General features: G+C 42.8%; 3 protein-coding genes and 1 pseudogene across 3 annotated transcripts; 2 read left to right on the top strand and 2 right to left on the bottom strand.

Annotated features, from left to right (window-relative positions):
- Positions 1-26,762: 26,762 nt before the first annotated feature.
- On the bottom strand, positions 26,763-33,054 carry LOC110499906 (actin, alpha cardiac muscle 1). Its single transcript, XM_021576970.2, has 8 exons — positions 32,899-33,054; positions 30,969-31,120; positions 30,087-30,326; positions 29,824-29,908; positions 29,497-29,658; positions 28,906-29,097; positions 27,484-27,665; positions 26,763-27,255 (listed from the first exon to the last, which is right to left on the bottom strand). Exons 2-8 carry the CDS (start codon positions 31,095-31,097, stop codon positions 27,112-27,114), a joined length of 1,134 nt encoding a protein of 377 aa, XP_021432645.1. The 5' UTR covers positions 31,098-31,120; positions 32,899-33,054; the 3' UTR covers positions 26,763-27,111.
- A 14,692-nt stretch (positions 33,055-47,746) lies between these two features.
- On the top strand, positions 47,747-89,325 carry LOC110499897 (transmembrane protein 263). The gene is made up of 3 exons (XM_021576959.2): positions 47,747-47,953; positions 48,716-48,827; positions 85,429-89,325. The coding sequence occupies exons 1-3, from the start codon at positions 47,948-47,950 to the stop codon at positions 85,707-85,709; spliced, it is 399 nt and encodes a 132-aa protein (XP_021432634.1). The 5' UTR covers positions 47,747-47,947; the 3' UTR covers positions 85,710-89,325.
- LOC110499887 lies at positions 58,645-59,736 on the top strand (annotated as a pseudogene).
- Positions 89,326-94,993: 5,668 nt separating the features above from the next.
- On the bottom strand, positions 94,994-99,270 carry LOC110499877 (carbohydrate sulfotransferase 1-like). The gene is made up of 2 exons (XM_021576940.2): positions 98,800-99,270; positions 94,994-97,576 (listed from the first exon to the last, which is right to left on the bottom strand). The coding sequence occupies exon 2, from the start codon at positions 97,541-97,543 to the stop codon at positions 96,251-96,253; it is 1,293 nt and encodes a 430-aa protein (XP_021432615.1). The 5' UTR covers positions 97,544-97,576; positions 98,800-99,270; the 3' UTR covers positions 94,994-96,250.
- Between the last annotated feature and the right edge of the window lie 44,909 nt (positions 99,271-144,179).

The raw sequence follows: 144,179 nt of genomic DNA, 5'->3' as shown, positions 1-144,179 counted from the left end.
AACGTGGGCGCTATAACCAAACCCTGTACTGTACTGTAAGTCATCTGGGCGCTATAACCAAACTCTGTACTGTACTGTACTGTAAGTCATGTGGACTCTGTAACCAAACTCTGTACTGTACTGTACTGTAAGTCATGTGGGCACTATAACCAAACCCTGTACTGTACTGTACTGTAAGTCATGTGGGCTCTAAAACCAAACCCTGTACTGTACTGTACTGTAAGTCATATGGGCACTATAACCAAACCCTGTACTGTACTGTAAGTCATGTGGGCTCTAAAACCAAACCCTGTACTGTACTGTACTGTACTGTAAGTCATGTGGGCACTATAACCAAACCCTGTACTGTACTGTAAGTCATGTGGGATCTATAACCAAACCCTGTACTGTACTGTACTGTACTGTAAGTCATGTGGGCACTATAACCAAATCCTGTACCGCACTGTACTGTAAGTCATGTGGGCGCTATAACCAAATCCTGTACTGTACTGTACTGTAAGTCATGTGGACACTATAACCAAACCCTGTACTGTACTGTACTGTAAGTCATGTGGGCTCTAAAACCAAACCCTGTACTGTACTGTACTGTAAGTCATGTGGACACTATAACCAAACCCTGTACTGTACTGTACTGTAAGTCATGTGGACACTATAACCAAACCCTGTACTGTACTGTACTGTACTGTAAGTCATGTGGACACTATAACCAAACCCTGTACTGTACCGTAAGTAATGTGGACACTATAACCAAACCCTGTACTGTACTGTAAGTCATGTGGGCACTATAACGAAACCCTGTACTGTACTGTAAGTCATGTGGGCTCTATAACCAAACTCTGTACTTTACTGTACTGTAAGTCATGTGGGCACTATAACCAAACCCTGTACTGTACTGTACTGTAAGTCATGTGGGCTCTATAACCAAATCCTGTACTGTACTGTATTGTAATGTAAGTCATGTGGGCACTATAACCAAACCCTGTACTGTACTGTACTATACTGTAAGTCATGTGGGCTCTAAAACCAACACCCTGTACTGTAAGTCATGTGGGCTCTAAAACCAAACTCTGTACTGTACTGTAAGTCATGTGGGCACTATAACCAAACCCTGTACTGTACTGTAAGTCATGTGGACACTATAACCAAACCCTGTACTGTAAGTCATGTGGGCGCTATAACCAAACCCTGTACTGTACTGTACTGTAAGTCATGTGGACACTATAACCAAACCCTGTACTGTACTGTACTGTAAGTCATGTGGACACTATAACCAAACCCTGTGCTGTACTGTACTGTAAGTCATGTGGGCTTTATAACCAAACTCTGTACTGTACTGTAAGTCATGTGGGCTCTAAAACCAAACCCTGTACTGTACTGTAAGAAACGTGGGCGCTATAACCAAACCCTGTACTGTACTGTAAGAAACGTGGGCGCTATAACCAAACCCTGTACTCTACTGTACTGTACTGTACTGTAAGTCATGTGGGCTCTAAAACCAAACCCTGTACTGCACTGTACTGTAAGTCATGTGGGCACTATAACCAAATCCTGTACTGCACTGTACTGTAAGTCATGTGGGCACTATAACCAAATCCTGTACTGTACTGTACTGTAAGTCATGTGGACACTATAACCAAACCCTGTACTGTACTGTACTGTAAGTCATGTGGGCTCTAAAACCAAACCCTGTACTGTACTGTACTGTCAGTCATGTGGACACTATAACCAAACCCTGTACTGTACTGTACTGTAAGTCATGTGGACACTATAACCAAACCCTGTACTGTACTGTAAGTCATGTGGACACTATAACCAAACCCTGTACTGTACTGTAAGTCATGTGGGCACTATAACCAAACCCTGTACTGTACTGTAAGTAATGTGGGCTCTATAACCAAACCCTGTACTGTACTGTAAGTAATGTGGGCACTATAACCAAACCCTGTACTGTACTGTAAGTCATGTGGGCTCTATAACCAAACTCTGTACTTTACTGTACTGTAAGTCATGTGGGAACTATAACCAAACCCTGTACTGTACTGTACTGTAAGTCATGTGGGCTCTATAACCAAATCCTGTCATGTACTGTAAGTCATGTGGGCACTATAACCAAACTCTGTACTGTACTGTAAGTCATGTGGGCTCTAAAACCAAACCCTGTACTGTACTGTAAGAAACGTGGGCGCTATAACCAAACCCTGTACTGTACTGTAAGAAACGTGGGCGCTATAACCAAACCCTGTACTCTACTGTACTGTACTGTACTGTAAGTCATGTGGGCACTATAACCAAATCCTGTACTGCACTGTACTGTAAGTCATGTGGGCACTATAACCAAATCCTGTACTGTACTGTACTGTAAGTCATGTGGACACTATAACCAAACCCTGTACTGTACTGTACTGTAAGTCATGTGGGCTCTAAAACCAAACCCTGTACTGTACTGTACTGTCAGTCATGTGGACACTATAACCAAACCCTGTACTGTACTGTACTGTAAGTCATGTGGACACTATAACCAAACCCTGTACTGTACTGTAAGTCATGTGGGCACTATAACCAAACCCTGTACTGTACTGTAAGTAATGTGGGCTCTATAACCAAACCCTGTACTGTACTGTAAGTCATGTGGGCACTATAACCAAACCCTGTACTGTACTGTAAGTCATGTGGGCTCTATAACCAAACTCTGTACTTTACTGTACTGTAAGTCATGTGGGAACTATAACCAAACCCTGTACTGTACTATACTGTAAGTCATGTGGGCTCTATAACCAAATCCTGTACTGTACTGTACTGTACTGTAAGTCATATGGGCACTATAACCAAACCCTGTACTGTACTGTACTGTACTGTAAGTCATGTGGGCTCTAAAACCAAACCCTGTACTGTAAGTCATGTGGGCTCTAAAACCAAACCCTGTACTGTACTGTACTGTAAGTCATGTGGGCTCTAAAACCAAACCCTGTACTGTACTGTACTGTAAGTCATGTGGGCACTATAACCAAACCCTGTTCTGTACTGTACTGTAAGTCATGTGGGCTCTAAAACCAAACCCTGTACTGTACTGTAAGTCATGTGGACACTATAACCAAACCCTGTACTGTACTGTACTGTAAGTCATGTGGGCTCTAAAACCAAACCCTGTACTGTAAGTCATGTGGGCACTATAACCAAACCCTGTACTGTACTGTACTGTAAGTCATGTGGGCTCTAAAACCAAACCCTGTACTGTACTGTAAGTCATGTGGACACTATAACCAAACCCTGTACTGTACTGTAAGTCATGTGGGCTCTAAAACCAAACCCTGTACTGTACTGTAAGTCATGTGGACAATATAACCAAACCCTGTACTGTACTGTAAGTCATGTGGACACTATAACCAAACCCTGTACTGTACTGTAAGTCATGTGGGCTCTAAAACCAAACACTGTACTGTACTGTACTGTAAGTCATTTGGGCACTATAACCAAACTCTGTACTGTACTGTACTGTAAGTCATGTGGGCTCTATAACCAAACTCTGTACTGTACTGTACTGTAAGTCATGTGGGCTCTATAACCAAACTCTGTACTGTACTGTACTGTAAGTCATGTGGGCTCTAAAACCAAACCCTGTACTGTACTGTACTGTAAGTCATGTGGGCACTATAACCAAACCCTGTACTGTACTGTAAGTCATGTGGACACTATAACCAAACCCTGTACTGTACTGTACTGTAAGTCATGTGGACACTATAACCAAACCCTGTACTGTACTGTAAGTCATGTGGGCACTATAACCAAATCCTGTACTGTACTGTACTGTACTGTAAGTCATGTGGGCACTATAACCAAACCCTGTACTGTACTGTACTGTACTGTAAGTCATGTGGGCTCTAAAACCAAACCCTGTACTGTAAGTCATGTGGGCTCTAAAACCAAACCCTGTACTGTACTGTACTGTAAGAAACGTGGGCGCTATAACCAAACCCTGTACTGTACTGTAAGAAACGTGGGAACTATAACCAAACCCTGTACTCTACTGTACTGTACTGTACTGTAAGTCATGTGGACACTATAACCAAACCCTGTACTGTACTGTAAGTCATGTGGACACTATAACCAAACCCTGTACTGTACTGTAAGTCATGTGGGCACTATAACCAAACCCTGTACTGTACTGTAAGTAATGTGGGCTCTATAACCAAACCCTGTACTGTACTGTAAGTCATGTGGGCACTATAACCAAACCCTGTACTGTACTGTAAGTCATGTGGGCTCTATAACCAAACTCTGTACTGTACTGTACTGTAAGTCATGTGGGCTCTAAAACCAAACCCTGTACTGTACTGTACTGTCAGTCATGTGGACACTATAACCAAACCCTGTACTGTACTGTACTGTAAGTCATGTGGACACTATAACCAAACCCTGTACTGTACTGTAAGTCATGTGGGCACTATAACCAAACCCTGTACTGTACTGTAAGTAATGTGGGCTCTATAACCAAACCCTGTACTGTACTGTAAGTCATGTGGGCACTATAACCAAACCCTGTACTGTACTGTAAGTCATGTGGGCTCTATAACCAAACTCTGTACTTTACTGTACTGTAAGTCATGTGGGAACTATAACCAAACCCTGTACTGTACTATACTGTAAGTCATGTGGGCTCTATAACCAAATCCTGTACTGTACTGTACTGTACTGTAAGTCATATGGGCACTATAACCAAACCCTGTACTGTACTGTACTGTACTGTAAGTCATGTGGGCTCTAAAACCAAACCCTGTACTGTAAGTCATGTGGGCTCTAAAACCAAACCCTGTACTGTACTGTACTGTAAGTCATGTGGGCTCTAAAACCAAACCCTGTACTGTACTGTACTGTAAGTCATGTGGGCACTATAACCAAACCCTGTTCTGTACTGTACTGTAAGTCATGTGGGCTCTAAAACCAAACCCTGTACTGTACTGTAAGTCATGTGGACACTATAACCAAACCCTGTACTGTACTGTACTGTAAGTCATGTGGGCTCTAAAACCAAACCCTGTACTGTAAGTCATGTGGGCACTATAACCAAACCCTGTACTGTACTGTACTGTAAGTCATGTGGGCTCTAAAACCAAACCCTGTACTGTACTGTAAGTCATGTGGACACTATAACCAAACCCTGTACTGTACTGTAAGTCATGTGGGCTCTAAAACCAAACCCTGTACTGTACTGTAAGTCATGTGGACAATATAACCAAACCCTGTACTGTACTGTAAGTCATGTGGACACTATAACCAAACCCTGTACTGTACTGTAAGTCATGTGGGCTCTAAAACCAAACACTGTACTGTACTGTACTGTAAGTCATTTGGGCACTATAACCAAACTCTGTACTGTACTGTACTGTAAGTCATGTGGGCTCTATAACCAAACTCTGTACTGTACTGTACTGTAAGTCATGTGGGCTCTATAACCAAACTCTGTACTGTACTGTACTGTAAGTCATGTGGGCTCTAAAACCAAACCCTGTACTGTACTGTACTGTAAGTCATGTGGGCACTATAACCAAACCCTGTACTGTACTGTAAGTCATGTGGACACTATAACCAAACCCTGTACTGTACTGTACTGTAAGTCATGTGGACACTATAACCAAACCCTGTACTGTACTGTAAGTCATGTGGGCACTATAACCAAATCCTGTACTGTACTGTACTGTACTGTAAGTCATGTGGGCACTATAACCAAACCCTGTACTGTACTGTACTGTACTGTAAGTCATGTGGGCTCTAAAACCAAACCCTGTACTGTAAGTCATGTGGGCTCTAAAACCAAACCCTGTACTGTACTGTACTGTAAGAAACGTGGGCGCTATAACCAAACCCTGTACTGTACTGTAAGAAACGTGGGAACTATAACCAAACCCTGTACTCTACTGTACTGTACTGTACTGTAAGTCATGTGGACACTATAACCAAACCCTGTACTGTACTGTAAGTCATGTGGACACTATAACCAAACCCTGTACTGTACTGTAAGTCATGTGGGCACTATAACCAAACCCTGTACTGTACTGTAAGTAATGTGGGCTCTATAACCAAACCCTGTACTGTACTGTAAGTCATGTGGGCACTATAACCAAACCCTGTACTGTACTGTAAGTCATGTGGGCTCTATAACCAAACTCTGTACTTTACTGTACTGTAAGTCATGTGGGAACTATAACCAAACCCTGTACTGTACTATACTGTAAGTCATGTGGGCTCTATAACCAAATCCTGTACTGTACTGTACTGTACTGTAAGTCATATGGGCACTATAACCAAACCCTGTACTGTACTGTACTGTAAGTCATGTGGGCTCTAAAACCAAACCCTGTACTGTAAGTCATGTGGGCTCTAAAACCAAACCCTGTACTGTACTGTACTGTAAGTCATGTGGGCTCTAAAACAAAACCCTGTACTGTACTGTACTGTAAGTCATGTGGGCACTATAACCAAACCCTGTACTGTACTGTACTGTAAGTCATGTGGGCTCTAAAACCAAACCCTGTACTGTACTGTAAGTCATGTGGACACTATAACCAAACCCTGTACTGTACTGTACTGTAAGTCATGTGGGCTCTAAAACCAAACCCTGTACTGTAAGTCATGTGGGCACTATAACCAAACCCTGTACTGTACTGTACTGTAAGTCATGTGGGCTCTAAAACCAAACCCTGTACTGTACTGTAAGTCATGTGGACACTATAACCAAACCATGTACTGTACTGTAAGTCATGTGGGCTCTAAAACCAAACCCTGTACTGTACTGTAAGTCATGTGGACAATATAACCAAACCCTGTACTGTACTGTAAGTCATGTGGACACTATAACCAAACCCTGTACTGTACTGTAAGTCATGTGGGCTCTAAAACCAAACCCTGTACTGTACTGTACTGTAAGTCATTTGGGCACTATAACCAAACTCTGTACTGTACTGTACTGTAAGTCATGTGGGCTCTATAACCAAACTCTGTACTGTACTGTACTGTAAGTCATGTGGGCTCTATAACCAAACTCTGTACTGTACTGTACTGTAAGTCATGTGGGCTTTAAAACCAAACCCTGTACTGTACTGTACTGTAAGTCATGTGGGGACTATAACCAAACCCTGTACTGTACTGTAAGTCATGTGGACACTATAACCAAACCCTGTACTGTACTGTACTGTAAGTCATGTGGACACTATAACCAAACCCTGTACTGTACTGTAAGTCATGTGGGCACTATAACCAAATCCTGTACTGTACTGTACTGTACTGTAAGTCATGTGGGCACTATAACCAAACCCTGTACTGTACTGTACTGTACTGTAAGTCATGTGGGCTCTAAAACCAAACCCTGTACTGTAAGTCATGTGGGCTCTAAAACCAAACCCTGTACTGTACTGTAAGAAACGTGGGCGCTATAACCAAACCCTGTACTGTACTGTAAGAAACGTGGGCGCTATAACCAAACCCTGTACTCTACTGTACTGTACTGTACTGTAAGTCATGTGGGCACTATAACCAAATCCTGTACTGCACTGTACTGTAAGTCATGTGGGCTCTATAACTAAACCCTGTACTGTACTGTACTGTACTGTAAGTCATGTGGGCACTATAACCAAATCCTGTACTGCACTGTACTGTAAGTCATGTGGGCACTATAACCAAATCCTGTACTGTACTGTACTGTAAGTCATGTGGACACTATAACCAAACCCTGTACTGTACTGTACTGTAAGTCATGTGGGCTCTAAAACCAAACCCTGTACTGTACTGTACTGTCAGTCATGCTGACACTATAACCAAACCCTGTACTGTACTGTACTGTAAGTCATGTGGACACTATAACCAAACCCTGTACTGTACTGTACTGTACTGTAAGTCATGTGGACACTATAACCAAACCCTGTACTGTACTGTAAGTCATGTGGACACTATAACCAAACCCTGTACTGTACTGTAAGTCATGTGGGCACTATAACCAAACCCTGTACTGTACTGTAAGTAATGTGGGCTCTATAACCAAACCCTGTACTGTACTGTAAGTCATGTGGGCACTATAACCAAACCCTGTACTGTACTGTAAGTCATGTGGGCTCTATAACCAAACTCTGTACTTTACTGTACTGTAAGTCATGTGGGAACTATAACCAAACCCTGTACTGTACTGTACTGTAAGTCATGTGGGCTCTATAACCAAATCCTGTACTGTACTGTACTGTACTGTAAGTCATATGGGCACTATAACCAAACCCTGTACTGTACTGTACTGTAAGTCATGTGGGCTCTAAAACCAAACCCTGTACTGTAAGTCATGTGGGCTCTAAAACCAAACCCTGTACTGTACTGTACTGTAAGTCATGTGGGCACTATAACCAAACCCTGTACTGTACTGTACTGTAAGTCATGTGGGCTCTAAAACCAAACCCTGTACTGTACTGTACTGTAAGTCATGTGGGCACTATAACCAAACCCTGTACTGTACTGTACTGTAAGTCATGTGGGCTCTAAAACCAAACCCTGTACTGTACTGTAAGTCATGTGGACACTATAACCAAACCCTGTACTGTACTGTACTGTAAGTCATGTGGGCTCTAAAACCAAACCCTGTACTGTAAGTCATGTGGGCACTATAACCAAACCCTGTACTGTACTGTACTGTAAGTCATGTGGGCTCTAAAACCAAACCCTGTACTGTACTGTAAGTCATGTGGACACTATAACCAAACCCTGTACTGTACTGTAAGTCATGTGGGCTCTAAAACCAAACCTGTACTGTACTGTAAGTCATGTGGACAATATAACCAAACCCTGTACTGTACTGTAAGTCATGTGGACACTATAACCAAACCCTGTACTGTACTGTAAGTCATGTGGGCTCTAAAACCAAACCCTGTACTGTACTGTACTGTAAGTCATTTGGGCACTATAACCAAACTCTGTACTGTACTGTACTGTAAGTCATGTGGGCTCTATAACCAAACTCTGTACTGTACTGTACTGTAAGTCATGTGGGCTCTATAACCAAACTCTGTACTGTACTGTACTGTAAGTCATGTGGGCTCTAAAACCAAACCCTGTACTGTACTGTACTGTAAGTCATGTGGGCACTATAACCAAACCCTGTACTGTACTGTAAGTCATGTGGACACTATAACCAAACCCTGTACTGTACTGTACTGTAAGTCATGTGGACACTATAACCAAACCCTGTACTGTACTGTAAGTCATGTGGGCACTATAACCAAATCCTGTACTGTACTGTACTGTACTGTAAGTCATGTGGGCACTATAACCAAACCCTGTACTGTACTGTACTGTAAGTCATGTGGGCTCTAAAACCAAACCCTGTACTGTAAGTCATGTGGGCTCTAAAACCAAACCCTGTACTGTACTGTACTGTAAGTCATGTGGGCACTATAACCAAACCCTGTACTGTACTGTACTGTAAGTCATGTGGGCTCTAAAACCAAACCCTGTACTGTACTGTAAGTCATGTGGACACTATAACCAAACCCTGTACTGTACTGTACTGTAAGGGATGTGGGCTCTAAAACCAAACCCTGTACTGTACTGTAAGTCATGTGGGCTCTAAAACCAAACCTGTACTGTACTGTAAGTCATGTGGACAATATAACCAAACCCTGTACTGTACTGTAAGTCATGTGGACACTATAACCAAACCCTGTACTGTACTGTAAGTCATGTGGGCTCTAAAACCAAACCCTGTACTGTACTGTACTGTAAGTCATTTGGGCACTATAACCAAACTCTGTACTGTACTGTACTGTAAGTCATGTGGGCTCTATAACCAAACTCTGTACTGTACTGTACTGTAAGTCATGTGGGCACTATAACCAAACTCTGTACTGTACTGTACTGTAAGTCATGTGGGCTCTAAAACCAAACCCTGTACTGTACTGTACTGTAAGTCATGTGGGCACTATAACCAAACCCTGTACTGTACTGTAAGTCATGTGGACACTATAACCAAACCCTGTACTGTACTGTACTGTAAGTCATGTGGACACTATAACCAAACCCTGTACTGTACTGTAAGTCATGTGGGCACTATAACCAAATCCTGTACTGTACTGTACTGTACTGTAAGTCATGTGGGCACTATAACCAAACCCTGTACTGTACTGTACTGTAAGTCATGTGGGCTCTAAAACCAAACCCTGTACTGTAAGTCATGTGGGCTCTAAAACCAAACCCTGTACTGTACTGTACTGTAAGTCATGTGGGCACTATAACCAAACCCTGTACTGTACTGTACTGTAAGTCATGTGGGCTCTAAAACCAAACCCTGTACTGTACTGTAAGTCATGTGGACACTATAACCAAACCCTGTACTGTACTGTACTGTAAGGGATGTGGGCTCTAAAACCAAACCCTGTACTGTACTGTAAGTCATGTGGACACTATAACCAAACCCTGTACTGTAAGTCATGTGGGCTCTAAAACCAAACCCTGTACTGTACTGTAAGTCATGTGGACACTATAACCAAACCCTGTACTGTACTGTACTGTAAGTCATGTGGGCTCTAAAACCAAACCCTGTACTGTACTGTACTGTAAGTCATGTGGGCTCTAAAACCAAACCCTGTACTGTACTGTAAGTCATGTGGGCTTTAAAACCAAACCCTGTACTGTAAGTCATGTGGGCACTATAACCAAACCCTGTACTGTACTGTACTGTAAGTCATGTGGGCTCTAAAACCAAACCCTGTACTGTACTGTAAGTCATGTGGGCTTTAAAACCAAACCCTGTACTGTAAGTCATGTGGGCACTATAACCAAACCCTGTACTGTACTGTACTGTAAGTCATGTGGGCTCTAAAACCAAACCCTGTACTGTACTGTAAGTCATGTGGACACTATAACCAAACCCTGTACTGTACTGTAAGTCATGTGGACACTATAACCAAACCCTGTACTGTACTGTAAGTCATGTGGACACTATAACCAAACCCTGTACTGTACTGTAAGTCATGTGGGCTCTAAAACCAAACCCTGTACTGTACTGTACTGTAAGTCATGTGGGCTCTATAACCAAACTCTGTACTGTACTGTACTGTAAGTCATGTGGGCTCTAAAACCAAACCCTGTACTGTACTGTACTGTAAGTCATGTGGGCACTATAACCAAACCCTGTACTGTACTGTACTGTAAGTCATGTGGGCTCTAAAACCAAACCCTGTACTGTACTGTAAGTCATGTGGACACTATAACCAAACCCTGTACTGTACTGTAAGTCATGTGGACACTATAACCAAACCCTGTACTGTACTGTAAGTCATGTGGACACTATAACCAAACCCTGTACTGTACTGTAAGTCATGTGGGCTCTAAAACCAAACCCTGTACTGTACTGTACTGTAAGTCATGTGGGCTCTATAACCAAACTCTGTACTGTACTGTACTGTAAGTCATGTGGGCTCTAAAACCAAACCCTGTACTGTACTGTACTGTAAGTCATGTGGGCACTATAACCAAACCCTGTACTGTACTGTAAGTCATGTGGGCACTATAACCAAACCCTGTACTGTACTGTAAGTCATGTGGGCACTATAACCAAACCCTGTACTGTACTGTAAGTCATGTGGACACTATAACCAAACCCTGTACTGTAAGTCATGTGGGCACTATAACCAAACCCTGTTGTCGTGTCTTTGGCATCATTAAAATTGAAGACACTTATTTTATCAAATCAATTCTCTGTAATTATTACGTGATTAAACTAATCATGTAAATGTAATTAACTAGGAAGTCGGGGCACCAAGGAAAATCTTCAGATTACAAAGAATAAAATAATTTTCCTAATATAATAATATAACTCTTCAGATATTTTAATATCTGATCAATTAGTCTTCTTATTAATGAATTATTATTTACCTGACGTCAGTCTCATTCCAAACATCTATCTATCTAAACAATCACAGAAATGCATAAACAAACAGTAGATATATTTTACTAACAAGGATAGGGAAGATTCCCTAGTGGGCTAAGCCGATATGATGGCTTGGAGGACAAAGGGAAGTGGGTGTGGACTGGGAAGGGGGTGTGGACTGGGAAGGGTGTGTGGACTGAGAGAGCGGGAAAGACAAAAGGGAGCACGACACAGTTAATAATTATATTAATTGAAATGCTAATCCTTTGCACATGAACGCTCACTCATTCGGGAATAATTGCAATCAATATATATTTACGCCCAGTGTGTCATCATCATCTCTGTTGGAATCGTCAGTCCGTCTGTTGGAGAGTTCATCCGAGTCCCTTTCTCTCTCTCTCTGCTTCCCTGAAGATCAAAGTATTTCGTGGTTAGAATGGATACTTCAGAGTACCATTCAGAAATGTTCTCATAGTATAGATGTTTCGGCAGTTGTCGGTCTTCGCATCCCAGGTTGACATAATTTCTAGCTGCAGACTAGTAATTAGTATCTAAGATTTGCTCTTATTCTGTCGGGATCGAGTTGAACCATTTCCAGCCGTGTAGCCAATGTTCCACGTAGTATGGTTAGGAATTCACCAACCATTGCAAACTTACCTTATACTGATGTTTTTGTGGTCTGAAGAGGATTTCCTCAGGAGGGGATTTTATTTGTAACAATATTAAAGGCTGTTCTATGACGCCAGATCCTTTCTGTCCTCACGGTGGAAGGCCAATGACTTAGTTAAACTTTAAAGGGAATACAATTCTCTCACATTAAAGGTATGACATCACATCATTTTACAAATAGTTTTATCTTTACTCATTCATTTTATTCAATAATCAGATGCAAACCCCATAACTGAGAAATGTACACATTCAGAGATATAGTTATGTATGTTTCCTGTCCTCTCTGAGGTCACCAAATTAAACACACTCGTCATACCCATCCCTTAAGTGTCCACAGACCATTCCCACCTTCTCACAAGTGGACATTTTGTGTCAAATTCCCATTTTGGGGATTTAGGAGTTCGCCATGTGAATTCCTTTGTTCTCTCTGTCTCTCTCTTTCTGCATGGTCAGAAGGAGTCTCTGCCAGGAATTTACGACATGAGGTAACAGAACCTGGGTGTAGGAGAGAGTGAGAGAGAGGGGGAAGCCACTATCTACACCCAGAAATGGCCACGTCATGACACTGTACTCTACTGTAAGTCATGTGGACACTATAATCAAACCCTGTACTGTACTGTAAGACAAGTGGGCACTATAACCAAGCTCTGTACTGTTCTGTAAGACACGTGGGCACTATAACCAAACCCTGTTCTGTACTGTACGTCTATCCCATTTACTATGTTCTGAGCTCTAATGAGGACCCTAGTGGACGGGACAGGGATCAGCTGGCACTCAGTAATTCACTTTGTCATGGTAGAGAGGACTTAACACTACAGAAGAGCAATCTGACATGGTCAGGGACCATAGCTGCCAATCCCTGGGTCAGGATGCAGGGACAAGTTTAACCTCTCAGTGATTGTACACTCTTAGAAAAAAGGGGTTCCAAAAGTTTGTTTGGGCTGTCCACAGAGGAGAACCCTTTTTGGTTCCAGGTAGAATGCTTTTAGGTTCCATGAAGAACCCTCTGTGGAAAGGGTTCTACCTGGAACCAAAAAGGGTTCTTCAAAGGGTTCTGCTATTGCCGAAGAACCCCTTTATGTTTAAGACAGCACATTTTTTTCTAAGAGTGTACCACACACCATGCCTGTTAAATAGCACTGTAACTGTTCTACAACAGTGGACTGTTGTTTCTGCTGTGTCCCTGTTGGTGTCATTAACCTGGGCTTTTGTCGACATTGAGGGAACCTCACTGACACACGGGGGACACATTGTGGCCATGAATGCTCTCTAGGGGCAGGGCCAGGGGCAGGGCCAGAGGGAGAAAATAAATCAAATTAGGGTGAACCAACCTCCAGCAGAAGAACACAATCCAGGGTGGAATTGGGAAGAAACCCATGGGAGTTCCCAATGTGAAATTATTTTGGCATGTCAAAATGTGTAGTTGCTTTTTTTTAAGGAGAATTCTACCATTTTGCATTCCCAGATTGACCTGTTGTTCAATCAACACCTGAACACAACACCTTGACTCCAGATGATGTGCCATATTGCCTTAGCGTCCAGCGTCCGTCTGCCTGCCTGAATCAGGGCAGAGATGACAAGGACCTCTAACATGCTGTAAACGATTCAGTAATTCACATAGGTGGGCGGTATAAAATACATTTTATATCACGGTATATTCCAGATGTATTCAGTATTTCACTGAAGAAAGAAATTAAGAAAATTGCATACATGTGTGGTGCTATCGAGGTAAATCACCCACCCCCATGGCCATATAGTAGCACCACGACTAGGACAGCAATGGGTCCAGCCACTGAAACAGTCAAATCAGAGAGGAGAATGCTTTCTCACCATGGACCGTTAGCAATAGCGACTGCTGTGATACCAGCACCACTGATTGGACAGCGACATTTGGAGATCCGTCTCTCTGAAACAGCAATACTGCGCCACAGTGTTAGGTCAGGGTTTTGGGTAATTTTATTAGAGAAATCTGATCCCAAGTATTCCAACACATAAATAGAGAGGCATATGTGATCGTATCCCAAAGAAAATTTAGGTTAGAAATTATTCAGTTTTTCAGAAATATGTCTGGGATTCTTCGTTCAATTTGAAGTGTACAAATTATTTATAACTATGTTCCGGCCTCCCGACCATCCGCTCAAGGAAAATGTCATTGGGGACCTCCGGCTGAATGTAATTGGGGACCCCTGGTGAAGACCTATAGCCTGGGCTAATTTTCCAACACGCATCCCTAAAAACTACTGTACAAATATATGTTTTCTTAAACTCAATATTAGCATGGAACAGACATAAATAACAAAGAGGAAATGGGCCTTCAAGGAGTACAACCCCAAATACTGCACCACTTCTCAAGGTACAGGTACAGTAGCCTAGTTGTTAGAGCATTGGGCCAGATGTTGAAAGGTTGCTGGATTGAATCCCCGAGCTGACAAGGTACAAATCTGTTGTTCTGCCCCTGAGCAAGGCAGTTAACCCACTCTTCCCCAGGCGCTGTGGATGTTGATTATGGCAGCCCCCCGCACCTCTCTGATACAGAGGGACACATTTCAGTTGAACGCTTTCCATAACAATTTGAGTCGATTTGATCTAGGCCAATTCTGGATGAAGCATACAGACATTGTCAGTCCACACACTGTAACACTGTAATATGAGGTAATATCTGTAATATGAGGTAATATCAATATGAGGTATTATCAAGAGTAAAAACAACTCTGAAATGTGTAAATTACTGTAAATTATGGTGTACTGTGGGAGAATTGCTGTATTTCGAATGGTACTCACCCCACAGAATACCGTACCGTATCTTTGGTGCACCAAAAACCTTTTGACCACTAGTGGGTGCACGGTATTGGCTCGTTAACATATTTTGAGACGTGCCTTGTAAAAGGCCGTATTTGTTGAACCCGTGAGTGAGAATTCTGTACCAGTTGAACTCATATGTGGTTATAGTGCCCCATGAAATGATTCACTTTAGCTAACCAGTCACCACCAGCCTTCTAGTTAGCTATCATCTGCCTGGTTAAGAAACACGAGCTGCTTTACGAAATTAAAAACAATAGCAGAATTGAGTTTATTAGTAAAACAACAGTCTAGCTATATTTTTCTCTCACTTAAGCAGGCTCCAGAAAAATAGGCTGTCTGTGAATTTCTAGTCTTGCTCATCTCTACCACTTTTCCCACTGCATTTCATATGAAGGTGCTGTAACCAACGCAGTCAAGTTTCCCTGTTTTCCTCTGAGAAAACAGCTTTTTTCTTTCTATCGTACGATTTACGTTCATTAAGCATATCGATGCCCGTTCTACAACTAGGCTAGTTGAGCACTTGGACCAGGACTCGAGCACTGCGACTCTGACTTCAGCAATAGGGACTGGTGACTCGATCATTGGTGACTGGGACTTGGACTCGAACTCGAGCACAGGGGACTTGGGACTCGATTCGGACTCGAGGTTTAGTGACTCGACTACATCACTGGGTGAAACAGTCATTAGCTCCCATTCAACCTGTCGAACTTTGATAACAATAGCAATGACGTGACCGAGTGACAGAGGTGCAACCCATACTACTTTGCCAGTACTTTGAAGCACCATCTGGTGATTCTCTCTCTCTCTCTGTGTATCTTTCTCTCTCTCTCTCTCTCTCTCTCTCTCTCTCTCTGTCTTTCTCTCTGCTTGTGCCTTTTCATTCTGTATGTAATGTGCAGTATCTATGTAGGCTGAATTAGGAATTTACATGGCCAGATAATTCTTATACAATATCATATTTTTCTCATATGTTTGTCATATTTCTGCTGTTGGGAAGAGAATAGGATGTTATGCAAAAAAACATGTTGAAAGGACAAGGCTATGTACGTTTGCAATACATTAATGAGGCAATACAAATGTGATTTGAGTAAAATGAAAGTGCATTTAGTTGACTAAAATGGTCCACTGTTTTTGTCATTTTGACAACAACTAGACTAAATCATTATTCAAATTACAAAAATATGAGATATTTTTGTCAAAATGACTAAGCCTAGACTAAATAAAAAAATTTGAGCCAAAATGAAAATGTATTTGGGTTCTCAGTGGATGGATGCCCACTGATCTAGCTTAGTCCAGTTTGTCTCCTCTGGGTGAGTTGAAAGCATCGTTAGCTACAACACAGTAAATAGGGCAAGAGACATATGTCTGGCAGTTAAGCAGGCCAAAAGGTCTTGGTCTCAGATGTGTGTGTAAAATGGAAATACTGTAGGTTTAACAGTTTAACGCATCACTGGCGGAACAAATCAATTATCTCGTGGGCTAGAAAAGGATGTCCATCCATCAAGTGGAACACCTAGGGCTTATACTGCACAGTGGGCTGCGACACTCAGTAGAGCTGAAACAACACCTTCCACAACATAGGGCGATGTCCATTCTACACAGAACAACATCTACATCTGAACACTCTGAGACCTTCTAGCCTGGTCCCAAATCTGCTTGTGCTGTCTTGCCATGGCAATGACCACTGGAGTTGGAAAGACAGCACAAACATGTAATGGTACCAGGCTAGAGATGTTCCACTCTCCTGAGTAAATCCCTGGTGTCCAGAGAAACACATTTGATCTCATCTCCATTCCTGTCAATCTCAGGTATCAGATCCAACAGCCTCTTATCTTACTAAAGTTAACTGAAGTGCGACCCATGTCCATGAGTCAATATTTAGACACAAGTGTCAGAAACAGTCAATATTTAGACAGACGGGTCAAAGACAGTCAATATTTAGACAGACGGGTCAAAGACAGTCAATATTTAGACAGACGGGTCAAAGACAGTCAATATTTAGACAGACGGGTCAAAGACAGTCAATATTTAGACAGACGGGTCAGAGACAGTCAATATTTAGACAGACGGGTCAAAGACAGTCAATATTTAGACAGACGGGTCAAAGACAGTCAATATTTAGACAGACAGGTCAAAGACAGTCAATATTTAGACAGACGGGTCAGAGACAGTCAATATTTAGACAGACGGGTCAAAGACAGTCAATATTTAGACAGACGGGTCAAAGACAGTCAATATTTAGACAGACGGGTCAAAGACAGTCAATATTTAGACAGACGGGTCAAAGACAGTCAATATTTAGACAGACGGGTCAGAGACAGTCAATATTTAGACAGACGGGTCAAAGACAGTCAATATTTAGACAGACGGGTCAAAGACAGTCAATATTTAGACAGACAGGTCAAAGACAGTCAATATTTAGACAGACGGGTCAGAGACAGTCAATATTTAGACAGACGGGTCAAAGACAGTCAATATTTAGACACACGGGTCAAAGACAGTCAATATTTAGACACACGGGTCAAAGACAGTCAATATTTAGACAGACAGGTCAAAGACAGTCAATATTTACACAGACGGGTCAGAGACAGTCAATATTTAGACAGACGGGTCAAAGACAGTCAATATTTAGACACACGGGTCAAAGACAGTCAATATTTAGACACACGGGTCAGAGGCAGTCAATATTTAGACAGACGGGTCAGAGACAGTCAATGTTTAGACACATGGTTCAGAGACAGTCAATATTTAGACACACGGGTCAGAGACAGTCAATATTTAGACACACGGGTCAGAGACAGTCAATATTTAGACACACGGGTCAGAGACAGTCAATATTTAGACACACGGGTCAGAGACAGTCAATATTTAGACACACGGGTCAGAGACAGTCAATATTTAGACACACGGGTTAGAGACACCGAGACACTAAAATTACAAATAAACTTTCTTATGGATACAAAAGGGTAATGAATTCTTTATAAACCTCTCTCAGTGTAAGGGAATTGCCAGGGCCAGGAAGCTAGTGTCTCTCAAGGAGATGAGAGAAATTTCAAACACAGAGTTTCTTGTGCTTCACTGGTTATGCTTCATATCATATACCCTCTATTTATCTGCCTTTAGATTACACTCTCTTCACTATCTTTCAAACTCTGTTATGTGCTCTTATCTGAAGCCCAGAACAGACGACAGACATGGCTTTTATATTTACCACTTTGGAGAAAGCCTGGGTCCAAACACTGTTTGAAACCTTTCAGCGTTTGCATTAGCCTGCCTAGAGTGCCGGATGGGTTGACAGTTACTGCGACTTTCTTCTATTTGCCCAGATTCCGTTTTTGAAATGATTTCCAATCATATTTGAACTCAGGTCTGCTATTGCGCATGACGAGCAACCGACACTGCCAGGCCTAGAATCCAGCTGAAAGAGCCAAACCAAGCCTCTACCACTATGGCCTGGTTCCACATTCTCTGTAGTTGCTGGAACTGTGCTAGAAAGGGCAATATGAAAATAAAACTTCACAGTCAGCCCTGCCCATGGGAGGCACCGTTCTATCCAGATGATATATGTATCTGTGAATCTGCCCTGCTATCTTGCATTATTGATAAGGAGTGTGGTGAATGTGATCATTAATAGATTTAAATATTGATTTAGCTCTTTCCTTCATTAGTAACATTACAGTACCCTTCTGTGGCAAAGGAAGCCTTGTAGGATGGAAATGATAGTTTAACTGACAGCTACATTGCATGACTATATTGTTTATATTGAAAGCCTGTCGTGTGTGTGGTGGGTCTGGGTAGGGTACTGAACTGTGACAGCAAAAATAACAACATTTCCATTGTCTCTGTATAACGAAGCAACAAAGATGTATTGTATTTGTATGACAGAAAGGAGATATCCAGTTGAGTGCAGGTCAAAACGTATGCTCTCTGAGAACGTCTAGGTGAGCTGTGGAGGACCAAGGTCTGTGCGGAAGATCAACTAGAGTGTGAGACTGTAGTAGAAATCATCCAGTGAGTGAAAAACTGTTAGATGCTCCGTTGTTGTGTAATACATTTAAAACATTTTTACATATCTTTATTTACGAAGTTCGAAACGTTTTTAAAAAAGACGTTGTCGAACACCATGTGAACCTCGACGTCATGCTCTGTTTTTAGAGGACAAAGGAAAGAGCGCCATAAAAACAAACAAAATAAACATGAAATGAAGTCATTTCTTTAAAAAGAAAACATCCCTAAAAGGACCAAAAATAAGAAATAATACTAAGAATTACAGGATTCATTAAATGAAGGGATTTATTCCACACACCCCCAGGTACGTCCCTCTTTTTGTCTATACAATTATTGGGCAAGGTACAATCTGATGGGAGTTGGACAAAAAAGTAGCCATCTTTAGTTGCAACCTAGTTGTCATATTTTCCATTGCATACACATTTTTCAGTCGTTGAGTCCATTGACTTACGGCAAGTGGTGTGAGCCAATTGACCGTAATCATTTTCTGTGCGATCATTAACAGTACCCGTAACATGTACATTTGGTTATTATCTTCCAGGTTGCAAGTTATGTGTAATACATTCTAAGTGAGCTGTGAGGAGTATAGGAGTGGACTAACTGGCCAACTGACCTGCAGAGGTCACTGGGTGGTGTGACATCCAGCCGTTTGTCACAGCGATGCAGAGCCACCAGGATCTCTTCCAGATTAAAGGTGCCCCCGCAAAAACCCTCTCATCTCTGTCTCCGTTGCTATGGAGGCCCTGCTTGGAAACCCCATGGGACCCTCAGCCACCGGTATAACAATGAAGAGGGGAGAGAACAAACTGCTTGCCTGCATAATATTGCATGCTTGAACAATGCTGCTGTCCTAAAAGCTCACTGAAGAAACAAATCAATTAGAGCCGTACTGTAAACTCCTGGTAGGCTGTATAGTCTGCTGGGGATTTTGGAGTTAGTAAAAAAAGAAAGAAAGAAAATTAAACCAGATCTCAAAGGAGAAACACACCTTCTTGAGGGAAAGTGTCTAACAGAGGAGGAATGTTCATAGAACCCCAGGTACTGCTCTGCTGCCTGCCAGCACTTTTACTGCACTGCTCCCTACTTAGATACTTAGATAATGAAATGTGGTATTGCATTTCTCAATAATGGTCCTCAGATGCCTTCAGTAGATCCATGCCTGACTGGTGCCTGAAAATTCAAACAGATGTCACCATCTACTACTGTAGGTCTACAAAGGCACTATTACCATTGGGAAATGAACCATTGGGAAATGATCTTCACATCTGCTAATCATTGTAGTCTTGTGAAAATGGGCATAAAATAAATGAAAGTGAATACACAGGGGATTGGGTGATCAGCTTGGAGCCACTGCCTTGGCTATAGCGATACAGTGTTCTATGTAACTCTATGGTTCTGGCGTACAAACAGCTTACAGCCTTGAAGCTGGCCCGGTGACTTTGAAAGGACACAGATAAATGTGTCAGAAAGCTTTAAGTCGTGAGTTCCTCATCACCCTGCCTGCTTGCCAGCCAGATAGCCACCCCTCTCTCTCTCTCTCGCTCTCTCTCTCCACACACTTTCCCCCACCCCAACTCCCCGCTCTCTTGTAGCCAAGATTGATTATTCATCATCCAGACGGAGTAACAAAACACCTCTCTGTCCTCCTCACCTTCATGTAAGAGTAGCAACGAGTGAGTGAATGAATCGCCAAAATAAAATTGTTAAATGGAGGAAAAATGGCCAGCTGTTTTGACCAAAGGTCAAAAAAACAATGTACACAGCGAGTCCCAAATGGCACCCCATCCCCTATATAGTGCACATCTTCTGACAATGGCCCATAGTGTCCAGGTCAAATATGGGGTGCCAGGTAGCCTAGCGGTTAAGAGTGTTGGTCCAATAACTGAAAGATCGCTGTTTCAAATCCTTGAGCTGACAAGGTCAAAAATCTCTTGATGTGGCCTTCAGTGAGGCACTTACTGTAACTCTAGTTTATCTGGATAAGAGCATCTGCTAAATGACAAAAATGTAAATGGTGTCATTTGGAATGCAAAACGGTATCTCAAGGTGAGCAAGTTTTCTGTCAAGAGAGATTATGTTCAAGATGTTTCAGCAGCATTGACTGGATGCTGGATAATCATTTTTTAAGTAGGCTAATATTTGATTTATTTATATCTGAGGACAAAAGTATTGCACTTGTCAGACTGCACTAATTTCATTGTACTATTGTGAAGTATAGTCTTGTTAGGAACAGCACAGTTTGGCGTTGCCATACCTCCAAAAGGAAAGCCTAGTTTGCCAAGAGGCTAGGAACAGCATAATAACAATTGGGTGATAAGTGAACTTGAAAGTGTAATTGGTTATAATTACAGCTGTGGATTCAGTAATTCACCATTTAGGCTAATGGCCACACACACTTTTCAATCAACAGTGAAAATGACACAATTTATATTTATTTACATTTACTCAAATGAAAAAGCTTGCAATGTCATAAACGTTTTTCCGGTTACATTGATATATTGATTACTCTAAAATGTTAACCATTAAGACTGATCTCCTTTTTGAATGCAGAACTTTGAAATTGTACCAAGCAACGGCATTGAAAACAGAGAACATGGAATCGCCTTAGAGCAGCTCCCCAACTGGTAATCCGCAGCCGAATTTGGTCTGTGGGTGATTAGGTCCCCCAAGTTTTCTGAAATATCTATTTACATATATATATATATATATATATATATATATATATATATATATATATACACAGTACCAGTCAAAAGTTTGGACACACCTACTCATTCAAGAATTTTCTTTATTTTACTTTTTTCTTCATTGTGAAAGAATAGTGAAGACATCAAAACTAAGAAACAACACATATGGAATAATTTAGTAACCAAAAAAGTGTTAAACAAATCAAAATAGATTTTAGATTTTAGATTCTTCAAAGTAGCCACCCTTTGCCTTGATAACAGCTTTGCACACTCTTATTATTCTCTCAACCAGCTTCACCTGGAAGTGTTCCAGCAGTCTTGAAGGAGTTCCCACATATGCTGAGCACTTGTTGGCTGCTTTTCCTTCACTCTGCAGTCCAACTTCTCCCAAACAATATGAGGTCAGGTGACTGTGGAGGCAAGGTAATCTGACGCAGCACTCCATCACTCTCCTTCTTGATCAGATAGCCCTTACACAGACTGGAGGTGTGTTGGGTCATTATCCTGTCGAAAAACAAATGATAGTCCCACTAAGCGCAAACCAGATGGGATGGAGTATCGCTGCAGAATGCTGTGGTAGCCATGCTGGTTAAGTGTGCTTTGAATACTAAATAAATTACAGACAGTGTCACCAGCAAAGCAGCCCCACACCATCACATGTCCTCCTCCATGCTTCACGGTGGGAACCACACATGCAGAAATCATCCGTTCACCTACTCTGCGTGTCACAAAAACACGGCGGTTGGAACCAAAATCTCAAATTTGGACTCATCAGACAAAAGGACAGATTTACACGGGTCTAATGTCCATTGCTCGTGTTTCTTGGCCCAAGCAAGTATCCACGAAGGCCTGATTCATGCAGTCTCCGCTGAACAGTTAATGTTGAGATGTGTCTGTTACTTGAACTCTATGAAGCATTTATTTGGGCTGCAATCTGAGGTGCAGGTAACTCTAATTATCTTATTCTCTGCTGCAGAGGTAACTCTGGGTCTTCCTTTCCTGAGAGACAGTTTTCTCATAGTACTTGATGGGTTTTTGCAACTGCACAGTTCTTGAAATGTTCTGTATTGTCTGACATTCATGTCTTAAAGTAATGATGGACTGTCGTTTCTTATTTCTTATTTGCTTATTTGAGCTGTTCTTGCCATAATATGGACAAGGTCTTTTACCAAATAGGGCTGTCTTCTGTATACCACCCCTACCTTGTCACAACACAACTGATTGGCTCAAACGCATTAAGAAGGAAAGAAATTCCACAAATTAACTTTTAACTTTTAATTGAAATGCATTCCAGGTGGCTACCTCATGAAGCTGGTTAAGATAAGGATAAGAGTGTGCAAAGCTGTCTTCAAGGCAAAGGGTGGCTACTTTGAAGAATCTCAAAAAAAATATATATTTTGATTTGTTTAACACTTTTTTGGTTACTACATGATTCCATATGTGTTATTTCATAGAGTTGATGTCTTCACTATTATTCTACAATGTAGAAAATAGTAAAAATAATGAAAAAGCCTGGAATGAGTAGGTTTTATATATATATATATACTGTAGGGAAATCTGTTTCAAAGTATTTTCACACATAATAGGGATATACTGTATATGTGGTCGTATACAAATGTAAACAAGATTTGAAATTATTATGTTTTAGTCAATGCTATACCCATCTGTTTGGGTTCTTGCAGTCAATTTGCATTCTTCAAATGATTTGAAATTATGTTCTGGCCCCCTGACCATCCACTTAAGAAAAAATCGTCCCGAGGCTGAATCTAGTTGATGATCCCTGTCTTATTGCCTACCCAAATGAAACCACACATTTTATAAATATCACTGTAGTTTTTCAAGTCACCATGATTTTGAAGTGAGACAGGGAAAACTGTATGCTATTCAAATCAGTAATAGGCTAGTCTATAGGCTACACAACATGTAAATATAAATGTACTTGTTCTGTACTTGAACTTCGATTCCATATACCAGACCCGTATTCTTTTTTGTTGTTGTTGTTTTTACATATAGCGATGAGAGAATAAAACAATAGCCTACCACTTACCTAGAGAGATTGGAGCCGGGGGAACGCGACTTCTCCTTTTCTCCTCCTCTAGCCTACCTCTTCACCTTCGTTTGGAGTGAAACCAAAAACTGCCAAAACTTTGAAGGCTTCGTGGACTGGGTAAACCGATTATAATGTTATTTTTCTCTCTGTTTTAAGTATCGTTTTCTGAAATGGAACGTGGTGTGTGCGCTACATCTGCTGAGCTCGCGCGCCCGGGGTATCGCAGGGAATGATGGGGTTTGGAAACAGGCGGCTGATAAACCGAGCAGAATAGAGTGGAGGAGAGGGGGAGCAGAGAGAGAGAGAGAGAGAGAGAGAGGGCTTCGCGATGGAGGAGGGGTCGTTATTGCACCTGTCTTAACACCACAGCTAAACTACAGTATGGACCCCAGGGGAAAATATTTCCCCCCTAATAATTCTGTTTTGTAATAGTTATATTCCCACATATTTTGTTTTACACACAGACGAATAAAACAACATCATTAGATATTTACCAGGAACCTGCTGGGAATAGTATGAATTAAGTGTAATAAATGGTAATGAATGTTACCTGTAACTTTATCTTTTCAACTCAAATCAATACAAATACAGCCTTATTACTTAGTCTAAGCCTATAACATAGTTGTAAACAATGGTCAATATTTAAGAGTGATGTTTGAGAATTATAGAACCAAACACATGAAGAGAATTCTCTGTAACCATATATTTTTTAAATCTACAGTATAACATTCTAAATATTGAAAACAACATTTTAATTATATACAGCATAGAACTACATACAGTATAATTTTTATTTTAAAGGGGATCGACCATTGATATGTACTCCCAACCTGATTGGAAAGGTGTCATCTTCTGTAGCCTACATCCGCCTATGTGGTCCCTTTCTCTTCCTGTTTGATTCCTTCCTTCCTTCCTTCCTGTGAGAGAGATGTGGTCGGGGGAAAATAAATCATCCCCCCCATCCCTGATACCTCCACCTTAATTTATCTTTAACTTCTCTACCCAGCCTGGAAAGGAGAGGCGAGACAGAAGTGGGTCAGAGGCTGCTGGGCTGGCTGGCTGCAGAACTAAGTTTGGCATCATAACCTTATGTTACAGTAGCTCGCTCCATGAGAAATCACAATCACTCACAGAGCAAGAAGTAAGAAGTAAGCCTGAAGTAAGCCTGAAGTAAGCCTGGGTTGTATTATAACCAAGCATACAGGTGGAGGAAGTTCATGTCTGTCTGGCTACTCAAAGAAAGACAAACAGCTAAATATGTTGCTTCCCCATTCTTCTATTGTGTCTGCATTTTTCGGTCAGTTGTGCCCATAATCACGACATTGTGGCCCTTGTCTACCATAAAAATATATAGAAGTCAATGGATTTGTCAAGAGATATTAGGGTACAGAAGCCCATTCTATACAAAACCTAACTGTTATTTATTCAAAGTATATATCCACAGTAATAACAAATTCATTGCATTTTTGTACTGTGAAATGTGAAATGAGGTGCAGTAATTTACAGGGTGGAATTAGTCTTATTTGTTATTTTCTCTTTCAGACAGCTTGCTAGACCAATCAAACAATTTACATAACAGTCAAATAAAATGTTATTGGTCCCATACACATATTTAGCAGATGTTATTGCGGGTGTAGTAAAATGCTGTTTTCAACACAGAATTGCAAATGTATTCATGAATATAAATTAAAAATCTCTGTGGAGAAGTGCAAATTCACTGTAGTGCACTACTTTTGACGCTGCTCAAAATTAGTGCACTAAGCTACTGTCGAAAGTGGTGCACTATACAGGGAACAGGATTTCAGAAGTAACCCAAGTCAGATAATCAAGTTGCTCTCGTGTTCCCTGGACAGTAATACTGCAATCTCCCTCTGATTGGTACCACGTGAAGATGCAGACGAGACACTCCCATTCCCCTTTCAGCAGGATATATAGCATGTAGCAGAGTGTCGTTAGAAAGAAAGGTCCATGGTACATACCGCCTCTGTCCTAGATTGCAATTGCATGTCTTATTCTCATGTTGGGAGGATGTCTACACTGCTACTACATTTGGCTGTGGCTCCAAATATTATCTAACCTGTAGTACAGATGAAATAATATTCTCTGTATGTTGATGTATCTGTTGCCTGCAACATATTTGACTGTGTTTGTCATCATATAGCTAATGTGCAAACAACACCCAAGAGTTTATTGAACGGGTCTGAGCGAGTGACTTCACCGCCCTGAAAAGACTAACTTCTGCCACCCAGTGGGCGTTGCGTCACATTACAGTATATTTCAACTGGGACCTCATCGACATCAAACTAAACATCAAACCCAAACCACTTCATTTGATGTGTAGTTGTAATGTAAATGTATGGAGTCCACTCAGATAATAATGGAAGTATATTAGCATTTTTTTTTCTATGTTTGAAAAAGCTTTCAACAGAAAATGTCAAATGTCATATGTGTAAATAATATATAAGCATATCCCAGAATTTCTAATTAGTGGAATGGAAATGCAGTTACACTGCATGCTCTGTGACATCTATTAACACTGTAGACGTGTGATTATGCAAAATTGTCCTGGAAGAAGCCATTTTTGTCAAACTACTTTTAATGAACCTGATTATATTACATTTCATGAGGTCACATAAGCACAGGGAAGTCAAAAGGCAGAATTCATTTATTTAGCAATATCAAATCAGATGTTATTGGTCACATACACGTGTTTAGCAGATGTTATTGGTCACATACACTGTGTTTAGCAGATGTTATTGGTCACATACACTGTGTTTAGCAGATGTTATTGGTCACATACACTGTGTTTAGCAGATGTTATTGCGGGTGTTGTGAAATGCTTGTAAATATGCTGATAGTCCGATGACCCGTAATACAGATTGCACAAATAGTAAACACATACAATGGGTCGTTTGTGGGTATTAGAGACACATGAGAAAAACAGAGAGCAATGATTTTAGGGCAGGAAGAGAGTCGAGATAAGAGGAGAGGGTAATTTAGAAGCACTTCCTGTGGACGATTGAGGGCCCGGCCTCCTCATACTCGTCTTTGCTGATCCACATGGCCTGGAAGGTAGACAAGGAGGCCAGGATGGAGCCGCCGATCCAGACAGAGTATTTACGCTCAGGGGGGGCAATCATCTACAGGGAGCGATAGTCAGTGGTTAGGACCGAGTCAAGCTGGGTTTTTATGCAAAGTCAAGTGTCTATACTAATCGAACTTTGCTTCACCAAGGGTACTATAAAACTTTTTCCTCAAAGTACTTTCAGGTTCATCACTGTTAAATAATTGACTCACAGTAATGGGATGGTGGTAAGGTTAGCTGGATGTAATTATCAAAGAGAATAAGATGCATATATTATACATACCTTGATTTTCATAGTGCTGGGGGCCAGGGCTGTGATTTCCTTCTGCATGCGGTCACCGATACCAGGGTACATGGTGGTACCGCCGGACAAGACGTTGTTGGCGTACAGGTCCTTACGGATGTCAATGTCGCACTTCATGATGCCGTTGTATGTGGTCTCATGGATACCAGCAGACTCCATACCTATGGGGATAACAAATAACAGACTTTACACCCATATTCTGAACTGCATACCTATGGGGATAACAGTCTTTACACCCATATTCTGAACTGCATACCTATGGGAATAACAGTCTTTACACCCATATTCTGAACTGCATACCTATGGGGATAACAGTCTTTACACCCATATTCTGAACTGCATACCTATGGGAATAACAGTGTTTACACCCATATTCTGAACTGCATACCTATGGGGATAACAGTGTTTACACCCATATTCTGAACTGCATACCTATGGGGATAACAGTGTTTACACCCATATTCTGAACTGCATACCTATGGGAATAACAGTGTTTACACCCATATTCTGAACTGCATACCTATGGGGATAACAGTCTTTACACCCATATTCTGAACTGCATACCTATGGGAATAACAGTGTTTACACCCATATTCTGAACTGCATACCTATGGGAATAACAGTGTTTACACCCATATTCTGAACTGCATACCTATGGGGATAACAGTCTTTACACCCATATTCTGAACTGCATGCCTATGGGGATAACAGTCTTTACACCCATATTCTGAACTGCATACCTATGGAGATAACAGTCTTTACACCCATATTCTGAACTGCATACCTATGGGGATAACAGTGTTTACACCCATATTCTGAACTGCATACCTATGGGGATAACAGTGTTTACACCCATATTCTGAACTGCATACCTATGGGAATAACAGTCTTTACACCCATATTCTGAACTGCATACCTATGGGGATAACAGTCTTTACACCCATATTCTGAACTGCATACCTATGGAGATAACAGTCTTTACACCCATATTCTGAACTGCATACCTATGGGGATAACAGTCTTGGGCAAGAGAATAAAGAAACAGAGCAATGGATTCTGAGCCTTGTCATGTGAGGTGAAGCCTCCGTTGGAAAAGAGAGGATCAAACCAAACCACAAACTTCATAAGCAAGATATAATAGACAATGAAATATTGACACACAGAGTACTCTCGGGAAAATTATATCAATAAATATCCTTCATGAATGATCCATATGGTGACTTTTACTTCCTCTTATCCTGCATGATCTTAAATACATTACTTGTGCTACAGCACAGAATATCTAGCCTGGTCCCAGATCTATTTGTGTTGTCTTGACAACAGCTATATAGGAGTTGACAAGACAAACTGATCTGGGACCAGGCTATTGAACATTGTGAAGTTGTAAGAATTTGTACTGACCGATGAAGGAGGGCTGGAAGAGGGTCTCTGGGCAACGGAACCTCTCGTTACCGATGGTGATGACCTGTCCGTCGGGCAACTCGTAGGATTTCTCCAGAGAGGAGGAGGAGGCAGCGGTGGCCATCTCATTCTCAAAGTCCAGGGCCACGTAGCACAGCTTCTCCTTGATGTCACGCACAATCTCTCTCTCAGCTGTGGGATTCAAATATAGCATGGAGTTTGTGAGATCATGTTGCCAACCGTGGACAGGCATAAAGGAAGAAACGGTAACTGTAGAGGGGGACCTTAACCTATGTGTCAAATCTAACTACACTGATCAGGATCTTCTACAGGCACAGTCACTACACTAGGAAAATAATGAAGGATTGCAGCTACTCTATTTTGCCAATAGGATACACTGTAAGATAATGAGAGATCAACAAAGGTGACAAGATGCAATTAAACAAAAAATCAGGTGTTGACACATCATATCAACTGGGTGAAAGGTGACATTTTTATGATACTGTTAGAAGGTACAAAAAAAACATTTCTGTCAATATTGATATAGTTGTATATGAGTTTGGTTGTATCTAAAAAGGTCTCCATGGTTACCGGTGGTAACGAAAGAGTATCCTCTCTCAGTGAGGATCTTCATCAGATAATCAGTCAGGTCTCTGCCAGCCAAGTCCAGTCTCATGATGGCGTGGGGCAAGGCGTAACCCTCATACACGGGCACGTTGTGGGTCACACCATCACCAGCGTCCAGCACAATACCTGCACAGGTGAGACACATTAGTACAAACACACTGACGAGCATCATAGTGGTCAATGCCAGGGTTGTGGGTTTTTCATTCCTGCTGGTGCCAAACATTCTGAAAATGTATGCATTCGCTGTACCGTACGTCACTTTTTGGGTTTTGGGTTAGGAGGCGCACTCACCTGTTGTACGACCAGAGGCATACAGAGACAGCACAGCCTGGATGGCCACATACATAGCTGGCACATTGAAGGTCTCAAACATGATCTGTCAGGAAGAAAACCCCACGGTTTTAGAAAACAGGCTCATAAATCCATTATTTGGCAATGCACCTAATAATAAAGCAAATATAAGAACATCATCCATCAACATTAGTTGTGTTGTAATGCTAAACAGCATAAGATTGCCAGCCAGGTAATTGGATTAATTAAGGCAGGTGACCCACCTGGGTCATCTTCTCCCTGTTGGCCTTGGGGTTGAGGGGGGCCTCAGTGAGCAGGACAGGGTGCTCTTCAGGGGCCACACGCAGCTCATTGTAGAAGGTGTGATGCCAGATCTTCTCCATGTCGTCCCAGTTAGTGATGATGCCATGCTCAATGGGGTACTTGAGGGTCAGGATACCTCTCTTGCTCTGGGCCTCGTCTCCTACATAGGAGTCCTTCTGACCCATACCCACCATCACACCCTGCAGGGGAAGAGAGAGACAGGCAAGGCTCATTCATATGTACAGTAGGTACAGGTCACAGCAGGGAGGACGGGTTTGTGGTAATGACTGGAGTGGAATTAGTGGAATGGTATCAAATACATCAAATACATGGACTCCAGGTGTTTGATGCCATTCCATTTACTCCGTTCCGGCCATTATTATGAGCCGTTCTCCCCTCAGCAGCCTCCTGTGGTCCAGATGTGAACGTGAACAGCAACAGACACATATTGATCTGCAAATGACACACGGTCTGGTTTCCCAGACCCAGATGAAACCTACTAAACTAAAAAAGCATGCTCAATAGAGAATCTCCATTGAAAGTGTATTTTTTTTGTTGGTCCAGGTCTAGGCTTCCTCTGGGTTCAGGAAACTTGTCCGTACTGTAGTCTGAGTGCCAGTCTGTTTGTGCCATCATGCCAACTCCTTTTCACTCATCGCCATGCCATGTTTGGCTTGGTAACGACAGCAATGTAGTTGGCAAGAGCACAAACAGATCTGAGCCCAGGTTAGCCATACTGTAGGAGCAATGACCGACTAACAATAGTGTTGCGTCTCTATTTCAGGAATGACCCCTCTGATTGACATGGAAGGGTAGTAGAGGAGAGTAAGATGGGGTCTGACCTGATGACGGGGGCGCCCCACAATAGAGGGGAATACTGCCCTGGGGGCATCGTCACCGGCAAAGCCAGCCTTCACCAGTCCTGAGCCGTTGTCGCACACCAAGGCTGTTGTCTCTTCCTCGTCACACATGGTTGAGTCCGGTTACTGTAGGCCTACACACGCACGCACGCACACACACACACACACACACACACACACACACACACACACACACACACACACACACACACACACACACACACACACACACACACACACACACACACACACACACACACACACACACACACACACACACACACACACACACACACACACACACACACACACCAAACAGACCAGTTGTCAGGTGTGTCAGAGTACAATGTGTTTCACACATGGCATATGGTAGTAACAAAACAAGGTATTACCGCATTAAAGAGTATACTTTTTAGCCAGTAGTTCTGAAAGTAGCGCTCACGAGTGGTCCCTGAAAATTGTCACATATGTGCAGATATGTGCACCATGTCATTGCTCTCTCGCTCTCTCTCTCTCTCTCCCTTGTGGGAGTGCATGATGAGACTCTTGCTAGCTGTCACTCAAGTGGCGAGGGACTGAAGCTCATTGGTTTAAATTTAATTACTAGGTTGCTGGCTCACATGGGGGAAAATGGAGGGAAAATGGAGAAGCACAGCTTCCAGAAAAACAGTCGCTTTCAAACTAGGGATTTTGTGGCTAATTGATGTAAAACATTAATTCTGCTCATAGATTATGCATGTATGAACAACACATTGACACATCCAGCCCAAAGTGAGAGGTTTAAAAAAGGCGTAATAGTTGCCAAAGTTCCGGAGCATGTCTTTAACAGTAGCTGCCCTTCCCACTGTGGTCTCATTCTGTAGCAGTGTCTCTGTCTGTCTGTCTGTCTGTCTGTCTGTCTGTCTGTCTGTCTGTCTGTCTGTCTGTCTGTCTGTGTTGTCTGTCTATCTGTCTGTGTTGTCTGTCTGTCTGTGTTGTCTGTCTATCTGTCTGTGTTGTCTGTCTGTCTGTCTGTCTGTCTGTCTGTCTGTCTGTCTGTGTTGTCTGTCTGTCTGTCTGTCTGTCTGTCTGTCTGTCTGTCTGTCTGTCTGTCTGTCTGTCTGTCTGTCTGTCTGTCTGTCTGTGTTGTCTGTCTGTCTGTCTGTCTGTCTGTGTTGTCTGTCTGTCTGTCTGTCTGTGTTGTCTGTCTGTCTGTGTTGTCTGTCTATCTGTCTGTGTTGTCTGTCTGTCTGTCTGTCTGTCTGTCTGTCTGTCTGTCTGTCTGTCTGTCTGTGTTGTCTGTCTGTCTGTGTTGTCTGTCTGTCTGTCTGTCTGTCTGTCTGTCTGTCTGTCTGTCTGTGTTGTCTGTCTGTGTTATGTTACTGTTATGTTATTGTAATGTACAATACAGAGGACAGTGTTACATTTGAATCGCTTTAAGTGCTTAAAAGGTATTTCTGTGTTGGTCCTAACCAACAGCCTAAAACACAGTCAAAAGAAGTTCTTAAACATCTATTAAAGCAAGGACTTGTATTGCATTTCCTATCCACATTAGCCATGTGGTTGTGAGATCACTTATATATTAACATAATCTGTCAGAAAATACTTGAATGGCTCTTTATCTCTCATATTTGGTATTTGGTATTTTATTAATAAGATCCCGAGTTGCTGTTGCAAAAGCAGCAGCTACTCTTCCTGGGGTCCACACATGCCTGTAACCTACTGTGTGTTCTGTGTTTAAGTATAAATGATACATATAGATGACATAGTCATGTGTGGTAATTATGATAAAGCCATTGATCGTAAGTTGCTTTGGATGAGAGAATAGCGTCTGCCAAATGACTAGCGTAAATGTAATACTATGAGATAAATTACTATTACGGTAATCCTATAATCCCATTGAAACAGAGAATTGCATGTGTGCTGGACTTACCCTGGAGAGCTGGACAGGAGGCGATGTGTTACAGTCCCTTGAAAGAGAGAGAGACGAGAGGAGAGTGCGCCTGGCTCACCTGCTCTCTGAATTTAAATAGGAATACGCAGGACCCATGCCATCACATACCTTCAAAACCTCAGGCCTTTTTAGGAGACATTGTCACCCTTACAAACCAATGCGGAACTTAAAAGCACAAACACACACACACACATACATGCACATACACACACACACACACACACGTGCGCACACACTCACTCAAGAGTCTCATTTGGCCTCTGATAATTTATAGCTGTTTGGCGGAGCCCTGGTCTATAGTTGGACAACTGGAAGACAGGTTGATGATGCATCTGCAGAGAAAGGCATGTTGGAGGCCACTATAAATAAGGTCTGGTGCATCAGTCATAATGGAGATATGGCTCTTTGTCTGTCTGTCTGTCTCAGTGTTACAGACAACCAACCAGAGACTAGTGACAACGCAAAGCCTTTATGGAACTCCCGCCAGGCCTTCAAAGGACTTTTCAGAGACTCAGTAGCAATGGGATGGGACAAAAGTCATATAAAGACATACAATGACAAGACTGTTTTAACCAATATAAATGTAGGAAATACTTTAACAAACCAAAATAAACATCTATGGCTACTGTGTAACCGATGTGAAATGGCTAGCTAGTTAGCGGTGCGCGTTATTAGTGATGAATCCAGAGACGTCACTCACTCTGAGACCTTGAAGTGGTTGAATCCCTTGCTTTTATGGAGTGATGGTTGTTGATGTGTTCAGAGGGTCCCTGTTTCGAGTCCGGATTGGGACAAGGTGAGGGAAGGAAGCAACACAGTTACAACTGCTCAGTGTTCAATGACCAGAGAATGTGTCCCTCAGGCTTGGGCTTGACTCCTTCCAATGAAGTAATTGAATTATGTCATGTCAATGAGGGAAATGGGAATTTCAATTAACTGTCTGAATTGATCCCAACCCTGATGTTCCGACAGTAAAATGATTGTCCTCATAGCCTGTCAATGAAGTAAGTCTTTACACAGTGGTAAACCACAGTGACAACAGACTCTATTCCATACTGACCCTCGTTGACAACAGTTACTTTAATCTGGTTACCAGGTCTAATGACATCCACAGACCAGAGGAAGTTGTTCAGAAGGAGATGACCAAAAAAGGAAGTGATGGTTTGAATGGTGTTGAAGGAGGGGCGTCCACAGCACTTCTACTGAATGAGGTGGTTGAAACATCCCTAGATGCCCCCCAGTGGCTATTCAATTACTGACAAGAAGACAAGATTCAGAATCAGATGATAGTCTGTCTTTCCAGCCATACACATGGAACAGTAGCCTATTTCACCCACAGTCGGCATGGTTGCTGGTGGAAGAAGAGACTATTCAAATTATAACAAGTAAAGGGAGGAATTCTGATCTTTACCCACTAATTGGTCTTTTGACAGATCAGATCACCTCTTTTGCCAATAATTAGGTAAAATATCAGAATTGGGCTGCCTGTGTAAACGCAGCCATTAAGTCACACTAACACACTAACTAATAGGTTGACATAGGATAAGACTGTTAGCGTAGCAAGGTCATTAAATTATGCTGCAGTTAAGTAGTAAGGTTCATGTTATTTTAGAATTAAATCAAATCAAATGTTATTAGTCAAATGCTTCATAGACTAACAGTGAATGAGGTCAATAACATGGCTATATACAGGGAGTACCAGTACTGAGTTGTTGTTTAGGGGTACGAGGTAATAACATAGCTATATACAGGGAGTACCAGTACTGAGTTGTTGTTTAGGGGTACGAGGTAATAACATGGCTATATACAGGGAGTACCAGTACTGAGTTGTTGTTCAGGGGTATGAGGTAATAACATGGCTATATACAGGGAGTACCAGTACTGAGTCAATGTGCAGGAGGACGAGGTAATAACATGGCTATATACAGGAGCACCAGTACTGAGTTGTTGTTCAGGGGTACGAGGTAATAACATGGCTGTATACAGGGAGCACCAGTACTGAGTTGTTGTTTAGGGGTACGAGGTAATAACATGGCTATAAACAGGGAGTACCAGTACTGAGTTGTTGTTTAGGGGTATGAGGTAATAACATGGCTATATACAGGGAGTACCAGTACTGAGTCAAGGTGCAGGAGGACGAGGTAATAACATGGCTATATACAGGGAGCACCAGTACTGAGTTGTTGTTCAGGGGTATGAGGTAATAACATGGCTATATACAGGGAGCACCAGTACTGAGTTGTTGTTTAGGGGTACGAGGTAATAACATGGCTATATACAGGGAGTACCAGTACTGAGTCAATGTGCAGGAGTACGAGGCAATAACATGGCTATATACAGGAAGTACCAGTACTGAGCCGTTGTTCAGGGGTACGAGGTAATAACATAGCTATATACAGGAAGTACCAGTACTGAGCCGTTGTTCAGGGGTACGAGGTAATAACATGGCTATATACAGGAGGTACCAGTACTGAGCCGTTGTTCAGGAGTACGAGGTAATAACATGGCTATATACAGGGAGTACCAGTACTGAGCCGTTGTTCAGGGGTACGAGGTAATAGCATGGCTATATACAGGGAGTACCAGGACTGAGTCAATATGCAAGGCTGCAGGCCCAGACGGCATCCCCAGCCGCGTCCTCAGAGCATGCGCAGACCAGCTAGCTGGTGTGTTTACGGACATATTCAATCAATCCTTATCCCAGTCTGCTGTTCCAACATGCTTCAAGGGGGCCACCATTGTTTCTGTTCCCAAGAAAGCTAAGGTAACTGAGCTAAATGACTACTGCCCCGTAGCACTCACTTCCGTCATCATGAAGTGCTTTGAGAGACTGGTCAAGGACCATATCACCTCCACCCTACCTGACACCCTAGACCCACTCCAATTTGCTTACCACCCCAATAGGTCCACAGATGACGCAATCGCAACCACACTGCACACTGCACACTGCCCTAACCCATCTGGACAAGAGGAATACCTATGTGAGAATGCTGTTCATCGACTACAGCTCATCATGTAACACCATAGTACCCTCCAAACTCGTCATCAAGCTCGAGACCCTGGGTCTCGACCCCGCCCTGCGCAACTGGGTACTGGACTTCCTGACGGGCCGCCCCCCCCCAGGTGGTGAGGGTAGGTAACAACATCTCCACCCCGCTGATCCTCAACACTGGGGCCCCACAAGGGTGCGTTCTGAGCCCTCTCCTGTACTCCCTGTTCACCCACGACTGTGTGGCCACTCCAACTCAATCATCAAGTTTGCGGACGACACTACAGTGGTAGGCTTGATTATCAACAATGACGAGACGGCCTACAGGGAGGAGGTGAGGGCCCTTGGAGTGTGGTGTCAGGAAAATAACCTTACACTCAATGTCAACAACACAAAGGAGATGATTGTGGACTTCATGAAACAGCAGAGGGAGCACCCCCCTATCCACATCGACGGAACAGTAGTGGAGAGGCTAGTAAGTTTCAAGTTCCTCGGTGTACACCTCAAGGACAAACTGAATTGGTCCACACAGAGAGCGTTGTGAAGAAGGCGCAGCAGCGCTGAAGAAATTTGGCTTGTCACCAAAAGCACTCACAAACTTCTACAGATGCACAATCGAGAGCATCCTGTCGGCCTGTATCACCGCCTGGTACGGCAACTGCTCCGCCCACAACCGTAAGGCTCTCCAGAGGGTAGTGAGGTCTGCACAACGCATCACCGGGGGCAAACTACCTGCCCTCCAGGACACCTACACCACCCGATGTCACAGGAAGGCCAGATAGATCATCAAGGACAAGAACCACCCGGGCCACTGCCTGTTCACCCCGCTATCATCCAGAAGGCGAGGTCAGTACAGGTGCATCAAAGCAGGGGCCGAGAGACTGAAAAACAGCTTCTATCTCAAGGCCATCAGACTGTTAAACAGCCACCACTAACATTGAGTGGCTGCTGCAAACATACTGACTCAACTCCAGCCACTTTAATTATGGAATTGATGGAAATTGATGAAAAAAATGTATCACTAGCCACTTTAAACTATGCCACTTTATGTTTATATACCCTACATTACTCATCTCATATGTATATACTGCATCTTGCCTATGCCGTTCTGTACCATCACTCATTCATATATCTTTATGTACATATTCTTTATCCCTTTACAGTTGTGGAATTGTTAGGTTAGATTACTCGTTGGTTATTACTGCATTATCGGAACTAGAAGCACAAGCATTTCGCTACACTCGCATTAACATCTGCTAACCATGTGTATGTGACGAATACAATTTGATTTGATTTGATTTGATAAAGCTCTCATGTTCTCAATGGTGCAGCTGTAAAGCCTTTTGAGGATCTGAGGGCCCACGCCAAATATTTTCAGCCTCTTGAGGAGGAAGAGGTGATGTCGTGCCCTCTTCACAACTGTGATGGTGTGTGTGGACCATGTTAATTCCTTAGTGATGTGGACACCGAGGAACCTGAAGCTCTCGACCCACACCACTACAGACCCATCGATGTGGATGGGGGCGTGCTCGGCACTCCATTTCTTCTAGTCGTCAACAAACTTGAAGGCCAGAGACTGTGATCAAGCCAAGGTAATAACACTTTAGGATGATTTGTGTCAGTGTCTTTGGCAGCCAGGGTTGGCGGAGGAGAGGAGGAGGAGAGGAAGAGGAGAGGAAGAGGAGAGGAGGAGGTTATGTGAGCTCCTGCCCGTCTTTTAACTATGTCCTTCGCTAATCTTACAGCCTCATTGCCCCCCTTACTTTAGTTTATATTACATTACTGAGCTGCTTTACTGCACAGCAGGTCACAAAATCAACATGATGAACATGAACTCGAACATGATGAACATGAACACTGCTAAACCTGCAGCCCAACAGCAGTTTGCTATGTTAACTGGATAAACCTGAATCAGAGAGGTGCGGAGGGCTGCCTTAATCAATATCCACGTCTTCGGCAATCGGGGAACAGTGGGTTAACTGCCTTGCTCAGGGGCAGAACGACAGATTTTTACCTTGTCAGCACGGGGATTCGATCCAGCAACCTTACTGGCCCAACGCTCTAACCACTAGGCCACCTGCCGCCCCAGAAGGTGCATCAGATAGACAAACGGGCAAACTCAGTCTGAGAACCACCTTAAACCCAGAGACACAGATACAGACACAATGTTTTAAAGCCACAAAAGTAGAAGCATAAATGTTTTGCATTGTCTTCTTTACAGAAGCTCTACTATTAGATTATTTTGACCAGGAGGTTGCTAACCTCCTAAACCAGACTAACCTCTAACCTCATCATTGTTTTATATCAGGCTAGGGGATCATTAGCTCGTTCATGACTTTCTTACTCAGGGCCCATTGGACATAAAGCATATAAAGAAGTAGATAAAGCCTTGACCTCTTGTGTTAGAGGGTGACAACCGGCCACATGTGAAGCATGGTATTTGTTTATGGTTAGGGGTCTGGGGTGTGTTTTGACCTTGTAAACTGGGCCTTCATGTTGGTGCCCTGCAAAACACACACACACACACACACACACACACACACACACACACACACACACACACACACACACACACACACACACACACACACACACACACACACACACACACACACACACACAGTAGCCTATTGTTTTATGAGAAGTCCTGTTGCCATGAGATCATGTGACTAAGGTCCTACTTGTGACCACCCCAGCATTCTCCCATAACTAGAAATAGCACCACCTCCCCCACATATATGACCAGGTGGGGGTAGACCTAGTCATTATTTCCTCAAATGCTTTCCCTGGATAGGAGCAGCTCAGTGGTGTGAGCACTGGGCACCATAGTAGGCATATGTAGATGGCCTGTGTTATTGGATTTAATATCTACTCGGTAAAGGCACAGAGAAAATAAAGAAAATAAAAGGAGCATTCATAGAAATGCCATAGAAAATAAAAGGAGCATTCATAGAAATGCCATAGAAAATAAAGGGAGCATTCATTTCTGGCATCAGGCCAGAATGGGGTGGGCTATTGGGTCTGATTCAAAAGTAGCCCATGAACCAAAAAAAGTAACGCAATGCCACAGACAACCTGTCAATCATCATATATCTGTCACTCTGAAATGTTGATTTACTGTGACGACAGCCACAGACACTCAGTCACAATACAGTGTGTTGTGAAAAACCAGTAAAACCAGACACAACCAGTCAAAACCAGTAAAACCAGACAAAACCAGACATATACAGGTACATATACTGTACCAGTCAAAAGTTTGGACACAACTATTCATTCAAGGGTTTTTCTTTATTTTTACTATTTTCTAATTGTAGAATAATAGAATAACACATATGGAATCATGTAATAGACAAAAAAGCATTAAACAACTCTAAATGTATTTTATATTTAAGATTTTTCAAAATTGCCACCCTTTTCCTTGATGGCATGGTTTGCACACTCTTGGCATTCTCTCAACCAGCTTCACCCGGAATGCTTGTCCAACTGTCTTGAAGGAGTTCCCACATATGCTGAGCACTTGTTGGCTGCTTTCCTTCACTCTGCGGTCCAACTCATCCCAAACCATCTCAATTGGATTGAGGTCAGGTGATTGTGGAGGCCAGGTCATCTGATGCAGCACTCCACCACTCTCCTTCTTGGTCAAATAGGCCTTACACAGCCTGGAGGTGTGTTGAGTCATTGTCCTGTTGAAAAACAAATGATAGTCTCACTAAGCGCAAACCAGATGGGATGGCGTATCGCAGCAGAATGCTGTGGTAGCCATGCTGTTTAAGTGTGCCTTGAATTCTAAATAAATCACTGTTACCAGCAAAGCACCCCCACACCATCACCCTCCTCCTCCATGCTTCACGGTGGAATACCACACATTGTGTTTCTTGGCCCAAGCAAGTATCTTCTTCTTATTGGTGTCCTTTAGTAGTGGTTTCTTTGCAGCAATTTGACCATGAAGGCCTGATTCACGCAGTCTCCTCTGAACAGTTGATGTTGAGATGTGTCTGTTACTTGAACTCTGTGAAGCATTTACTTGGGCTGCAATTTCTGAGGCTAGTAACTCTAATGAACCCTCTGCAGCAAAGGTAACTCTGGGTCTTCCTTTCCTGTGCTGGTCCTCATGAGATCCAGTTTAATCACGGTGCTTGATGGTTTTTGCGACTGCACTTGAAGAAACTTTCAAAGTTCTTGAAATTTTCCAGATTGACTGACCTTCATGCCTTAAAGTAATGATGGACTGTCGTTTCTCTTTGCTTATTTGACCTGTTCTTGCCATAATATGGACTTGGTCTTTTACCAAATAAGGTTTTCTGTATACCCCCCTACCTTGTCACAACACAACTGATTGGCTCAAACGCATTAAGGAAAGAAATTCAACTAATTAATTTTTAACAAGGCACACCTGTTAATTGAATTGCATGCCAGGTGACTACCTCATGAAGTTGGCTGAGACAATGGCAAGAGTGTGCAAAGCTGTCATCAAGGCAAAGGGTGGCTACTTTGAAGAATCTCAAATATAAAATATATTTTGATTTGTATAACACTTTATTGGTTAATACATGATTCCATATGTGTTATTTCATAGTGTTGATGTCTTCACTATTATTATACAATGTAGAAAATAGTAAATATAATGAAAAACCCTTGAGTGAGTAGGCGTGTCCAAACTTTTGAATGGTACTGTACATCATTGTTAAAGACCCACACTAGCATGCATGCCTCTTGATGTATAAATAACCTTTTACATATCAACACGGGAGACAGTTAGAGTAGAAACTCCTCTCATTGGCTGACCTGTCACCTTTGGACTAGTGACCTCACAAGGACAACAAGGCAGACCAGTGAGTGTGCCGATCCTTAGATTGTAATATGTGTGTTATCACATGTATTTCTGAGAAGTATACAACTGTAACATGTTAGCCGAAAATGCGCAAGGGTGCACGGATTAAAAACATGGCTAGCCAAACATGATCATTCTCAAAAAAAACATTTTCAGTTATCATTTCATTATCTCCTCTCCGTTCTCGACATTGTTTAACTCGCAGTGAGCATATAGTACATGGTTACAAGGCAGGAGTTGGCCTTACTCATGTGTCCCAGTGCCACTATTCACAGTCACCCATGTTACAGTAAAACTCTGTCATAGACAGGTCGAGTAATCCAATAAATTGATTATCCTGAGAGAAATTAACAGCACGCTCATTAAGCTAAATTATACCTAAAGGACTGGACTGCTCATTCACAACATTGTGAAAATAAGAACATGTCCATAAACCATATAATATACAGTGCCTTTGGAAAGTATTCAGACCCCTAGACTTTTTCCACATGTTATGTATGTATGCCTTATTCTGAAATTGATTTTTTTTTTATCATCCATTTATACACAATACCCCATAATGACAAAGCGAAAACTGTTTTTTTTTAAACATTTTTGCAAATCTATTTTTTTTTAAAGACAAAAATACATTGTTTACCTAAGTATTCAGACTCTTTGCTATGACACTTTATTGGAGTCCACATGTGGTAAATTCAATTTATTGGACATGATTTGGAAAGGCACACAACTGTCTATAAGGTCCCACAGTTGACAGTGCATGTCAGAGCAAAAATCAAGCCATGAGGTCGAAGGAATTGTCCATAGAGCTCCGAGACAGGATTGTAATCGAGGCACAGATGTGGGGAAGGGTACCAAGAACACAGTAGTGTCCATCATTCTTAAATGGAAGAAGATTGGAACCACCAAGACTCATCCTAGAGCTGGCCGCCCGGTCAAACTGAGCAATCGAGGGAGAAGGGCCTTGGTCAGGGGAGGTGACCAAGAGCCCGATGTCCACTCTGACAGAGCTCTAGAGTTCCTCTGTGGAGATAGGCAAACCATCCAGAAGACAACCATCTCTTTAGTACTCCACCATTCAAGCCTTTTTGGTAGAGTGGCCAGATGGAAGACACTCCTCAGTAGGTCATGAGAGATTAGGTGCTCAGGTCTCTCCAAAAGTTTATAGAATGATGGGTAAAGAAACATGGGGAAATTATTATTATTTCCACTATACACAGTCTCGTTCACCCACTGGCTCACTCTCTCCCTGTCACAATTAGCCTGGGGACAAGGTACCATTGACAGTGGTAGAAAAAAAAAATAGTACCCCACTTGTTGCTGTTTATATATTTGATATATACATACTGGTATTGAACATGTACACATTCATGAAGATATACATAATGATATTTATCATAAGAGGGATTATATCATTTTAATGTGTAAGAGTGAAAGGATAAGAGGTTACATTTCTGCAAATTCTTTTCATGACATACACAACTTTCAATGTCACCTCATGTATTCATCAATGCAATAAAATAGAAGTGAAGGATACACTGAATTAGCATAAAACACTGAATACAGTCACAGGTTGAGATGAAATGACTGTCAGATGAAATGGACTGAACTTGAAAACCAAGGCTCAGGGGGAAAAAAATCGTAGAATAATAGATTAAATTTGAACTCAAAATTAGTCAACACAATTTGCATAGAAATATACCTCTAGAAATGGAGATATCAAATTAAATCCACTCAAATCCTGGCAGAAGACATGGCAAGCAATATGGCAAGGGAAATATACAGATACTCTTATGTACAGCTTAACATTTGAATACAGTATGTTACACATACTTTCTGTAGAATGATGCACCACCTCATCAGTTGGTTAATTCAGTCTCTTATCTAATCATATGATATGAGTTTTAATTCCAGGTTTCACGGTTGTCGTAAGAACGGGAGCAAGGCGCAGCGGAGGTTAAGTTCCACATATTTATTTCAAAAGTGAAACTTAAAAACAATAACTCAATAACCGACCGATGAAACGTGACTACGTTGTGCACAGGCACAAACACAACATAATATCCCACAAACACAGGTGGGAAAAATAGCTACTTAAATATGATCCCCAATTAGAGACAACGATTACCAGCTGCCTCTAATTGGAAATCATACAAAACACCAACATAGAAAATATAAACTAGAACACAAATTAGAAATGAGAAACTAGAATACTCCCTAGTCACACCCTGACCTACTACACCATAGAGAAACAAGGGCTCTCTATGGTCAGGGCGTGACACCAGGAGCTCTTTCATATGAAGAAAGAAGGAATAAGTAGGCCAGGTGAGGTCAACCTTCAAATGCACAATGTGTATTTAAATGTAACTGGGATCTGTACACAAACCACTTCATGAGTATCACAGGTGCGATCTGAACCCTGATCCACCACTGGAGAAACCAACGTGTTAACCAATAGCCCAATAAGAAAGTACCTCTACTTCAACACGAGACCGGCTCACCTAAATGAGTAAGAGTCCAGCCGTGAAGTATAGGTCTTTCACAACTTAGGCATGCATGTCAAGTATACAGTATATCCCAACCCTATACTGTAGGGAAAAGCTAAGGGATTGGTTATTTTTTATTAACCTTTATTTAACTAGGCAAGTCAGTTAAGAACCAGTTCTTATTTACAATGATGGCCTACTCCCCCGACCAATCCTCAATTGTTCTCCGCCCTATCGGAGCGACACAGCCTGGGAACGAACCAGGGCCTGTAGTGACGCCTCTAGCACTGCCATGCAGTGCCTTAAACCACTGCGCCACTCGGGAGGCCTTAAAGTTAAGAAATGGCTGAGTTATTGATAAAACAGGAAATCCATGTCCATTTAAATATTTTGTAAATCCACTCCACAATGGCCTATCAAAGACATGACCATGATGAACCTTGTTAAGTTTGGCATTGATATCTTAAAAAATAAGGAAACTATTAACAATTGATAAACTTTTCTTGCGTTACGCTAATGCTTAAAATAATCCCCAAAAATCATCTCATGGACTAATAGTCAGATTCACTCCAAATGTGATCTTTGCACTCATCTTCTGCTGCATTCAAAGATAGCCAACCTACAGCACTAGACAAAACTTCACTTGCGTCATCCTTGTGCTATTGAGAGATAAATATGGCAATGCTTTCACTGACTGCACATACAGTGGCTTGTGAAAGTACTCACCCCTTTGGCTTTTTTCCTATTTAGTTGCCTTACAACCTGGAATGTATTAAAATAGATTTTGGTGGGGTCTGTATCATTTGATTTACACAACATGCCTACCACTGAAGATGCAAAATATTTTTTGTTGTGCCACCTTTTGCAGCAATTAAAGCTGCAAGTCTCTTGGGGTATGTCTATATAAACTTAGCACATCTAGCCACTGGGATTTAAATGTTTTCCCTTAAACCACTCGAGTTTTGCTTTAGCAGTATGCTTAGGGTCATTGTCCTGCTAGAAGGTGAACCTCCGTCCCAGTCTCAAATCTCTGGAAGACTGAAACAGGTTTCCCTCAAGAATTTCTGGGTGGCAGGTCCTGGAGGACAGGAAGCTTGGCCCCAGTGTTGTACTGGGCCATTCGTACTACTCTCTGTAGTGCCTTGCGGTCGGAGGCCGAGCAGATGACATACCAGACAGTGATGCAACCTGTCAGGATGCTGTCGATGGTGCAGCTGTAGAACCTTTGAGGACCCATGCCAAATCTTTTCAGTCTCCTGAGGGGGAATAGGTTTTGTCGTAACTTAGTGGCAACTTAATGGCCTGCCAATGTATAGAAAAACTAGATAGATGTATATTTTCCATTGTCTTGTTCAGTCACAACTTGGAGGAACATAGGATTTAACAGTTTTCAGATCCCGTTGATAGGAGCACTTGGTCAGGAGTACGTAAAACGGCTGCTATTCCCTCCAACGCCAATCTACATTGTTTTTAGAATCAGATTGTTTGTTTTGGCTAATAGGCCAAGAAGAACGTACAGTAGCTCTTGGCTTATCCTATATTGCTTGTATAGGCCTACATAGTACTTTTTTTAAAGAAAATGTTGCAATTTCATTCTACATTAAAGTATTCAATTCTGACAGCATTATATTATCTTCAATACTGAAAGTCACTGAGCGAAAATTATATATATATTCAACATTTTTATTTCCAAATGAATTCATGGGTTAAAATTACAGGTGATAAAATCATGGCCATGTCACCTGGTATTGGTCAATCTAATGTAAAGTGTAACAATTTCCTCTGTAGTGTGATTATCTCTAACCTATATCGAATACCTTGTTATGGTTTCTGAAGTGTGATTGTTACTAGCCTATGTCAAATACCTTGTAATGGTTTCAGAGGTGTGATTGTCACTAGCCTATATCGAATACCTTGTTATGGTTTCTGAAGTGTGATTGTTACTAGCCTATATCGAATACCTTGTAATGGCTTCTGAAGTGTGATTGTTACTAGCCTATATCGAATACCTTGTAATGGTTTCTGAAGTGTGATTGTTACTAGCCTATATCGAATACCTTGTAATGGCTTCTGAAGTGTGATTGTTACTAGCCTATATCAAATACCTTGTTATGGTTTATGCCAGGTCAGGGTAGGTCCTTTTGGGATGTACGACCCCAACTCTCGAGAACCCAAGGCGGCCTACAGGTACCCCCTCTTGGGTTCTCAGCTGATGGTAAGGACCACAGACGGCTCCATGTGAACTAAATCAAATCAAATCAAATTGTATTAGTCACATTGCGCCGAATACAACAGGTATACCAGGTAGACCTCACAGGGAAATGCTTACTTACAAGCCTTTAGTCAACAATGCAGTTTTAAAAAATACGGATAAGAATAAGAACTAAAAGTAACAAGTAATTAAAGAGCAGCAGTAAAATAACAATAGCGAGCCTATATAAAGGGGGGGGGGGGGGGGGGGGGGGTACCAGTATAGAGTCATTGTGCGGGGGCACCAGTTAGTTGAGGTAATATGTACATGTAGGTAGAATTATAAAAGTGACTATGCATAGATGATAACAACAGAGAGTAGCAGCGGTGTAAAAGATGGGGGGCAGTGTAAAAGTGCTCCGGTACCGCTTGCCGTGCAGTAGCAGAGCCTTCCTCTGACACCGCCTGGTATAGAGGTCCTGGATGGTAGGAAGCTTGGCCCCAGTGATGCACTACCCTCTATAGTGTCCTTGTGGTCGGATGCCAAGCAGTTGCCATACCAGGCAGTGATGCAACCTGTCAGGATGCCCTCGATGGTGCAGCTGTAGAACCTTTTAAGGATCTGAGGACCCATGACAAATCTTTTCAGTCTCCTGGGGGGGAATAGGTTTTGGCGTGCCCTCTTCACGACTGTCTTGGTGTGCTTGGACCATGTTAGTTTGTTGGTGATGTGGATGCTCTCAACCTGCTCCACTGGAGCCCCATCAATGAGAATGGGGATGTGCTCGGTCCGCTTTTTCCTGTAGTCCACAATCATCTCCTTTGTATTGATCACGTTGAACTACAATCCAACACTGTTTTAGCATTTACTGTAGAAACGTTTTGGAAAAATAAAGCCCTCTACTTTCACATCACACAAACGCAAAATAAACAATTACTGTTTAAACGGTTTTAACACAAATTGCAGCAAACAGTATTTTTCAGTTACAACACTATGCTGGGGTCCTTCTTCAAGGGGTTAGGAAACGCTCCGATAGCTAATTAGATCACGTGGTCACCTCTGTCTTCTGTAAACATGTGCTGTTACATGGAAATATGGCCCTATGATAACCATAACCCTAAAAAGGTGTGTAGTAATTTAACCTTTCATTTTTTTGACGATGTGAAAGTTAAGTTCCAAATGTTTCTAAAACCGTATCTCAAGTGACTTGTATTGACATTTAGAGTAAGCTTTGGGACAGCATTGGTGCATTTGCCCCAGGCAGCGGACAGGTTCATTAATAGATGTTACATGTTTAACATTACTGTCTATGAATTGGCAAGTCTGACCCCTGCTCCCTTTTCAAGGAGAGCTGCTTTTGAGATAACATGGGCTTTATTTACAAAGGTACCCAATTCTGATACATTGCTAAATGATTAACAAAATAGCTGATCTGATTGGCCAAAATACCAATTAGTGGGAAAGATCAGAATTAGGGTGCCTGTGTAAACACAGCCATGGGGTTGCAGAGGTCTAGGCCTACCTTGGGGTGGCTTCCACTGGGAAGTGGAAGTCCGACATGAATGTGTTGAGGTGCCGTGGAACAATTAAGCTAGCTAAAACTGCTAATAATAAAGTTAGCTAGTTTGCTTAACATTGAAATACGGTCAAATAAATGAACTACATTCTCCATATTGATAAGGTTATAATCGTCAAACATGTATTTGTTGTCATCTTTTGGTTTAAAAGGTTAAAGGTCAGTGGTGAAACGCAGCGCTTTCAAGACAACTGGGAACTCTGGAAAACAATGTGGTCAAATCATGACGTCAGTGATTTTCAGGTCTGAAAGTCAGAGCTCTAAGAAAGTGTTGGAAGGGTGGCATCACTGCGCTCTTCAGTACAGGCCATTCTACTGCCAACGTTTGTCTATGGCTCTGTGCTCGATTTTATACACCTGTCAGCAGTGGGTGTGGTTGAAATAACCAAATCCACTCATTTGAAGGGGTGTCCACATACTTTTGGTGATATAGTGTATAGGCCAGTAGGCATTTTGCCTTTTGTGCTTGAGAGGAGTATTGCTATATAACATTTGGCCAAGTAGGCCTACGTTAACATTAGTTTTTCAAGTATTTAACAATGATCATTTTTTGCCATTTCTTAGACACCACCTATTTTGCACCTGATACCGATTCCTCATTTATTTTTATTTATTTGCCTTTTCTAGTCAGTCAGCTAAAAGTGCATAAAGCTGAACCAATATGCTGCTGCTCCTCCTCCTCCTCGTTGAATCATTTGACTCGATGATATCCCCTTCTGACTGAAAATCACCATTACAGCAGGTTACAGAAGAATTCCGTAAACATCCCAAGCGTCACTTCCGGTTACATTTTGACAGCAAAACACTGCACATTTTAGCTAAACGAAGCTCTGATCCTCGTTATATGTTTATTTTAACACGTTTTGTGTTTCATGCTCCACATTTATTAGCCAATTTTACTTGTGTGGCGGAATTTACAGTGTTCAGAAAGAGATCAGTTTTCTGCTTCTAGCAAAAGATGAAAGTGAGTATATGTTGGGATTTTGTTTTTGTTGAAATCGTACAGTTAGCTACGCTTTTGAAATGCACGTCTTTGGTAGCAATCTCACATTTTCGCATTCAATAAAAAGCAAAAGTGCTTTTATTGCAATTACATGACAGACGTTGCAGGTAGTGTACAATCCTGGTGTCATACAGGAAAATAAACACAGTGTACATCACTCGAGTTCCTCCCCCTTAATAGCCAGCCCACTGTGATGCTCTTTCAGGAAAAACAAATTATTGTTTGTTTGCTACGTATGTAGCGACCTCACTGCTGCAGAACATGTTGCTGATTACTTTGTGTACGTGTGTTACAGACACGTGATACACAGCAGCCACTTTGACACGATACTGTAACAGGATTCTTGCTGTCTCTATTTTCGGGCCAATTATGAGTGTGTCAATGTAATAGGATTATTTTTTGCCTAGTGCCACATGATCACAGTTTATATTCTATTATTCTCAATGCTCTAGATCAAACATAACGTTTTCATTTTAAGCTTTTTATTTATTTTTGTATTTTTCTTTTAAACTTTCTTTATTCTCAGTGTATTTATTTGATCCTGGCGCTATTGATCAACATAGGCATACTACATGAGATTATTATTACGTTATCATGAATTATGTCCTCATTTAAACTGCGAAATGCAACTATATGAGATATAATATTATTTATTATTTATATGATATTATTTATTCAGTTAGGCCTATGTGGTTGCAGTTCTCACACTGACTTGTCCTGTAGGTTCCTAGTGATGAAAATGAGGTGGTGGAGGAAGCCAGTAGCAGTTCATCATCAGTAGACAACTCCAACAACGAAGAGATTCCTCCTTATCTACGTGAAGAACCTCCTGAAGGTACGATCATGCTCTCTAATTAATCAGATATATCTGAGTTTTGATTCAAACTAACTACTGAAAAGGGCTTTAACATTGAAACATGTATTTTTGTGTGTTTGTGTCTGATGAGTCCATTGCAATGAACATTAATCAACATGGGATATAATTTATATTCAACGTTCTCTGACGTGGACGTCTTGGTTTCCTTGCACCATGCTCTTATAGAAATGTTGCTTACATGAATTAATGTCCACTCTGAAACCACTGAAACAGCAGTTTGTATTTGCTCTGAGAGGACTTGCATCTGTAGTTCAGAAATAGTCAAGTCATTCGCCTCATGATCACATCTGATGATGCAGTACAGCCGAACGGCCTGCAGAGGGGCATATTGGCCAACAGAAGGTTTTGATCATCTTTTAACGTGCAGCAACATAGAGACAGTGGGTGATAGACCTAGGCTCTATCTGTGATTTGCGTGCTTATACAGGCTAAAATGTAAGGTTATTGGTCATTATTTCAGAGTAAATGCTACATTTAATTCAACCAATTATTCTGGACTACAACCTTGTATGCCAATTCGCACAAGACGAGGCTGCGCTAAAATAAAATTATATGAGGCGTTTGCTATCTGTCTGGTGGGGATAATGAGAGAATTCATTTCTTCAAGACACAGGCTAAATCCCAAATGGAATCCTATTCCCGATATAGTGCACTACATTTGACCAGAGCCCTATGGGCCCCAGTCAAAAGTAGTGCACTATGTAGGGAATAGGGTTTTATTTGGGACAAACAGAACTGTATGTAAATTAGTGAAATCATGATCAACTAACTGCCTCATCATTATTCCAGATCTTCTGATACAGGCTATTGTTGGGTTCAAATACTATTTCAAATCGGAAACTATTCCATATCTTTTATCGTTGGCTTTAGTCTGCCTGGAGTGCCAGATGGGGTTTGCACTTTTTCAACTATTCTATTAGTTCAATTGCGCCAGGATAGCTCATTCAAGCAGGTGAAGTATTTTAAATGATCAAATAGTATTTGAACCCAGGTCTGCTGTTACGATGAAGACATTCATGCATCTGTCTTTCACGCTAATGCCTTCCACTTTCCACACACTCCTCCCAACACATTACATTTATCAGGTCTAGGCCTAATTGCGCCTGTCAATGTCCAACTTCAGTGGAAAGAAATGTAGGCCTAACTCACCTCATTTAAGTGTGTACGTCCTAGTCCCATGTGTAAAGAAATGTAGGCCTAACTCACCTCATTTAAGTGTGTACGTCCTAGTCCCATGTGTAAAGAAATGTAGGCCTAACTCACCTCATTTAAGTGTGTACGTCCTAGTCCCATGTGTAAAGAAATGTAGGCCTAACTCACCTCATTTAAGTGTGTACGTCCTAGTCCCATGTGTAAAGAAATGTAGGCCTAACTCACCTCATTTAAGTGTGTACGTCCTAGTCCCATGTGTAAGGAAATGTAGGCCTAACTCACCTCATTTAAGTTTGTACGTCCTAGTCCCATGTGTAAAGAAAGCATGAAGTAAAATTTTATTTGTCACATGCGACAAATGCAGTGACATGCTTACTTACAAGCCCTTAACCAACAATGCAGTTTTAAGAAAATACCTATAAAAAAAGGTAAGCTAACAAATAATTCAAGAGCAGCAGTAAATAACAATAGCGGGGCTATATACAGGGGGTACCGGTACAGAGTCAATGTGCGGGGGCACCGGTGTCGAGGTAATTGAGGTCTGTCAGTACATTTTTAGGAAACATGAAACGGAATACAGATATAAATTCTGCCTTCATCTTCTCTTTGAGAAAACTATTTTTATGCCTCTCTCTTTTTTTAATGTCATTTGTGGACACTACAAAGCAATTCATTTATGGTAATTATCTTTCTGGAAACAAACAAACCCTATTTTTGGTCAAGGACTGGAATCTGATTCACCAAAGTATCACTGCTGTATATTTAAAACAATATGTTGCTGTAATTTACAGAGGCATTGCCATAATGTAAAGTTATTACAGTATATCTGGTGAACAGGCTATATTAGGGCATTGTACTGCTCTTGGGCTTTTCATCCTACGTTGAAAGTATTGTATTGCGTACCACTTAGAATGAGCTTGGTATGGTTACATTAATTGTGTGTAACTGATGTCTGGTACAATAACTAGGTTGCATTTCAACCCTATCCCAATAGGTTCCTCTCTGAATAGCCTATGTGAATATTAAGTGTTTTACATCCTATACAATTCTGCTTTTGACAATTTCCCAGCACGGAGTCAGTTGTCGTTATCAGTCTACAAGAGTTTAAATGAATATATTTTTCATCACCATGTCAGAGAGGTATGTGTAAGTCTTTCATAAGAGGAGAGGAATTAAAGTGAATTTCTACTTTAGTAGTTCTTCATTTTACCCAGCTGCAGTTGAGAGCTAGTCTAAGACCCAGTACAAATCGGTGTTCTCTGTAACCCAAACAAACAGGATTAAAACAGAAAATGGCCAACAGGATATGCTGTGCCCATGTTCACAGAATCAGCATCAGTCAGCCAGTGTACTGTGCCCCTAGACCCCATCTGTACTACTGGGCCATGCCTTCTATGCTTTCTTTTCAATCATATAAAGGCCTTCATAGTAGGTTTGATTAGTTACATAGCTACTTGAATCAGTCATTCTCATGACAGTCACATAATCTCCGTAGAAACCACTACAACACGACCTTCACATCCCTTCCAAACCACTACAACACGACCTTTACATCCCTTCCAAACCACTACAACACGACCTTCACATCCCTTCCAAACCACTACAACACGACCTTCACATCCCTTCCAAACCACTACAACACGACCTTCACATCCCTTCCAAACCACTACAACACGACCTTCACATCCCTTCCAAACCACTACAACACGACCTTCACATCCCTTCCAAACCACTACAACACGACCTTCACATCCCTTCCAAACCACTACAACACGACCTTCACATCCCTTCCAAACCACTACAACACGACCTTCACATCCCTTCCAAACCACTACAACACGACCTTCACATCCCTTCCAAACCACTACAACACGACCTTCACATCCCTTCCAAACCACTACAACACGACCTTCACATCCCTTCCAAACCACTACAACACGACCTTCACATCCCTTCCAAACCACTACAACACGACCTTCACATCCCTTCCAAACCACTACAACACGACCTTCACATCCCTTCCAAACCACTACAACACGTCCTTCACCTCCCTTCCAAACCACTACAACACGTCCTTCAAATCCCTTCCAAACCACTACAACACGACCTTCACATCCCTTCAAAATCACTACAACACGACCTTCACATCCCTTCCAAACCACTACAACACGACCTTCACATCCCTTCCAAACCACTACAACACGACCTTCACATCCCTTCCAAACCACTACAACACGACCTTCACATCCCTTCCAAACCACTACAACACGTCCTTCACCTCCCTTCCAAACCACTACAACACGTCCTTCACATCCCTTCCAAACCACTACAACACGTCCTTCACATCCCTTCCAAACCACTACAACACGACCTTCACATCCCTTCCAAACCACTACAACACGACCTTCACATCCCTTCCAAACCACTACAACACGACTTTCACATCCCTTCCAAACCACTACAACACGACCTTCACATCCCTTCCAAACCACTACAACACGACCTTCACATCCCTTCCAAACCACTACAACACGTCCTTCACATCCCTTCCAAACCACTACAACACGACCTTCACATCCCTTCCAAACCACTACAACACGACCTTCACATCCCTTCCAAACCACTACAACACGACCTTCACATCCCTTCCAAACCACTACAACATCAGAACAGCCTAAAAAACAGGGCTTGTTTGTTTTTTGTCATAACTTCTTACCAAAGTTTCTCCAGCAGGTATCGGCTAGATTTCCATCTGTTGCGAGTTATTAATAGAACCAAATGAAGTTTGATCGACTTTTGCTCCCTGTTTGTCCTGTCGTGTTTTGTGGCGCGGTGTAGGCTGCTCCATCATACTGACAGGTCCAGTACACATCAGGGGAAGATGGTGATGTGCAGAGTAACTGTGATGGATGGACTATCACACAGCTGAACTCTCAGCCAGACACTGTGTGTGTGTGTGTGTGCGTGTGCGTGTGCGTCGGTGTGTGCTACTCCCCCCAAGTCCTATCCCAACAGCCTGTCCACCTGTGTCTCTGCCTCACTTTTCATTAGAAGGAGAACACCTCCCAGCTCCAGTCTTCTGTGTGACCCGATCCCAGACATCACAGACTCATGTAAGACCTTCATTTGAGCTAGTTTGCTACAGCAGGAAATTAATCCTGCAGAAACAGGAAACGTGAATTATTATATAGATGATGATTATTAGGGGACATTTCTGTTGGGGTTGATACATCATGTCTGGAATTTCAAAGTGGAAATTACAAACTTCAGAAGCCTTTTTAAACTGAAATATTCTACATTGCAGGAAAGTTATCCTGCTACAGGGTGATCAAATTGTGTGGCTCTGTGAGGTTACACCGAATGAATCGGGGCAGCAGTGTGCTTTAAACGAGATCATGCTTTCCATGATTATCATCAGTATTTTTAAACGATAGAGCCATTAGAGTTTTATCCTAATAATATAATCAAACAGAAGCCTATCACTGTGGCTTGTAATGGAGGGGCTATGGCTTATGTTGGTGCCCATACCTTACAGCCCTCAGGCTGCTGTAAATGTATCCATCTCCAACACTGTGAAATGTGTGTGTGTGTGTGTGTCCGTCCATCTCCAGCACAGCCCTCAGGCTGCTGTAAATGTATCCATCTCCAACACTGTGAAGTGTGTGTGTGTGTGTCCATCCATCTCCAGCACAGCCCTCAGGCTGCTGTAAATGTATCCATCTCCAACACTGTGAAGTGTGTGTGTGTGTGTGTGTCCGTCCATCTCCAGCACAGCCCTCCTGCGAGGAGTCGGGTGGAAGATGACCCTTCTGTGTTTAATGAGCAGGAAACACACACACACACACACTATTACCTACACTGTATGTAGTGCCTGTGTAGGGACTAGGTAGTGCACTACATACAGTGTAGGGAATAGGGTGCCATTTCAAATTCAGCCCGTATCTGCCTGCTTCCAGGAAGACCTCGCTTCAAGTTTGTGTCACCTCGATGCGTTGTCGGCTCAGTGGAAATGGTCATTTGTCCACAAAATGCACTGTGTTTCTGAGGTGCCAAACTGTTGGTTGAGGACAAAGCTCCACAGTCTTATCACAGTTCATCAGTCACGATCAACATCACTGGTCTGATTGAGAGAAAGCTCCACAGTCTTATCACAGTTCATCAGTCACGATCAACATCACTGGTCTGACTGGGAGTTTGATTTACGGGCTGCTCTGAGATCTGTCAGTAAAGCTATTCTTTATTTTTGCTGATCTCCATAACCATAGGAAAGTGAGGAGAGAGGACCCAATGCACACAACACACACACGGTCAGTGGTCAACATTCTGTTTGGTCATCTGTCTTATCACTCACCCATTCAAGTGTGGATCACACCATTGGCATACAAGCGTATATGGTAGGCCTACTAAAGATTTGAGAATATAGATAGTATTATCCCAGGGATGGAACGCAACTACGCCATGGTTTGTCATGAAACAGAAATACAGGAAGATATTTGATCACTGTTCACTGTGTTTATATCCCATTTGACTGCATAGATGTATCTTTATTAAAGACATCCCCTGAATGGTTGTTCACATCTCTGTTACTGTAAACTAAATCGTCCTCTGGGAGGCTTGCTAGAGGATGCATGTAGACAGGAGCAAGCGAAGAGGCATTTGAACAAAATGATGAAAACAACATTTGCTGTCTCTTAGAGAGACAGGGAGAGAGACAGAGAGAGAGACGGGGAGAGAGACGGGGAGAGAGACAGGGAGAGAGACAGGGAGAGAGACAGAGAGAGAGACAGAGAGAGAAAGAGCGAGAGACAGAGCAAGAGACAGAGACACAGCAAGAGACGGAGACAGAGAGCGACAGAGACAGAGACATAGAGAGAGCGAGAATGTCTACTTGTCAAATATGAGCAATTTAGATGAAGAAAAGTGAGCTGTTTGTGTTGTGGATGTTCATATCCAATTATTTTCCACAGCGTGTTATTTTGTCTTATCAGCACGTTTCTGTCAGAAGGCATACATTGATAATGTGGTAGGGTTGACAGGTTGAGAGAACAACTCTCCTTCCTCACTGCTGCTGTGTTCAAAGGACTGACAGTCTCTCTATAGCAGACTTTCTGCAAGAACAATGAAAATCAGCAAGGTGCCAAGTCTGCCATCTGTGCTGGCAAATTATGACACTTCATTACTTTATTGGCCCATGTCTGTCCCATCTCTCTCCCATCTCTCTCCCACCTCTCTCCCATCTCTCTCTCTCTTGTCTCTTTCTCTCAACCTTATCTCTCTCTGAAACCCACAGTAGTTAGCCTACCTTTTGTAGCATAAGGAATCAGGGGTTAATCTAGCCAAATCTAGATGTAATATTTCCCTTCTGTTGCTGGTCTAACACAATGTTTATGACGAAACGAGCATCTGTGAGTATTTCCTGTGTTGGGTGGAGAAATGACCGAAACTGGCCTAAATCTGCCTAACTCATCTGTCTTGTCCTAAGCTGGCTCAGCTACTCAGCAATTAAAGTCACATTCCTGGTGTGCCCCAGGTGCATGGATATTGAATAAATTAATTGATGGTTGCAGAGGAAAATGGAACTCAGAGCCTTGGCCCTCTGTGGTTTTCTGGGGACACAAGGGGATGCTAGTCTTCAGAGATACTACAAGCATTACCACCAACCAACGTGTACCAAGTAACTGTTCTGTAGTTGACAATGCCTTCACTTCTGAGTCCTGCTGTATCTCCTGCCATCTGGCCAGATCACAAGGACAACCTATGTAGGAGAGATAGCCTTGGCTGAGATGAGAGCGGAGCACTGCTTTCACTTTGGTCCTCTTTGGTTTCCAGGGACACAAGGGTTTTTCAGAGAGACACATTACAAACATAGTCATCAACCAACCTGTCAAAAGTTGATTTACTGCTTCACAGTTCACCTTTCCTTTTCAATACTTCCTGTGTCTTCTGTTCTGCCATATGGCCATAGCACAAGGACAGAGTAGAAAGAGGATAGAGAACGTGGGCTCAGATTAAAGCACAGCTTTCTTTGTAAACTCCCAGGGCTCCAAGACAACCCAACACCACATGCCTTTGTGTGTTGAAGTATTGAAAATAATCTTTACCTGTAACCTCTGACCTCTCACCTTCCCATTGAAACCTCCAGGTGTACCTTCCTGCATTATGCAGTGTGGTGCACGTAGTGATTACACTATTGATCATAATTACTTATTGATCAGTTAAATCACCAGATCAGCTTTCATCTCCGACATGATCAGAGGAAGCTGTCTGCCTACTATTGTATCTTTTTCTCTCTCTCTGTCTATCTCTCACTCTCTCTTTCTCTGTCTCTCTTTCTCTCTGTCTCTCACTCTCTCTTTCTATGTCTCTCTCTCTCTCACTCTCTCTTTCTCTCTCTCTTTCTCTGTCTGTCTCTCACTCTCTCTTTCTCTGTCACTGGCATGAACATCATCATTGTTTTAATTTTCTCTTAACCTTACCACGTTTCCCACTACCAGTGATAGCAGTAACAAATGTCCTCAAGCGGAAACGCTTCTTCACACTCAACTGCTCTAACCCCACCATCTTCTGTAACACCTCACAAACTTATCAACATTAAAACAAAAATCTGCCAATTTGACAGATTTCCCAAAAGTCTGATCCAGGAACCCATTTACCTCCTCTAGATTGTAAATTGAGTCGTCACCAGATGCTATCATATCAACAGAGACGTCCATATCCTTCTGATCCTCCTCAACTGAGGCCACAGACCCCTGACTCCCCTCAGCCACATCAATCTCAACACTCCCCACTTGCACCCCATCACTCATACCGGGCATCTCCTCCACTACCTGGGAGGCTAGCCCCACCTGAACCCCCTCCTGTACCCCATCACTCGTGCTGCGCATCTACTCACTAGTCTGGGGAAGTGGCTCCCCAAATCCATCCTGAGGTCCTACAAGAATATTTTTCTGCTGCACATCAGACGCTATGTTCCCCTCTGGTATAAGCTGCAACTCAGTACCCTCAACACGGACAACTTGTTCCTCAGCAACAGGTGCTTGTGGCTGCTCTACCACTGTCGGCCCACCTCTCCCTACATCAGTGGGCCCAGGCATTACGAGGACCACCTATGCCCCTCCTTCCGCCTTCTACCTTTTCAGGCAAGCATGTCATTTATGGCCAACATCCCCACACTCAAAACACTGTTGACTACCTATACTATTTTAAGCCATATACAGTCTGTTGTCATACTTGACTTTAAACGATACCGCCCAAGTATGCTCTGGAGTCCAGAAACACCCCGCTCTGGAGTCCAGAAACACCCCGCTCTGGAGTCCAGAAACACCCCGCTCTAGAGTCCAGAAACACCCCGCTCTAGAGTCCAGAAACACCCCGCTCTGGAGTCCAGAAAGACCCCGCTCTAGAGTCCAGAAACACCCCGCTCTAGAGTCCAGAAACACCCCGCTCTAGAGTCCAGAAACACCCCGCTCTAGAGTCCAGAAACACCCCGCTCTAGAGTCCAGAAACACCCTGCTCTGGAGTCCAGAAACACCTCGCTCTGGAGTCCAGAAACACCCCGCTCTAGAGTCCAGAAACACCCCGCTCTAGAGTCCAGAAACACCCCGCTCTAGAGTCCAGAAACACCCCGCTCTAGAGTCCAGAAACACCCCGCTCTAGAGTCCAGAAACACCCCGCTCTAGAGTCCAGAAACACCCCGCTCTGGAGTCCAGAAACACCCCGCTCTGGAGTCCAGAAACACCCCGCTCTGGAGTCCAGAAACACCCCGCTCTAGAGTCCAGAAACACCCCGCTCTAGAGTCCAGAAACACCCCGCTCTAGAGTCCAGAAACACCCCGCTCTAGAGTCCAGAAACACCCCGCTCTGGAGTCCAGAAACACCCCGCTCTGGAGTCCAGAAACATCCCGCTCTAGAGTCCAGAAACACCCCGCTCTAGAGTCCAGAAACACCCCGCTCTGGAGTCCAGAAACATAAAAACCTGTCGCCGAAACTACATAAACAGTTTCAGAGCATGGTGTTTGAAACTACATAACCTATTTCAGAGCCGGGTGTTTGAAATGACAACCTGTTTCAGAGCCAGGTGTTTGAAACGACAACCTGTTTCAACGCGTGGTGTTTGAAACTACATAACCTGTTTCAGAGTGGGGTGTTTGAAACGACATAACCTGTTTCAGAGCGGGGTGTTTGAAACAACATAACCTATTTCAACGCGTGGTGTTTGAAACTACATAACCTGTTTCAGAGCCGGGTGTTTGAAATAACATAACCTGTTTCAGAGCCGGGTGTTTGAAATAACATAACCTATTTCAGAGCCGGGTGTTTGAAATGACATAACCTGTTTCAGAGCCGGGTGTTTGAAATGACATAACCTGTTTCAGAGCCGGGTGTTTGAAATGGCATAACCTGTTTCAGAGCCGGGTGTTTGAAATAACATAACCTATTTCAGAGCCGGGTGTTTGAAATGACATAACCTGTTTCAGAGCCGGGTGTTTGAAATGACATAACCTGTTTCAGAGCCGGGTGTTTGAAATGACATAACCTGTTTCAGAGCCGGATGTTTGAAATGACATAACCTGTTTCAGAGCCGGGTGTTTTGAAATGACATAACCTGTTTCAGAGCCGGGTGTCTGAAATGATGTGTTTTTTTCTCTTTGTCTGGTTTTTCTGTTGTTTCTTCTGCTTTTCCTTTATCTTTTCTATATGGCAATCAATTTCAAGGATCCTCAATCAACTTAGACAAACTGAGGGTGATATATAATCGTATAGTACATAACAAACTCTCTTGGGTTATCATGGCCTTGAGGTGAGCCTTGCAGTTCGTTTTCAAAGTGGGTGACCGAAGCTAAACAGGCACCTTTTACCGAGATGTGCTCGGCATGAAGATTTCAAAGAGTTTGAAGAGGGATGCAACTTGTAAGGGCCCTTATGATGGAAAATGGAGCAAGACAATGGTCAACTGGGCCAGAGGATGGTCGCTTTGTGGCTCAACTGACCTACAATTATGTAGTGGGACTTCCTGGGTCTGACTCTACACTCTAGCCAGGCTGTCAGCAATGCTAAGCAGCTTGGTTGGCCCTTAGTTGGCCCTTAGGTTGGAAAGGTCGTCTATCTGGATGAGGGCCCAGGAGGTTATCACTTCTACCTGGTGGACAAAGAACAGCCTCCCACTGATCCCGTACAGAAGGTGAGTCCGGCAGGGTCTGCCCTGCAGAAATCAATACACTGCTGCTCCTCCCTTCTGGGAACGAAGGTGAAAGAGAGAAATGAGGCGAAGAAGACTGCTGATGGGATTCACAGACACTCAGTGTAAACTAGAGCTTCACAACATTGTTGGGACAGTAGACCATGGGACAGCCTTTGGACGTAAAGCATTCTCTTGTCCATGTGAGCAGTTGGCAGATCTTGAAGCACTGATGAAAGGAAACAAAAGGAAACCATAAAATCCTTACTATCTTGGTTAGCCTGGACACCCCATGAGATCTGCGTTGTTGTTTGAGCCTTTATTGTGCTGTGGGTTTCCCAGACCCAATAAAGGTTATTTAAAACTCAAACTCTTTCTCTGTCTCTTTCTCTGTCTCTGTCTCTCTTTCTCTCTCTCTGCCTTACCCCTCTTTTACACACGCACTCTACTACCATCCAAATGTGGCCATACATTCCATAAACAGACCCTGTCTGGCTGCCGTGGCTCAGGTGATGGATGGATGTCTCTGTTAGATCCTTCAAAGCACAAACACTGACACGAAATGCTGTGTTTGTGTGTGTGTGTGTGTGTGTGTGTGTGTGTGTGTGTGTGTGATGAGATGTAGGAGCTGAACAACTTTGATTTTCTTCCATAAATCCCAGCAGATGAGGGATTGGGTCCTGTCAGGGCCAGCAGTATTCAGCCTTATTTCTCACCCAGCCTCCCAGTCAGAGTGGGCTGAGGGGAGAGTCTCAGAGAAGGGAGAGCTGGACCTAAAGCGGGCAGTCTGGGATTTGGGAAGCTGTTTAATGGTAATTTCAATGATTGATGTATACCCATTGATTCCTGAAGAATATAATGAGTTTAGCACCACTGTCTGTCTTTATTATTATATATGGTGTTATTACTCTGTTGTTTACAAACGACAAGAAGTTGAATTGCAGTCTGTACCTTTTTAAAGCAGGCAGTATGGATGTGGAAATTAAATCACATGGAAACACACCATACAACACGGGATATTACAAAAAGAAACAAGACAAATCACACATTTGAGGTATCAATAAGATACTATGCTTAAAGGTTGCTGTTGACAAGACGTATTGCATGTTCAACCTTTTTCTCATCATGAATCTGGAGGCTGCCCTGCAGGGTGGTCACTAGCTGGCACAGCCACAAAGTTCTAAAATCTGATTTTAAACATAACCCTAACCTTAATGCTTAACCATAATCTTAACCCTAACCTTAATGCTTAACCATAATCTTAACCCTAACCTTAACCCTAACCTTAATGCTTAACCCTAACCTTAATGCTTAACCCTAACCTTAACCCTAACCTTAACCCTAACCTTAACCCTAACCTTAATGCTTAACCATAATCTTAACCCTAACCTTAACCCTAACCTTAATGCTTAACCATAATCTTAACCCTAACCTTAACCCTAACCTTAATGCTTAACCATAATCTTAACCCTAACCTTAACCCTAACCTTAATGCTTAACCATAATCTTAACCCTAACCTTAATGCTTAACCATAATCTTAACCCTAACCTTAACCCTAACCTTAATGCTTAACCATAACCTTAACCCTAACCTTAACCCTAACCTTATTGCTTAACCATAATCTTAACCCTAACCTTAACCCTAACCTTAATGCTTAACCATAATCTTAACCCTAACCTTAATGCTTAACCATAATCTTAACCCTAACCTTAACCCTAACCTTAATGCTTAACCATAATCTTAACCTTAACCCTAACCTTAATGCTTAACCATAATCTTAACCCTAACCTTAACCCTAACCTTAATGCTTAACCATAATCTTAACCCTAACCTTAACCCTAACCTTAACGCTCAACCATAATCTTAACCCTAACCTTAATGCTTAACCATAATCTTAACCGTAACCTTAACCCTAACCTTAATGCTTAACCATAACCTTAACCCTAACCTTAACCCTAACCTTAATGCTTAACCATAATCTTAACCCTAACCTTAACCCTAACCTTAATGTTTAACCATAATCTTAACCCTAACCTTAACCCTAACCTTAACGCTTAACCATAATCTTAACCCTAACCTTAACCCTAACCTTAATGCTTAACCATAATCTTAACCCTAACCTAAACCACACTTCTGACCCTAATTCCTAACCCTAACCTAAACCACACTGCTGACTCTAATTCCTAACCCTAACCTTAAATTAAGACCCAAAAGCATATATTCAAGGCAAAGGGTGGCTATTTCAAGAATCTCAAATATAACATATATTTAGATTTGTTTACTTAATGATTCCATATGTGTTTTGATGTCTTCACTGATGTCTTCATGATTATTAGAAAATAGTCAAACATAAAGAGAACCCTGGAATGAGTAGGTGTTTTAAAACGTTTGACCGGTAGTGTGTGTGTGTGTGTGTGTGTGTATGTATATGTCTGATATATTTTGGTTTGTTTGTTGGTTTGTGTTTTTTTGCAGCTGGCCCATCTAGTGGAAATCGCTTTGACTCAAGGACAAGATTCATGACTATAGGCTAGATTGTAGTTTCAGACCACTCAACAGAGTAGTTGACAGGAAGCATGGAAATGGCTTATTGTAGTTTCACACCACTCACTTGTATTTTCAGCCATGCAATAGGACAATTATTCCACTACATGTTAATGTTTTAAATGTATGTAAATTGTAAAGATTTTGTCTGTAATGTCTTTCTTGTTATGTGTCAGACAGGGTAGTGGACAGGAGGCATAGGAATTGCTTATAGGACAATACTAGTTTTTGTTTACCAGACCATGCTATTTCATATCAAGGAAATCATGTATTATTTTCTTGAAAAGCTTCTGTGCTGTACAAACCTGGCCTGCTATATGTTGTATTGTATAGTGGTTCTATGGGTCTATTATTAGCATACATTACCTCTAGTCTTTTACCAGGCCCAATGGTGAGAATCGTTTTTTGTTGAGCAGTGTAGCTGGGCTAGGTTTACAGTAGGGCAAAAAAGTATTTAGTCAGCCACCAATTGTGCAAGTTCTCCCACTTAAAAAGATGAGAGAGGCCTGTAAATTTTCATCATAGGTACACTTCAACTATGACAGACAAAATGAGAAAGAAAATCCAGAAATCACATTGTAGGATTTTTAATGAATTTATTTGCAAATTATGGTGGGAAATAAGTATTTGGTCACCTACAAACAAGCAATATTTCTGGCTCTCACAGACCTGTAACTTCTTCTTTAAGAGGCTCCTCTGTCCTCCACTCGTTACCTTTATTAATGGCACCTGTTTGAACTTGTTATCAGTATAAAAGACACCTGTCCACAACCTCAAACAGTCCCACTTCAAACTCCACTATGGCCAAGACCAAAGAGTTGTCAAAGGACACCAGAAACACAATTGTAGACCTGCACCAGGCTGGGAAGACTGAATCTGCAATAGGTAAGCAGCTTGGTTTGAAGAAATCAACTGTGGGAGCAATTATTAGGACATGGAAGACATACAAGACCACTGATAATCTCCCTCGATCTGGGGCTCCACGCAAGATCTCACCATGTGGGGTCAAAATGATCACAAGAACGGTGAGCAAAAATCCCAGAACCACACGGGGGGACCTAGTGAATGACCTGCAGAGAGCTGGGACCAAAGGAACAAAGCCTACCATCAGTAACACACTACGCCGCCAGGGACTCAAATCCTGCAGTGCCAGACGTGTCCCCCTGCTTAAGCCAGTACATGTCCAGGCCCGTCTGAAGTATGCTAGGGAGCATTTGGATGATCCAGAAGAAGATTGGGAGAATGTCATATGGTCAGATGAAACCAAAATATAACTTATTGGTAAAAACTCAACTCGTCGTGTTTGGAGGACAAAGAATGCTGAGTTGCATCCAAAGAACACCATACCTACTGTGAAGCATCATGCTTTGGGGCTGTTTTTCTGCAAAGGGAACAGGACGACTGATCCGTGTAAAGGAAAGAATGAATGGGGCCATGTATTGTGAGATTTTTAGTGAAAACTTCCTTCCATCAGTAAGGGCATTGAAGATGAAACGTGGCTGGGTCTTTCAGCATGACAATGATCCTAAACACACCGCTCTGGCAATGAAGGAGTGGCTTCGTAAGAAGCATTTCAAGGTCCTGGAGTGGCCTAGCCAGTCTCCAGATCTCAACCCCATAGAAAATCTTTGGAGGGAGTTGAAAGTCCGTGTTGCCAGTAACAGCCCCAAAACATCACTGCTCTAGAGGAGATCTGCATGGAGGAATGGGCCAAAATACCAGCAACAATGTGTGAAAACCTTGTGAAGACTTACAGAAAACGTTTGACATCTGTCATTGCCAACAAAGGGTATATAACAAAGTATTGAGATAAACTTTTGTTATTGACCAAATACTTATTTTCCACCATATTTTGCAAATAAATTCATTAAAAATCCTACAATGTGATTTTCTGGATTTTCTTTCTCATTTTGTCTGTCATAGTTGAAGTGTACCTATGATGAAAATTACAGGCCTCTCTCATCTTCTTTAGTGGGATAACTTGCACAATTGGTGACTGACTAAATACTTTTTTGCCTGTATATGTAGCAGTATTTTCACCAGCAAACTGAATCCTTGCTGCCTTTTCAGCCTCTACTAAACGTTGAGTGCTTGGGATGGGACATGTTTTATGTCTATTATCTGACTTGGAATCTGTTAATTGTAATTTTTCTTTACAACCATTCATCATCAGGGACATGGTTCCTATTGTCCTACTGTTGAACAAGCCTTGTACTACGCTGTATTATATTCTCTCAGTGTAGGCTAGTTTTCATTCCCACCACGTTTGGTTTCAGCATGACCCACGAGCACAATGGTTTATTCCTGTCTTCTCTCCTCTTTCTGAAACTTTTTTTATCCATATTTTTCCCCCATTAGGATCATTTTTGTTTGAGTATGCAGTTGTGCTGATGATATATCCCAGTAAGAGATGATATACCCCAGAGTCAGAGATGATATACCCGAGAGTCAGAGATGATATACCCCAGAGTCAGAGATGATATACCCCAGAGTCAGAGATGATATACCCCAGAGTCAGAGATGATATACCCCAGAGTCAGAGATGATATACCCCAGAGTCAGAGATGATATACCCAAGAGTCAGAGATGATATACCCAAGAGTCAGAGATGATATACCCAAGAGTCAGAGATGATATACCCAAGAGTCAGAGATGATATACACAAGAGTCAGAGATGATATACCCAAGAGTCAGAGATGATATACCCCAGAGTCAGAGAGGATGATATACCCCAGAGTCAGAGAGGATGATATACCCCAGAGTCAGAGAGGATGATATACCCCAGAGTCAGAGAGGATGATATACCCCAGAGTCAGAGAGGATGATATACCCCAGAGTCAGAGAGGATGATATACCCCAGAGTCAGAGAGGATGATATACCCCAGAGTCAGAGAGGATGATATACCCCAGAGTCAGAGAGGATGATATACCCCAGAGTCAGAGAGGATGATATACCCCAGAGTCAGAGAGGATGATATACCCCAGAGTCAGAGAGGATGATATACCCCAGAGTCAGAGAGGATGATATACCCCAGAGTCAGAGAGGATGATATACCCCAGAGTCAGAGAGGATGATGTACCCCAGAGTCAGAGGCGATGATGTACCCCAGAGTCAGAGGCGATGATGTACCCCAGAGTCAGAGGCGATGATGTACCCCAGAGTCAGAGGCGATGATGTACCCCAGAGTCAGAGGCGATGATATACCCCAGAGTCAGAGGCGATGATGTACCCCAGTCAGAGCTGATGATGTACCCCAGAGTCAGACCGGATGATATACCCCAGAGTCAGAGAGGATGATATACCCCAGTCAGAGCTGATGATATACCCCAGAGTCAGAGCTGATATATGCCAAGGTCAGAGATGTTCTGATGATATATCCCAGAGTCAGAGCTGATATATCCCAGTGGTCAGAGATGTTCTGATGATATATCCCAGAGTCAGAGCTGATATATCCCAGTGGTCAGAGATGTTCTGATGATATATCCCAGAGTCAGAGCTGATATATCCCAAGGTCAGAGATGTTCTGATGATATACCCCAGAGTCAGAGAGGATGATATATCCCAGAGTCAGAGCTGATATATGCCAAGGTCAGAGATGTTCTGATGATATATCCCAGAGTCAGAGCTGATATATCCCAGTGGTCAGAGATGTTCTGATGATATATCCCAGAGTCAGAGCTGATATATCCCAAGGTCAGAGATGTTCTGATGATATACCCCAGAGTCAGAGAGGATGATATATCCCAGAGTCAGAGCTGATATATCCCAAGGTCAGAGATGTTCTGATGATATACCCCAGAGTCAGAGACGATGATATACCCGAGAGTCAGAGCTGCTGCTGCATCTGGCAGCGATAGATGATGATATATTCCATCAGGTCAGAGAGAGAGAAGACACTATTGGATGTAATGATGGAAGTAAATTATGCCTATATATGGTAATTTACTCTGTTCAGGCAAGTTTGTGTCTCAAATATCACCCTATTCTCTATTCCAATTACATTCAGCCGCGGGGAGATTTTTTTCTTGAGCGGATGGTCGGGGGACCAGAACAAAGTTATAAATAATTTTTCCGAATTTTACTTTGGGGACCGATGATATGGGATCTTTTTCTGGGTGAAAATAGTTAGACTAAATACTTTTAACACAGTTTACTATGTAGCTTAGTTTCTCATTCAGGCTTTTGTTATTTCCCCAGCCATTAGGTTACATGTTGTTTCCACACACACACACACACACACACACACACAAACACACCACAACAGTACAATCGACCAGGCTGCTAAGGTGCATAGAAATTTGCAATAGAAACATGCTAAAATGAGAAAATAACTATTACGCTCTTAGTATCAGTGACTGAGAACTACTTACACTCATTGGAAGTACCCCCCCCCCTCTCCTGGTCCCTAGAAAGAGGAATATCTTAATTTAACCTTTTTGGCAGACCCTTGAAATGTCATAGTTCTGTATCAAAAGACAAAGTGACATTTTATTCATGACTGTGGAATTGGATTGATCTTTAGCACTCTTGTTGGAAAGTACAAAGAGGTATTTTCCCAGAAGAGGGTGAGAGGAAATGGAGAGAGGAGCAAAAGTATTATTACTTTGCGTTTTCTTCACAGGATGACAAATGTAAGGTTTCTTTGAGGTTTTGGCTGAAGAGAAAAAATAATTCAGACTTTCAGACTTGAATAAGAGGGAAATAACACAGACAGTATCATTTTAAGCCTAGCATCTTCTGAAAAATGAATGGAAATTCAGCGATGGAACGAGTGATGTTTTGTTGTTATTTTTGACAGAAGTGGTAGTTGCCTGGTAACGGGGCGATGAAGTGTTGGTCGGCGTGATATTTGAAGAAATAAGGTGCTGCATGAAATCAACAACCCACAAGACCAATACTGATTCAGATGCCTATATATATATATATTTGTGAGCAAATTTACCATTGAGCACAGGCACTCCATTTTGTGACAGACTGATCTATTGTTTAGCTGCCTGCCTGGTTTCCCCACTGCTATAGCCTGCTAATTGTTCAACAGAACTCTTAGACACTTACTTCTACCCAACAACAGCAACTAACAGTGTAATGACAAATTCCTAGAAGGAACATATGATAACAGACAATCTGACAGGTGGGAGGTGGGAGGCAAAGGGTGGTCAGGTCATATATAGCCAGAAGCTGTGTAGATCATAGTGATATTATTCTAGGGAAGGTTGTGTCGTTGGGAGTTAGGTTGAGTTATGCAGCCTTGAGGAGAGGAATGTGTGGGAGGATAATCAGCATTAGTCAATGGGTCTTATGCAGAGTCATGAGGGAAAATACAAAGCTGAGACATGATTTGTTTGCCTGATGTTTGTACATGTCTCCATCACCCTGCTCTGGTTATCCTTAGGACTGACTGGCCTTTACTGGCCCAGCTGTCTGTAGGGACCATGTTCATGTGTTGGCAGTGTAGGCACGGACACCGCCTGTCAGCGAAGCTAGTTGAAGAGCCTCTGCCTGTAGATATTGCAGTTGACTTATGGACCTGTGTATGTGTTGGGGGGTATGTGTTTGTTCATCCGTGTGTGTTTGCGTGACTAACTGTACGTGTACTTGAATGAAGGCTATGTGACGTGTGTATAATGTCTTAGTGCTGGGTAGCTGGGAGAGGTCTGTATTTCACTATCTTACGTAAGGAGCGCACAACCTCAAACCTATTGCTCAGCCTATGACGAGAGTTTGTTTTTACAATACTGAGTGTGCAGGTAGCAAGTCAAATTTGACAGAAGTATAAATAATGAATGCAATCCGATATAAACACCGCCAGTATCAGAAATACAGGATCTGGCCTTGCTGCGAACATCTGAGTCGAGATGATTCAGTGTCCTATTTGAGACCACTGTAGGAAGGTCAAAGCTAAGCAAAACGGAGGTCGGTTTTAATGTTTTAGACTGCTTCTCATATGGCTCCTTATTTCCTTTGAAGTGCACTACTTTTGACCAGGGCCCATAGGATGCAGACTTAATGTGTTAATTGAGTGACAAAGACATAATAACCAGTCGTCAGGTCTAGATACGTGCGGCTATCTTTTAATTGCATTGCAGATACAGTGCCTTGCGAAAGTATTCGGCCCCCTTGAACTTTGCGACCTTTTGCCACATTTCAGGCTTCAAACATAAAGATATAAAACTGTATTTTTTTGTGAAGAATCAACAACAAGTAGGACACAATCATGAAGTGGAACGACATTTATTGAATATTTCAAACTTTTTTAACAAATCAAAAACTGAAAAATTGGGCGTGCAAAATTATTCAACCCCTTTACTTTCAGTGCAGCAAACTCTCTCCAGAAGTTCAGTGAGGATCTCTGAATGATCCAATGTTGACCTAAATGACTAATGATCATAAATACAATCCACCTGTGTGTAATCAAGTCTCCGTATAAATGCACCTGCACTGTGATAGTCTCAGAGGTCCGTTAAAAGCACAGAGAGCATCATGAAGAACAAGGAACACACCAGGCAGGTCCGAGATACTGTTGTGAAGAAGTTTAAAGCCGGATTTGGATACAAAAAGATTTCCCAAGCTTTAAACATCCCAAGGAGCACTGTGCAAGCGATAATATTGAAATGGAAGGAGTATCAGACCACTGCAAATCTACCAAGACCTGGCCGTCCCTCTAAACTTTCAGCTCATACAAGGAGAAGACTGATCAGAGATGCAGCCAAGAGGCCCATGATCACTCTGGATGAACTGCAGAGATCTACAGCTGAGGTGGGAGACTCTGTCCATAGGACAACAATCAGTCGTATATTGCACAAATCTGGCCTTTATGGAAGAGTGGCAAGAAGAAAGCCATTTCTTAAAGATATCCATAAAAAGTGTTGTTTAAAGTTTGCCACAAGCCACCTGGGAGACACACCAAACATGTGGAAGAAGGTGCTCTGGTCAGATGAAACCAAAATTGAACTTTTTGGCAACAATGCAAAACGTTGTTTGGCGTAAAAGCAACACAGCTGAACACACCATCCCCACTGTCAAACATGGTGGTGGCAGCATCATGGTTTGGGCGTGCTTTTCTTCAGCAGGGACAGGGAAGATGGTTAAAATTGATGGGAAGATGGATGGAGCCAAATACAGGACCATTCTGGAAGAAAACCTGATGGAGTCTGCAAAAGACCTGAGACTGGGACGGAGATTTGTCTTCCAACAAGACAATGATCCAAAACATAGCAAAATCTACAATGGAATGGTTCAAAAATAAACATATCCAGGTGTTAGAATGGCCAAGTCAAAGTCCAGACCTGAATCCAATCGAGAATTTGTGGAATGAACTGAAAACTGCTGTTCACAAATGCTCTCCATCCAACCTCACTGAGCTCGAGCTGTTTTGCAAGGAGGAATGGGAAAAAATTTCAGTCTCTCGATGTGCAAAACTGATAGAGACATACCCCAAGCGACTTACAGCTGTAATCGCAGCAAAAGGTGGCGCTACAAAGTATTAACTTAAGGGGGCTGAATAATTTTGCACGCCCAATTTTTCAGTTTTTGATTTGTTAAAAAAGTTTGAAATATTCAATAAATGTCGTTCCACTTCATGATTGTGTCCCACTTGTTGTTGATTCTTCACAAAAAAATACAGTTTTATATCTTTATGTTTGAAGCCTGAAATGTGGCAAAAGGTCGCAAAGTTCAAGGGGGCCGAATACTTTCGCAAGGCTGTATGTGTGCTGTGCTGTGGAAGAGGTTTGAGTTGACTGAGACTTGAGTCATCATCACCTCAGTTAACAGCACTGCTGAGCTCAGCATCGCCTTGCCTTGTCTTCCTGGAGACAACACCAGTTAGGAAGCACTGAGACAGAAGCTGAGACTGAGGCTGAGTGAGAGACAGGCTGTTAGGGTGAAGTATTTTCTTACGCTATTTGAGGAACAGTGTGAAATCAGTCTACAATGTGTGACCAAATGTGTAATTCGGGGGTGTAAAATGCCCAGACCCTGTGAATCAAACTCTGTCTGAGATGTAAATAACAGGGTTATTTGTTGTCACATTTTGCCACCATTGCCTTTAGATGAGGTCAATAGTTAAATAAAAGTAATCCTTAAAAGTAATCCTTTTTTCCACAACAGTTATCTTACAAAGCATTCAATCTGGATACCTGTTGGCTATCTAAATGATTGTGTTTGGTGTATACTTACCAACTATTTCCAAGTTGTGAACAATAACGGCCGATTCCACACCAAGGCCCAACAATATTTTTGGTATCTCAGATTATTCTGTCAATTCTCTCATAGAAACTTCAATGCTTTTTGAATTTTTATCAGATGTTTTTTTGATGAAAGTGCTCATTTTAGGCCCTTTTTAGACCTACATGCCTTTTGTAAGACCCTATGATCTGTGAACAACACATGATACATACAGCATTTTGGTGTCATTGTACTCCGTATAGTGTGCTCTAAAATATGGAGTGTCCATTAATTGATTAAATATTAACACTTTTAATAGGAATACCTAAAAACGACCCTGTTCAATGTTCCAAAAATATATTGTTTGGAAGAATATATTCAGTGGGTTTTCTGCTAATTCTGAAGACATTACCCATTTTATACATAGAAAATGACATTACAGGTCATTAACTAATGACATCACTCCTTTAGGATTCCACATTCAGCAAATCACCAACAGAGGGAGTTCCCTTTAAATCCATTTTCCCATTCACTTTGTTGGTGGTGCTCATAAAATGTATCAGAACTTCAAAAGTAGAAGAGCACCCACTCTGGAAATGTGATGTAGGCCTACTTGTAGAGTATATTGTTTAAAACAATATGTTTAAAAATGAACAAAATCCAAAGTTCATATTAGTAATTTTGATGTTGAAGAAATGAATGTAATTTTTGTTTTCAGAATCTAGACATTCTCCATGTTTGAGAGAACAGTTTTACCAAAATGTTGTCTGTGTCATGTACCTTAAAGGATCATAGGTGACTCACCACCTGGATTCTGTCTTATGTAGCAACATTTCAATTCTGTTTTTCTACATTGGATAAAAGTAGAGACTCAGAGCTACAAAATGGTACATCATACACTGCATTTGAGGGACAATGGGAAAGTAATTCAACTTGTAAACTCAGTTTTGAGAAAATGCCATTTTAGTGTTTCGGTGAGAGAGCTCTTCTTTGTCTACACCCATTCAGCATCATTTTACTCCCTCTTAAGCTTTAGCCCCAGCCACCTGACGTTAGCTAGGGATAGCTAACAGTACACTTTAGCTTGAAATGAAACTTGACTGGGGTGAATTAGAAACGTGTAATATCTCAAAATGTAGCTAGCTAACGCTAGACTATCTTACCCTTATACATCATCATGCATGATGGATGCGTCTCCCTGTCATGGATCCATACCACAAATAATAATGAATAATGAAATGAAAATGGCGCCGGAAGAAATGGCAGCAGTTTTAACGGGCGCCCAACCAATTCTGCTATTATGTGGGGGGGTTTCTCGTTATTTGTAACTTATTTTGTACATAATGTTTCTGCAACATATCTTACGGAAAAAAAAGAGCTTCTGGATATCAGGACAGCGATCACTCACCTCGGATTAGACAAAGGTTTTTTCTTCAACAAGCAGGTCGCACAGGACATTCTCCTAACACCCGCCAAGGCTAACATCCCAGTTATTTGCAAGAGGAGGAAGGATCAGTAGAAGGCGTCAATATTACTCACCAACGTGCAATCATTGGACAATAAATTAGACGAGGTACGATCACGAATATCCTACCAACGGGACATAAATAACTGTAATATCCTGTTTCTCGGAATCTTGGCTGAATGACGACATGGATATTCAGCTAGAGGGATACACTCTGCACCGGCAGGATAGAACAGCACACTCCGGTAAGACGAGGGGGGCGGTCTGTGCATATTTGTAAACAAAAGCTGGTCCACGAAATCTAAGGATGTCTCTAGATTTTGCTCGCCTGAAGTAGAGTATATTGTGATAAATTGCAGGGCACACTACTTGCCCGCACTCAGTCAGCTGTATAAGGAAATAAGCAAACAGGAAACCGCTCACCCAGAGGCGGTGCTCCTAGTGGCCGGATACTTTAATGCAGGGAAACTTTAATCAGTTCTACCAAATCTCTATCAACATGTTAAATGTGCAACCAGAGGGAAAACAATTATAGATCAACTGTACTCCACACACACAGACGCGTACAAAGCTCTCCCTCGCCCTCCATTTGGTAAATCCGACCACAACTCTATCCTCCTGATTCCTGCTTACAAGCAAAAATGAAAGCAGGAAGCACCAGTGACTCGGTCTATAAAAAAGTGGTCAGATGAAGCAGATGCTAAACTACAGGACTGTTTTGCTATCACAGACTGGAACATGTTCCGCGATTCTCTGATGGCATTGAGGAGTACACCACATCAGTCACTGGCTTTGTCAATAAATGCATTGAGGACGTCGTCCCCACAGTGACTGTTCGCACATACCCCAACCAGAAGCCATTGATTACAGGCAACATTCGCACTGAGCTAAAGGGTACAGCTGCCACTTTCAAGGTGTGGGACTCTAACCTTGAAGCTTATAAGAAATCCTGCTATGCCCTGCGACGAACCATCAAACAGGCAAAGCGTCAATACAGGGCCAAGATTGAATCATACTACACCGGCTCCGACGCTCGTCTTATGTGGCAGGGCTTGCAAACTATTACAGACTACAAAGGGAAGCACAGCCGAGAGCTGCCAAGTGACACTAGCCTACCAGACAAGCTAAATCACTTCTATGCTCGCTTCAAGGCAAGCAACACTGAGGCATGCATGAGAGCATCAGCTGTTCCGGACGACTGTGTGATCACACTCTCCGTAGCCGACGTGAGTAAGACCTTTAAACAGGTCAACATTCACAAGGCTGCGGGGCCAGACGGATTACCAGGATGTGTGCTCTGGGCATGTGCTCACCAACTGGCAGGTGTCTTCACTGACATTTTCAACATGTCCCTGATTGAGTCTGTAATCCCAACATGTTTCAAGCAGACCACCATAGTCCCTGTGCCCAAGAACACAGCACTTACCTCCGTAGCCATGAAGTGCTTTGGAAGGCAGGTAATGGCTCACATCAACGCCATTATCCCAGAAACCCTAGACCCACTCTAATTTGCATACCGCCCAAACAGATCCACAGATGATGCCATCTCTATTGCACTCCACACTACCCTTTCTCACCTGGACAAAAGGAAGACCTATGTAAGAATGCTATTCATTGACTACAGCACAGCGTTCAGCACCATAGTACCCTCAAAGCTCATCACTAAGCTAAGAATCCTGGGACTAAACATCTCCCTCTGCAACTGGATCCTGGACTTCCTGATGGGCCGTCCCCAGGTGGTGATGGAAGATAGCAACACATCTGCCACGCTGATCCTCAACACTGGAGCTCCCCAGGGGTGTGTGCTCATTCCCCTCCTTTACTCCCTGTTCACCCATGCCTGAATGGCCAGGCACGACTCAAACACCATCATTAAGTTTGCAGACGACGCAACAGTGGTAGGCCGGATCACCGACAACAACAAGACAGCCTAAAGGGAGGAGGTCAGAGACCTGGCCTGGTGGTGCCAGAATAACAACCCATCCCTCAACGTAACCAAGACTAAGGAGATGATTGTGGACTACAGGAAAAGGAGGACTGAGCATGAGCACGCCCCCATTCTCATCGACGGGGCTGTAGTGGAACAGGTTGAGAGCTTCAAGTTCCTTGGTGTCCATATCACCAACAAACTTGAATGGTCCAAACACAGCAAGACTGTCGTGAAGGGGGCACGACAAAGCCAATTCCCCCCCAGCAAACTATAAAGACTTGGCATGGGTCCTGAGATCCTCAAAAGGTTCTACAGCTGCAGCATCGAGAGCATCCTGACGGGTTGCATCACTGCCTGGTATGGCAACTGCTCGGCCTCTGACGCAAGGCACTACAGAGCCTCACTGTACATCACTGGGGCTAAGCAGCCTGCCATCCAGGACCTCTACACCAGGCTGTGTCAGAGGAACGCCCTAAAAATTGTCAAAGACCACAGCCACCCCAGTCAAGCCGGACCGGACTGACCAGCTCAAATAGACAAAAGCCTTTTATATGGCAGACCAATCCGAACTCATCTCTCGGCATGCCCAGCCCACTCATCTCAGCCAATCATGGCTAGTGGGAAGGTTGCTGTCTTTTCATGTGGCTTAACGAACAAGGCTAGCAATTTAATCATTTTATTCATATTTATAGATGGTATACAAATTTGTTATTAAGGCACATGCAAGTTCACATGTTCTTTACGTTCAAACTGCTCTCCTGTGATGTCGTGACTTGTGACAAATGCCTAGCTTCCTGAATCGGGTCAGGGGTCTTACAGGAGGCATGTATAGGTCTAAAAATGGCCTAAAATGGCCACCTTCATGAAAATTGTTTGTGATACAAATGTAAAGAGCATATCAAATGTCTTTCATCTCAATTAGCTTTCTATGTGAGAATTGCCAGAACAAATACCAAAAATATTTTCAGGCTACGCTATATCAGATGGCATGTTGTTATTCTTTGTTTCCTGTCTTCTCCCTCCACTAAGACACTGAGGTCGTGGTGGTAGTCTCCACTGCTCTCCTTGTTTAAACCTGTGGTTTGTCTTTACCCTGAGACCTTCCTGCCTGTCTCCATTCAATCTAAGGGAGAGGTTCAACTCTTATTCCCCTCTTTGCACCTTGTCCCAAATACTCTGAGGTATCGATTGAGAGAACAGTATGGTATTGATATCATTCTCTAGTTCCCAACCTGTGTGTAATGCAGAATAGTTTGATCACTAAACTGTGTTAAAGAAATAGGAAAAATCTAATCTACCAAAATACTTTATTGTGTGTGTGTGTGCGCGTGCGTGCATGCGTGTGTGCGTGCGTGCGCGTGTGTGTGTGTGCGTGTGTGTGTGTGTGTGCGTGTGTGCATGCATGCGTGTGTGCGTGCGTGTGTGTTTGTGTGTGTGCGTGCATGCGTTCATGTGTGTGTGTGTGTGTGTGCATGCGTGCGTGCGTTCGTGTGTGTGTGTGTATGCGTGCGTGTGTGTGTGTGTGTGTGTGCGTGCGTGCGTTCATGTGTGTGTGTGTGCATGCGTGCGTGCGTGCGTGTGTGCGTGTGTGTGTGCGTGCGTGCGTTCATGTGTGTGCGTGCGTGCGTGGAGGACTCTGGCTGATCTGATGATTTTATTATGGACCAGTCAAGTGTGAAGTCACACTTTCCTAAACACAAGGATATTAAAGGTTTAGAGAGGCTAGCCGTATTTCACACAAAGCTCTCAAATAAATAAACACAGAAAAGTCCTGGTTAAATTTAGAATCCTTAGTTGAAACAATAACAAAGAGGACACCCCGCCCCTGTTTAGGTAAAAAGCTGAGGGATGTTCAACCACTTTCAAATTCATGAACTATGGATGCGACGACTGACCTTCCACGATATCCAAATTATAGTCGTAATCATGTTTTGAGGCTATACCGTGATTGTTTATATTGACATTCATTACAAACAAGTAAAATATTCTTATATTTGGGGTTCTGTTGAACTAAGCTCATGAGGCATTTACAGTGCCTTGCGAAAGTATTCGGCCCCCTTGAACTTTGCGACCTTTTGCCACATTTCAGGCTTCAAACATAAAGATATAAAACTGTATTTTTTTGTGAAGAATCAACAACAAGTGGGACACAATCATGAAGTGGAACGACATTTATTGGATATTTCAAACTTTTTTAACAAATCAAAAACTGAAAAATTGGGCGTGCAAAATTATTCAGCCCCCTTAAGTTAATACTTTGTAGCGCCACCTTTTGCTGCGATTACAGCTGTAAGTCGCTTGGGGGTATGTCTCTATCAGTTTTGCACATCGAGAGACTGAAATGTTTTCCCATTCCTCCTTGCAAAACAGCTCGAGCTCAGTGAGGTTGGATGGAGAGCATTTGTGAACAGCAGTTTTCAGTTCTTTCCACAGATTCTCGATTGGATTCAGGTCTGGACTTTGACTTGGCCATTCTAACACCTGGATATGTTTATTTTTGAACCATTCCATTGTAGATTTTGCTTTATGTTTTGGATCATTGTCTTGTTGGAAGACAAATCTCCGTCCCAGTCTCAGGTCTTTTGCAGACTCCATCAGGTTTTCTTCCAGAATGGTCCTGTATTTGGCTCCATCCATCTTTCCATCAATTTTAACCATCTTCCCTGTCCCTGCTGAAGAAAAGCAGGCCCAAACCATGATGCTGCCACCACCATGTTTGACAGTGGGGATGGTGTGTTCAGCTGTGTTGCTTTTACGCCAAACATAACGTTTTGCATTGTTGCCAAAAAGTTCAATTTTGGTTTCATCTGACCAGAGCACCTTCTTCCACATGTTTGGTGTGTCTCCCAGGTGGCTTGTGGCAAACTTTAAACAACACTTTTTATGGATATCTTTAAGAAATGGCTTTCTTCTTGCCACTCTTCCATAAAGGCCAGATTTGTGCAATATACGACTGATTGTTGTCCTATGGACAGAGTCTCCCACCTCAGCTGTAGATCTCTGCAGTTCATCCAGAGTGATCATGGGCCTCTTGGCTGCATCTCTGATCAGTCTTCTCCTTGTATGAGCTGAAAGTTTAGAGGGACGGCCAGGTCTTGGTAGATTTGCAGTGGTCTGATACTCCTTCCATTTCAATATTATCGCTTGCACAGTGTTCCTTGGGATGTTTAAAGCTTGGGAAATCTTTTTGTATCCAAATCCGGCTTTAAACTTCTTCACAACAGTATCTCGGACCTGCTTGGTGTGTTCCTTGTTCTTCATGATGCTCTCTGCGCTTTTAACGGACATCTGAGACTATCACAGTGCAGGTGCATTTATACGGAGACTTGATTACACACAGGTGGATTGTATTTATCATCAATAGTCATTTAGGTCAACATTGGATCATTCAGAGATCCTCACTGAACTTCTGGAGAGAGTTTTCTGCACTGAAAGTAAAGGGGCTGAATAATTTTGCACGCCCAATTTTTCAGTTTTTGATTTGTTAAAAAAGTTTGAAATATCCAATAAATGTCGTTCCACTTCATGATTGTGTCCCACTTGTTATTGATTCTTCACAAAAAAATACAGTTTTATATATTTATGTTTGAAGCCTGAAATGTGGCAAAAGGTCGCAAAGTTCAAGGGGGCCGAATACTTTCGCAAGGCACTGTATAAGTTATATTCATCAACAATCAATGGGTATATACAGTGGGACAAAAAAGTATTTAGTCAGCCACCAATTGTGCAAGTTCTCCCACTTAAAAAGATGAGAGAGGCCTGTAATTTTCATCATAGGTACACTTCAACTATGACAGACAAAATGAGAATAAAAAATCCAGAAAATCACATTGTAGGATTGGCAAGACGACACTAAAGATCTGCTAGAGAAATGTTACAGTAGGTAGATCTTGTCTGTTATAGCAGCGTGGAGCTCTTGGTTGTGTAATCAGTATTCCCATGAAGATGTTATGAGGTAGTTACTATGCAGGAGGAGAAGGAATGGTCTGAGTGAGAATCTGTATATTGTACAGGAGAGGTATCCTGGGTTTCTGATTCACCAGGGTCCACTGTAAAACACACAGATGCATGCAGACACACACAGAGTAGAGGAGAGAGATGATGCCATGGCAGCAGAAGCAGCAGCTCCCAGCTGCAGTTCACATTAAATCTAGTCTCTAATTGTCTAGTGTGCGTGTGCGTGTGCGTGTCAGTCTCTAATAGACCGTCTGGACTCAGTGAGTCGCCACACTGCAGTATCTGGATTCTCTTCCTTCTTGGGTGGCATCCCAAATGGTACCCTATTTTCTATATAGTGGACTACTTTTGAGCAGAGCCTATGAGGACTATGGTCAATTTTAGTACACTGTAAAGGGAATAGGGTTTCATTTGGGACGTAACCTCATCCCCTCAGACTCAGCAGAGGCTGAATTAGCCTGCAGGCTGCTAAAGCTTCCTCCCCTGGTAGAATTGAACTAGCCTACCATACAGGTATGATACCCTCAACAGGTTGATTGGCTAGTCCCTAATATCTGGAAATTCCCTATGTAGTGCGCTACTTTTGAGTAGAGCACTGGTCAAAAGCAGTGCACTACATAGGGAATAAGGTGTGATTTTGGACACAGGCATTATCTTTGTTTTATGGGATTATTATTTATGGCAAGCATTACGGCAGGCATGCCTTACCTCTGCAATTTACTGGCCTCCTGATAGAGATTCCTCACTAAGAAGAAACAAGGGTTTCATCCCAAATGGCACCTTATTCCCTATGTAGTGCACTACCTTAGACAAAAGTAGTACATTAAATAGGGAATAGAGAATATTTTGAGACGCAGACAAGGATGGTTTTAAAGGTTGTTCCAGAACACAGACGGTGAGGGACTATTTGGCTCCATCAGAATCTGGGTTTATTATCGGCCCGTGACATTAGTTTGTATGGACCAATCAGAAGCAAAGAACATGGTGTATATGGTGTTTCACATGCTCACTGCAGAGGATGCAAAGAAAGGCTGCTGTTTAGAGACTAAATGAATGTCAAAAGGTAGATTTCTTTACCCTATGTAATTTATACATTTACATATCATTAATCATTCGATTGTTTTCTACATTATTATAGCCTTAATAGACTTGTACTTGACAGTGTTGATGAAATAAGAATGTTAATTTGCTGTGACCGTAAAGGCCTGAATAGTGGAGTGCTGCAGAGATGGTTTTCCTTCTCGAAGGTTCTCCATCTCCACAGAGGAACTCTAGAGCTCTGTCAGAGTGACCGTCGGGTTCTTGGTCACCTCCCTGACCAAGGCCCTTCTCCCCCGATTGCTCAGTTTAGCCGGCGGGCCAGCTCTAGGAAGAGTCTTGGTGGTGCCAAACTTCTTCCATTTAAGAATGATGGAGGCCACTGTGTTCTTGGGGACCTTCAATGCTGCAGTCATTTGTTGGTACCCTTCTCCAGATCTGTGCCTCGACACAATCCTGTCTCTGAGCTCTACGGACAATTCCTTCGACCTTGTGGCTTTGTTTTTGCTCTGACATGCACTGTCAACTGTGGGACCTTATATAGACAGGTGTGTGCCTTTTTCAAATCTTGTCCAATCAATTAAATTTACCACAGGTGAACTCCAATCAAGTTGCAGAAACATCTCAAGGATGATCAATGGAAACAGGATTCACCTGAGCTCAACTTCGAGTCTCATAGCAAAGGGTCTGAATACTTATGTAGATAAGGTATTTCCGTTTTTTTTTTTTTATACATTTCCAAAAAATTATAAAAACCTGTTTTCGCATTGTCATTATTGGGCATTATGTGTAGATGGCTGAGGATTTTTTCATTTTTTAAATCCATTTTAGAATAAGGCTGTAACGTAACAAAATATGGAAAAAGTCAAGGTATCTGAATACTGCCTTCTTAAAACCTTTAGGTCCCAAACCACTGATGCGTGTTCCTACAGACCAACATCAGGCTAATGTTTTGGGAGTTTGTTCCTACTTCCTACAGACCAAAATCAGGCTAATGTTTTGGGAGTTTGTTCCCAACAATGTTTTGGGAGTTTGTTCCCAACAATGTTTTGGGAGTTTGTTCCCAACAATGTTTTGGGAAGTTTGTTCCCAACAATGGTTTGGGAGTTTGTTCCCAACAATGCTTTGGGGGTTTGTTCCCAACGATGTTTTGGGAGGTTGTCGTACAAACGAAGACGTTCCAGAATGTATCATTTGTGTTGTCTGAAGCCCTGTTTAGAGCCATAGTCATATTAGATATTAATAGACATGACAACAGCAGTGTGTTAATGTTTTGTGTTTGATGGCAACATGATGTACGTCTCCAGAGGATTCATACAGAATTCCTTGTACTCTGTAGATGTAGCACGTTATGGTGTTGCTTAGGAGGTGCGGTTGTGACATTCTACTATTTGTATTTGTCTTTATTATATATCCCCATTAGTTCCTGTCAAGGCAGCAGCAACTCTTCCTGGGGTTTATTATGGATCCCCATTAGTTCCTGCCAAGGCAGCAGCAACTCTTCCTGGGGTTTATTATGGATCCCCATTAGTTCCTGCCAAGACAGCAGCAACTCTTCCTGGGGTTTATTATGGATCCCCATTAGTTCCTGCCAAGACAGCAGCAACTCTTCTTGGGGTTTATTATGGATCCCCATTAGTTCCTGCCAAGGCAGCAGCTACTCTTCCTGGGGTTTATTATAGATCCCCATTAGTTCCTGCCAAGGCAGCAGCTACTCTTCCTGGGGTTTATTATGGATCCCCATTAGTTCCTGCCAAGACAGCAGCTACTCTTCCTGGGGTTTATTATGGATCCCCATTAGTTCCTGTCAAGGCAGCAGCAACTCTTCCTGGGGTTTATTATGGATCCCCATTAGTTCCTGCCAAGACAGCAGCTACTCTTCCTGGGGTTTATTATGGATCCCCATTAGTTCCTGCCAAGGCAGCAGCAACTCTTCCTGGGGTTTATTATAGATCCCCATTAGTTCCTGCCAAGGCAGCAGCTACTCTTCCTGGGGTTTATTATAGATCCCCATTAGTTCCTGCCAAGGCAGCAGCTACTCTTCCTGGGGTTTATTATAGATCCCCATTAGTTCCTGCCAAGGCAGCAGCTACTCTTCCTGGGGTTTATTATAGATCCCCATTAGTTCCTGCCAAGGCAGCAGCAACTCTTCTTGGGGTTTATTATGGATCCCCATTAGTTCCTGCCAAGGCAGCAGCAACTCTTCTTGGGGTTTATTATGGATCCCCATTAGTTCCTGCCAAGGCAGCAGTTACACTTCCCGGGGTCCAGCAACATTAAGGCAGTTATATACAATATAACTTATTACATTTCATAACATTTTTCACAACACTTTGTTTTCCCTCAGGCCACTACTCTACTACCACGTATCTGCAATGCAAAATCCATGTGTACGTGTGTGTGTGTGTGTGTGTGTGTGTGTGTGTGTGTGTGTGTGTGTGTGTGTGTTATCATGTGTATGCGTGTGTCTGTGTGTGTCTGTGCCTGAGTGTGTGTCTCTTCACGGTCCCCGCTGTTCCATAAGGTGTATTTTGATCAGTTCGTCCTATATACACTATAGCTCACCGCTCAGGGATGAGATGGTACTGAGTGTTAGTGACAGTTGGTGTTGGTGTCTTGTCCTCCAGCATTGTTCATGAGAAGCCTCTGTTTGAGGGTTGACAGCAAAAAAAGAGACCTAGGGCACTTTTCCCAAATGGCACCCTATTTCCTATATAGTGTGCTACTTTTAACCAGGGCCCTTTGCGGTGCAGACCTACCCTCTGCTGTGGCTATGAATACAGGTCTACTACAGATCTACCACCATTCAGAGCCGCAGGTTGACGTGGTAAAGATGGTGACAGTGTGTAGGAGGTGCTGTATGGATGTGCTTCTTTCAGCCACAGATAAAGATGTCTAAAATAGCATAATGGTAACAGCCCTGCCAACACACTTGTATTTGTTTATTTGTATTATTATTTGTACCTTGACAGGGAGTCATACTGAGACCAAGGTCTCTTTTATAGATGAGCCCTGTATCAAACATACACATCAATATACACTTAATGGGTGGCATGTGGCCTAGTGATTAAGAGGTTATTGTAAATTGATGTGTGTAGGGAAGGGAGATACTTCATCCGTTGCACAACTGAACACATTCAACTGACATTCATCTTCGCAATGAACCTCTTTATCAGAGAGGTGCAGGGGGCTGCCTTAATCCACGTCCACAGTATCGGCGCCCGGGGAGCAGTTGTTTTTCTGGGGTTAACTGCCTTGCTTAAGGGCAGGATGGCAGATTGTTCCAACTTGCCGGCTCTGGGATTCGAACCAGTGAGCTTTCGGTTACTGGCCTATCACCCGTAAAGGGCCTATCACCCGTAAAGGACCCTATGTCGTGGAAATTTCCTATATTTACCAAATCATGGGAGCAAACCACACACACAAGTCAGAGTTAGTTATAAAAGTCCATCTTTAATTATATAAGCTCTATAGCATTTTGACTTTCAACAGTTCAGTATCTCTAATGAAAAGTTGAGAGTCCCCACACAATGGCAAAATGGGATCCTTTATAGCAAAGATCACACATAGTCAGACAGCATAGACATAATTCATCGTTCAGCTTTGTCTCCTTTCCCAAACCCCAGAACCATAAACCAATCCTCCATATCAACAGGCATATATCAAATTGTCATTTAGATACAACCCACTCTAAATACAAACTCACGGAGAGGAGAGTGAGGCTATAGGTTAAGATAAAAGGGAGCATGAGAATGATTCCAGACACTGCCACACATGATGACACTTTGACCTCTCCCCTCTCTGTGGCCCATGCAACTTAGTTTTGACATAGAACAGGGAACTGCAACCTCGCCACAGCATTATACAAAAATACCATTCTGATGAGAAGTAACTTACACCCATTTGATGAATATAAAACATCTTACATATGTTACCAACAAATTCTGAATCTTCCACGACACCTATCACCCGTAAAGGACCCTATCACCCGTAAAGGACCCTATCATCCGTAAATGACCTATCACCCGTTATCACCCGTAATAAAACGTTGTGTGCTATGATAAACTGCATCCAGTGCCTTCAATACAGTGGCACCTGTATTCATATAAATAATATCACCATAGTCAATAACCGTAATGAACGTTTACTGAAGGATTTGTTTTCTGCTGTTTCACAATAGGCCCTATTCCTATAAAGGAAGCCCATTTCATTCTAAACTAACTCATCAATATGTTTTCTGAAAGATAGCTTATCTTCAATCCAGACACCCATATATTTAAAGAGACAGAATTTGTTGTCGTGCCTACAAATTAATACGCAAGCTGGTTTTTATATATATATATATATATATATATATATATATATATATATATATATATATATATATATATATATATATATATATATATATATATTTTAAATGTAACCTTTATTTAAATGGGCAAGTCAGATAAGAACAAATTCTTGGCCTACCCCGGCCAAACCTTGACCTGGACGACGCTGGGCCAATTGTGCGCCGCACTATGGGACTCCCAATCCCGGCCGGTTGTGATACAACCTGGAATCGAACCAGGGTCTCTAGTGGCGCCTCTAGCTCTGAGATGTAGTGCCTTAGACCGCTGCTCCACTCAGGAGCTGTCACGACTTCTGCCAAAGTCGGTTCCTCCCCTTGTTCGGGCGGCGCTCGGCGTCACCCAGTTTTGCTCTCCTGCACCTGACTTCCCTGCCGCCAGTTACGCACTCCCTTACAGGAGCCCATTATATCTGTACTTCATGTGGATAGGAAGCTATTGAACATTTGGCCTATATTCTATTGTAGTAGGCTTATTCCAGGTTTCTATTGAATAGGAGGCCTACTGAATATTATTTGTTAAGGTGGGGAGGAGGAGGAGCAGGAGGGAGGAGGAGGATAAGGAGGAGGAGGAGCAGGTGGGAGGAGGAGCAGGAGGAGCAGGATCTTAAGTTTTTTTTATAAAGACATTGTCAGTGTAAAAAGGGATCACATGAACAGCTCACTCTGGGTTGAGTGTCTCTCTCCAACTCACCCCTCGCTAGTTACCACAGTACATTAGTTAATGCATGTTTTGTCAAGCCAAAAGGGGGTGGGAGGGGAAATGGAGCTGGAAGACATGCAAAACTGTCACCTCAATGTTCTGCTTGGATTGAGAGGGGGAAATAAACAGAACTGTCTCAAATCATGCAAAGATGTGACAGGGACTACTTTATCTGCTAAGATGGAGTGGTATATGATTTTTGGGCTATGGGGAGATTGGGTAATGTGGCCGTAAAGGCCTTTTTACTGCACAGTGCAGTCAGTGGACTAGATTCACCCAAAAATGACAATGCATTAATCAGGGAATGATAATGACTTCACTAGACATTTATTAGTGTGGTACACTTTGGAGAGTACCATTACAAGTTCAAGGACCTCTCTCTCTCTCGCTCTCTCTCTCTCTCGCTCTCTCTCTCTCGCTCTCTGTTTAGTTTATTTTAAAAGCTCTTTCTGTCCATATTTTATGCCACATTTTAAAGCCTTGGCCTATGACTCAGACAACCACTTTAGTGCCCTTCACTTTGAAAGTCTGTCAGCTGTAAGCAGTGAAAACAACCATGGACATGCATTGTGGTTCAGTACAGCCACACGCCATACATAGACCATAAACACCATAACCCATTTTATAGGTGCCTTTATTTTCCCCAAGCTGTAGAGCGAAGTTTCCACTAATAAGCTTTTTATTTTAAACAGGCTTGTATTCCACTGTGAAGGAAAACTGTCCCTATTATTAGTGACCAGGTGGTAAACCCTAGCAATTATATTGTGACTTAAATAGAAGATGCTAACAGAATGAGAGATAATAATGTGAACTCTTGAGTCATCAGCCAGGTCATGTAGACCTGAGGCTTTAGAGCAGACAAGAACGTTCTCCTCCATCCCTAGGTACATTTAACATTTGAGTCATTTAGCTGAAGCTCTTATGCAGAGCGACTTACAGGAGCAATTAGGGTTGCGTGCCTTGCTCAAGGGCACATCGACAGATTTTTCACTTAGCCGGCTCAGGGATTTGAAACAGCAACCTTTCGGGTTACTGGCCCAATTCTCTAACCGCTGAGCTACATGCAGATATAAATATCAGATATGTGATATATGTGTCTTCATATTGAGATGTTGTACTTTAGGGAGGACCACTGACTACAATAACTCCAATACATCAATCTTACATTTCCCAGCGTCCCTTTGCATCCCAAATGGCACCCTATTCCCTACATAGTGCACTACTTTTGACCAGAGCCTAATTAGGCCATTTGGCATTGATGGGATTGATGGATTGGCGTTATTGTAGTCAGTGGTCCTGTTTGTTCCTCTGAGGGACTGGAATGTTAATCTACCTCTATAAACACCATTGAGAAAACGCATGGAAAGCTTTCATCTGGAACTTTCTTTCAGGCACCTAGACACAAATGATGAATCTATAAATTGTTTTTTTTACGCTCTCTTTGTCTTTCTCTTGATCTCTTTCTCTCTCTCTCGCCCTTTCCCTGCCTCTCTCTTTCTCTCTCTATCTATATATCTATCTATCTCTCTTTCTCTCTCTCTCCCTCTCCCTTTCCCTGCCTCTCTCTTTCTCTCTCTATCTATATATCTATCTATCTCTCTTTCTCTCTCCCTCCCTCTCCCTTTCCCTGCCTCTCTCTTTCTCTCTCTATCTATATATCCTCCCTCCCTCCCTCTCCCTTTCCCTGCCTCTCTCTTTCTCTCTCTATCTATATATCTATCTATCTCTCTTTCTCTCTCCCTCCCTCTCCCTTCCCTGCATCTCTCTTTCTCTCTCTATCTATATATCCTCCCTCCCTCCCTCTCCCTTTCCCTGCCTCTCTCTTTCTCTCTCTATCTATATATCTATATATCCCTCTTTCTCCCTCTCCCTTTCCCTGCCTCTCTCTTTCTCTTTCTTTTTCTCTCTCTATCTATATATCTATCTATCTCTCTTTTTCTCTCCCTCTCCCTTTCCCTGCCTCTCTCTTTCTCTTTCTCTCTCTATCTATATATCTATCTATCTCTCTTTCTCCCTCCCTCCCTCTCCCTTTCCCTGCCTCTCTCTTTCTCTCTGCCACCATTCCCCCCTGCAGACGGAGAGAAGGACCACCCTAAGACCGAGGCGGGGGTCATCTGGAGGGTGACCGGCGGTCTCTTCAACATGACCAAAGGGGCGGTCGGAGCGACATGGGGAGGCGTGGCCTGGGTGGGCTGTAAGAGCTATGACATCACCAAGACGGTGGTGACCAGCGTGCCGGCCGCCGGCGTGGGATTGGTCAAGGGCAGCGTTTCCATGGTGACGGGGGGAGTGGGGGCGGTAGGGTCTGCTGTAGCCAGTAAAGTTACACCAAAGAAAAAGGACAAGTCTGATTAGACCTAGACCCAACTACCACCCCATTGCTACAGTATAGTTTATAAATGTCTCCCTGTCTCTCTGCTGTGTTTAGGTTCCATCTGGTTACTATGGGGAACCATTCAGAGTTGAAAAAGGCACAAGTAACTCAGATTTCCGTGTAAATCATTTGTTGACGTCAATGGGCGATTTGCACTGAAATCTGAGTTAAGGTTGCGGATCTCAAGTCAGAATACTGCCCTAAGGAAGCATTACAGAGGGGGATTATGGGAATGTTCATTTGTTAGGATATAGGAATTGACCAGAATGTTGAACTTACTGCCAAGGTACTCTTGAGAGGGATCTCATGTCTTTTTGGTTAATCATGGTCTGGGTGGGGAAGGTCATGATAATATGAAGACAATCCACAATAAACAACAATTTGGTAGCGATTCAGCAAGGACACATCTACTCATTTCTCAAAAGCTTGAGGTTATTTAAATTCTTCCAGTTTTACTATGAAAAGGTATCTTTACATTGACAAGTATTAAAACAAAGTGAAAGGTACTTCACACAACTTAATTTAATCAGTTTGACATCAGTGATTGGGGAATACACACCAAACAATGTGTGTATGTGAATATGCTACAGCATTAACCATGTCTACACTGTATTTCTGATCAATTTGATGTTATTTTAATGGACAAAAAATGTGCTTTTCTTTCAAAAACAAGGACATTTCTAAGTGACCCCAAACTTTTGAACGGTAGTGTATATGTTATAAAATATATATGTGAAAAATAGGCATATGATTCCTATCGATGCAGACAAAGAAGGTTAGAGGAACCTTGCAGTCTTGCAGTAAATATTTTCATTGTAATGCAGGTGTTTTTAGATTAATGCTTGATGAGTTGGAGATGTGGTCAATTATTGCATAGAAACGGACAGAAGAAGTCATGGAAATGACATTTTTACGTACATGATACATATACCAGCAGATGTCCTGAGCTGTTTAAATAAATAAAGCACCATTTCACCAACAAAGAAACACGCACATTTAAAAATATATATATTTAACCTGGCAATTCAGTTAAGAACAAATTCTCATTTACAATGACAGCCTACCCCAGCCAAACCCGGACGACGCTGGGCCAATTGTGCGCCCAATCACGGCCGGTTGTGATACTGCCTGGAATCGAACCAGGGTCTGTAGTGACTCCTCTAGCACTGCCATGCAGTGCCTTAAACCGCTGAGCCACTCGGGAGGCCTTAAAGTTAAGAGATGGCTGAGTTATTGATAAAACAGGAAATCCGTGTCCATTTAAATATTTTGTAAATCCACTCCACAATGGCCTATCAAAGACATGACCATGATGAACCTCGTTAAGTTTCAAGCATCATAGTTCATGCGTACGTCACAAATGGCACCCTATTCCCTTTATAGTGCACTACTTTTGACCAGCACCCATAAGGCTGTAATCCAAAGTAGTGCACTGTACAGTAAAGGGAGTAATGTGCTATTTGGGACATAACCCATTTCATTCACTTATATGTACTTTACTCAAGTGTATGTTTATGTTCCTTCATTTGCATTAGATCAGGTACCGCGGCCCAAAAACGGAAAAATGAATAAATAACAACACATTTAAAAAATGTGAACTCAGTTGGGGTCTCAACTGACTGTTGAGAGTAAGAATAGTAGAATACACATGGTGCATTTTTTACATGGTGGTTGTGCATCAGCAGTTTTTGTCACTGACAGTCACTGACAGTCACTGAATTAGCCCGTGTCAATTTAAATTTTTTCGATTTGTAAATTAGTCTATCCCAGCTATCTAAACCTGTAGTAATCATGGTCAAATTACAGACTGAGGGTGCCCATGGATATTAACCAAATGTTTAGAATTGCAGGAAATTAGCTTAAAAACTGCAAATCTTTCTCTCCGCCCCACAGCAAAATGAGTAGAATTGCATGGAATTAGTTATAAAATTGCAAAATGTTCTCTACTCCACATGGAGAGAAGTAGAATTGCATCAAACTTATTTTAAAAGTACAACATTTTCTCTATATATTGTATTGTCTAATTGCAGGAAATGAACAATAAAAAATATCTATATAGATTATCTCCACTGTCAAGAGGGGGGCCACTAACAACAAAATGTAGCTCTGACTACATGTGTGGGTACGCAGACCCGCTAGCCACTGCAGCTTTCAGATTTGTTGTGGCCCCCACCCCCATCAAAGGTGCCCTTCCCTCCATTACATTTATAAATACTGATAGATAGTTGACACTGACATTCCCAGAGTAGGAGGGACAGTTGAAAACACACATGCCTTTTCTTTCTATGCTTTCCAATCACGTCTAGCCTTGGTCCCAGTCTGTTTGAGTTCACAAGATGATATAAACGGATCTGGGACTAGCTAATTCACTTCCACATTGTTACGTGTAATCCTGAATTACTGTCCATTCTGATCAGAGAATAAAAGTAGATGGCCAATTTCTTCCCACTGGACAAATACTGGTTGAATCAACGTTGTTTCCACATTTCAACCAAATAACTCAATGTGATGACGTTATCAACACAGAAAACTGATTGGATTTGAAAATAGTCATCAGCGTAAGGTCATTTCGTATTTTTTTTTTTCCCCACACGACTTTTAACCTAAATCAAATGACATCGTGAAATGTTTTGTTCATTTCACGTTGAATTCACATTATTTGACAACTTGACCACATGTAAATCGAAACTAGACGTCTGTTCCCAGTGTGCTGTTTGTTCTCCTTTTCGGGTTTGGTTTCTTACGTTTCTATTTGAACAGTCACTGTGAGGACATTTTTATTTGAAAATAAATAAAGAGAAAACAACTTGGCATGGTATTTCCACACCCTCACATTATGCATCGCATGTTTCAAGAGGTCGTTTTTCCTTCTTCCTGAACACAATATGCTGTTTATTATTATGACAAGTCTCACCTATTTTATTTTAATGCTGTTTCATCTTGTCCTGTCTTTACTGTTTTCATCGGGACACTTCTGCTAGTTAATATATGTCTTGGAGACTCTGTTACTATAAACTGGGATGGGGCCCTGGTCAAATATAGTGCACTATACACCAAGTGTACAAAACATTAAGAACACCTGCCTAATTTTGAGTTGCGCCCCCTTTAGCCCTCAGAACAGCCTCAATTCGTCGGGGCATGGACACTCCAAGGTATCAAAAGCGTTCCACAGGGATGCTGGCCCGTGTTGACTCCAATTCTTCCCACAGTATGTAATCCTCTCAAACCGGTGTGACTGGCACCTACACCCATACCGCACTTGAATCTTTTGTCACCCTCTGAATGGCACAGATAAACAATCCATGTCTCAGTTGTCTCAAGGCTTAAAACTCCTTCTTTAATCTGTCTCCTCCTCTTCATCTACACTGATTGAAGTTGATTTAACAGGTGACATCAATAAGGGATCATAGCTTTCACCTGGTTTCACCTGGTCAGTCTGTGTCATGGAAAGAGCTGGTGTTCCTAATGTTTTGTCCACTCGGTGTATATTGAATAGTGTGTCATTGGGGTCGCAGTTTGTTTGTCTATGATAGAACTATTTTTGCAAAAACTGATGCTGTATTCTATAAATAAAGCTACTCTGTATTTTAATTGCAATTTGTTGCATTTTATTTGGTCGCTCAAAAAGTGAATACTGCTTTATGTTTCAGTCATTTAGCAGATGCTCTTATCCAGAGTGGTTACATTTCTGTACTTTATCTCCATACTGGTCCCTCGTGGGAATCTAACCCACAACCCTGGCGTTGCAAGTGCCATGCTCTGCCAACTGAGCCACACGAGACCCCTCTGCTCTCTCTCTCTACCCTCACCCTCAGAGGAAGTTATGTGTCCAGCTGATGGGAAGGTCATTCATGGTATCATGTATTGGAAAAACAGGACACATTTGTGAGAATATTCCAATATTAGTCTGCTTTTGCATTATGTGATAATAGTAGTGCTGGTGATGCTGCCTCCTTGACTTCTCCCTCTACTCACCTACCTTCTCCTGTGGAGTCAGTTTGTGGTGTCGGTCTGCTGTGGTGTCGGTCTGCTGTGGTGTCTGTCTGCTGTGGTGTCTGTCTGCTGTGGTGTCTGTCTGCTGTGGTGTCTGTCTGCTGTGGTGTCTGTCTGCTGTGGCGTCTGTCTGAGGTGGGTGCCTGTCTCCTGTGGTGTCTGCCTCCTGTGGTGTCTGTCTGTCTGAGGTGGCTGCCTGTCTGCTGTGGTGTTTGTCTCCTGTGGAGTATGTCTGCTGTGGTGGGGTGTCACGCCCTGACCAGAGATATCTCTGTTTTCTTTATATTTTGGTTAGGTCAGGGTGTGACTAGGGTGGGCACGCTAGTTTTTGTATTGTCTAGAGTTTTAGTAGGTCTAGGTGATTTGTATGTCTATGGTGGCCTGATATGGTTCCCAATCAGAGGTAGCTGATTTATCGTTGTCTCTGATTGGGGATCAGATTTAGGTAGCCATTTCCCTTTGGTGCTTGTGGGATCTTGTCTATGTGTAGTTGCCTGTCAGCACTCGTTTGTATAGCTTCACGGTTCGGTTTGTTATTTTGTTAGTTTGTTCAGTGTTCATTCTTTAAATAAATAAGAATGTACGCATACCACGCTGCGCCTTGGTCCGATCCTTATAACGAACGTGACATGGGGTGTCTGTCTGCTGTGGTGTCTGTCTGCTGTGGTGGGGTGTCTATCTACTGTGGTGGGGTGTCTATCTACTGTGGTGGGGTGTCTATCTACTGTGGTGGCTGTCTCCTGTGGTGGCTGTCTCCTGTGGTGGCTGTCTCCTGTGGTGGCTGTCTGCTGTGGTGGCTGTCTGCTGTGGTGGCTGTCTGCTGTGGTGGCTGTCTGCTGTGGTGTCTGTCTGCTGTGGTGGGGTGTCTATCTACTGTGGTGGGGTGTCTATCTACTGTGGTGGCTGTCTACTGTGGTGTCTGTCTGCTGTGGTGTCTGTCTGCTGTGGTGTCTGTCTGCTGTGGTGTCTGTCTGCTGTGGTGTCTGTCTGCTGTGGTGGGGTGTCTATCTACTGTGGTGGCTGTCTACTGTGGTGGCTGTCTCCTGTGGTAGCTGTCTCCTGTGGTGTCTGTCTGCTGTGGTGTCTGTCTGCTGTGGTGTCTGTCTGCTGTGGTGTCTGTCTGCTGTGGTGTCTGTCTGCTGTGGTGTCTGTCTGCTGTGGTGTCTGTCTGCTGTGGTGTCTGTCTGCTGTGGTGTCTGTCTGCTGTGGTGTCTGTCTTCTGTGGTGTCTGTCTGCTGTGGTGTCTGTCTGCTGTGGTGGCTGTCTGCTGTGGTGGCTGTCTGCTGTGGTGGCTGTCTGCTGTGGTGGCTGTCTGCTGTGGTGTCTGTCTGCTGTGGTGTCTGTCTGCTGTGGTGTCTGTCTGCTGTGGTGTCTGTCTGCTGTGGTGGCTGTCTGCTGTGTACTAAGAAGAGTGATAGTAGAGGAGATGCGAAAAGAGGTTCAGGGTGGGTTGTTTTCAACTACTCCAATGGTGTGAAATAATGTACTTTCCAGTTTCTATTCCATCCGGCTGTGGATGTGTGGTTGACTTCAGCTTCGGTCATGCCTCTATAATCTGTTCAGTGGCATATTGCAACACAGTCAGCACCACACCTTCTATCACTGAGGATGAAACCCAGATGGCACCCTATTACCTATGGCGCCCTATTACCTATACAAAGGCCCTATTACCTATGGTGCCCTATTACCTATACAAAGGCCCCATTACCTATGGTGCCCTATTACCTATGGCCCCCTATTACCTATACAGAGGCCCTATTACCTATGGCACCATATCACCTATGGCACCCTATTACCTATACAGAGGCCCTATGGGCTCTGGTCAAAAATAGGGCGCTCTAAAGGGAATAGGGTGTCATTTGGGACTCTGCCTGAATGTGAATTTCTCCAGCATCTCCATCCTCTCTCCTGTGTTGTGCTGTGCACTGTACCAAATCACCACGTCAGCCAGACGACAGGTGGAGTTGGATCTCCTGGTGTTACTGTCAGCCCTCGTCTAACAGCTGTGTCTCTTACTGACATGGTTTCCATTCCTGTCCGTAGTGACGTACTCGTTATGGGATATCCCTTGTAATGGACAACATGAAATGGGCATAATCGGATCCTGAAGATATGCATACAGAACCACAGTATTCAATGCTTTCTGTCGCCCTCTCACAGCCAATCACGTTGACTTGATAGGTCTTATTAGTGCAGAAGCATTGCATAAGGTCACACTTTATCCCTATAGGTGTCAATTATGCCAATTTATAAAATGGGTGGGTCTAATCCTGATTGCTGATTGGTTATTTTAAAATAGGGAAGTGTAAGTAAACCTTGGTTTGAGATCAGTGTTCAGTGTATAAAAGACCAGTGTTACTTTATACACTAGCTTTTGTTGAAGTATCAGACGTCCTTGACAATGACTTTTGTACCAGCTAGGTATGATAGGCTCCTTTTGGGCATCTCGTTTTCCTCATGAGTCTAACAGTGACACAAAACTAAGAACAGAACTGTACTCCTGTACCTAACAACTGTACCTCTGCCAACCTACAAAGAACTGTAATAAAATCATTGTGAGAAAAGATTGTTCTCCTCCATTCATATTGTAGTACAGTTCTCTCGCTCTCTCCCTCTCTCTCACTCACTCACTCGCTCTCCCTCTCCCCCTCTCTCTGCCGCTCTCTCTCCCCCTCTCTCTCGGTCTCTCCCTCTCTCTGTCGCTCTCTCCCTCACTCTCCCTCTCGCTGTCTCTCTCCCTCTCCTCCTCACTCTCTTTGCCTCTTTCTCTGCCTCGCTCTCTCTCGCCCTCTCTCTCTCTACCTGTCTCTTTCTCTCCACCTCTCTCTCTCTCCGCCACTCTCTCTCTCCCTGCATCTCTCTCTCTACCTGTCTCTTTCTCTCTCCTCACCTCTCTATCTGCTGTCTCTCTCTGCCTCTTAGTCATCTTGAGGAGTGGGTTTTGGTGTTTTGGCAGGAATATACACAGATAATTAGAGACATGCCTTGTTTTGTATCACATTCCAATGATAAAACTGGGGGGGACAAAAATGCAATTTCAGAATGTGGGGGGACATGCCCCCGTCCCCAGTGGAAGTTGTGCCCCTGCTCAGTATTCATATCCCAAAATAAATAAATGATCTCACAACAATACATTTTCATAGAAACTTATAAAAAATAGATAAGATCTTGGAAAATACCTGTCTATTTGTGAAAAAATCACCCTGATTATCTCTTTATTCACGTCACAGTTTACCTATTTTCTTATGGCCTTGCCTACACCTAGCGACTTGTTTTTTAAAATTGCACGAGCAAAAAATATTACATTTTATTTGGAAAGGCAACTTAGACAAAATTAAACTGTCTTATTTATATAATTAATATGAATTCGGAGGGCAGAAATGATTAAATATTAAAACATTGGACCTCTCACTAAAGGCTTCAGTCATACAAAAGTTGTACTTAAATCTCCGAACTGGTTCTCTAGCAGATTATTAATAATGTCTGACCCCATGTTCAAGAACGGCCTTTTCCCCTTAATTCAGATTACAACCGCTCACTTTCATTTTTTTAATGAAATCAACTCAAAAATATTGCTATTTTTAAAACAAACCATAGAAAGTTGGTTGCAATTTCACTTTAATCCACCAGAAAAGACAGAACAAATATTACAACAACAAATATTATGGGTAAACCCAAATATACTAATTGATAATAAAATAAAAATGGTATAATCTTTGTAAATTATATCATAAATAGGACTGGTGGAGTTATGTCACACATGCAGCTAACAAAAATAAATGGGATTGTCTGCCCTATCCAAAATTACAACTAACTAATTCTAGCGTTACCACAAAAATGAAAGGGGGAGAACATAAAGAACTTGTCTGTCGGCCCTGCATTAAAGACCAAAATTGGTTATAGATAATTGTGATGAATAAAAAACGCATGCCACAAATGAAAGCTGTGCCGTGTAGATTGCAAAATAGTTGGGAAGAGATTTTCTATGTACCGATTCCATGGCACATGGTTTATGAACTGATGCAAAAAACGACGCTGGATTCAAAACTTTTTCATTTAAATGATTATACAAAATTATTGCAACCAACAGAATGTTATATATATGGGGGATACAACCATCCCAGCTCTGCAGATTTTGCTGCAAAGAGACAGAATCATTAGATCATTTGTTTTGGTACTGTCCATATGTAGCTTTGGTTGCAGGTTCAGGAATGGCTGAAGAATTGCAACATTTACCTGGAGCTAAATCTGCAAAGATCACTGCTGGGTGATTTAAAAAGTCATAGTCAATCGATCAATAATATAATAATACTCTTGGCAAAAAAATGTAGCTTTAATTTACAATCTGTAGAAACATGAGAATAGAAAAGTTCCGAACTTTTGTGAAACATCACAGCTCAGTGGGATATACATGTATATGGCAGCTAGAAATGAACACTGGATGTGGTTAAGAGATAGATGGGAGGGGTTGAGTGGAGCTGAAGGGTGGGACTAATAACAACAAGATAACTAATTTAAAATATACTGTGTCCGTAAAATGTACACTACCGTTCAAAAGTTTGGGGTCACTTAGAAATGTCCTTGTTTTTGAAAGAAAAGCACATTTTTTGTCCATATAAATAACATCAAATTGATCCGACATACAGTGTAGACATTGGTAATGTTGTAAATGACTATTGTAGCTGGAAATGGCTGATTTTGAATGGAATATCTACATAGGCGTACAGAGGCCCATTATCAACAACCATCACTCCAACAATCACTCCTTGTTTTTGAATTAAAGGAGCAGTGGGAGGCCCCGGTCCACAACTGAGCAAGAGGACAAGTACATTAGAGTGTCTAGTTTGAGAAACAGACACCTCACAAGTCCTCAACTGGCAGCTTCATTAAATAGTACTCGCAAAACACCAGTCTGAACGTCAACAGTGAAGAGGCACCTCCAGAATGCTGGCCTTCAAGGCACAAATGCTGATGCTCCAGATACTCAACTAGTCTTAAGATGGACAGTTTTATTGCTTCTCTAATCAATCAGCACAAGTTTTCAGCTGTGCGAACATAATTGCAAAAGGGTTTTCTAATGATCAATTAGTCTTTTTAAATTATAAAACTTGGATTAGCTAACACAACGTGCCATTGGAACACAGGAGTGATGGTTGCTGATAATGGGCCTCTGTTCGCCTATGTAGATATTCCTTTAAAAATCAGCCGTTTCTAGTCATTTACAACATTAACAATGTCTACACTGTATTTCTGATCAATTTTATGTTATTTATATGGACAAGAAAATGTACTTTTCTTTCAAAAACAAGGACCTCAAACTTTTGAAAGTTAGTGTATATAGGTTCAGAACTTTTGTGAAACAGAACAGTTGAAAAATATATGGCAAATAGATTATGAACATCACCTCCTCAATATTTCAGAGCAGTCCAAGGGGATTGGGTAAGGCCATTTCCCAGCCTGTCACTGTTTCATGTAAGTTATTTTAGTACATGTTTGTAAAGTAATAACTCTAAATAAATAAATAAATAAATAGATAATAACAAAGGCCTTCCTCACTTATTGTGACAGCATAATGGTCAGTTTCTGTTGACAAATGGAACATAAAATACTGTATTCTATTCAGTTCAATTCTATTCCTTCCAGAGATTGCAAACTCCACTACCCTGATAATGTTGTGAAGACCAGAGCTAGCTTACCTGTATAAGACTAATCAGCCACTGCAGCTGTCTCTGATTGCCTGCCTGGTCCACAACGTCAGTAGTTGGCCGGGAAGTCAAACTAAACATTTCCAACACCTCGCTGACACTTGGATGATCAGGGTAAACTATGCTTGCGTCTGCAATGGCACCCTATTCCCTACACAGTGCACTACTTTTGACCAAAACCCTATGGGCCCTGATCAAAAGTAGTGCACTAGATAGGGAATAGGGTGCCATTTGGGATGAGCCTCTGTAAAATCACTGTTGTCCGGCACTCATTACCCTTTGGTGAGGGTGGATTTGACAACCCTCAGTTAAGCTATTTCAACACGATTAAAGCGCCACCCCTTAATTGTTACCCTCTGTAACATTTAAACAACACCATTTAAATAGACTGCAACATTCAAATGTATCTTGCATGGTTTCATCATGGGCCTACACCTCAGCATTTATCAGTTAAGGTATGATTAGGTACATTCCCTAACAATATTGTACAGTAGGTCCAGTTTTCTTGGTGTACAAATATTAACATTCACTTTTGTCAATGCAACTGTCAGCATTCAGGGATCTTAAGTAGGATGGTGCTTCACTGTAGGTTGTTCATGTCAATTAACCTGACATTAGTGTCCCTTCAATATCGATAAAACATTGATACTGAAATCTCTAAAACAGCATTCCCAAATGATTTTTCTTGTGCTGTTCTGAATGTCTTAAATCTTACCACAGGAGTCGTCAAGGTTTCTGAGGTTTAGTGCAAATCTGAGAGGAAATGAAGGCAACAATGTAAATATAACAAAAATATTTGTGCGTTGTGATTGGCCCTTGCTTTTCTACAAAAAAGGTACAAAAGTTTTGTCCTCGATGAGAGTGAGAGACAGATTTTTCAGCTCCTCGGGCGAACTGACAGTCTTATAACCCAGCTCCTGTAGAACTTGCTGACACACAGTCTGTGTGTAATCAACCATGTCATAAGACAATTTGAGCCTCCAGCTTTCTGCGTTGGCCGCTGAGTCCCGAACAGTGCCGTATTTATGCTTGGCTGACAGATCATTGCTTCCCCTAGTGTTGTTCTGGATCCAGTCTCCTACGTTTTTGTCCATGACCAGACCCAGGTAATCATAGATCTTCTTGGTCTTCTGGAGAGGGTTCTTGGCCAGGTCCTCATACCTGACCAGCATATACCTCCCTTTGAGCCAGGGGGGCTTGCTGAGCCCAGTGGTTACAGATCCCAGAAAGTCCTCACAGACCATGGTAAGCTGGGTGAGGTCCAGGTTGTAGGGCCTCCTCCCAGTGGCCCTCCAGATCCTCCAGAGGCGGTAGGTGTCCCTGAAGGTCTCAATGCGTGAGGCCAGGATCCCTCGGGGGTCCCTAACCAGCTGGATCACCTTGAGGTTGAGCCTAGGGTCCTCCACCAGAGCCCTGAGGTCACTCACCTCCGGTATCCGTACGGTCTTGATGGCCACATGGCGCCGCTCCCGGCAAGCGTCCGACGCCAGCGTCATGTTGAGAACCCCACACCTCTTGACGCACTCTCCTTCATCGATGTTCAACTCTCCAGGACTGAAGGCGTCGCAGACAGGCAGGGAGCACAGAGCCTTGCTGGCTCCCCTCCGGAACAGCTTGTCTGTACTGTGATTGGCCGGCTGGGGTTTGATGTAGCTCTCCAGGAAGTAAAGGTCACAGTCGTAGAGGCTCCGGAGCAGGTCCCTGCTAGCCCCCAGCATCACCCTGGTGTCGCCTGCCGTCCTGCTGCGGGACAGGCGGGGGAGCAGGGTGGTCTGGACGTGGTAGAGCGGCTCAAACAGATAAAACACATCCTGGTGCTGGTTGAACAGCTGACCCACGAAGGAGCTGCCGCTGCGGGTCGTGGCCAGGATGAGAACATGGGTCTTCCTGGAGACATTGGAGGAGAAGTAAAGAAAGTCGTCACAGATCCGCTTGTCAAAAGACAAGTCCACCACATCCTGCCCCAGCATGCCACAGTTCAGAGGGTTGGAGATTGTCAGTGGACACATCTGGAATGGCTTGGCTGTGAACGTCCTGATGGCTGTGTACTGGATCGCTATGGACGCTAAGGCTAGCAGAATCACAGCCTTCCAGGAACATTGCATGGCTGAATTCATTCATTTAGATAGATGATACAGTCTGTTCAGATCCTGGTGGAGCAAAAAAAATCAAAATAATTGGGATACACTCATGCTGTATAGAATCCACAAACACCGACAGAAAGCAGCAGCAAAACAGTTTATACAGCAGTCTCACTATGAAACAAAAAAGTTAGTGTTTTGAATCCCAAACTTTTTCTTCCTAGATAGTTACTTTGTTGATCTTACAATTTGTTTTATTACTGTTGTTTTATTGAACTGTAATAAAGGCCTTACCCTCATATAATACTGTCAAATACAATAAACCAGACCCAGTTTCGATGTTTAGTTGTTATTGTTTTTTCTGGTCCATGGCATTTCTGTATTATGAGCTGTAGGCAACCCCAAATTTCAGAAAGCAATTACATACTACATCAAAGACTATAGGATTCCTAGGACCTAAGATTCCATCATGTAGATTCTAATTTCGATAATGGACATATTTTTATAGATACCATTTATATAAAATAGCTTCACCATGTTCAGATCTCCAGTGGCAGTAATACAATCAATAAAACATAATTGATTAAAATACTATCAATTGTTTATGTCAAGGATACTTTTGAGCCTATATTTTACATCTATATACTTACAATGTATGGTATTCTCTATTCGACTAATATTATCTATACTTCACAAATAAGAAAAATGGCTTTCAAGTTAAAAATGTTGTGATCTAAAACAGAAATAAACGTAACTAGCAGTTGTTCGTCAATACTGGTGGCTTTCTTCTGATGAGAATATAAAATACACCTAAAATGTGTCCAAAATAAACATTTTATGCTACTTTGTAAATGTTTGGTGGTATTTTATTTTCCCCTTGAATAAAAACTAAGGAATTCAGTGATTGAAATCAGACTAATGCAAAAACCTGTCTGAATTTACTTCAGTCACTCATCGTGACAAAAGGCTGGCGGCACCTGTAGAAAAGCGTCTTGTAATTTCTCTGGCAACGCTACATCTGGCAAGGGATAGATAGATGTGACAACGAACAATTGACGACAGACAGCGCGATGAGATCTGTGATTTACCGCAGTGCAACAGAATACGCTTTCATTCGAAGATGATTAGTCTACAAAAATGGGCTAGACGTCTAGGCATAGCCTCAATAACACTTTTCATATCTGAAATTACCAAATAACGGTCATGTTATTCTTCTTAATACACACAAAACACATTTTTAAACATAAATAAAATGCATAAACCCCAAATAATCCAATAAACTACTTTCTTACCACATAAATTCATAGTGGGTAAATAAAAGGTGTCCGTGAAAAACAATAGAAAAGCAATGTAACGGTTCAAAACATGTCGTCAAAAAAATCTGATATTTTCGGACTAAACATTATCGAACGGCAGCTGTCCCGTCTTCTTCCCTCATGCGTCTGAATAGCAACACGACAGGAACTGCTCCCACATGTAGAATAATCAGAATCAGTCCGTGTTTTACAAGGATGAGATCGTGATAAAATAAATAAGTCAAAGTTGCAAGGCAGAAGAACATGAAACTCCAAGACACAGGGTAGAACAGATTAGAGAATGATGCCGCAGCCTTCGCAAAACCCGCCGCCACCGCACCGACGTGTAGGCTGTTCCAGATTGCCTTGACTAATGCGCATGTTGTAGTTTAGGCTATAGGTTGGTGGTTTGGCTGTGTGTGAGGTGTGCCAATAAGTGCCCGCGCGTTCTGGACCACCCTAAACGTCCTCTACATCCTTCTATCAACTCTCCCACCCACAGCCCCTGATAAACACATGTTGCAGTCTGAGATGTTTACAGTCACATGGATTAAGTGAGCAGAGCTGAGTTCAAATACATGCCTATTTAAGTATTTGTATTTTGAGTATTTTCTATAAATGCTAGGCTATTTGAAACTTTTCTAATACATTTGTAAAATACTGAGAGTTACAATCTCTATAAAGACAGGTATTTTATGCAAGGTAAGGTCACAGGTAAGGTCTAATGAGAGAGAGGGAAAAATAAATTACATTACTATCCCATATAGCAGAGACTAAAGGGTCAGAAGAAATGTTTGTGCTTTAGTGACAACTGAGTGAATACCACAAGGTATAAATACAAGATCTTCTGTAACCTCTGCCTTTTCTCTCTCTCTCTCTCTCTCTCTCTCTCTCTCTCTCTCTCTCTCTCTCTCTCTATGTCACTCTCTCTATGTCACTCTCTCTCTCTGTCACTCTCTCTCTCTCTCTCTCTCTGTCTCTCTCTCTCTCTCTCTCTCTCTCTCTCTCTCTGTCACTCTCTCTCTGTCACTCTCTCTCTCTCTCTCTCTCTCACTCTCTCTCTCTCCCCCTCTCTCTTTTTTCTCTCTTTCACACTGTCACTCTTCTTTCTCTTGCTCGCTCTCTCTCAATAACAAACAATGAAGCAAAACTGAAACTTAGTATGCCTATGTAAGTATTGGATTAGATGAGCATGGTCTGGCTGGCAACATCATTGAGCTAATGCAGCCTGAATGAGAAGAGATATTATCAGCACCACTCCATCAGTCTGGCTACATTTAAAAAAACGAGAGATATCAAAATTTGTCCCAACAGTTGAGGTTAGATCTGATCTCTGAGCTCAATGTGTCCTAAATGGCACCTTATTCCTTAAATAGTGCACTACATAAGGCATGTGGTGCCATTTAGGATGCAATCTTAGACTGCAGCTGAATGGCTGCGAGCCAGAACAGACAGACAGTTCAGAGCACAAAGCCAGTTGTCATAGAGAACAGACAAATAATGTAATAGTGCCTACTGTATAGCTAATAAATGTGTATGCTCATAGCTCATAAAACTCATAGTTCAAACTCAAAACTCAGTTCAAACTCAAAACTCATAGCTCAAAATTAAAAACGCATAGCTCAAAGCTCATAGTTCAAACTCATAGCTCAAAACTCAAAGCTCAAACTCAAAACGCATAGCTCAAAACTAAAAACTCATAGCTCAAAATCAAAACTCATGGCTCAAATTCAAAACTCATAGCTCAAGCTCAAAACTCATAGCAACTAATATCTGAAGAAAGTGTACCTATTCTAGTATCTTCTTATTATTTGGACCTTTTAGCACCAAGTCTGAAAACAAAAAGAAAATACCTTGACCCGTGGTCTCTCATGGCCTCTCTACCTGTACCTCTCTACCTGTACCTCTCTACCTGTACCTCTCTACCTGTACCTCTCTACCTGTACCTCTCTACCTGTACCTCCCTACTTGTACCTCTCAACGTGTACCTCTCTACCTGTACCTCTCTACCTGTACCTCTCTACCTGTACCTCTCTACACGTACCTCTCTACACGTACCTCTCTACCTGTACCTCTCTTCCTGTACCTCTCTACATGTACCTCTCAACCTGTACCTCTCTACACATACCTCTCTACCTGTACCTCTCAACCTGTACCTCTCTATGTGTACCTCTCTACCTGTACCTCTCTACCTGTACCTCTCTACATGTACCTCTCTACCTGTACCACTCTACATGTACTTCTCTACCTGTACCTCTCTACCTGTACCTCTCTACCTGTATACCTCTCTACCTGTACCTCTCTACCTGTACCTCTCTACCTGTACCTCTCTACCTGTACCTCTCTACCTGTACCTCTCTACCTGTACCTCCCTACTTGTACCTCTCAACGTGTACCTCTCTACCTGTACCTCTCTACCTGTACCTCTCTACCTGTACCTCTCTACACGTACCTCTCTACACGTACCTCTCTACCTGTACCTCTCTTCCTGTACCTCTCTACATGTACCTCTCAACCTGTACCTCTCTACACATACCTCTCTACCTGTACCTCTCAACCTGTACCTCTCTATGTGTACCTCTCTACCTGTACCTCTCTACCTGTACCTCTCTACATGTACCTCTCTACCTGTACCACTCTACATGTACTTCTCTACCTGTACCTCTCTACCTGTACCTCTCTACCTGTATACCTCTCTACCTGTACCTCTCTACCTGTACCTCTCTACCTGTACCTCTCTACACGTACCTCTCTAACTGTACCTCTCAACCTGTACCTCTCTACACGTACCTCTCTACCTGTACCTCTCAACCTGTACCTCTCTACACGTACCTCTCTACCTGTACCTCTCAACCTGTACCTCTCTACACGTACCTCTCTACATGTACCTCTCTACCTGTACCTCTCAACCTGTACCTCTCTACACGTACCTCTCTACATGTACCTCTCTACATGTACCTCTCTATACGTACCTCTCTAACTGTACCTCTCTACCTGTACCTCTCTACCTGTACCTCTCTACATGTACCTCTCTACCTGTACCTCTCTACATGTACCTCTCAACCTGTACCTCTCTACACGTACCTCTCTACCTGTACCTCTCTACAAGTACCTCTCTACCTGTACCTTTTTCCTATTCTCATCCCCCTCTTCTCTCTCCTCTCCTCCCCCTTTCCTCTCTCCACTCATTCCCTCTCCTCTCCTCCCCCTTTCCTCTCTCCACTCATCCCCTCTTCTCTCTCCACTCATCCCCTCTCCTCTCCTCCCCCTCTTCTCTCTCCACTCATCCCCTCTCCTCCCCCTCTTCTCTCTCCACTCATCCCCTCTTCTCTCTCCACTCATCCCCTCTCCTCTCCTCCCCCTTTCCTCTCTCCACTCATCCCCTCTTCTCTCTCCACTCATCCCCTCTCCTCTCCTCCCCCTTTCCTCTCTCCACTCATCCCCTCTTCTCTCTCCACTCATCCCCTCTCCTCTCCTCCCCCTTTCCTCTCTCCACTCATCCCCTCTTCTCTCTCCACTCATCCCCTCTCCTCTCCTCCCCCTTTCCTCTCTCCACTCATCCCCTCTTCTCTCTCCACTCATCCCCTCTCCTCTCCTCCCCCTCTTCTCTCTCCACTCATCCCCTCTTCTCTCTCCACTCATCCCCTCTCCTCTCTCCACTCATCCCCTCTCCTCTCCTCCCCCTCTTCTCTCTCCACTCATCCCCTCTTCTCTCTCCACTCATCCCCTCTTCTCTCTCCACTCATCCCCTCTCCTCTCCTCCCCCTCTTCTCTCTCCACTCATCCCCTCTTCTCTCTCCACTCATCCCCTCTCCTCTCTCCACTCATCCCCTCTCCTCTCCTCCCCCTCTTCTCTCTCCACTCATCCCCTCTTCTCTCTCCACTCATCCCCTCTTCTCTCTCCACTCATCCCCTCTTCTCTCTCCACTCATCCCCTCTTCTCTCTCCACTCATCCCCTCTCCTCTCCTCCCCCTCTTCTCTCTCCACTCATCCCCTCTTCTCTCTCCACTCATCCCCTCTTCTCTCTCCACTCATCCCCTCTTCTCTCTCCACTCATCCCCTCTTCTCTCTCCACTCATCCCCTCTCCTCTCCTCCCCCTCTTCTCTCTCCACTCATCCCCTCTTCTCTCTCCACTCATCCCCTCTTCTCTCTCCACTCATCCCCTCTTCTCTCTCCACTCATCCCCTCTTCTCTCTCCACTCATCCCCTCTTCTCTCTCCACTCATCCCCTCTTCTCTCTCCACTCATCCCCTCTCCTCTCCTCCCCCTCTTCTCTCTCCACTCATCCCCTCTTCTCTCTCCACTCATCCCCTCTCCTCTCAGTCCCCCGGCCTCAACGCTTTTGTTTTTTCTCTCTTCCTCAATTTGCTTGAACCCAGACTTCTGTATTTGAAATAGGATTTTCTCTCACTCGCCCCCTCCAAGCAATTTCATCCTAACTCCTATACTGCCAAAAGTGAGATTATGGTTGGCTTTAGCTAAATCAGTTTCATCTTTGTGTGTTCAACGCAACTTCGGTTTCAATCAGCATGTGTGCTCAAGCATTGGAAAATGTCTGCGGGGTGAGTGTGTGGTTGAGCGGAGATGGGCCTGTGCTCTAATCCACCCTGGTGAGCATTAGTAATAAGCTCTCCATATGTGTCGAGGAGACACACATACAGGACTGTCCAGTCTCCTCTATGCTAAATCACTCTTTGTCTTCAGTAATGCAGAGCGACTCCACAACTGACTATTTCTGAAATTGACTAGCTAAGCCTAGGAACCTGAGAAGTGCCTTGGCTCAGCTATATGCAAAGACTACAAATTATTAAGCAGAGATAGACAAAAACACCATGTCTTCGTCCATGGCACCCTATTCCCTATATAGTGCACTACATTTGACCATGGCCCATAGGGTGCCCTTTGGGAGGCTGCCCAAGGCTAAAGATCCGTTATCAATCCAGCCAGGTTGAGAGGGAGGCTTACTGATAGCCCAAGGTATGACATTGAGTATAAACATTTCACATCTGCACAAGCGTGCCAATTCACATTTTAGTAGACAGTGTTATCTAGAGCAACTTACAGGAGCAATTCGAGTTAAGGGCCTTGCTCAAGGGCACATCAAACAATTTTTCATCTTGTCAACTCAGGGATTTGAACCAGCAACCATTTGGTTAACCACCCAATGCTCTTAACCGCTAGGCTACCTTCTGCCCTGTGAAAGACTGAATCATTAAACGGAAGCCTAGGCAGTAAGCATTGCTGCAGAGCACATACCGTCAAGCTGTTTCATAATTGAATGTAAACACAAGTTCTAGCTACAATAACATGCAGGGGAAAACATCAACATCTGTGTCTGCATAGTCAATAAATCACACCGGCTAGAGAGGATACAGTTGGAATAGGATCAAGACAATCTCCTTGGGGAATTACTGAGAATTGCTGGGAATTGCTGAGAATTGCTGTGAATTGCTGAGAATTGCTGTGAATTGCTGTCAATTGCCGGGAATTACTGTGAATTGCTGTGATAATTAACTTTTCAAATGGTTTACACCTCCACACCCCACAGACATTGTGAGAGTGAAATATGAATAAGTGAGACATGAATAGCTCACCTTGTGCGCGTATGCGTGTGGGTGGGTGGGCACGTGCGGGTTGGTGTGTGTGCGTACGGGCGTGGGTGCGTGCGAGCGGGTGTGTTTCCGGGTGTGGATGTGTGTGTGTTTCCGGGTGTGGATGTGTGTGTGCGAGAGGGTGTGGATGTGTGTGTGCGAGCGGGTGTGGATGTGTGTGCGAGCGGGTGTGTGTGCGGGTGTGTGTTCGGGTGTGAATGTGTGTGTGCGAGCGGGTGTGGATGTGTGTGTGCGAGCGGGTGTGGATGTGTGTGTGTGTGCGGGTGTGGATGTGTGTGTGCGTGCGGGTGCGGGTGGTTGTATGCCTCCCATAGCTGATCATTTGAATGGAACAGGAGCCAAGAACATGCCACACAGTTGGCCAAGGTTGTTCCCCCAGCTGTCTGCGGATGCTTCCGGGGGCAGACTGGGACCAGAAATTAGCCCAGGCATTCTAACACATTGGCCCATTTTTTTTGTTATTAGTAGCCAAATAATGGTCATTCTGTACACAACACATATCAATTTAGATGGGTCCACAGGGTTAAAGATGGAGCAGCCCATCTGGCATTTGCCCAAACTTCCCTATGGCTGTTTCCGGGTCCCTCCATCCCTCCAGTCGAGACAGATGACTCGATTTGGAATAATTGGAATGAGTTAGTCGAGAGGAGAGAAGAGTGAAGTTCTTGGAAAACAGTCTGCTGTCAGGTTCAACTCTAATTAAGACAAGCACAGGCCACGGCAGTCTGGGGATGCATCCCAAATGGAATCCTATTAAATACATAGTGCACTCCCTTTGACCAGGGGGCTCTGGTCAAAAGTAGTGCACTATATAGGGAATAGGGTTCCATAGGGTTCTGGTCTAATGTAGTGCACTATAGAGGAAATAGTGTGTCATTTACGACGCAACCTGTGTTTTCCATTATTCAGAGAAGCTGTTGACAGAGGCCACCTCTATTAGCAGGAAGGGAATGAGCTTTTATGGCACCAGTTTTTAGTTTCAAGGAACAGCTCAGAGTTTTACTGAAAGTGGTACTCTGTAGTAGGCTGTCTGATCAAAACAGTCTAAATAGTTTTGAGAGGTTAGCCTACATTTTCCTATGCATTGTGGATTAGCCAGCAGCATACCAGCCTGCATCCCACTCCTGGCTTGCCTCTGAAGCTAAGCAGGATTGATCCTGGATGGGAGACCAAATAATGCTGGAAGTGGTGCTGGAGGGTCAGTAAGAGGCACTCTTTCGGGCTCCTGGGTGGCGCAGTGGTCTAAGGCACTGCATCGCAGTGCTAGCTGTTCCACCAGAGATTCTGGGTTTGAGCCAAGGTTCTGTCGCAGCCGGTCGCGACCGGGAGGCCCATGGGGCGGTGCACAATTGGCCCAGCGTCGTCCGGGTTAGGGAGGGTTTGGCTGGCAGGGATATCCGTTGTCTCATCGCGCACTAGCAACTCCTGTGTTGGGCCGGGTGCAGTGCATGCTGACCAGGTCGCCAGGTGTACGGTGTTTCCTCCTACACATTGGTGCTTCTGGGTTGGATGTGCATTGTGTCAAGAAGCAGTGCTGCTAGGTTGGGTTGTGTTTCGGAGGACGCATGACTCTCGACCTTCACCTCTCCAGAGTTGCAGCGATGAGACAAGACTGTAACTACTACTAATTTGACACCATGAAATTGGGGAGAAAAAAAGGGGGTTAAAAAAAGAGTCACTCTGGTCTAAAAAAAATCATACCAGGACAGTGATTGGGGACATTTCCTCCTCTCCCCTGTAACTATTCCCCAGGTCATTGCTGTAAAGGAGAATGTGTTCTTATATTTTGTAAAGAAAGTTCATACTATTATCACATTGCCAATCTTATTTCCAAGCACTTCTGGACACCAGATCGACAGTTACTAACCTCGATTTTGACTTAAAATCCAGCGTCAACTCCGACGAAGCTGTTCCCTTGTTCACACCAGACGCTATCCCTTTGTTTCATGGGCTAGCAAAACACAGCAGTCTGAGACGTAAGTGAACATCGAGATCTTCGTTCGAGAGTCTCCTATCAGAGGGACTTGAAAAACTGCGGTAGTACAGTGCATTCAGAATCTATTCAGACCCCTTGACTTTTTCCACGTTGTTATGTTAGTCTTATTATAAAATGGATTATATATTTTTTTTTCTCATAAAAATACACACAATACCCCATAATCAATCCTGACTTCCCTGCCACTGAAAAATATCCCCACAGCATGATGCTGCCACCACCATGCTTCACCGTAGGGATGGTGCCAGGTTTCCACCCGACGCGACGCTTGACATTCAGGCCAAAGAGTTGAATCTTGGTTTTATCAGACCAGAGAATCTTGTTTCTCATGGTCTGAAAGTCTTTAGGTGCCTTTTGGCAAACTCCAAGCAGGTTGTCTCTTGCCTTTTACTGAGTAGTGGCTTCCGTCTGGCAGACTCTACCATAAAGGCCTGATGGGTGGAGTACTGCAGAGATGGTTGTCTTTCTGGAAGGTTTCTCCCATCTCCACAGAAGAACTCTAGAGCTCTAACAGAGTGACCATCGGGTTCTTGGTCACCTCCCTGACCAAGGCCCTTCGATTGCTAAGTTTGGCCGGGCGGCCAGCTCTAGGAAAAGCCTTGGTGGTTCCAAACTTCTTCCATTTAAGAATGATAGAGGCCACTGTGTTCTTGGGGACCTTCAATGTTGCAGAAATGTGTTGCTACCGTTCCCCAGATCTTTGCCTCGACACATTCCTGTCTCTGAGCTCTACGGACAATTCCTTCAACCTCATGGCTTGGTTTTTGCTCTGACATGCACTGTCAACTGTGTGGCCTTATGTAGACAGGTGTGTGCCTTTCCAAATCATGTCCAATCAATTTAATTTACTACAGGTGGACTCCAATCAAGTTGTATAAACATCTCAAGGATGATCAATGGAAACAGGATGCATCTGAGCTCAATTTTGAGGCTCATAGCAAAGGGTCTTAAAATTTGTGGTTTTAAGGTTTTTATGTTTAATACATTTGCAAAACAATTTGAAAGACCTGTCATTATGTGGTATTGTGTGTAGATTGATGAGGATTTTTATTAATTTAATACATTTTAGAATAAGGCAGTAAAGTAAAAAGTCAAGGGGTCTCAATACTTTCCGAAGGCACTGTATATACAAAAGTATGAGGACACCCCTTCAAATTAGTGGATTCAGTTATTTCTGCCACACCCGTAGCTGACAGGTGTATAAAATCGAGCACACAACCATGCAATCTCCATGGACAAACATTGGCAGTAGAATGGCCTTACTAAAGAGCTCATTGACTTTTAACATTGCACCGCCATAGGATGCCACCTTTCCAACAAGTCAGTTTGTCAAATTTCTGCCCTGCTAGAGCTGCCCCGGTCAATTGTAAGTGCTGTTATTGTTAAGTGTAAACATTTAGGAGCAACAATGGCTCAGCTGCGAAGTGGTTGGCCACACAAGCTCACAGAATGGGACCGCTGAGTGCTGAAACGCAACACGTAAAAATGGTCTCTCCTCGGTTTCAACACTCACTAACGAGTTCCAAACTGCTTCGTCAGGAGTGTAATGAAATGGGTTTCCATGGCCGAGCAGCCGTACACAAACCTAAGATCACCATGCCCAATGCCAAGCGTCAGCTGGACTGATGTAAAGCTCACTGCCATTGGACACTGGAGCAGTGGAAACGTTCTCTGGAATGAGGAATCATGCTTCACCATCTGGCAGTCTTACAGACAAATCTGGGGTTGGCGAATGCCAAGAGAACGCTACATGCCCCAATGCATAGTGCCAACTGTAAAGTTTGGTGGAGGAGGAATAATGGTCTGGGGCTGTTTTTCATTGTTCGGGCTAGGCCCCTTAGTTCCAGTAACGGGAAATCTTAACCCTACAGCATACAATGACATTCTAGATGATTCTCTGCTTCCAACTTTGTGGCAGCAGTTTGAGAAAGGCCCGTTCCTGTTTCAGCATGACAATGCCCCCATGCACAAAGCAAGGTCCATAAAGAAATGGTTTGTTGAGATCGGTGTAGAGGAACTGGCTTGCACAGAGCCCTGACCTCAACCCCATCAAACACCTATGGAATTAATTGGAACGCCGACTGTGAGCTAGGCATTATCGCCCAACATCAGTGCCCAACCTCACTAGTGCTCTTGGCTGAATGGAAGCAAGTCCCCTCTGCAATGTTCCAACATCTAGTGGAAATATGCAAGAGACTATAGTTGAGATGTGAGGAAGGCTCATAATAATGGCTCGAACTAGTTAAGGGAATGGCATCAAACAAGAAAGAGACAATGAATTTGAGACCGCTTTACAACATCGGAGTTGTTTGGATAAAAAATCTGAGTTGTTGACCTATACAATTACTGTAAAGTTAACCTGCAATCAGATATCATACCTACAGACCTATCAAGACAACAGAACCTCTGCTATATAGCCTCGTTATTGTTATTTTATTGTGTTACTTTTTATTTTATTTTTTACGTTACTTTATTTAGTAAATAAATGTTTCTTTAAATGCATTGTTGGTTAAGGGCTCTTAAATAAGCAGTTCACAGTAAGATCTACACCTGTTGTATTCAGCGCGTCTGGTACTCCCTGTATATAGCTCCACATTGATCTGGTACTGGTACTGCCTGTAAATAGGTCCACATTGATCTGGTACTCCCTGTATATAGGTCCACATTGATCTGGTACTGGTACTCCCTGTATATAGCTCCACATTGATCTGGTACTGGTACTCCCTGTATATAGCTCCACATTGATCTGGTACTGGTACTCCCTGTATATAGCACCACATTGATCTGGTACTGCCTGTATATAGCTCCACATTGATCTGGTACTGGTACTCCCTGTATATAGCTCCACATTGATCTGGTACTGGTACTCCCTGTATATAGCTCCACATTGATCTGGTACTGCCTGTATATAGCACCACATTGATCTGGTACTCCCTGTATATTGCTCCACATTGATCTGGTACTGCCTGTATATAGCACCACATTGATCTGGTACTCCCTGTATATAGCTCCACATTGATCTGGTACTCCCTGTATATACAGTAGCTCCACGTTGATCTGGTACTGGTACTCCAGTAGGTAAGGATTTAATGATTTCTCACGTTTTATTTGAGGGTTGGATGATGATGATTGCTTGATACACAAGCAGCAACACCTTAAGTTGTGTATGAGGGAATAAAAGAAAAAGCATTAGTTGTAAGGAGATTACATTGACATTTGCACTTTGTGGAGAGGTTTAATTAAACATCTCGGTGGAATTAAAACAAAGATCCATTCTTGTTTCTAATTAACCACTGAGACACTCTATCCTCACCGTAAATCGCAGAGGAAAATAATATTTAAACCCAAACATGACCAGGCCTAGTAATGTGAGAGGAAGGGATTTTTTATGGCCACTAACAGTGATCTATGCTGCTGAAATCTCTTTCTAGTGAGAGCTAAATACCTTCGTCGTTCACTGCTGTTGTCCTTTCTCTAATTGAAAGGGGGCATTTTGTAACATTATATCACTGTTATCACCTCAATATGTGAACATAATAGACCTTCATCTTTATGGCATCCATGATGTTGTGTGGAATTAGAGAGGTTTTTGGTGCATGTATCGCCATAATATGTGCACCGCACAAGGCCTACTGCAACATGAGGCCTACTGTAACATGAGGCCTACTGCAACATGAGGACTACTGTAACATGAGGCCTACTGTAACAGGAGGCCTACTGTAACATGAGGCCTGACTGTAATACGAGGCCTCCTGCAACATGAGGCCTACTGTAACATGAGCCTACTGCAACACGAGGCCTACTGTAACATGAGGCCTACTGTAACATGGGGCCTGACTGTAACATGTGGCCTGACTGTAATATGAGGTCTACTGTAACATGGGGCCTGACTGTAATATGAGGTCTACTGTAACATGGGGCCTGACTTGACTGTAATATGAGGTCTACTGTAACATGGGGCCTGACTGTAACATGAGGCCTGCTGTAACATGAGGCCTGCTGTAACATGTGACCTGACTGTAACATGAGGCCTGCTGTAACATGAGGCTTACTGTAACATGAGGACTACTGTAACATGGGGCCTGACTGTAACATGTGTCCTGACTGTAATATGAGGTCTACTGTAACATGGGGCCTGACTGTAACATGGGGCCTGACTGTAACATGGGGCCTGACTGTAATATGAGGTCTACTCTAACATGGGGCCTGACTGTAATATGAGGCCTACTGTAACATGGGGCCTGACTGTAATATGAGGTCTACTGTAACATGGGGCCTGACTGTAATATGAGGTCTACTGTAACATGGGGCCTGACTGTAATATGAGGTCTACTGTAACATGGGGCCTGACTGTAATATGAGGTCTACTGTAACATGGGGCCTTGACTGTAATATGTGGTCTACTGTAACATGGGGCCTGACTGTAATATGAGGCCTACTGTAACATGGGGCCTGACTGTAATATGAGGCCTACTGTAACATGGGGCCTGACTGTAACATGAGGCCTACTGCAACATGAGGCCCGCTGTAACATGGGGCCTGCTGTAACATGAGGCCTGCTATAACATGAGGCCTGCTGTAACATGAGGCCTGCTGTAACATGAGGCCTGCTGTAACATGAGGCCTGACTGTAACATGAGGCCTGCTGTAACATGAGGCCTGTTTAACATGAGGCCTGACTGTAACATAAGGCCTGCTGTAACATGAGGCCTGCTGTATCATAAGGCCTACTGCAACATGAGGCCTACTGCAACATGAGGCCTGCTGTAACATGAGGCCTGCTGTAACATGAGGCCTGCTGTAACATGAGGCCTGACTGTAACATGAGACCTGAATGTAACATGAGGCCTGAATGTAACATGAGGCCTGCTGTAACATGAGGCCTGCTGTAACATGAGGCCTGCTGTATCATGAGGCCTACTGCAACATGAGGCCTGCTGTAACATGAGGCCTGCTGTAACATGAGGCCTGCTGTAACATGAGGCCTGACTGTAACATGGGGCCTGAATGTAACATGAGGCCTGCTGTAACATGAAGCCTGCTGTAACATGAGGCCTGCTGTATCATGAGGCCTACTGCAACATGAGGCCTGCTGTAACATGAGGCCTACTGCAACATGAGGCCTGCTGTAACATGAGGCCTACTGCAACATGAGGCCTGCTGTAACTTGTGGCCTGACTGTAACATGGGGCCTGCTGTAACATGAGGCATGCTGTAACATGTGGCCTGACTGTAACATGAGGCCTGCTGTAACATGAGGCCTGCTGTAACATGTGACCTGACTGTAACATGGGGCCTGCTGTAACATGAGGCCTGTTTTAACATGAGGCCTGACTGTAACATAAGGCCTGCTGTAACATGAGGTCTACTGTAACATGAGTCCTGCTGTAACATGAGGCCTGCTATAACATGAGGCCTGCTGTAACATGAGGCCTGCTGTAACATGAGGCCTGACTGTAACATGAGTCCTGCTGTAACATGAGGCCTGCTATAACATGAGGCCTGCTGTAACATGAGGCCTGCTGTAACATGTGGCCTGACTGTAACATGGGGCCTGAATGTAACATGAGGCCTGCTGTAACACGAGGCCTGCTGTAAATTGCTCTGGATAACAAAGTCTTTTAAATTACCAAAATGTAAACGTAAAAAAAACAATTATGAGCAGAAGGTTTGAAAAAAAATTGTCCAATACGATTTTCAGTTTCTCCAGGAGGGAAAATATTCCTTTTAAACGTTTTCTGAAGTTGTAAAGTTCTACTCTTAGTAGCCAGTCTGTTTGTGCTAATATTCCACTCCTTGTAAAGCCAAACATTATTTGGCATGACAAGGAGTAGCAAGGAGTGAAATGTTAGCACAAACGTCCTGGTACCCAGGCTATACTCTTGGCTCTAATCACCTGAACTGGATAGACAAGGATATCTCTGTCCTCTGTAGACAAGTGACAAGGGTTTTCGATTGATGGGACCATACATACGTAAAAAATGTTTGCACGCTTGACTGTTAGTGTTGGCATATGTAAACGGCATATTTATTATTATTATTATTATTATATATTATCTCTAGTTATGCTCTATCTATCCCTGAGGTGGAATGCAGTTTTAAACATATGTCTGTTTCACACAGTACACTTCACCCCAGTTGTTTCATATACCCTCTTACACCCCCAGCTCCTTTGGTATACCAGCTCCTTCATTAAAAAAACGTATCTGACATAATGAATAATAAATGACAGAAATTCCCCTGCCTTTGTAAACCCTGATATAGCCTACCTCTGCTATGAGGATCCTCAACGTATCAGGGAAAACCTCTGATGTTCATGTGGAATAATGGGACACTTTACTTCAAGCCTCCGTGTGCATTAATACTTGTTATAAGCATGTAAAGGGCCTTGCAAAAGTATTCATCCCCCTTGGCGTTTTTCCTATTTTGTTGCATTACAACCTGTCATTTAAATAGATTTTTATTTGGATTTCATGTAACGGACATACACAAAATAGTCCAAATTGGTGAAGTGAAATAAAAATAATTACTTGTTTAAAAAAAAAAGTCGAAAAATCGGTGCGTGCATATGTATTCACCCCCTTTGCTATGAAGCCCCTAAATAAGATCTGGTGCAACAAATTACTGTGACGATTGTCGTCGGGAGAAGGAGAAGAGGACCAAAGTGCAGCGTGGTACGTATTCATAATAATGGTCTGATGAGTCTAAAATGTAGCTTTTTGGCCATCAAGGAAAACGCTATGTCTGGTGCAAACCCAACACCTCTCATCACCCTGAGAACACCATCCCTACAGTGAACCATGATGGTGGCAGCATCATGCTGTGGGATGTTTTTCATTGACAGGGACTGGTAAACTGTTCAGAATTGAAGGAATGATGGATGGCGCTAAATACAGGGAAATTCTTGAGTCTTCCAGAGATTTGAGACTGGGACGGAGGTGCACCTTCCAGCAGGACAATGGCCCTAAGCATGCTGCTAAAGCAACACTTGAGTGGTTTAAGGGGAAACAGTTAAATGTCTTGGAATGACCTAGTCAAAGCCCAGACCTCAATCCAATGGAGAATCTGTCGTATGACTTAAAATTGCTTTACATCAGTGGAACCCATCCGACTTGAAGGAGCTGGAGCAGTTTAGCCTTGAAGAATGGGCAAAAATCCCAGTGGCTTGATTTTTCAAGCTTAAAGGTGGCTCTACAAAGTATTGACTTTGGTGGGTGAATAGTTATGCATGCTCAAGTTCTCTGTTTTTTTGTCTTATTTCTTGTTTGTTTCACAATAAAACAATATTTTGCATCTTCAAAGCGGTAGGCATGTTGTGTAAATCAATTGATACAAAACCCACAAAAATCTATTTTCATTCCAGGTTGTAAGGCAACTAAATAGGAAAAATGCAAGGTGTTTGAATACTTTGGCAAGCCTCTGAATTAGCCTTTATGATGACTTATGAATCTCCTCCTTCAGCAGTGTAGGCTAGCGTAGTATGCTCCAGTAGACTATGTCAGTTAGCAAGTACAGCTAAGGCATAGCTCTTGGCCAGGGTGTCACACTGGACCCGAGCTAGGTTTTGACCTTATGATTCTCATACCCTGGTTGGCTTCAATGCTTCACAGAGAGTTATATGATCTGGAAAGTAAAACAAAGTACTGTAGTGTTGTCCCTGTTACACACAGCCCTTTCCATCCCCACAGTATTCTTTGATACCAGACATTACACATTGTTGAGTTTCATTGAAAAGCCACTTATTTGCCCTAAACACTCTATTGTGTTTGTTTCTACCACTGTGACCGCAGGGCTACTGTATTGCATGAAGAGGCTCCACTCAGATGATTACAGATGATTTTTCTTCATCATTAAAGTGGAATGTGAAATGTTCCAATTGTGATCTCTCTTTGTGACAGGATGTAGGCTACTTTAGTCTTGATTCAATTGTGATCTCTCTTTGTGACAGGATGTAGGCTACTTTAGTCTTGATTCAATTGTGATCTCTCTTTGTGACAGGATGTAGGCTACTTTAGTCTTGATTCAATTGCCTACAATAATTGATTTTTTTGAGAAGTGACTCTGAATGATTAAGATGATTTGGTGTTCTTGGACATTGTTATTGTAATATCAAGCCATCAAATGGAGAGTTGGCTTCGTATACAGTATTGTGTGGAAGACATCATGTTGGGTGAACGTTTTATTGCCTGTTTCGATGTGGGCTGATTGGATGTTGTTATTTTGGCCTTATGTAGTCTAAGGTCACAAGTCATTAGCCTCAGGAAATATCAAAATATCGACCTTTCACACAGACATTTTTTTAACCCAGAAAACTGTAGGAGGTTTTGTCTGTTTCTCCCCCCGGCAGAATGCTGCTGATTACACTTATATTGGCAGCTGCCTCCTGAGAGATATGCCTAAAAAAAACACATTTCCAATAAAGCAAAGATTTGTTATTTTCCATTTTGCTTCAATAAGCATCCCGTTTATTCAGCAATCACAGCTTGTCAGAGGTCAAACCCATCACAATTTCAGTCAATACATTAAATTGAATTTCAAATGCTGTTTATATTTTGATCCTCATTTGACATGGGCAATCATACTTTTCAGTTAATTTTCCTAAAATGACTGTCGGAATTATTCCGATAAGATTTTGCTTTTCACCCTGTTGTATGTGTTTGAGATTTTTCTCAGTTGATCATGATAGGATACCACAAATGCTCAATCAATCTTTCAAATGCATTTAAATTTATAAAGGGCTTTTAGAGTTGTTTTTCTGTCCAGTTTTCCAGTTAGAAATAAAGCATGTACAGTACTTACTTATTTACAGTAATATAAGGAAATGAGAGGAAACAAATCAAGGACATTGGATATGATCTGTACTGGCGAATAAAGATCACTTCCTGGAGTTGAGGTAAGATATGCCAAAATAATGACTAAATGGCCCGCTATTCCCTATATAGTGCACTACTTTTGACAGGGGCCTTGGTCAAAAGTAGTGCACTACTGTATACAGGGAATAGGGCACCTTTTGGAATGCAGACTGAGGTTCCATTTCTATCTGGACAGCATCCCAGAGACTTTCTTATCAGTCTGCTGTCTGTCTGGGCTACAGACAGGCCATTGTCCTGTCCTTACACAATCATAATATCTTCTTCTAGATTCAATGGCATGTCTGGACAGATAGGTGGCTAGGTGCACAGGGAGGCTTATTTTTTGGGTCGCGTCCCACAGAGCACCCCAAACACTATATAGTGCACTACTCTTAACCAGGACCATACGGTGCCATTTGGGACACAGACTTAAGGTATTCCGAGAGGCCAAAGGAGACCTTGGACAGTAAAACTAATCACAAAAGGTATCCTATAGTGAGATCCATTCGCTTGGAGAGAGGTGTTTGATAGCAGTGTAAATTGAGCTGTTCTTTTTCTCTCAAGTCAGAGATGTTGTCATGGACGAAGAAAAAGTTGAAGGTTTTATGGTGCTTTGTGAAGGTAACCGGTTTGCAGTTAAAAACATGGACAGATATACACAGACAGTGTTCTGAAACCACCTCCATTAACCAATGTGTTCGTATCCTGGAGGTCCTGACGTATGTTATGTGTCTTGGAGCCTCGCCACTGGTGCAACTCAGAAATTGAGTTGGCGTTTTACCCCTATAGCTAGATCCCATCATCGTCGTAGGGGGTCTTCTTTGAGTTCCCCATCCTCTCAAAGGCCTAATGACGGCTACACAGGGCGGCTTAGAGCCAAGTTGTCAGTAGGGGCCATTAAAATTCTGTGGGGGTTCAAACATGAAGGACAACCAGAGTTATATATCAACAACATGAAACATGTTACTTTATCCTCAGGAAAAGACTGCATTGTGTCTGGTTACTGGTCAAATGTGAGGTCTCGTGTGTTTTTAGTCATTAAGCATGGATAGTAATAATGATGATGCTGGTACTGTATGCTCTTCAGACCTGGGTTCAAATACTATTTGAAATAATTTAGCTCTGCTTGAATAAGCTTGCCTGTTGCATTTGAAAAGTACAGGGCAAACCCCGCCCACTTGGCACTCCAGGAAGGCTAAAGCAAACGTTCAAAGTATTTGAAAGATTTCAAATAGTAGTTGAACCCAGGTCTGATGCTGTTCAGAGAGAGACCACTGGTTATGAAATAGCAACCTGTAAGTGAGAGGTTTGAACGTTCCAAATGACACCCTATCCCGTTTATAGTGCACTTCTTTACTAGTATATGAACACTACATGACCAAAAGTATGTTGACACCTACTCGTCGAACATCCTATTCCAAAATAATGAGCATTAATATGGAGCGGTCCCCCCTTTGCTGCTATACCAGCCTCCACACTCCTGGGAAAGCTTTCCACTTGATGTTGAAACATTGCTAAGGGGACTTGCTTCCATTCAGCTACAAGAGCATTAGTGTGGTCGCGCACTGATGTTGGGCAATTAGGCCTGGCTCGCAGTCGGTGTCACAATTCATCCCAAACGTGTTCGATGGGGTTGAGGTCAGGGCTCTGTGCAGGCCAGTCAAGTTCTTCCACACTGATCTCAACAAATAATATCTGCATGGACCTCGCTTTGTACACGGGGCATTGTCATGCTAAACAGGAAAGGGCCTTCCCCAAACTGTTGTCACAAATTTGGAAGAACAGAATAGTCTGTATGCTGTAGCGTGAAGATTTCCCTTCACTGGAATTAGGGAACCTAGCCCAAACCATGAAAAACAGCCCCAGTCCATTATTCCTCCTCCACCAAACTTTTCAGTTGGCACAATGAATTGGGGCAGCTAGCGTCCCAAACCCAGATTTTTCCATCGGACTGTAAGACTGCCAGATAGTGAAGCCTGATTCATCACTCCAGAGAACACGTTTCCACTGCTCCAAATTCCGATGGCGGTGAGCTTTAAACCACTCCAGTTGACGCTTGGCATTGTGCATGGGGATCTTAGGCTTGTGTGTGGCTGCTTGGCCATGGAAACCCATTTCATGACACTCCCGACGAGGCAGTTTTGAACTCGGTAGTGAGTGTTGCATCCGAGGACAAACAATTTTTATGCGCTACGCACTTCAGCACTCGGCGGTCTCATTCTGTGAGTTTATGCGGTCTACCACTTTGCAGCTGAGCCGTTTTTGCTCCTAGACATTTCCACTTCACAATAACAGCACTTAGAGTTGACCGGGGCAGCTCTAGCAGGGCAGTCCTATGACGGTACCACATTGAAAGTCACTGAGCTCTTCAGTAAGGCCTTTCTACTGCCAGTGTTTTAACCTAGAGAGATTGCATGGCTGTGTGGTCGATTTTATACACCTGTCAGCAACGGGTGTGGCTGAGATAGCCAAATCCACAAATTTGAAGGGGTGTCCACATACTGCTGTATATATAGTGTATACTGTATATAGGGAATAGTTAGCCATTTGAAACATAACTGTTCAACAGAAACTCTGTTCAACAGAAACTCTCAGCGAGTGCAAAAGGAGACACATTGTATAATCTAGTACTTAAAACCCCAGTTTTCTAAGTCCAATAACTGTTCCTTTCATGTCCTGTAGGTCATCTGGGTATTTTTATCCAAAACAGTGTCAGACAACAATGTCCCAGACAGTAGTCCCAATTCAAAAGACCTCCTGTGTTTGATGAAATTTGCTTTTGAATCCGGCAGAGGTTGTGTACGGCTAATAAATTAACATCTTAGTGAACAATATGTTCCCATCCATCTGGATATTTAAAAAGAAATCCAAAACAGTGTCAGACTATGTATATGCTTTATGAGGTATGCTATTATATACCTCCCTTTCTTTGTCTATGCTTATTAAATAAATATCTAAGTGAACAATATCTTCCTCTATAACATTTATAAGATATTAATTATATAGATTATAGATATTAATTATTCAACACAGAAGAAGAATCTCCCGTTGTCTCAATGGCTACATCCTGGCCTCATGGGTGAATTTAGGATAATTCTTGTTCATTTGTTCTCATTGTGGGAATTGGATAGTGTGGTGAGGTGTGCCTCAGGGGGCGAGACCAGAGGGAAGGGAGTAAATCAATGCTCATTGTGCAAGCCCAATCTATTGATGCATGTCTGCATCAGGCCCTGAATGTGTCCCAAATAGCACCCTATTCCCCATATAGTGCACTACTTTTGACCAGGGCCCATAGGGAAGAGGGTGTCATTTAGGACTCAACGCAGACCCTGTTTGTTTTCTTTCTGCTTAGAGCTGGGAGAACTGAGATGCAGCAGGGATGAATGTTAACCATGTTACAACAAAGCAGGAAATGAGTGAGACAAGTAGCAAATAACAGTTTAGGGAAGTGAACACTGTAAAGTTTGGCAGAAGGATTACTCATAACCCAATCATGGAAATCTCTGTAATCACCAGGTTTAGTTAGTTACTCTACTGATCACAGCAGTGGTTCAATTAGGACTAAACTGATGGGAAATAAATGATGGAGCACATTAATCCAAGACTATCAAATGGTAAAGGGGTATGATGGGAATTGTCAGCATTATTAAAAAAAATCTACATTTAATTTCAAAGTCAGTAACAATCCCTGATTACTTTCTTACATTCATTCATTCATTCATTTGACACAAGCATTCACATATTTACTCATTGATTCATTCTCTGCTTTCTCTCCCTGTGTTACTGTGCACTCTTTCTCACACATTTCTCACTAGAATGGGATTGGTAATATTTTACCTGAAATATGGCTAATATTTTCTCAAGATATTATATGGTGCCACAGCCTGCCCTTTAATAATGATCAAATCATTGTGTCGCCCCAACACTGTATTGGATTTCTATGTATACTGCATGAGGCTGTGGAACACATAGGCACTATGTAAGGAATTAATGTGCCATTTGGAATGTAGAGAGCCATGAGAGAGAAAGACTTGGTTCCATTCCTCCTCTGTTCTCCACCTCCATTCCCCAGCCCTCTTCCTGGTAAGGATCTTCTCTGACGTGTAATTTCTCCTCAGCAGCGACAGTCTCCTAGCAGAGCAGAGAGGAGACAATGATGTTCTTCCCTGCCTATCAGACCTATTTTCTGCTCTTCTCCACACTGCCACAGACTTGTAGTCTTACCCTAATGGAAAAGAAAATACCCTGTTAGGAGACTACACCTTTGAACCAGACACTGCAGGCTACAGTGTCTTCCTAATAGAATACAAAAGTTAGACACAAAGGAATAAGATATTGAAGTTTGAAAAGTTTACTACTGTTTAGACCCATTGTTTATGTATAGAATATCTTATTTTGACATGCCCCAGCCGGCAAAACTATGACAATATCCCGCAGTATAATATAATTGTAATCAAGTCTAAGGCCTTGATGTGATGGATAACTGTTGTCTGCTAGTCAGACATCTTTCCCTCACTTTGTTCCTCTCCCCTCCCCTCTCCTTTCTAATCTATTCATCTCTCTCCTCCTATCTCCTTTATCCTCTCTCCTCTCTCTTTTCTCCTCTATTCAGCATCCCCTCCTCTCTCTCCTCCTCCCCCTCCTCTCCCCTGCTCTCTCCATTATCCTATATTCAGTTCTCCCCTCCTCTCTTTCTCCTCTATTCACCTCTCACCTCCTATCTCATTTTTCCTCTTTCCTCCTCTCTTTGGTCTCATCTCTCAATTGTTTCTTCTGCCAGGGTGATGAATGTGAAGACATAGGCAGGAATACATGGCCGTGCTCTAATTACACATACATTCTCCTCATCCTCCCATTAATAATGCACGTGAGTAAACTTCAATTTGACTTTAACTGGGCTACATTCCTTCCCTTCTGCCCTTCGTTAATTATTTTCATCTGTTTGTCCGTTTCCCTTGTTCCATCGTTCATCTGTCCTTCCATCCTTCCTTCCAACCATTTGTCCCTCCTCCTCCCTCCACCCATCCGTCCATCAATCCGTCCGTCCGTCCTTCCTTCCTTCCTTCCTTCCTTCCTTCCTTCCTTCCTTCCTTCCTTCCTTCCTTCCTTCCTTCCTTCCTTCCTTCCTTCCTTCCTTCCTTCCTTCCTTCCTTCCCCTTTTTCTAGCCACTGTGCTTCTACACCTGCATTGCTTGCTGTTTGAGATTTTAGGCTGGGTTTCTGTACAGCACTTTGTGACATCAGCTGATGTAAGAAGGGCTTTATACAGTGCCTTGCGAAAGTATTCGGCCCCCTTGAACTTTGCGACCTTTTGCCACATTTCAGGCTTCAAACATAAAGATATAAAACTGTATTTTTTTGTGAAGAATCAACAACAAGTGGGACACAATCATGAAGTGGAACGACATTTATTGGATATTTCAAACTTTTTTAACAAATCAAAAACTGAAAAATTGGGCGTGCAAAATTATTCAGCCCCTTTACTTTCAGTGCAGCAAACTCTCTCCAGAAGTTCAGTGAGGATCTCTGAATGATCCAATGTTGACCTAAATGACTACTGACGATAAATACAATCCACCTGTGTGTAATCAAGTCTCCGTATAAATGCACCTGCACTGTGATAGTCTCAGAGGTCCGTTAAAAGCGCAGAGAGCATCATGAAGAACAAGGAACACACCAGGCAGGTCCGAGATACTGTTGTGAATAAGTTTAAAGCCGTATTTGGATACAAAAGGATTTCCCAAGCTTTAAACATCCCAAGGAGCACTGTGCAAGCGATAATATTGAAATGGAAGGAGTATCAGACCACTGCAAATCTACCAAGACCCGGCCGTCCCTCTAAACTTTCAGTTCATACAAGGAGAAGACTGATCAGAGATGCAACCAAGAGGCCCATGATCACTCTGGATGAACTGCAGAGATCTACAGCTGAGGTGGGAGACTCTGTCCATAGGACAACAATCAGTCGTATATTGCACAAATCTGGCCTTTATGGAAGAGTGGCAAGAAGAAAGCCATTTCTTAAAGATATCCATAAAAAGTGTCGTTTAAAGTTTGCCACAAGCCACCTGGGAGACACACCAAACATGTGGAAGAAGGTGCTCTGGTCAGATGAAACCAAAATTGAACTTTTTGGCAACAATGCAAAACGTTATGTTTGGCGTAAAAGCAACACAGCTGAACACACCATCCCCACTGTCAAACATGGTGGTGGCAGCATCATGGTTTGGGCCTGCTTTTCTTCAGCAGGGACAGGGAAGATGGTTAAAATTGATGGGAAGATGGATGGAGCCAAATACAGGACCATTCTGGAAGAAAACCTGATGGAGTCTGCAAAAGACCTGAGACTGGGACGGAGATTTGTCTTCCAACAAGACAATGATCCAAAACATAAAGCAAAATCTACAATGGAATGGTTCAAAAATAAACATATCCAGGTGTTAGAATGGCCAAGTCAAAGTCCACTGAATCCAATCGAGAATCTGTGGAAAGAACTGAAAACTGCTGTTCACAAATGCTCTCCATCCAACCTCACTGAGCTCGAGCTGTTTTGCAAGGAGGAATGGGAAAAATTGTCAGTCTCTCGATGTGCAAAACTGATAGAGACATACCCCAAGCGACTTACAGCTGTAATCGCATCAAAAGGTGGCGCTACAAAGTATTAACTTAAGGGGGCTGAATAATTTTGCACGCCCAATTTTTCAGTTTTTGATTTGTTAAAAAAGTTTGAAATATCCAATAAATGTCGTTCCACTTCATGATTGTGTCCCACTTGTTGTTGATTCTTCACAAAAAAATACAGTTTTATATCTTTATGTTTGAAGCCTGAAATGTGGGAAAAGGTCGCAAAGTTCAAGGGGGCCGAATACTTTCGCAAGGCACTGTAAATAAATGTGATTAGATTTGATGTATGGCCTCTCCAAGCCTCTCATTCCGACCCTCTCTTCCAGACTTGGGTTGAACTAGTATTTGTTTTCTTTCAAATAATTTTGCGTTTGATTGAGACTGCCTGGACTGGAGTGTCCGATGTGCTAGGTTTATATTAGATTATTTATTAGGTTGGTTCCTTTGCACCAGGCAGGCTCTCAATCAAGTGCAGATTATGTATTTGAAAGAAAACAAATACTATTTCAACCCATGTGTGCTCTGATCCAGAAGGACAGGACAGAAGAGGACAGTGACGTGTCTCCACTAGACTCCCCTCTTCATTCAGTTGTCCTTGAAAAACGGTGACAGATGTGTTATTTATCCCTCTCCCATGCAGATGGACGAAGGAAAGGTGTGTGTGTGTGCGCATGTGTGCGTGTGTGTGTGTATGTGATGGGGACCAGGCTACCCAGAAGCAACTCCATAATTAACATCTTGTTCAAAAAGAAAATATGGAATAATTATCTTTAGAACTTTGTATGCATCCCAAATCACCGGTTGCAAACTACCTGCCCTCCAGGACACCTACAGCACCCGATGTCACAGGAAGGCCAAGAAGATCATCAAGGACAACAACCACCCAAGCCACTGCCTGTTCACCCCGCTACCATCCAGAAGGCGAGGTCAGTACAGGTGCATCAAAGCTGGGGACGAGAGACTGAAAAACAGCTTCTATCTCAAGGCCATCAGACTGTTAAACAGCCATCACTAAACACAGAGAGGCTGCTGCCTACATACAGACTTTAAATCATTGGTCACTTTAATAAATGGATCACTAGTCACTTTAGTAATGTCACTTTAATAATATTTACATATCTTGCATTACTCACGTATATACTGTATTTTATACCATCTATTGCATCTTGCCTATGCCGCTCTGTCATTGCTCATCCATATATTTATATGTATCTTCTTATTCCACCCCTTTACTTAGATTTGTGTGTATTAGATAGTTGTTGTGGAATAGTTAGATATTGCTGCACTGTTGGAACTAGAAGCTCAAGCATTTTGCTACACTCGCAATAACATCTGCTAACAATGTGTATGTAACCAATAACATTTGTTTTGATTTGAAATGGCCCCCTATCTAGTGCAATAGTTTAGACCAGGGCTCATAGGGAATAGGGTGCCATTTGGGACACAACATTCATTTTTGACTGGAAATAAGTGAGCAGCCTTGCAACAGGGAGGGCTTGCGATGGGCTTGTTTAGATATCGGATAAGATAGTCAAACCATTGTTAAGATGGAATTTTATTCCCCATTTCACGTTTTAGTGGTGCTGGACTGAAATATTTCCACAAGATGCTTCTGGTCAGGGAAATATTCCATGTGCTATCCGAAGTTTAAAATGTATTGAAAAGAACATTGGGATTCTTGTAGATAGTGTATACTAGTACACTAATAATGCACTGTATACTGAAATTAATTTATGAAAAGAAGAAAACATATTTAAATTAATATCTGAAAAGAAAACAGATTTGGGTGCAGCTGGAGGAAGTAGATTGACCATATGCAGCACATTCTAATTACCCCTTACTCAACAGTTTAACGGGATACATTAATCACAGACACACTGCGATAATTCACAACGTATCCTTTCAATGCCACACTGCCCAACAACACCGCCTGGACCGCCCAACAACACCGCCTGGGCCGCCCAACAACACCGCCTGGGCAGCCCAACAACACCGCCTGGGCCGCCCAACAACACCGCCTGGGCCGCCCAACAACACCGCCTGGGCAGCCCAACAACACCGCCTGGGCCGCACAACAACACCGCCTGGGCCGCCTAACAACACCGCCTGGGCCCCCAACAACACCGCCTGGGCCGCCCAACAACACCGCCTGGGCCGCCCAACAACACCGCCTGGGCCGCCCAACAACACCGCCTGGGAAGCCCAACAACACCGCCTGGGCCGCCCAACAACACCGCCTGGGCAGCCCAACAACACCGCCTAGGCCGCCCAACAACACCGCCTGGGCAGCCCAACAACACCGCCTGGGCAGCCCAACAACACCGCCTGGGCCGTCCAACAACAGCTGCAATAAACACAAGAAAAATGAAGCATAAAGCAAATTGCTGCTGGAATTTACACTGAATAAAAACATAAATGCAACATGAAACAACTTCAAATATTTTACTGAGTTGCAGTTCATATCAGTCAATTGGAAATCGGTCAATTTAAATGAATTCATTATTCCCTAATCTACCGTATGGATTTCACATGACTGGTAATGTCTGGTGGACATTCCTGCAGTCAGCATGCCAAAAGCAACTTATCACACACACACACACACACACACACACACACACATAGGAGAGGAAAATCTACTAATCAGCAAAGCTAGAAAAACAGTGGTACTGGTGTAGTCATGCCAGTCTATAGAAAAACCATTACTGAGTGAAAGGGCTGTGATTTATGTGCTTATGTAAATCTAGTTAAAACAGGTAAGATAAAACTTTACGTTAATTTGTCATTTTTATCTGAGGTCCGCCCCAGGACAAATAACTTTGTTTGAGTCTGAGAGACTTTGAGCAGAAGATATCCTGAGTCTGTCTGTCTGTCTGCACACCCGCCCGTACCTCCTGTCCGTCCGTCTGTCTGTCTGTGTCCTAGACTCTTCGTGTCCTTTCATCCATACAAACTACACATTCCATTTGCCATCAGTTGCTCTGTGAATAGTGCCTGAACAAACATTCAGTTGGGAGACATCTTGATTTCACAGAGAACATTGTTAGACTGACCCCTCTCTCACTTTCTTCACAAAGTCTCTTCACGTCTCTCTTCTCGCACTCTTTTCTATTCAAACTCTTATCGTACATAGACATAGCTGTCAACGCCTTCAGTTTCTTTTGAAAGTCAACTTTTTGTTGTGTTTTATATTTTTTGGGGGGAACATAATCCACAACATATTCTGTTCTCAAACTAATGAAAGTACTACTCTTTTATTCATTGTTGTTTAATGGCGTATTGAGGCATAATCTGGTCAAGGCAGGTGGATTTATTTGAGCTGTCTGCCAGGCCTGATGTCAACTGACATTGAGAGTAATGGAATTCTGATGCATTCACACTGGGGCTTAAACACTGGGGCTTAAACACTGGGGCTTAAACACTGGGGCTTAAACACTGGGGCTTAAACCCTGGGGCTTAAACCCTGGGGCTTAAACATTGGGGCTTAAACATTGGGGCTTAAACACTGGGGCTTAAACACTGGGGCTTAAACCCTGGGGCTTAAACACTGGGGCTTAAACATTGGGGCTTAAACACTGTGGCTTAAACACTGGGGCTTAAACACTGGGGCTTAAACACTGGGGCTTAAACACTGGGGCTTAAACCCTGGGGCTTCAACATTTGGGCTTAAACCCTGGGGCTTAAACACTGGGGCTTAAACCCTGGGGCTTAAACACTGGGGCTTAAACATTGGGGCTTAAACACTGGGGCTTAAACACTGGGGCTTAAACCCTGGGGCTTCAACATTGGGGCTTAAACACTGGGGCTTAAACACTGGGGCTTAAACCCTGGGGCTTCAACATTGGGGCTTAAACACTGGGGCTTAAACACTGGGGCTTAAACCCTGGGGCTTAAACACTGGGGCTTAAACATTGGGGCTTAAACCCTGGGGCTTAAACACTGGGGCTTAAACACTGTGGCTTAAACACTGTGGCTTAAACACTGGGGCTTAAACCCTGGGGCTTAAACACTGGGGCTTAAACACTGGGGCTTAAACACTGGGGCTTAAACACTGGGGCTTAAACCCTGGGGCTTAAACACTGGGGCTTAAACCCTGGGGCTTCAACATTGGGGCTTAAACACTGGGGCTTAAACCCTGGGGCTTAAACACTGGGGCTTAAACACTGGGGCTTAAACCCTGGGGCTTAAACACTGGGGCTTAAACATTGGGGCTTAAACACTGGGGCTCATTTGAATCAAACAGGAAAGTGTGTGTAATTGTGTGGAGGCTTGCAACATGGCTGGTGTGTGTGTGTGTGTGTGTGTGTGTGTGTGTGTGTGTGTGTGTGTGTGTGTGTGTGTGTGTGTGTGTGTGTGTGTGCGTGCGTGCGTGCGCGTGCGTGCGTGCGTGTGTGTGTGTGTACGTGCGTTGTGGCTTTGACAGAGTCAGAATGTGTGTGCTGTGGCTCTGAGAGGAGAAGAGGAGAGGGCATTCCGTTTCCTCTGCAGTCTTCCACAGTCGGGGATGCCGTTCAAATACACTCCAACATGTTATTTTCTCTTCTGTTTCATACCAGTATTTGTCATATTGTCCTCACAGGAAAAAGGACAGTGTCCCACTCTAGCTGTGGGTTAGGCTGGTTGGCAGATCTATGAAATCAAATCAAATCAAATGTTATTTGTCACATGCGCTGAATACAACACCTTACAGTGAAATGCTTACTTCCATCTCTCAATTTGGTCTGGAGTCGACTAGATTTCTCTGTGACTATTTAGAGATAATTATATGGATCCTAATATTAAGTCAACTACCTGTCTAAAGGGTATTTGATGATATGTTCTGGATCAATGGATCAATGGCCCAATTACATTTTATGACACTTGCTTTGTCTAATTCAAGCAGATGGACAGGACTACTTTCACCCCCTGTGGTTTCCCAAAAATGCTCTAGTTACATAATACAGGCCCTGTATCTCAAATAGCACCTTATTCCCTATATACTGATCAGAGGCTGCGGTCGAAGGTAGTGCACTATAATGAGAATATGGTGCTGTTTGGGATGCGGACAGACTTTAATGCTCAATGCTTGCATGGACTACCAAGTACCTCTCCTCTGCAGTGGACTTCTTCAGCCTGTGAGAATTCATTGTTTTGTAAAAGAGTTGGATGCAGGAGGGAGAAAGGAGCACCATTGATTTTCACTGATTGCTGAGCGTCTCTGATCCGTGAGAAAGTGCTTTGTAATCATGTTCTGGGAGGGCCGTAACTAAGCTGTAGTGTAGACCCCAGTCTTAATGACACACAGTGTTTTAAAAGGGTCTCTATAAAAACAAACCTGAAGTAATGCAACAATACACATGATGAGGCAGGTGAGTAGAATGGAGAAGAGAGTGGTATAATTAATGGAGTAGAGATTGTTATTATTAATGGAGTAGAGAGTTATATTAGTAATGGAGTAGAGATTGGTATTATTAATGGAGTAGAGAGTTATATTATTAATGAAGAGAGTTCTATTATTAATGGAGTAGAGAGTTCTATTATTAACGGAGTAGAGAGTTCTATTATTAATGGAGTAGAGATTGGTATTATTAATGGAGTAGAGAGTTATATTAGTAATGGAGTAGAGAGTGGTGTTATTAGTGGAGTAGAGAGTTCTATTATTTATGGAGTAGAGAGTTCTATTATTAATGGAGTAGAGAGTTATATTATTAATGGATTAGAGATTGGTATTATTAATGGAGTAGAGAGTTATATTAGTAATGGAGTAGAGAGTGGTATTATTAATGGAGTAGAGAGTTCTATTATTAATGGAGTAGAGAGTTCTATTATTAATGGAGTAGAGAGTTATATTATTAATGGAGTAGAGAGTTCTATTATTAATGGAGTACAGAGTGCTATTATTAATGAAGTAGAGATTGTTATTATTGATGGAGTAGAGAGTTATATTATTAATGGAGTACAGAGTTATGTTATTAATGGATTAATGTTATTATTAATGGAGTAGAGAGTGGTATTATTAAACCATTCACTATCTGTTCTTACATTTCTGAGGAGTGATGTACTGTAACTTACACACATTCATTTTCATGTTAATATTCAAATAAGTGGTTTGGTTGTTTGAGGCAGATTGTGGTCGCTGGTGTGGGTACTTTGTGGTATTTTATGGTAGTTTGGGGTAAACTCTCCCTTGACCCGTTCCTCAGCTAGGTGGAGGAATGTTGTCTGGAGATCGGGGAATGAGGTCTGGAGACCCGGGGGATTAGGTAGCCTGGTGGTTAAGAGCATTGGGCCAGTAACCGAAAAGTCGCTGATTTGAATCCCCAAACAACAAAGTGAAAAATCTGTTCATATGCCCTTGAGCAAGGCACTTAACCCTAATTGCTCCTGTATACTGGATAAGAGTGTTGGCTAAATTACTAAAATGTCTAATTAGTTATTGGAGACCAGGAGATGAGGTCTGGAGACCAGGGGATGAGCTTGGAGCTTTCCTCTTTCTCCAACAAGGTGCCCATGCCTGTTTGTCATCCATGCCTATCTATCATCCACGGCTGTCCATCATCCATTGCTGTCTGTCATCCACATCTGTCTGCCTTCGGCTGTGTGTGTGTCTCAGTGGTGGAAAAAATACTCAATTGTCACACTTGAGTAAAAGTAAAGTTACCTTAATAGAAAATGTTAAAAGTAAAAGTCACCCAGTAAAATACTACTAAATAATACTATGAAATCAAACTTTATTTGCCACATGTGCCGAATAAAACAAGTTTAGACTTTACCGTGAAATGCTTACTTACAAGCCCTTAACCAACAGTGCAGTTAAAGAAAAATAAAACATTTACGAAGTAGGCTAAAATAAAAAGTAATAATAAAAAGTAACACAATAAGAATAACAATAACGAGGCTATATACAGGGGGCACCGGTACCGAGTCAGTGTGCAGGACTACAGGCTAGTTGAGGTAATCTGTACATGTAGGTGGGGGCGAAGTGACTATACATAGGTAACAAACCGGTGGCGGTTTTTATTAATTGTTCAGCAGTCTAATGGCTTGGGGGTAGAAGCTGATGATGAGTCTTTTGGTCTTACACTTGGCGCTCTGGCACCGCTTGCTGTTCGGTAGCAGAGAAAACAGTCTATAACTTGGGTGACTGGAATCTCTGGCAATTTGATGGGCTTTCCTCTGACACCGCCTATTGTATAGGTCCTGGATGGCAGGAAGCTTGGCCTCAGTGATGTACTGGGCTGTTCGCACTACCCTCTGTAGCACCTTATGGTCTGATGCCAACAGTTGCCTTACCAGGCTGTGATGCAACCGGTCAGGATGCTCTCGATGGTGCAGCTGTAGTACCTTTTGAGTATCTGGGGGCCCATGCTACATCTTTTCAGTCTCCTGAGGGGGAAAATGTTTTGTCGTGTCCTCTTCACGACTGTCTTGGTATGTTTGGTCCATGATAGTTCGTTGGTGATGTGGACACCAAGGAACTTGAAACTCTCGACCCGCTCCACTACAGCCCTGTTGATGTTAATGGGGGCCTGTTCGGCCCGCCTTTTCCTGTAGTCCACGATCAGCTCCTTTGTCTTGCTCATGTTGAGGGAGAGGTTGTTGTTCTGGCACCACACTGCCAGTTCTCTGACCTCCCTATAGGCCGTCTCATCGTTGTCGGTGATCAGGCCCACCACTGTTGTGTCGTCAGCAAACTTATAATGGTGTTGGAGTCATGTTTGGCCACACAGTCGTGGGTGAACAGGGAATACAGGAGGGGACCAAGTACACACCCCTGAGGGGCCCTAGTTTTAAGGATTAGCATGGCAGACGTATTGTTGCCTACTCTTACCACCTGGGGGCGGCCCGTCAGGAAGTTCAGGATCCAGTTGCAGGGGGAGGTGTTTAGTCCCAGAGACCTTTGCTTAGTGATGAGTTTCGTGGGCACTATGGTGTTGAATGCTGATCTGTAGTCAATAAACAGCATTCTCACATAGGTGTTCCTTTTGTCCAGGTGAGAAAAGGTGGTGTGGAGTGCGATTGAGATTCCATCACCTGTGGATCTGTTGGGGTGGTATGCGAATTGGAGTGGGTCTATGTTTGTCCGGGAGGATGCTGTTGATGCGAGCCATGATCAGCCTTTCAAAGCACTTCAAGGCTACCGATGTGAGTGCCATGGGGTGGTAATCATTTAGGCAGGTTACCTTAGCTTCCTTGGGCACAGGGACTATGGTGGTCTGCTTGAAACATGTAGGTATTACAGATTCGGTCATGGAGAGGTTGAAAATGTCAGTGACGACATTTGACAGTTGGGCCGCGCATGCTTTGAGTACACATCCTGGTAATCCATCTGGCCTAGTGGCTTTGTGAATGTTGACCTGTTTAATTAAAGGTTTTGTTCACATCAGCTACCGAGAGCGTTATCACAGTCAACCAGAACAGCTGGTGCTCTTGTGCATGCTTTAGTGTTGCTTGCATTGAAGCGAGCATGAAAGGCATTGAGTTCGTGTCACTGGGCAGCTCGCGTCTGGGTTTCCCTTTATACTCCGTAATAGTTTTCATTTCAAACCCTGCCACATTTGACGAGCATCAGAGCCGGTGTAGTAGGATTCAATCTCAATCCTGTATTGACGCTTTGCTTGTTTGATGGTTTGTCTGAGGGCATAGCGGGATTTATATTTTTATTTAACCTTTATTTAACTAGGCAAGTCAGTTAAGGACAAATTCTTATTTACAATGACGGCCTACACCGGCCAAGCTCAGACGACGCTGAACCAATTGTGCGCCGCCCTATGGGACTCCCAATCACGGCCGGTTGTGATACAGTCTGAATTTGAACCAAGTTGTCTGTAGTGACGCCTCTAGCTGGGATGCAGTGCCTTAGACCACTGCACCACTTGGGAGCCCAAGCTCAATGCCATTGGATGAATCCCGGAACATATTCCAGTCTGTGATAGCAAAACAGTCCTGTAGTGTAGCATCCGCGTCACCTGACCAGTTCCGTATTGAACGAGTCACCGGTATTTCCTGCTTTAGTTTTTGCTTGTAAGCAGGAATCAGGAGGATATAATTATGGTCAGATTTGCCAAATGGAGGGTGAGGGAGAGCTTGGTATGCATCTCTGTGTGTGGAGTAAAGGTGATCTTGGATTTTTTTTTCCCCTGGTTGTACATGTGACATGCTGGGAAAGATTTGGTAAAAACTGATTTAAGTTTGCCTGCATTAAAGTCTCCGGCCACTAGGAGCGCTGCTTCTGGGTGAGCATTTTCTTCTTTGCTTATGGCCTTATAGAGTTGGTTGAGAGAGGTCTTAGTGCCAGCTTCGCTTTGTGGTGGTAAATAGACGGCTACGAATAATACAGATGAGAATCCTCTTGATAGATAGTGTGGTCTACAGCTTATTATAAGGTACTCTACCTCAGGCGAGCAATACCTTCTTTAATATTAGACATCGCGCACCAGCCATTATTGACAAAAAGATACACACCCCCACCCCTCGTCTTACCAGAGTTAGCATCTCTGTTCTGCCGATGCATGGAAAATCCCACCAGAAGTATCTGGTTTTAAATGTACTTTAAGTACAATGGTGGAAAAAGTTGTCAATTGTCATACTTCAGTTAAAGTAAATGCTGTAAATCAAATTCCTTATGTTAAGCAAACCAGACGACACAATTCATTTTTTTTAAGACAGACAGGGGCACACTCCACCACTCAGACAGAATTTACAAACAAAGTATTTGTGTTTAACTAGTCCACCAGATCAGAGGCAGTAGGGTTGACAACACGTTATATTGATAGGTGTGTGAATTGGACCATAACTCTGCCCTGCCTGAATGTAATGAGCAGACGTGTGGACTCGAGTCACATGACCTGGACTCGAGTCAGACTCGAGTCACAAATATGATGACTTGCATCTCGACTTTGACTTTAACACCAATGACTCGTGACTTGACTTGGAACTGAGCCTTATGACTCAACCTGTACAAGCCTACATCGCCCGATTGCGCCCCATAGCAATTATCGATCGTCGATCAATATTGGGTGTCTTTCTCATGGCTACCCATGTATTTCCATGGAAATATAACGTTTATTTGGAATGTAATAAATATAGAGATATTTTTAAAAGCATTCATGATTTGTGTAAATGTAATATACTATTACTCTTGTTAAAAATATGAAATGGTATTACATTTGGTGTTGAGCACATTATGACTTGTTTAGGACTTGAAACTCAAAGTTTAGGACATGAGACTTGACTTGATACTTGACAGTCTTGACTTGGGACTTGAATTGGGACTTGTGACTTGTAAAACAATGACTTGGTCCCACCTCTGGTAATGAGTACTTTTTGGTGTCAGGGAAAATGTATGGAAGTAAAAAGTACATATTTTCTTTAGGAATGTACTAAAGTAAAAGTTGTCAAAAATATAAATAGTAAAGGAAAGTACAGATTCCTTCAGACTTAAGTAGTACTTTTAAGTATTTTGGTACTTGAAATCACTGTGCAGTGATGGAAAAACTACAGCAGGGCAGAGCAGAGCTGCTGAGCTGGCTGTCAGTCCTCATCACATTAGAACAGTGGATCTACAAATAGAGGATGCAGGTCTCTGTGGTATCTGCAAGGCTAGAGGTTAACATCATCCACCTGACAGACAGGCTGTAGGCTGGCAGCTAAACCAACAGGAGGTCTCTGGTACATACAGCCTGTCAGTTAAATAACCCAGCATGCAGTGAGACGGACTCAGACTGACCTCTATAGATCAGCTGGACGTCTTCTCACTACACTCCATTTCCTGTCTTGATAGAGAAAATACAAAAGGGTTGAATTCATTTGTTCCATTTAGAGCTGCTGGTCAGCTCTCATTGTTCTTTGATGACCTAATATAACCTCCAGTACTTTTATAACAAGGATAGGTTAAGGTGTCTTGGGTTGGAAAATATCCCTGTAACAACAGACATCCTATTTAACTTTGAAATCCATTTTCAGTCACTGCAATATTCCCCCTTTTGTCTCTGTCATGTCTTGTATTGGTTCATGAATGAAGAGGATTATCACTTAGTGTTGGGGATGAACAATGAACCTTTTCTCTCTTTAATACATAACTGTGTGATGAGATGACCCTGGACTCTTGACAGTTGTTTTTGTTTACTGAGGGAGTGAGCGCAGAGTGGACAACGCATCACATTAGACCAGGAGGACCCAGGTATGTGCAGAGAAGACCACACGTCCCATTAGACCAGGAGGACCCAGGTATGTGCAGAGCAGACCACATGTCACATTAGACCAGGTGGACCCAGGTATGTGCAGAGCAGACCACACGTCACAGTAGACCAGGAGGACCCAGGTATGTGCAGAGCAGACCACATGTCACATTAGACCAGGAGGACCCAGGTATGTGCAGAGCAGACCACACGTCACATTAGACCAGGAGGACCCAGGTATGTGCAGAGCAGACCACACGTCCCATTAGACCAGGATGATCCAGGTATGTGCAGAGCAGACCACACGTCCCATTAGACCAGGAGGACCCAGGTATGTGTAGAGCAGACCACACGTCCCATTAGACCAGGATGATCCAGGAATGTGCAGAGCAGACCACACGTCACATTAGACCAGGACGACCCAGGTATGTGTAGAGCAGACCACAGTCACGACTGGATGAGGTCCCAGGAGTGACCTGACACTGCATTAATTCAGCTTCTACTGTCGACACACACACATACACACACACACACACACACACACAAAAACTCCCCCGGCTCAGAGAGAGAGAGAGACACCACAGCACTGCGAGACCATGCAGTCAGTCCCCATCCATCACCACAGTGATCCTCTGCCTTACGGCCAAAAATCACATTCACTTACTACAAAGCAACAGGATTGACGCCCTAGGGATAAAAATGGCCTCCCAACCAGCTGGGAATCAAAGACAGCGAGCGTTGTGTGGAAGGGGATGAACAGATTAACAGAGAGTGGTGGGATTAGGATCACTTTGACTGTGAACCAACACAGGAAACATGTCAAATGTCATTAATTTCATGCTCCACTAGTTTACTCTAATGTATCCGCGGTTGGGGGTGTGTTAGTTTTGAGTTAGCCTGCATGCCAGGGGTTTAATAAGCCTGCAGTTGTATCTGCTACAGTACATGGCAGCTTTACCAAACCTTGAGGAGTTATTTATATACTTTCTACCACCGTAATGCAATCCCTGAATTTTCTATTTATATTATATACTTTTTTTTAAATGTATTTGCATTTTTTAGATCATAATATTAGGACATATATCAATCAGTAGAACATTCAGTCTCTGAAACCAACGCAATAGTGTGTAACTAACTTCACTCCACACCTGAGTCCCAAAAAATCTTAGCAGAGAATATTGATATTGATATATTGATATTGCTCATGTCATATTGATATTGCCTTCTCTTGTCTCTACTCCTCCTGTTACGGGGTCTGAGACGCCGAAGCTTCCCACCATTAGCTCTGACAAATTGAAAACTCTAGTCATTGGCGACTCCATTACCCGCAGTATTAGACTTAAAACAAATCATCCAGCGATCATACACTGTTTACCAGGGGGCAGGGCTACCTACGTTAAGGCTAATCTGAAGATGGTGCTTGCTAAAGCTAAAACTGGCGAGTGTAGAGAGTATAGAGATATTGTTATCCACGTTGGCACCAACGATGTTAGGATGAAAGAGTCAGAGATCACCAAGCGCAACATAGCTTCAGCGTGTAAATCAGCTAGAAAGATGTGTCGGCATCGAGTAATTGTCTCTGGCCCCCTCCCAGTTAAGGGGAGTGATGAGCTCTACAGCAGAGTCTCACAACTCAATCGCTGGTTGAAAACTGTTTTCTGTCCCTACCAAAAGATATAATTTGTAGATAATTGGCCCTCTTTCTGGGACTCACCCACAAACAGGACCAAGCCTGACCTGCTGAGGAGTGACGGACTCCATCCTAGCTGGAGGGGTGCTCTCATCTAATCTACCAACATAGACAGGGCTCTAACTCCTCTAGCTCCACAATGAAATAGGGTGCAGGCCAGGCAGCAGGCTGTTAGCCAGCCTGCCAGCATAGTGGAGTCTGCCACTAGCACAGTCAGTGTAGTCAGCTCAGCTATCCCCATTGAGACCGTGTCTGTGCCTCGACCTAGGTTGGGCAAAACTAAACATGACGGTGTTCGCCTTAGCAATCTCACTAGGATAAAGACCTCCTCCATTCCTGTCATTATTGAAAGAGATCATGATAACTCACATCTCAAAATAGGGCTACTTAATGTTAGATCCCTTACTTCAAAGGCAATTATAGTCAATGAACTAATCACTGATCATAATCTTGATGTGATTGGCCTGACTGAAACATGGCTTAAGCCTGATGAATTTACTGTGTTAAATGAGGCCTCACCTCCTGGCTACACTAGTGACCATATCCCCCGTGCATCCCGCAAAGGTGGAGGTGTTGCTAACATTTACGATAGCAAATTTCAATTTACAAAAAAAAAAAGTACATTTTCAATGTCATCTGCATAGCAGTGAAAGTTAACATTATGTTGTCGAATGACATCCCCAAGAGGTCAAATATATAGTGAAAACAATAGTGGTCCTAAAACGGAACATGGTGAAGCCCCAAAATTGCCCTCACTATGAAACACTATGTGTTTCAGACATAAGGATGGCTGCAAATGTTCTACTTTTATTTATTAAATTTTATTTTACCCCTTTTTCTCCCCAATTTCGTGATATCTTGTCTCATCGCTACAACTCCCGTACGGGCTCGGGAGAGACGAAGGTTGAAAGTCATGCATCCTCCGATACACAACCCAACCAAGCCGCACTGCTTCTTAACACAGCACACATCCAACCTGGAAGCCAGCCGCACCAATGCGCCGGAGGAAACACCGTGCACCTGGCCACCTTGGTTAGCGCACACTGCGCCCGGCCCGCCACAGGAGTCACTGGTGCACGATGAGACAAGGACACCCCTACCGACCAAGCCCTCCCTAACCCGGGCGACGCTAGGCCAATTGTGCATCGCCCCACGGACCTCCCGGTCGCGGCCGGTTACGACAGAGCCTGGGCGCGAACCCAGGAACTCTGATGGCACAGCTGGTGCTGCAGTACAGCGCCCTTAACCACTGCGCCACCCGGGAGGCCAAACGTTCTACTTTTAAACTCGGACAAAACAGAGATGCTTGTTCTAGGTCCCAAGAAACAAAGAGATCTTCTGTTGAATCTGACAATTAATCTTAATGGTTGTACAGTCGTCTCAAATAAAACTGTGAAGGACCTCGGCGTTACTCTGGACCCTGATCTCTCTTTTGAAGAACATATCAAGACCATTTCAAGGACAGCTTTTTTCCATCTACGCTTCCATCTATGCTTTTGTCACTTCTAGGTTGGACTACTGCAATGCTCTACTTTCCGGCTACCCAGATAAAGCACTAAATAAACTTCAGTTAGTGCTAAATACGGCTGCTAGAATCCTGACTAGAACCAAAAAAAATTATCATATTACTCCAGTGCTAGCCTCCCTACACTGGCTTCCTGTCAAGGCAAGGGCTGATTTCAAGGTTTTACTGCTAACCTACAAAGCATTACATGGGCTTGCTCCTACCTATCTCTCTGATTTGGTCCTGCCGTACATACCTACACGTACGCTACGGTCACAAGACGCAGGCCTCCTAATTGTCCCTAGAATTTCTAAGCAAACAGCTGGAGGCAGGGCTTTCTCCTATAGAGCTCCATTTTTATGGAATGGTCTGCCTACCCATGTGAGAGACGCAAACTCGGTCTCAATCTTTAAGTCTTTACTGAAGACTCATCTCTTCAGTGGGTCATATGATTGAGTGTAGTCTGGCCCAGGAGTGTGAAGGTGAACGGAAAGGCTCTGGAGCAACGAATCGCCCTTGCTGTCTCTGCCTGGCCGGTTCCCCTCTTTCCACGGGGATTCTCTGCCTCTAACCCTATTACAGGGGCTGAGTCACTGGCTTACTAGGGCTCTTTCATACCGTCCCTAGGAGGGGTTGAGGGTTGAGTCACTGATGTGATCTTCCTGTCTGGGTTGCCCCCCCCCCCTGTGGCGGAGATCTTTGTGGGCTGTACTCTGCCTTGTCTCAGGATGGTAATTTGGTGATTGAAGATATCCCTCTAGTGGTGTGGGGGCTGTGCTTTGGCAAAGTGGGTGGGGTTATATCCTTCCTGTTTGGCCCTGTCCGGGGGTGTCATCGGATGGGGCCACAGTGTCTCCTGACCCCTCCTGTCTCAGCCTCCAGTATTTATGCTGCAGTAGTTTATGTGTCGGGGGGCTAGGGTCAGTTTGTTATGTCTGGAGTACTTCTCCTGTCCTATCCGGTGTCCTGTGTGAATTTAAGTATGCTCTCTCTAATTCTCTCTTTCTCTCTTTCTTTCTCTCTCTCGGAGGACCTGAGCCCTAGGACCATGACATGATGACTACTTGCTGTCCCCAGTCCACCTGGCCGTGCTGCTGCTCCAGTTTCAACTGTTCTGCCTGTGATTATTATTAATTGACCATGCTGGTCATTTATGAACATTTGAACATCTTGGCCATGTTCTGTTATAATCTCCACCCGGCACAGCCAGAAGAGGACTGGCCACCCCACATAGCCTGGTTCCTCTCTAGGTTTCTTCCTAGGTTTTGGCCTTTCTATGGAGTTTTTCCTAGCCACTGTGCTTCTACACCTGCATTGCTTTCTGTTTGGGGTTTTAGGCTGGGTTTCTGTACAGCACTTTGAGATATCAGCTGATGTACGAAGGGCTATATAAATAAATTTGATTTGATTAGATGATGTCATAGATAATGAAAAGTCAGGTGTGATGTGCCTTCTGAAAGTACTCACACCCCTTGACTTTTTCTGCATTTTTCCTACATTTAAAATGGATTAAATTTTGATTGTATTTGTCACTGGCAGACAATACCTCATAATGTCAAAGTGAAATTATGTTTTTAGATTAATTTATTTTTACAAATGAGTAAACAATGAAAATCTGAAATATTTTGAGTCAATAACCATTCAACTCCTTGATTAGAGCAAGCCTCAATAAGTTCAGGTGTAAAAATGTTGTTTAAAAAGTCACATAAGTTACATGACTTTTGAATGACTACCTCATCTCTTTACCCAACACGTACAATTATCTGTAAGGTCCCTCAGTCAAGCAGTGAATTTCAAGACCAGCGAGATTTTCCAATGCCTCGCAAAGAAAGGCACCTGTTTGTTGATGGGTAGAAATGTAAAAAAAACAATCATTGAATTAAACACAAGGCCAGATCTACACTGGAGTTGCTTACCAAGAAGACAGTGAATGTTCCTAAGTGGCCAAGTTACAGTTTTGACTTAAATCTGCTTGTGAATCTATGGCAAGACTTGAAAATGGTTGTCTAGCAATGATCAGCAACCAACTTGACAGAGCTTGAATACATTTTAAAGAATAAAGGGCAAATATTATACAATCCAGTTGTGTAAAGCTCTTAGAGACTTACCCAGAAAGAATCACAGCTGTAATCACATGTATTGACTCAGGGGTATGAATACTTTCAATAAATTTGTCAACATTTCTAAAAAACATGTTTTCACTTTGTCATTATGGGGTATTGTGTGTAGATGGTTGAGACAATCCATCTATTTAATCCATTGTGAATTCAGGCTGTAACACAACAAAATGTGGAATAATTCAAGGGGTATGGACGTCAAGGGGAATGAAGACCCTGTAACATGATGATCAGAGCTTTCTCCTGTTTACCAAACAGATTCCCCATTCCATCAATCGTTAAAGAAGTTAGTTAGTCTCTCTATCCTTCCTCTTTTTCACTCCCTCTGTCTCTCCATCTAGGTCATCTGCACTGCAGTTTCCTGTCTGCAATATAGTTTATTTTTGTCAGAAAATATATTTGTTTCACTTGTTGAGGATATAGCCCCCCCAAAAAATAGAGAGAACAAATGTGAATGACGATGAAGGCTAGTGTTGAAGATGTATCTAGCGTCTTGTTGACGTCAGCTTGGCGTATTGATTCAATATGGCATTGTCCGGAGCAATGGCTGTACATTTGCATCTCACAGGAGCGAGCCACACCTTTACCGTGACAATTTTCAGGAAGAGACGTTCCCACAGAGGTCCTGGGGGGACTGACACCAGGAGAGGTGTGACGACAGATGAAAACACTGAATTGATTAAATTAATGTTACTGCGAAGGAAATTGTTGTGTTTGGTTTGTTTAAAAATTCATAAAAAGCTGTGAATTTTGATTTGTCTTGTTGCATTGTAGGTTTTCTGGTTGATGTATTTTAAAGTGACTGGATTGAAATTGTATGTTGGGTTGACTGGTTATCAGGCACATTCTTGTTGTCCGGTCATAACATTGTTCGCCTACTAATCTCCCTGCAACTCCCCTTCAGATCTCTGATCACTACTTTGTTTCCTTTTCTGTCTCCTCCAACTCTGGCCCCTCAGCCCCTACCCAGATGGTCATGCGCCGTCGCTATCTTCGCTCTCTCTCTCTCCCACTACTCTCTCCTCTTCTATCCTATCATCTCTTCCTTCTGCTAAATCCTTCTTCCTCCTGTCTCCTGATTCTGCCTCTTTGAACCTACTATCCTCCCTTTCTGCATTCTATGACTTTACTGTCCGGTTTCCTCCCAGCTGGCTCGGTCCTCCTCTCCTGCTCCGTGGCTGATTGCTTGCATTCTGAACAGGGCTGACACTCAACAACTTTTCTCCTTCTCCTCTTCTGACATCCAGGTGGCGACACGCATCTCTGCGTGCTTGGCAGAGATCTAGGCTTGGATGTCGGCCCACCACCTCAAGCTCAATCTTGACAAGACATATTTTTTTTGTGCGTGTGTGGAATTTTCATTGTTGGACATAAAATACTGTAAAAAAAACACCAGGAAATCAGCTCCAAGTCATTTTAATCTAAGAAATCTGTTCCCAAGTATTCCCACGCATACTAGAGAGACAACATCATCGTGTACAAATGTAAACAAGGTTTGAAATTATTATGTTTTAGTCAAACATACACGTTTTGGCTTCTTGCGGTCAATTTGTTGTCTACCAATGACTTGTAATTACGTTCTAAGCCCCCTGACCATCCGCTCAAGAAGAAATCGGCCCTTGACTGAATCTAGTTAATGATCCCTGCTCTACATCATCCGTAGAGTACGACCCTACCTCACGTAAGAAGCGGCACAGGTCCTAATCCAGGCACTTGTCATCTCCCATCTGGACTACTGCAACTCGCAGTTGGCTGGGCTCCTGCTTATGTCATCAAACCCCTGCAATTTATCCAGAGCGCTGCAGCCCACCTGGTGTTCAAGCTTCTCAAATTCTCCCATCTTACCCCACTCCTCCACATACTCCACTGGCTTCCAGTCGAAGCTTGCATCCACTACAATACCTTGGTACTTGCCTACGGAGCAGCAAGAGGAACTTCCCCTCCCTACCCCCCCAACCCGAGTACTCCGTTCTGCCACCTCTGGTCTCTTGGCCCTCCCACCCTTACGGGAGGGCAGCTCCCGCTCAGCCCAGTCCAAGCTCTTCTCTGTCCTAGCACCCCAATGGCAGAACCAGCTTCCCCTTGCCAATCTTCCAGAAACCATCTGAAACCCTACCTCTTCGAAGAGTATCTTAAATAATCCCACAGTACCCCGCAACACCCCCTCCCCTCCAAAAAAAGGCTTTGGTGAACTCACACTTGAACTTGACTCTTCCCTCTTGCTAGCTCTTACTTTGCTTATAGATCATTTATTGAGGAACATTTGACTTACTACAACTGTGATATGTGGTTGTCTCACCTAGCTGATAAATGACTAAAATGTCAAATGTAAATGTACATTTAGTTCATTAGATTCGAATCTGGGTGTGTTGTTCCTGCCTCTTGTTTTCAATAGGGAGTGAGTTCCCGCTTGAATTTGGTTAAAAAGACAGTTCATACTTAGAGAACTTGTTAGCGAGCTCCTGTATATCTTATACAGTTTTTTCTGCTAGAGTTGATTCTGAACTGATGACCCGTGTAACCACGTAAAGTCTTATTAATTGACAGTAATTTGCTCTGTGTTATTCTGTAATGCATCATGTACTTCATGTACCCTGGAATTGTTTGAGTGTCAATTATTTAATGACTAATAAATCCTATTTGTTGATTTGAGTAAATGCGTTCCTTGTTTTAGAGAGTAGTTGTTTTACTATACGTTCATAATTTAGTAGGTCTATTGGTAAATGTTATTTACAGTACACAAAGCCTATATGCTTGGCCTCTAACTGTGCAGCTCAGAGCTAAGGTTAACTCAAACATTTAATGCTAGGATATTAGCTCTTTGTCTCTCAGCCTCTTGATAATTGTATAACGGTTATCTTGGACACATCATTTATAGTATTCCGAGGCTTGCTACCATGACTAGATCCATCAAATAATAATAATAATAATAATAATCCTATGGGCCTATACAGGGTTGGGGAGTTACATGTAATCTGTTAAATGTAAGGGATTACAAAAAAACGGTAACTGTAATCTGTTACGTTACCATCAAAAATATTGTAATCAGATTACCGATACTTTTGAAAAACTAGATGATTACTTCGAGGATTACTTTAAAACTCAGAAAGGATGTTTGCAAAAAAAAATCTTTGACACTTCTCTGTTTTTTCAATGACATTCAAATCAGTATTGAAAAAAGTTTAAAGTTTAAGTTTGTTCCACCTGAGCGAGTAAGACCACAAGTCAGAGACAACTATGATGACACACTAAATGTGTTTGATGGATCGCTGGAAAAGAGCAGGAATAGGCTTTTGTAGGCTACAGTCCAGGCTATGTCTTCCAATAGTGCGACTGCAGTCGGCATCCAAAGATCATCCAACTTGACTAAACGCTTGGAGGTATGGATGACAGCAGTGGTGTAGTCTACTGCGATACGAATATCACGTATTCTACATAGTGCATTGATGTAAATCACACTGCTTCTCTCTCATTTAACTATTTGTGCTTTACGGATTGTGTTTGTTGTGGACGGATGTTCACAATTGTAAATGTGTATTCGAACCCAATAACGGTTGAATTCAAGAAGTTTAAACTGTCTATCAATCATTGTTTTTTAAACCAGTGGACAGCCAGTGAAGAATGTGCTCTTGCAACAGCTGCATAGTGCAGATCCAAACCTATGGAATAAAATTGGGGCATTTATTGCTCAACCTAATTCATGCTTATACAAACATTTAAAAATTGCCTAATGGACACATGCTCAAACTTGTACACTTTTGATAGACTTAAAGGGGAAGCCTTTTGTTGCTACATCCATTTTTGGATATATAGATTATACAGTATATACAGTACCAGTCAAAAGTTTGGACACACCTACTCATTCAAGGGTTTTTCTTTATTTGTACTATTTTCTACATTGTAGAATAATAGTGAAGACATCAAAACTATGAAATAACACAAGGAATAATGTAGTAACCAAAAAAGTGTTAAACAAATCAAATATATTTTAGATTTTAGATTCTTCAAAGTAACCACCCTTTGCCTTGATGACAGCTTTGCCATTCCATGAGAGCAGCATATCTATTTCCCCTCGAATCAATGAGCCCAATCAGACCTCCATGGCAACAAAATCATAAACAACAAAGTAGGGCTGGCTAGTAAGTCCAAACAATTTGGCTGATCCATATTTCCAAGTCCTATTCTTGGAAATCAAGGGGTAAAACATTTATTGGAATGACTGAAATTCTGATAGACTTTGGTTTTTAATGTAGAGATATAATTTAATCGTAATATTATCTGTAGAAGAAAGCGATGGGTTAGAAGAAGCCTACATAACCAACCTATAAAGTAGAATGTAACATCCACATATGGCCAGCTATGTAATCTTTAACATTGATTTATCCTGTAATAGATGTTGTTCAATTGGTAACAGACATTTTTGTCTTCTTCTAATGCCTCTTAAGGGGAAAGTAACCTAAAAGTAATGGCATGTATTCAGATTACGTTACTGAGTTTGGATATAGACCCAACCCTGAGCCTATATCATTCATTTACATAATAATGGAGTCAGATTGAATGTACTTTATTATTTATTATTATTCAACACCATTTAAATTCAACTAGAGATGAGTACAGAGATGAGGACAGTGATGAGGATAGAGATGAGGATGGAGATGAGGATAGAGATGAGGACAGAGATGAGGACAGTGATGAGGATAGAGATGAGGACAGTGATGAGGACAGTGATGAGGATAGAGATGAGGACAGTGATGAGGACAGAGATGAGGATAGAGATGAAGACGGAGATGAGGACAGAGATGAGGACAGTGATGAGGATGGAGATTAGGATGGAGATGAAGACGGAGATGAGGACAGAGATGAGGACAGTGATGAGGACAGTGATGAGGACAGAGAGGAGGATAGAGATGAAGACGGAGATGAGGACAGAGATGAGGATAGAGATGAGGACAGTGATGAGGACAGAGATGAGGATAGAGATGAAGACGGAGATGAGGACAGAGATGAGGATAGAGATGAGGATGGAAATGAAGATGAAGACGGAGATGAGGACAGAGATGAGGATAGAGATGAGGACAGTGATGAGGACAGAGATGAGGATAGAGATGAAGACGGAGATGAGGACAGAGATGAGGACAGAGATGAGGACAGAGATGAGGATAGAGATGAGGACAGAGATGAGGATAGAGATGAGGACAGTGATGAGGACAGAGATGAGGATAGAGATGAAGACGGAGATGAGGACAGAGATGAGGACAGAGATGAGGACAGTGATGAGGACAGAGATGAGGATAGAGATGAAGACGGAGATGAGGACAGAGATGAGGATAGAGATGAGGACAGAGATTAAACCTTCACACAACCAAATAGCTAAACTGTTTAGCTGCAACTCATGGTAGAGAGATACTGTATTACTTCCTGCCATCTACTTATCCTCAGTAATTGTGGATGTGGTGGAAATAAAAAATAACTCTAAATTGTTGGGAAATCTCATCTCTACCTGGCATAACTTGATTGCAACAAACAAATGATATAGGGGATGATCACCTGGCAATGTTCCCAGGTTTTGATAGTATTATTGACATATCAGTGTATAATACACAACCACGTTATACTGCACCTGTCTATGAGTGCATTGTGATTATAATTGCTGTGTTACCTAGAGTACCTTGCGTGATAGTGTTAATTGGACACTTAAGTGCACAGTGATACATGTTGGCTCGGCTACTGATGCACAGTACCACCTGTGTGAGGGTAGAATAGGAAGGGCAGACGGTTGGCAACTGGTGTGTGTCTGTCTGAGGTGATTGAAATGGTAATGTGG

Source organism: Oncorhynchus mykiss, chromosome 2 (genome assembly GCF_013265735.2).
Source record: "Oncorhynchus mykiss isolate Arlee chromosome 2, USDA_OmykA_1.1, whole genome shotgun sequence".
Taxonomy (NCBI): domain Eukaryota; kingdom Metazoa; phylum Chordata; class Actinopteri; order Salmoniformes; family Salmonidae; genus Oncorhynchus; species Oncorhynchus mykiss.
Note: the sequence above shows the minus strand (reverse complement) of the source record. Positions and strands in the feature narration are given on the sequence as shown.

What these genes read in the sequence shown, in the direction of transcription:
- LOC110499897 (XM_021576959.2), top strand. An exon ending in ACGTGAAGAACCTCCTGAAG is followed by an intron (nt 48,828 to 85,428) that starts GTACGATCATGC and finishes TCCCCCCTGCAG; the next exon opens with ACGGAGAGAAGGACCACCCT.
- LOC110499877 (XM_021576940.2), bottom strand. Translation starts at nt 97,543, where the DNA reads ATGAATTCAGCCATGCAATGTTCCTGGAAGGCTGTGATTCTGCTAGCC.
- LOC110499906 (XM_021576970.2), bottom strand. Translation starts at nt 31,097, where the DNA reads ATGTGTGACGAGGAAGAGACAACAGCCTTGGTGTGCGACAACGGCTCA. An exon ending in ACAGGGAGAAGATGACCCAG is followed by an intron (nt 29,909 to 30,086) that starts GTGGGTCACCTG and finishes TCTTCCTGACAG; the next exon opens with ATCATGTTTGAGACCTTCAA. An exon ending in ATACTCTTTCGTTACCACCG is followed by an intron (nt 29,098 to 29,496) that starts GTAACCATGGAG and finishes TGAATCCCACAG; the next exon opens with CTGAGAGAGAGATTGTGCGT.